Source organism: Falco peregrinus, chromosome 8 (genome assembly GCF_023634155.1).
Source record: "Falco peregrinus isolate bFalPer1 chromosome 8, bFalPer1.pri, whole genome shotgun sequence".
Taxonomy (NCBI): Eukaryota; Metazoa; Chordata; class Aves; order Falconiformes; family Falconidae; genus Falco; species Falco peregrinus.
In genome coordinates this window covers 27,845,549-27,989,727 of record NC_073728.1, presented here as the reverse complement: position 1 = coordinate 27,989,727, position 144,179 = coordinate 27,845,549, and the positions used below count along the sequence as shown (strand labels likewise).

The 144,179-nt window shown below is 45.3% G+C and overlaps 1 protein-coding gene across 7 annotated transcripts; it reads right to left on the bottom strand.

The window, feature by feature from the left end:
• Positions 1–38,725: 38,725 nt before the first annotated feature.
• BIN1 (bridging integrator 1) lies at positions 38,726–139,980 on the bottom strand. 7 transcript variants are annotated; one of them, XM_005237669.4, is made up of 18 exons: positions 139,712–139,979; positions 97,447–97,527; positions 90,307–90,361; positions 89,773–89,867; positions 87,819–87,914; positions 83,071–83,178; positions 80,281–80,373; positions 75,061–75,146; positions 73,124–73,199; positions 71,037–71,119; positions 63,416–63,566; positions 59,220–59,348; positions 56,259–56,366; positions 54,418–54,441; positions 50,203–50,295; positions 49,325–49,435; positions 47,822–47,923; positions 38,726–44,355 (listed from the first exon to the last, which is right to left on the bottom strand). In XM_005237669.4, the coding sequence occupies exons 1-18, from the start codon at positions 139,793–139,795 to the stop codon at positions 44,248–44,250; spliced, it is 1,683 nt and encodes a 560-aa protein (XP_005237726.1). In that variant the 5' UTR covers positions 139,796–139,979; the 3' UTR covers positions 38,726–44,247. The 7 variants fall into 7 exon arrangements, with proteins under 7 accessions (XP_005237726.1, XP_055668041.1, XP_027642937.1 ...); XM_055812066.1 differs by lacking the exon at positions 54,418–54,441 and having other exon boundaries at positions 139,712–139,980; XM_027787136.2 differs by lacking the exon at positions 80,281–80,373 and having other exon boundaries at positions 139,712–139,974.
• Between the last annotated feature and the right edge of the window lie 4,199 nt (positions 139,981–144,179).

Here is a 144,179-nt window from a genome sequence, read left to right as displayed (position 1 = left end):
TGGAGCAATATGGGAGAGGTAAACACAGGGTGTGACAGAAACAAAAAGAGGTGCAGAAGAGAAATCCTAAAATTAAAGAGGAATAAGGAAGACACCTCTCACTGTCTGAGAGGTGAAGAAAGCTATATAGGAGGGCATGAGGTTAACCAGGACATGGGGAATCCGAGGAAGGATTTCAGACCAAACTGAAGCTAGAGAAGAGGCAGGTATTCAAAGAAAGGGACAAGGATGGTTGCAATAGAGAGTCTTAGTGGAGGAGTCCTGAGATAACAAATATGGGGAAACGAAGAGAAGAAACAGGATTGAGAAATTTGAGTTGAAAAGAGACAGGGGAAAGCACTCCTAGTAGAAAGGGAGAGAAGAGATGAAAGAAACGAAGAAATGGGTGCAAAGAAAAATAGATTAAAACCCAGGAGATGTGATCTTTTGGGAATGTCAAGGGATTAATTTATATTCAGGCACTCAGAACCTAGTTCATTGTTGGTTCTGGCTTTTGACAAGAGGTTCTGCTTATGCATCAATGACCCTAGGGAAAAAGTGAAAACAGTTGTTAAGAAGTGACATATTTTCCACACTTACTTTCTTTAGGACAGAAGAGCAAGAAACTTGTTCTTAGGGAGAAGCTAGTGGTGACCTCTGACTTGGACAGGTACCTTCTCCATTCACAAAGGCCAAAGCCCACAGCCCTGGCAGCTCTCTACAATAGGAGGTACACACTGCTGGCTACCAAACCCACTACTCCTCAGATCTGCTTGGTTTGCCTTCTCTGTGATTTTATCACTTTACTTGGCTTAGAGCAGCTGGCAGGAACAAGCCTGATGGATGTGTTCAGATTGCTCGCCTTTCACCTCCACCCTGACCGAAACCTCTCACACCCATCCATTAACACCTCCCAGCCTGGAGAGAGGGCAGAAACTACCTCTGCCTTGTTGCTTGGCTATTAATAACAGAAGGCATTGATTTGGAAAGCCTGCAGACTCCCTGGTGCTAAAAGGAAAGATCTCTCTGGCTTGTCTGACTGCCTTTCTGCAGGCTGGTTTTCAATCAACTTTTTGGCTACCCTGGAGCACAGTGTTCAGGAGATGGACCAGCCTGTTCTTGCACACAAGGCTTTCACCTGTTACCTAGGAAAGGTGCAAATAGAAGACTGGGCCACAACAGTCAACTAAGATTTCTAAAAGGATTGGCTTCCCATTCCCCTTGGATAGCCTGAGATCACACCAGGAAAGAGTAATTGCCACAGGTTTGTTAATATCAAGCAAAGGGATTACGGATTCACATTCTCTAGGCTTTGCAGTATGTATAGATTGAGTCTAGAGCTAAACTAATACCAAATAGTATTTTAAACTAAGTTCCCCAGACCACACAGCTGGATACCTTGTGATTTTATCATTTATATTTCCTACAGAAGCTGCTGAGGGAACAGGGCTTGGTTTAATCCCTCCTGGCAGACAGCACCCTCTAAAGTAAGAATGGCCCTTTGGAAGCATCTCTCTCCCTCTCCCCACTACAGAAGTCTAAACAGACAGTTTGATGTAGGTATCTGCATTGCAGGTGGATGAGCTCCAGAGACTGCAAAATGAAGAAAGACACACAAAAAACCCCAAAACCAAAACAACAGCAACAAACCAAAACAAAACCCCCAAACAATAAAACAAACAAGCAAACAAACAAAACAAAAAAAACCACACAAAACTGGGACTAGTCTCTCATGATCATTATAGCACTAATTCCACTGGTCTTTACTGCAAGGCTTTACCATAGATATTTTTTAAAAGAGGGGGCAGAAGTTAAGGGATTGTTTTTGTTTTAATTGCCTTACCAAAGTGTTCAGCTATTCGAGATGAAATAGAGCAAATATCAAGTGGAGAGAGTGTCTAGATGTAGAAGGGAATCCTCTGCCTTGAGAATTAATCAAACCTCCACAGAAGTTCAGAAACTTTCCAAAAGCTTTTTCCGATTTTTTGATCACTCCAGGGATCTTGTTTACAGCATCACACTGGAAGTCTGCTCTTTAAAGTGGATTGGTATACAATCCTTTCAGCGCCCCAAAACAAAGATACAATCCTCTAACAGTCTACAATGTACTTAATGCAAAATACCTGCACACTAGCAGAAGAACTTGCTTTGCAAATGCATACCCTTTCGGGAACTCATGGAACCACCTGAACTATCAGTAAACTGGAGCAGTCTGGCAAAACACAAATTCACAAATGCCACTAAGATGTTTTATCACAGTTTTCTTTTGAATGTTTTATAAGCTCAACACACCCATTAGTATGAAAACTGGACTCTCATCTGCTTTCAAAAGCAAGCTGGGGCCAAGTTAAAAAAACATCCTGTGCATAACACCTCTGCTTGGAAACCATAGTTTATTGGTGGTGGACAACTCCATTTTGCAAAAGGCAAGAACTGTAAAAAGAAAAATTCCCTGCAGTGTTTACTAACCTCAGAGTCTCTACACAGCCTCTGCCAGCTACACACACAGGAACTGCTTCAGAGATCAAAGAACAAGTTCATACCTTCTCCCATGAATCATCTGCAATGCTCAAGAAAGGTGGGGTTTAGTTCGCATTTGCTTTTCTCTCCCATACTTTTTTTACAGTTACCACATTAAAATCAGAATTGGAAATGTAACAAACTTTTCCTCTCAAACACAGCAGGGATTCGAGCACATTGTCTAAGTCTGCTCATACAGTCAATAAATCCCTTTTTTTTTTTAGTATGATTATTTAGGTGCTGCATGTGCGTATGTATCAGCACACTTGAGACACAGGGCCCCACACTTGTATATAACAGGTTTAACATGATTTGCCATATGACCTGGCAGCAAAAAACTTTCTTGATACAGCAATTTAGACATCCTTTCCTCTATCTTTATTCTTATAATTCCTTACTTCCTACTAAGAAGACAACACGGCACACAGATGTTAGTCTGTTGCCCAGGACATGCAAATTTCCAGTGCCTCTGAAATGGCCATGGCCCCAGGAAGATGGGGAAAGGTCTCGAGGGAAAGAGAACAGAAACTTGGTCTTCCATTTTAAATGGAAGCCTTAAGGCCTTGGACACAGCATGCTCGTGTCCTCTGAGGTGGGATGTAATGCTAGCCAGGCTTTAGAGGAAGGCTGTACCTTTGTGGGGAGGGCTGTGATCTGTATAGGAGAGAAGCCCCACTGCATTACCAGCATCAAGTTGAGCACTGTTCTCAGCACGCAGGTAATGAGATCACACTATATCGAAAGTCAATTAAGACTTTGAAGCTCTGAATTCACAAAGACAAACTAATTCTTACAGTTTTTGCCTTTCCCAAGCCAGCATTTCTGGCAGGCACTTGAAAAGAAATGGTAACTAGACATAGAGTAAATATAAACAATTACTGTGTTTTACCCATGTGTTATCCCAGCGGTACTTGGCATTTTAAGAGTTTAAAGTTTAATTACATTTTTGCTTTTGGTACATTGGATAGCCATTCACCTATGAAGAAAAGCGTCTGAGAGGGTTTCAAGCTCATTTAAAACACTCAGAAGCAAAAATTGCTGAAGCCTGTGAGACTGGCTCTGTGTTTTGATGTGCTATAGAAAAATGTATGGAATTATTTATATATTCACTAAGTGGTGCATTTTCATTGTTCTCTCAGCTAACATGCAGAATCCACTGGCCCCATCTCAGGAAAGCTTTCCAAAGCGTGGCACTTGCTAAGATTTCCAGTAATACACTGAATTTTTCCTTGCCCCATAGCACTGTTGTGTTTAAGGAGATACTTGAAAGTCTGCCCAGGCTGCAGATGTTAACAAGAAAGGGGGAAAGAGATGATCAAAAACATTTTAGACAATCCATTGCTCAAGAAATTGCTTATTATTCAGATTTTCCACTCCTGGTTTCCTCCAATCACCTTGACTCCGGATGCCTTTCCTGCCACTCCTTCATGAGACAGGAGCTGAGCACCCTTCACATCAAATGACTCTGAATGTGTTCATTAGCACATTCATTACAACATCAGGCTTCAATATTCATGTCCATAAGGTCATAGCATGCTCCCCACAGGAAGTCTGTCATGGTAGGCACACTGAGGGGACAGAAATGTCCATGTAGAAGGCAGTTCTTGATTTTCATCAGAGGTCAAGGAAGGTGGACAAAGAGCCACTAGTGCTACCAAGCCGGAAAGGTTGAGCAAAATGTATGGCATAGCCTTGAGCTGTGCCACCCCACCACAGCTGGGTTAGTGGAGTGGAGCATTTTAAAACTGTCCCAATGACCGAGAGGAAACCAAGCATGAAAAATGACCAAGTTTCAACAGCCCCCCTTTTCAGCAGGGAGCCCACATCACCAGTGCCCTGGCCACCAGAGGAGGAGGCATCTGGACACCAAAGAGCACAGCATGAGGCCACAGAGGAAATAAATCCATGCAAGTCTTTCATATGTCAGGATGAAGCAGACACAGATGTGCACACATTGCACCACACCCCGACCCCAGCGGTGTTACAGCAAGTGGGAGCTGCTCAACACAGCAGCGATGCAGGCTTGGAAAGCCCTGCCACAGTGTCTGCATGGAGCTGGTGGGTAAGGGGCCAGAGCAATGGCCATCACCATGAATCACTGCAGAGGTTTCCTACTTGCCTGGTTACACCCTGAGCCCCACCACCCACATGTCATTTGCCTCCTCCATCCCTCTCTTTCTGTCCTGAGCATTTGTCTGCTGCCACAGGCACAGAGCCCCTGCTGTGCTCAGCCTCCACCAGCCTGTGCTCCGGAGTGGGTGAATTGATTTCACTAACACACGTCTACAAACATCGGTTTTTCTACTGTGGTAAATCAACACAGCTCCACAGGATCAGACAAATAAAACACGAAGCAAGCTGGGGGTCTATTTCCTCAGCCTGAAGGGTGCTCCATCATGCCAAGCTATGATTACTACAGCCCCACACCAGCAATCTCTTCCATTTCTTAGGTCCAGGCTCAGTAGTGGAGTGTAGTTGCACAGGGTTGTTTGTTTTAATCTAATCACCATTCATTTTCAGTTATCTGGGGAAAAGAGAAAATCTTTCACACACACAAAGCCCAGTATTTCTTTTTTTCTGGCTATGAGCACGCCACTTGCAGAAAGACAGGGCCCTGCCACACAGGTTCTCATTTGGGAAAAAGATGGGAAATGTGTTAGTGGGCAGCAGAATCATAAAAAAGAGAATAAAAAGGCAGAGGGAAAGATATGATCAAAGTGAAACAGCTAAAAAGGTCTAGGATTTCTGATGCATGCGTGTATACATGTAGGACTACATACATATGTAAAGTTGCTGCGAACTTATGTATAAAGGTATACATGTATATATAGAAAATGCCTCCCTCACCACAAGGGAAAGCTTGTATTTTAGCAGAAAACTGTGAGAGTCCTCTGGACTTCCTCACTGCTACTTCAGGTTTCTTACTTTTCCTTATTTAGCTGCAGAAAATGGTTAAAGAGAAGTCCAGCTCCTCATAGTGCCTTTAAACACATTTGAAATGTACTCCACTGGGCTGGGACAGCTGTTTTTCCCTTTTTAGGAAAAAGAAAAAAGAGGAAAGGAAAAGAGGGAAAAGAAAAAATAAAAGGGGTTGGAGGGGTGGGAGAGTGAAAGAGAGTCTTTCTGCTCCTTTTTTTCCACCTTACAGACTCTCCTTTAAAAAGCCACATGTGTTTCCACTTCTGACCAAACTTTCACAGCAGAAAAGCAGCTCTCCCCCACTGTCTTCAAGTCTCACTGTTCCATGGGGAAAGGCTGTTGAGCTTAAGGCATTACCTTTGTTTCTCTCTATCCTCCCTGCACTAGTAGGGGCACATTCCAGAGCAGCATCACACCATGTTACTCCTTGTCACTGAAGAAAGAGAGGTTATGAGGGTACTTTCATTTCCAGGTCACAAAGCCAAGTGCACTGTGCATCAGGAACAGCTGCTGTCAGGTCTTTGGAAATCCACTTGAAAAAGCATGGTGGCTGGGCTCCTTATCCATACATCCTGATCCAAACCACAAGTACACGTCCTCTTGCAAAAATGCTTCAAAGAAACACCCAGGGCTAAGTGAGCACAGTGACTACCTACACTCCTAGGACAGACAGTCCTACCAGGTCTTGCCTGAGGGTATCGACATGAAATTTCTCACAGGTTTGCAGAAGAAATGAGGTTGTAAAACCAAGTCATGTGCAGGCCACTGGATTTTGGGCAGGTCTGGATTTGGCTGCAGCACCTGATCAGGCACAGAACCCAAAAACATACATAACCAGGAATCTATCAGCTTACACAGGCTGATGAGCAATCTGTGTTGCTGCTATCCAGCTTGCTTTCTTGAGGGCTCACTTCTCATCACTGGCATGGGATATCCCCAGATTGCACCAGGGAGATGAAACTCTCACTAGTCATGGTTTTGTCAATTAACCCTTCAAACTCCAGTCCTAATAGGGCTTCTGCTGACATCAAGAAACAGGATAAGGGGTGTTGTGCGATCGGCTTGTTCTAAACCAAGGGCCAGATGAGTGGAATTTTAAGGCATTGGAAAGTTATATCAAATATGATTTATAACCATAGCTGTTACAGAGCAGGCCCAATTAAAAAAAAAAAAAATAGAACTGCTTTGACAGAAATAAAAGCAACTACAAAATAACCTTTCTGAGGCACTAGCATTCCCATGTAAGAGCCTGAAACCAAATCTAGACTGCAAAGAAATAGTTTTCTGAAAAAACATGCCACAGTCCATTGGCTGGGTCATGCACATGAACTGAACTGTGACTCTTGGATCTAAAGGCATCAGTCACTCCTGTCAGAGCAGCTTTAGTTGTTGTGAAGTGGGAACCAGGATCTGATCCCTGCAAGGGGACATGGACAAGCTCCGTCAATGTATTATTTGCTGTGTCTACCCTGACGGCTGGATTGGATCCAGGCCTCCTGGCCACCCTCCGATTTACCAGAGCCTTTTAGCAACCACATCTGTGCTTTAGCACAGTGGTGTGACAGAATTACCATGCCCTGCTGAGATCGCCAATGAAGGGTTGGAGTAGGTCAGGGCAGCAGTAGCTGTGGGGAGAAAATGGCAGGTTTCTGTCAGTGTCCAGTTAGAGGGATTATGGCAGCTCTGTGGGAACTTTTTCCTAAAACAATCTGGGTAAAGATGTCATGCCTCTAAGGCTGATTGAGCGCCTGCCCAAGAACGCCATCACTTGGAATTGCATGTAAATAGTTGCAAAGAAGAGTTTTGTAGCTGAATTAAGATCCTTTCTTCTTGGCCAGCAGTGGATACTCACTTTCTCAGCTGCTCAGAGAAAATCCTATACTGGACTACCAAACAACTGACATAGTGTTCAGCTACAGTGTCCCTGCAGAGACCTGTCTTGGTTCAGTATGTCAAAGTCACACTGACCCTGCTGCAGGCTCTTTTCCAATCTGAAAAATGACAGCACAGAGTCAGGACAGCAAGATAAAAGATACTTCATGGAAAGTCCTCCACAAGCTTAGCTAAAATTCAGTGAGCTGTGAACCTACCCAAGGGACACTCAAACCAAATCACACTCAAAGCTCAGGCTCAAAATCAGTTTGGAGCAGAACATTAAGTTGCTGATCACATTATTACACAGCAGCTGGGCTACAGTAACTGTCACAGAATCACAGAGTGGTCAGGGTTGGAAGGGTCATCTGGAGATCATCTATTCCAATCCCCTGCTAAAGCAGGTTCTCCTAGAGCAGATTGTACAGAGCCACATCCAGGCAGGTTTTGAAAGCCTCCAAAAAAGAAGACTCCACAACCACTCCGGGCAGCCTGTTCCAGTGCTCTGTCACCCTCAAATTAAAGTTCTTCCTCATATTCAAATGGAACTTCTTGAGTTTCAGTTTGTTCCTGTTGCCCCTTGTCCTGTGGTTGGGCACCACTGAAAAGAGCCTCGTCCTGTCTTCCTAACATTCACCCTTAAGATATTTGTAAACGTTGATAAGATCCCCTCTGTCTTCTCTTCTCCAGGCTAAACAAGCCCAGCTCCCTCAGCCTTTCCTTATCACAAACCTGCTCCAGTCCCCTCATCATCCTCCACTGGACCCTTTCCAGTAGTTCCCTGTCTCTCTTGAACCGGGGAGCCCAGCACTGGACACAGCGCTCCAGATGTGGCCTCACCAGGGCAGAGCAGAGGGGCAGGGTCACCTCCCTCTGCCTGCCGGCCACGGTCCTCCTCATGCACCCCAGGATCCCACTGGCCGCCTTGGCCACATGGCACACCGCTGGCCCGTGGGCAACTTACTGTCCCCCAGCACTCCCAGGGCCTTCTCCCAGCAGGTCACCCCCAGCCTGTGCTGGTGCCTGGGGCTGTCCCTCCCCAGGGCAGGACCCTGCACTGGCCTGTGTTAAACTCCACCAGGTCCCCCCCTGCCCAGCTCTGCAGCCTGCCCAGGCCTCGCTGGATGGCAGCGCAGCCTCTGGTGTGTCACCCGCTCCTCCCAGCTCTGTGTCATCAGCAAACGTGCTGAGGGGACACTGTGCCTTCACCCGGGTCACCGATAGATAAGTTGCACAGGACTGGGCCCAGCACAGACCCCTGGGGAACACCGTTGGCTCTAGGCCTCCAGCTCGACCCTGCGCTGCTGGTCACAGCCCCCTGAGCTCCGCCACGCAGCAGGCGCTCAGCCCACCTGGCTGCCCGCGCAGCCACCGCTCTGCCTGCGCCTGCCCGGGAGGGCTGTGGGAGACTGTCAGAAGCCTTGCTGAGCTCAAGGTTGACAATTGTCCTCCTCCAATTAACCTGTGGCAACACCCCAGGTAATACAGCATAACTTATCCCTAGGGAAAAAAAAATCCAAGTTGCATCGTGCTGCAACAGTTGCAGAGTAAAAACACATGAACAGAGGGGCAGCCACCAGAGCCCAACCACCTCTCAGTAAAACACTGAGCTGCCTCAATTTAGAAAACTGTATTTTATAGAATCTCTTTTAATATGCATGCTGGAGGCTGTTTCTGATGTTAGGCCATGTAGCTTAGGGCTCTTCTGTGGTCTCTTACGGAGGCCAGTTTACTGTGTCATGACAGCGCCTTGTGCAGGTGCTGGGGAGGATCACAGGCATTGCCCTCCACGCTGGGAAGACAACCACCGCTCCTTCTCAGGCCATCTTGCCAGCCTTTCCAATTGTACAGCAGTGATCCCTATGCCGTTTTATCCATTTTAAAGTCCCATTAAGGCTGACACTTATGCAAATGTAAGTGTCTCATCCTTATTAAAAGGGACGTTTAACTCTGAGCTCCTAGAAGAAGGATAGCATGCACCATAGCTATCCGGGAGCCTCTTAGACACCTTCTGCCTGCTGAGACAAATGGGTCATTCCCACTAGCCACCCACCTTCTTCACTGTGAGACCATGGGCTGACTGCAACAGGGGGCTGAGGAAAACCAGAGACATATTGACACCAACTGACTTGCTCTGTGCCTGCATCAAGGAAGGACAGACAGAAATTATCTTCATTAGCAGAGAGCTGCATCAGAAAGGGAAAAATTGAACACTAGGAAAGGACAGGAGAAGTCTGAAAAAATTAAAACAGGGCCACCTTCCCACCCTTCTTGTCATATGAGGAAAGGATGCTCTGATCAGGGCTTTAAAGGAAGCCCTTCTTTTGTGAGGGATGTCAAGGTGAGCAATTGTTCCCCATGCTCTTGTCTTGCACTCATAACACTAAATGATAGTAACAGAACGCTAAGCTGCCTTTGCTTTCCTGGAGTGATTTCCAGTTGCTTTGCCTACACGGCTGGTTTTGGTCACATTGCATGCTTATTTAAGTAATCTCAAAAACCTTTTTGAAAGGTGACTTCCAACACTGACATCCTTGCAGAGAGGGGGAACTGAGGCATATCATGGTAAGGGACCTTCCTTGGGTTCTCAGAGGTTAGAAATAGCTGGAGCTGGTTTTGTAGCCATAGAGTAATTCAGGCTACATAGTCCAGGCTGGTGCTGGGTAACTGCTGGTACTGCCAGCTTTTGTTCCTCCAAGGAAACAATTCTTTGATCAAGAGATTTCTCATACACATATATCTGGCATGTACACATGGAATTAGTTATAACTGCTTCCACTCTAAGCCACATGAAATCATTAAAATTCATTCCAATTAATGGCAATGAGCTGAAAACAAACCCAACACCTGCAAGTCAGAGAGAAATCAGCAATTACAATACTTTACATATGCCACACCACCTTGGAAATTTTGCTGAAGCTTTAATGTGCAGGATGTGAACTGAAAATGAGTATTTGTCTGCTCAGACAGATCTTCCTGGCTAGGGAGTCAATGAGATTTGAGAAGCCAGTGCCCAGTTAACCTCTTTGTGGCACACTGCACAAGCTGGTTCACAAGTATCTGCCTGGGGGAGTTCAGAAACCTTTGCCTCATCTTACAGCCAGAGAAAGTGAAGCACAGAAGGAAAGGCACAATGGCACTAGAAGTGGTCTCTTCTGAGTCCCAATCGAGGCGGGGCATGCACACAGTTGTTACCTGATCAGGGTTGGACAAGAAGACAAAGTCTGCAGTCCCACTAGTCCGTGCTGCTTCGTCAGGGAGCTGGGAGACAGAAATAACCAAGAAACCTGGCTGCCAAAAGCAGGCACATGCTTGTGGTGAGAACGACCTGCCAAGCTGCTGAGGTCCAGTTGCAGCTGCCAACCTGTGCTGGAGACCTCTATTGATCAACTACAGCCCTCCGAGTATGGAAGAGAGCCTGAAAGCATGAGAGCTTTATTGAGAGAGGCATTTGCAACAGCCCACAGCATTGCAGCCTCTCCCAGCTCTGCACCAGCCTCTGAACTAGAGGGGATAGTTCTGAGTCCCCTCTGCACAAGCATTTCCCTCACAGGGATGCTCACCAGCTCTAGAAAGTTTAACTCATGGGAACTTCACTTTAGTCTCACCCACATTAATATGAAAACTGCTATAAAAGTACCATTGCTTTGTGTCACTCCATCATTCATAATCTTTTTGGGTCTCTTGGGGAGGGAGGCAGGAAAAAAAGAGATAAAAACTTCTGAAAATCATGTGAACTATTTCCTGTGCTTTTGTAACACAGCAGCACTTCAGAGACAGAGTGCACATTGTGTTCATTCCCTCTCCTATCTGCAGCATTGATATTTGCTTTAATGATCTTTTTTCATTTCTTCTTTGGGTGTTCAGTGGGAATCATCTATATCTCTGTTTCCCTACCAAGAGTGAATGAACCACGAGTGCTTTTTGTATTCAACTTAACAGACTGATTGACTTTAGACTAAGTTTCCCGTCTGACTTTCATTACCTAGAATAAGATGGTAAGTCAACCTGAACTGAAAGTAATTAAGGGAGCTTTGGAAGGGGGGGTGGGGGGAGACAAAAAAAAGCATTCTCTCTTCAAACACATAATTGTACAAAAATAACACAAAATGCAAATGACTTACAGATGCACCGATTTGGCTCTTTCATTGTCACTTTGAAGGCAGTAACTACAAAGGGCTAATATTTGTAATCTGCCAACACAGGAGTACAGCTAAAGTATGTTATTTAGCATCTTCCAAAAACACCTCCTGGGTTTGTCTAAAAGTACCTGAAGGAAACTTAAAAACCCCTTCCCGTTCAGATGTTCCCCCAAAACAACAAATCAGGCAGGGTATGGAACAGGTTTACATGGGTTAACACCCCCCATCTTGGATTTCACACGAAGTACAGCCCCCTTGTCAGCCTGACTGGCTGCATGATCAAAGGGATGCAGCTTTAAGGGCTGTGTTCAAGGCCAAAATATCTTAAATGTACCTTCTCCAAACTTTAAGGTTTATAGGATATTTATGGGCTGGTAGGCATTACCTAGATGTTAAAGGATAGTAAGGTAATGGATAGATAGATGGATGGACAGACAGACAGACGTCTCTTACGGTTAAAGGATAGTAAGGTAATGGATAGATAGATGGATGGACAGACAGACAGACGTCTCTTACCGTTTTACTTTTTCACTGTTACTGACAGGAAGGGCTGTAGAAGAAAATCAGTACCTTCTAATCTTAAAAACAAGATGTCACAGACATTTGGTATCATCACAGTGAGATCTTCTGCTGGACCTGCCTTTGACAGGCAGGATTTCTCATATAGCTACAATCAGCAGTAGGAACTTCCAGCAGTAGGAAAGGGCAAAGGTAAAATCCCAGAGAGCTATAAAGGACATCACAGAATCACACTGGAAATGATCTAAATGTATTCCAGTTTGATTTGGAAAAAAAACAGACTCATGGGGACAATGTGCTGAGAAGGCTGGTGATGTCGCTACCTGTTACATCTCACAAAAAGTCTCTTTTCAGCAGGTGCTATTAAATCTCTGGTATTAGAGGGTAAATCAGGAATCGTTTTGGTTCAGGAGCTGTTCTACAGAGCAGGGAAAGGGCAGACAGCAGGCCATGGTACACACTGCCTCTAGCCCAATATAAATTACACTCCTTCAAAAATTCACCTAATGGTGATTTCAACCTAGATATTATGTTGCTTAAACCACAGGAAGAGATAACAGGCTCCGTATATGGCCCATCATTCATATTAACAGTGAGAGAATAAGCAGAAAAGACAGGGAGGAATGACAGCAAATCCCCGGCAATGATGCAAGGACCAGCAGCACAGGAGGAAGAATGCATGGCACCAGCTTGTTTGAGTCCTTATCTCTAACAGCTGATAAACTGCAATTGAATCAGCTTTTGGTCGCTCGTCTAAATAATGCTTCCCATAAAGCAGAAGGCTTCAGCAAGACAGGAAGAACTACAATTTGACATTAAAGCCTTCCCCCATCTCAGCAGCACAACAAAAATAATTAAAAATAAAATTTGGGTCAGGGCTTGTTGTGGTTTAACCCCAAACAAGTAACTAAGTACTATGCAGCCGCTTGCTCACCCCTCACCATTTCCCCAAGAGCGATGACTAGGAAAATCAGGAAGGAATGAAAACTTTAGGGTTGAGACAAGAACAATTTAATAATTAAAATAAAATAGGAAAATTGCAATAATAATAATAACAATGATGATGAAAAGAGAGGAGGGAAGAAGAATAAAATCCAACATCAAGGGAGAAAATAAGTGATTTTTTGCTCACCACCTGCTGGCCAATGCCGAGCCATTCCCCAAGCAGTGATCACAAGGTGCCAGCCTACTCCCCACGGTTTGTATGCTGAGCATGATGTTCTATGATATGGAATATCCCTTTGGCTAGTTCGGGTCAGCTGTCCTGGCTGCGTCCCAATTTCTTGTGCCCCTCCAGCCCTCTTGCTAGCAGGGCCTGAGAAACTGAGAAGTCCTTGACTTAACTGTAAACACTACTTAAGCAACAACTAAAACCATCAGTGAGCTATCAACATTATTCTCACACCAAATCCAAAGCACAGCACTGCACCAGCTACTAAATTAACTCTATCCCAGCTGAAAGCAGGACAGGGCTTTACTTCAGGGTGTGACAAAAACACAAAGCACAGAGCATCCTTCCCCCAAAACACGTGGAGTAAACAACAGCCATGTGACTGCTGCAGCTGTTGTGAGAAGTCCATGAAAGAACTAGATTTCTGGCCGCTGTGTTTTGCTCATGATGCGTGGACGGAACCACATAATGGATGTGTGTCCACAACCTTTTAGGGACTTGCTTTTGGATAACTTAATATGAAAAAATATTTTCTGTCTTGCTTTAGGTTTACAGTTGGACTTGATGACCTTAAAGATCTTTTCCAACCTAAACGATTCTATGAGTCTAAGTATGCACTGCAGGGGATTCATCCTCTTAACAAGCTCCTTCATCACATTAAAAACAGTCAAACCTCTTATATCTTATTACAAAGGAGAATGTGTCTTCAGATAGTGTGTTTAAGCATCCAACATAATGAAAGAGGATAATCTATACAACAAACAAGAAGCTGCCACTTTGCTCTGTGACAGTGAACAGTGGGAAATTCATCTCTTGTGATACCTCCCAGCAGGAACCATGGGGAACATGGATGTGAGCAGAGTGTCCTGGGTAGCAGGAATCTGCAAACCAGCATCCTCTACCCGTTTTCTGTATGAGACTCCAGCACGTCCTTTGGAAGTTTACAAGCAAGAATTTCCATCTATGAGAAACAGGCAGGGGATACAAGTGTAGGTTTGTCTGTTCACCTGGTTTATTTGTAGGCTCTTAGTCTGTGTTTATTGCTGGTACGTCCATGCCTCCTTGTCAGGTGAGAAATAGTATGAAGCTCTCTCATGCTGGGTCTTTCACCTGTGCTTAATAAGGAGGTATATACAAAGTCTTCCTTGGTCAGCAGCGTGGCTTCTTCTGAGTTTTATCAGGAGAGCAAGATCTGGTTTATCAAAGCTGCTGCAAGGTACCATGGTGGTAAGAACACATTACCCTCATAGCACATCTGGCCTCCAGTGATAGCAAAGCCATTTATGGAAACAGAGTTTCTCCCAATTACATGGACAACCATTATTCTTCAAATCTAACTCTCAAATCTAATAAAGCAAGGAGTAACAGTCCATCCTAAACCCTACCCGAAGATATCAAATATATCTATTTCTTTGCCATCTACCATAAAAAGTCCTCCTGTCCTCAGGCTCTTTCTATGTCACATCTTAGGTTCCAGCTTACATGACAAACAATCTTTGGACATCATTCCCTTGATACAAGACTGCTTGTCCTATGTGGCATGACAGTGGCCAGCCAGCTTTCTCACTTTCTGCTAATTTCCAGTGATACTAAGTCCAGCTGAACCATATGGACATCAGCTATTCATAGCATTAGCTCTAGAAGCACTGAGGCCATAAAAATTCTTAGCAGTGACTGCCCTCTCCTCCTACACCTACAGTTGTCACATGACCTAAAGAAAAACACTTAAAAGATAATTTTTTCCATGAATTATTTTTTAATTCTCTCAGTTCCCTGACCCTGTTCATAGCACGTTTCCACAAGCAGTGGTTCCTTGCACAATGATGATAAGACCAGGAACAAATAGCAAGGGGGAGGGAGGGACTGAATACCTGACTCAGTATCATCATGAAAGCTTGTCTTGGGAAATCAAACCTGAATGTTCCCACCTGCTTCTGAGATTTTAGCAACCCTTTCCTCTCTAATTGTTTAACTGGTTCATGTAATTAAATCAAAGTAGGACAATTGTCCCTAATGTCTATTTACCTGGAAGTCTGATGCTTCTGTTTCAGATCCAAAGAAAGGCTGTTGGGCCCATAAGTTCCTAGGTATGGCTCTTGAATAAAAGATATTATCCCTGTCTGTCAATCTTGTCTTCAGTGTTTGTGGCAATTAATGCTGCTAGGGTCTGCAGAGTTACTTATTTATCAGTATCTGCTCAATAATTTATTTGTTCAGAATATTTTTCTTAATTTACCTGCAATGCTGTTTTTTCCTCCTCCTTTTTTTCTATTAAGCAACTGATCTTCCCTTATGACAATGATTCCAAGCACCAGAAGGAGGAAAGAAGGCTTACACTGTGAAAGCCCCTGGTTTTGGCTGCCTTCGTGATGGGGGAGATGTTTCTTTTTCCTGTTCTAGTACTGTAGTTTTTGTGGGTTTGTGCCCCACTTTCCTTTGCATCCCTGTGCCTATGGTGTTCACTGACTGCTGCACCTACCCAGCTCTCTCACTGGGCACTCTGCCTATGGGGAAACTTGACTTTGCCAGGACTTCAATTTGTAACACTTAGCAGAGGCCAGTTAAACTTGAACTAAATCTAGAGAAACCAGGTTTGGTACAGAAGCACAGATCCCTCCTCCCTCACATTCCTTCTAAAGTTTCTAAGTACAAGCACATAACAGCCACAGAGCTATGTTTATACAGCTGGTCTCGCATCCCAGTTGATGCCTTTAGGTGTTTAAATACCTTCAGAAAGCTGTCACCAGTCCAGTGGCTGGGAGAAACCCACTGCAGATCACCTTCTGAGCAGGACAGGCACAGCCTGCAACCACAGCAGTTTCCTCATAGACAAGTTATCTTCATAAAGAACAACTTCAAAGCAATTCCAGGCTAAATAATAGCGGGGAAAAAAACATGCTGAAAGCAGAGTTTGAAGGCAAAGGCACGGTGAGAATCCTACAGGAATCGGGTAGGAACATCCACAAAGCTTTTGGGATGACATTGAAGAATTTGGAAGATCCCTTCCCAAGCCTACCAGGATTCCCCATTTGATATTATGCAAATCTTACACCCTAAACTCCTGAAAAATGAGGTTTATAGAGTTTAGTCAAAAGGTCTTCCTTCTTTTTCACCCTTCAGTGCTGTCTGTGTCATAGAAGGAACTCATGGAACATTCATAGGCCCCGTACAGGCTTGAGCAGAGTGTCTAGCTGGGCTTTTATAGATAAGAAAATGTGGGAGGAAAGGGATATCAACCTTTGAGGTTGCCTAAATTGTACTCGGTGCAGGGAAAGACCTCTTAGCTGCAGGGAGTTTAACCATTCATTCAGTTCCTTCATGTTCCTGGAGAGCTGGTCACCCTTCCCTCCACCCATCCTGTTTCTCAGCCTGATGATCAGTTTGGTTATTTGGGGATTTTTCAGCACCCTTCCAGGTTCTTCCAGCTGAGATAAGAAAGACTTTTTAAAAAAACCAGCTCAATGAAAACACTGTCCTCTTTGTTTTTTCAAGTGCAAAAGCCCCCAAAACCTTTGATTTGGATTTGCTTTCAGAGGAAATTTGCATGTCTGCAAAACACTGCCTGAATGCCAGGGCTGAGCAGAATGGACCTGCGTGTTGGGCAATTACCCAACTGCTAATATCAATAAACAGAGTAGCGTCCAATCTGAAAAGCACTGGCAGGACAGAAGCCACCAACCACTTTCAACATGCGTCGGAGCTGTTGTTCCTTTAACTTCAGAGGAGCTGTTTTATCTCAGCACCCCAGCAGCAAACGAGTGGAGGAGCCATGTCAAATGCGAAATAAAAATGAGCAATGCCTATAAAAGAGAGATATCATGAGAATCTGCCACTTGGGAATAATGAAAGGCTAGAGCAGGTTGCGCTGATTGTGCAACCTACCAGAAGCCTGTCAGCTTTGATAACAATGGCAGCCATCAATTCCTGTAAAAATGGCAACAGCATGAATTGGAAATTGTGAAGCACCATTTAGGGTTGAAATGAGATTTTCTTCAGAATGCATTTGTCGGCGTGTTCCCACTTACTTGAAAAGCTCTGGACAGATCAGAAGGAACATGAAGTAGCCGGGGTTAGAAGCTTTATTTTTTTTTTTTTATTCCGCCTCCTCCTTACAAAGCAGTTTTAAATGCCAAGAGCTTTCAACAAAACAACAGCAGTTTCAAATCTGCCAAAGGGCAATTTGAAAGTGAAAGGTATTCTCTTCAAATTACCTTAGAAAATGATACATGTTATGAAAGGGGTTTACTTTTTGGAGTGTTAAAGAGATACCAAAAATCCAATTTTATTGTCAGATTACAGCGGTAGGCAGTGGGGGTGAGCAGGAGAGCTGTGTAAAATTGCCAGAGCTCCTCTTTAGACTCCACAGATGTCTATTTGCCTTTCATGGACACCTACAGTGAGGCAGCAGACAGCACTGAAAAGAGACAAAAAAAATCATGATTGGTTGAAAAATCTTTTTTGCTAGCATATTAAAAAAAAAAAGTCAGAACTTTCACAAATGGTACAAATTAATAATGGGGAAAGCACACAGCTTGAGCCAATGCTGGTCAAACTTCCAGGAGAGACAGGAGTTAGGAGAAATTTTTGTATTGGCTAAAGGAAGGTTGAGCCAGAAGAAATTAAGTCTGTGTCTATCTTTGCCAGCTCTAGACTACAGTATTTAGGATGCAGATTTTTTTATATGTTTTTTCTCCCTACACACTATGGTGCATGGAAAGGTGGGGGTTTTAATTTCATTTTTCTAAACACCATGACATCTATTATTCCCCAAGGCAAAGAGCAAATCAAATCAGCCTCTCAAATGCACATTTTCTAACTGTAAGTGTGGATGGATGGAAAATAACAGCACAGGCCTTAGAAAAAGGAAGAAAAATTAAGTCTGGAATCTGAATAGAATGAACATAATTGCTGCGTTCAATGCAGAGGAGAAGGCAAACCTCAGGACTGAATTTTCTCCCAAGATAAGTAGTGAAACGTAAATCAGGGGATAGGTTCAGTCCTGATACACAATAATCTTTTTGCTTTTAAGTCCCAGTTCTATTTTCCCTCTTTTCTGTGTTCTTGAATTGCTTTTGATCCTTCAGTGAAAAACATTGGTAAAAAGAGGCCACTTTTTGAAGAGCCTAGCACACTTAGTGTCCAGCCAGTAGACATGTCTTTCCCTGAAATCACAGAAGACTTCAGATGTGACTAATGGACAATGCCCTCAGCCAGTTTCTAGGAGACAAATTCTAATTCGAGTAAATCAGAGTGGTCAAATCCAGCTCCCGCTGGAGTCAGGTGCTCCACATGCTGGTTTCGGTCCCTCAACAGGCACAAAGTAGTCAGGCAAGGAGGTAAGACTGGTGAGAACTGGGAAGCCTTTTCCATCTCTCCATTGCTTGAAAACAGAAGGCAACATGTTGCCTCCTCTTCTCACAGGGTCCCTTTTCAGGTGCAACCAGCTCTGGCAGCCCCTTCCCAGAGGACTGTCCCCCTGCATTGCCCAGCTCTGGCCTTTTGCCTCTGCTAAGTCACAAACCCCATTGGGAACTTTTTACAGCTGAAATCTGTGACTGCATGTGATTTGTTTTAAGATGCACTAGTACTTGCTTTGCATAACAGGCAAGGAGTCACAGCCTTGTTGGTGCTTGCTATAAGCCAGGTGGAAGAAGAGACTGAAAGCACACTTACCTCTAACTTTCCCCTCTACCTCTGACCCCTAAAAGCACATCTGCAAGAAGGGAGCAAAGTTGGCTTTGTGATTTCTTTGAGCTCTGAGATTGCCTTCGAGGGAGAAAGGCTGCAATGTGACCCTGTGTAAAACACACTGCATTTGTACAAACCAATATATTGCAAACAATCATTATGAATGAAACAAGCTTCAGACGGCAACTCACTGCATTACTTTGAACTTGTGCTTTCCTTGCCAGCTAAGCTTCTAAAAATGCACTAGGACTGACTGGAGATTTTATTTTTTTTTTTTTATGAATCAGAAAGGCCAAAAGAAAACAAGGGGGAAAAACTGTTTTACACACCCCATTGCTTCTTTGCTAGTTGAGCTTCAAAGTTCTTTCATCAAATAGGCTGCAGATCTGTGTTTTCTGAGGGTGAGGTGCACATAGGCACATACACACACAAGCACACCCACCAAGTATCAGTCCATTGCATCTGTCAGCTGCAGTGGGCTCTTTTCTCCTTCAATTTTTTGAGAAGACTGGGGACCATGCTTCTCAGCAGACACTGAAGTAAATAAACAGTGATGTAACTGAAATAACAGATTCACACTAAGGGGGACTGAAAACTTCTTTGTGAATTTGTTACATTACAAAGATTTGTTAAGTTTACAAAGCCAAACACAACAAAATCAGGCATTATTTCCATCCTTTTGGAAAACAAACCCTACTTTATTTGTAAATAACACCTGTGCATATATGTATGCGCATGAATATCTTCCCACTACTAGAAGCTCTGATCATACCTGCTCTTTGAAAGCCAAAGTGTGTGGCTTCACAACTGCAGTGGACATTTCTAAGGAGAAACACAGCTCACTGCAGGAAAATGGCATTTGTGATTCACATTAGTGGCAAAATTGGTTCAACTTGAGGGGACGGGGATATGGAGGGACTGTTTCCTCAGATGGGATATTAAAAAGCAAGATCTTTGACCATTCATGGCAAGCATAGCTTGCCAGAGCCATTACCCAGCGAGGGCCTGAGGGCTGGTATTCCTCTGACTGGCTCTCAGCCTCCTTGATTACATGCTGCTCCTCACCGGCAGCTGCAACAAAAGCAATTTTTTCCCCTTCATATTTTATCCTCAGATGCTGGCTTTTCAGTCTTACCGTGTGTAGGCAACAGACACTTCACTCTGCCGTGAAGAACAAGTATGGCAGGTAGAGAGGGCAGCCTGGGGGGAAAAAGCAGCTCCTTTTTCCAATCAGAGCCCTCAGGGACCGTTCAGGGCAGGCTGGAGCCTTGGGTACCCACCTTATGGGAAAGCCCAGAGAGACTCCAATGGCAGCGCTGGATCCTGGTGATACACACAAGCGAATGGCATTGGGCTGTCAGTGCAGCAGTCACAGTGAGACATTTGCAGGAGCCAGGGATGCCTGTTCATGCCTCTCTGATAGTAGTTGCACACTGCAGTCCTCTCCCAACACATCCCTATATACACTGGCTGTCCTGTGCTGTGCTTTGATTGACCCTTTCAGATCATGAAGCGATGCAGATCCAGCTCCCTTCCTCTGCCAGGGGATTTCTATTCATTTTCATCAACTCCATAAACCATCTTTTGGTGATTCCTTCCCGCTAGAACCAAAGTGTTTATGTCTCTCTCCTGTCTTCACTTCCTTATCTATCACCCTGTGATGGCACGGTGATAATGCATTAGAGACTGGGAGATGTTAACACACTAGCAGAGTGCAGAAGGGTGGCACAGGCTTATTTCAGTCAGCTGGGAAAGAAAAGCCTTGAGAACTGAAAAGCTTCCACAACAGCAAGGGCATGTGCTACACTATTTGCGCATCTTTGATATTCCACTTCCATCATCATCACAAAGAAATAATCAATTAAAAATTAATACCCCAGCTCTGAGGTGGCAGTATTATTTCCTAATAAGTTTCTTGCCAGCCTCTGCAAGGCAGTAAATCTGACACGACATGGTCATAAGAGGAAAAATATTAAATTTCACCTTTTTTTTTTATGCCTGTTCAAAATTCAGCCCCATGCTTGCAGAAGTTTCCAGGTGTAGGGAACCTTGCCCTTCCTTTTTAAGCAACATAAGGAGCAGTAGTGAACAGCTACTTGTAATATTTGGCCTGATGAAGCTTTTTGCAGTATTTGGCAACACCCTCATCATTAGAGACCCCTCTTTTCCCCTAGGGTGCCTAAGCCTGTTCATCACATCACCATCTACACACTGACAACTACTTGTGTGTTAACTCCTGGCAGCTTTAGAAGGCTAAATCCAAAGTGAGAAAGGTCTCATACATTGAGTTACTAGCAGGACCTCCATTCAGCCACTCCTTTTTAAAATTCCTTGCCCAGAACATTCATAGCCCATAAACACAGAATTTCACACCCTTATCTCTCTTCCATATCATCCTTCCCACAGCAAAAGGATGCTAGAAACAGGTACATTCTTACCCCAAATCCTGGTGTTAACAGCTAGAGCAGGGTGTTTATCTCTTACTAACCCCACACCTCCCCTAATCTATCTACCCTTTGCAGTGCTACGACTGGGTGAGTTACGTGCTGTGGCCCCAGTGACTCAATGCTCAGCGTCCTTAGGCCATTCACTAGGTACAAGCAGACTCTGTTCAAAGTAGGGCATTTCTAGGCAGAGAGGGGATTAACAATCGGAGGAGGAAATGTCAGCAGTCAAAAGAAAAAAATATTGACTTCTCCATTGTGAGCTGAAAAGTCTAATAATAACCAATAAAGTTTCTCTACTCCCCAGACTAAAAGTCTGCTTTTTGGATTAACTTGTAGCTACTCAGGCTCCTTGTCTTCATCCCTTTAATGTTTAACACAAAATATTAAAGCAGAAAACAATGCCCTTGGCTCTTTTTCAGGAAGCACTATGAAATAAAGTATATCATAATCTGCTTCTCTATCTTTTCTCCAAGGGAAGCTTTGCTCTTCTTCCCTTATAAACCTTCCTGGTAAACCGGTACTGTTGATTATCTGGGACTGGTTTTGCCATTTGCTTCCATTTACTTCGGGTTTTGCATGGTCTTTTTGCTTTGAGGTTCAGTTCCCAAACTCCCAACAACAAAACACCTACAGAGCACTTTGGTTTTGCACTGGGCACACTGCGTGCAATCTCTTTCTGAAGAGAAGTGCTGAAGACTTTCACTCAGCTCCAACCTCTGGACAGAGAATTGGATGGAGGAGGAGGAACTATACATGAGGAGAGATCTGACCCTTGCACAAATGCATGCATACTCGTAGTGAACTTCATCCAACAGTGTGGGTTCCTCTAGGTGTTACTGGACCCTGCTGGTGTCTAACAGACCAGAAGAATCATAGAACGTTTTTTGTTGGAAAGGACCTTAAAGATCACCTCGTTCCGACCCTCTGGCCGTGGGCAGGGACACCTTCCACTAGATCAGGTTGCTCAAAGCTCCATCCAACCTCCCCTTGAACATCCCTTCCAGGGATGGGGCATCCACAACTACTCTGGGCAACCTGCTCCAGTGTTTCACTACAGTAAAGAATTTCTTCCTAATCTCTCATCTAAACCTACCCTTTTTCAGTTTAAAGCCATTACCTCCTTGTCCTATCACTACACGCCCTTGTAAACTCTCCAACTTCCTCGTATGCCCCCTTTAGGCATTGGAAGGCTGCAATAAGGTCTCCCCTGAACCTTCTGTTCTCCAGGCTGAACAACCCCAACTCTCTCAGCCTGTCTTCATAGGAGAGGAGCCCTCTGATCACCTTCACGGTCCTCCTCTGGACTCGCTCAAGCAGGTCCATGTCCTTCTTATGCTGGAAGCCCCCAAGCTGAATGCAGTACTCCAGGTGGGGTCTCACAGGAGCAGAGAAGAGGGGGAGAATCACCTCCCTCAACCTGCCGGTCACAATTCTTCTGTTGCAGCCCGGGATTTGGTTGGCTTTCTGGGCTGCAGGCTCACATTGCCAGCTCATGTTCAGCTCCTTGTCCACCAACACCCCCAAGTCCTTCTCCCCAGGGCTGCTCTCAATCCATTCTCTGCCCAGCCTGTATTTGTGCTTGGGATTGCCATGACCCATGTGCAGGATCTTGCACTTGGCCTTGTTGATCTTCATGAGGCTCACACAGGCCCACCTCTCAAGCCTGTCAAGGTCTCTCTAGATGGCATCCCTTCCCTCCAGCGTGTCAACTGCACCATCCAGCTTGGTGTCATCAGCAAACTTGCTGAGGGTGCACTCAATCCCACTGTCCATGTCACCAACAAAGATGCTGAAGAGCACCGGTCCCAATACTGACCCCTGAGGAATGGCGACTCATCACTGGTCTCCACTTGGACATCGAGCTGTTGACCACAACTCTCTGAGTGAGACTATCGGCCAATTCCTTATCCACCAGGTAGTCCATCCATCAAATCCACGTGTCTCCAGTTTAGAGACAAGGATGTTGTGCAGGGTGGTGTCAAATGCTTTGCACAAGTCCAGGTAGATGACATCAGTTTCCCTTTCCTCATCCACCAATGCTGTAACCCCATCATAGAAGGCCACCAAATTTTTCAGGCACGATTTTCTCTTGGTGAAGCCATGTTGGCTGTCACCAATCACCTCCTTATTTTCTGTGTGCCTTAGCATAGTGTCCAGGAGGACCTACTCCATGGTCTTGCCAGACACAGAAGTAAGACTAACCAGCCTGGAGCTTTCCGGGTCTTCCTTATTTCCCTTTTTAAAAATGGGGGTTACTTTTCCCCTTTTCCATTCAGCTGGCACTCCACCAGACTGCCATGACTTCTCAAGTATGTTGGACAGTGGCTTAGCCATTTCATCCACCAGTTCCCTCAGGACCCATGGATGCATCTCATCAGGTTCCATGGACTTTTGCGCCCTGAGGTTCCTTAGACGGTCTTGAAAGAAACTGGTTCCTGTTTTACACTGGAAAGTGGCAAAGCTGAAAGCAAAGACAACCAAGGGCAGAGCGAGCATCCAGCCTCCCAAGTGACAGCTGGGCTGTGGCACAGCAGCGCGCAGAGCCCAGACCCCCTGTCTCTCAGCCCTCTGCCTAAACCACAGGACTATTAAGCTAATAGGCATTAGTGTATGATTTTTCCCACAGGAGCATTTATTTCCATGTGTGGTTAACAGCTCTGTCTTGTATTTCTCACTGCCATTGCTGTGTTGGCATTCTGCAAACCTCCTTATTTGCTGTTCTTTGCCCTTCTCTCTTGGGTTTCTGTCTGCACTGGGATTGAGGTAGACAGAGGCGTATTTCATCTTGCCTGCTATAGTAATGATGTTTGCCATGACAGAAGGGGTTTGATCAGGGAGAAGGAGGGGGAGGATTTAGAAAGAGAAAAGCAGTGAAAGAAACATGAAGGAAAAGCAACTCAGGCAGAGAAAAGAGATTGAAAATGTTGATTTGACATCTGATGCTTTGGAGAAATTCTTGGCTGTGTCTACTAAACAGCAGCCTTTGTGCTCCTTTTGTAGCAGCAACAGGAGCAGCGCAGCAGTGGAGACTCATGCTGCAGTCAACAGAATGTCTCATCCTCTGAAAAAGAAACTGCTGTCCGTGCTCCGAGGGGTAAAATACCCTGTCTGGACTGTGTGGGGTTTGTAAATCCTAGAAAACCACATTTGGCTCCATTTTACACATTGGTCCTTCTCCTCATTCTTTCTATTTTGCCTTTTTTCTAGTTCAAGCCAGAGCCTCCAAAGCCTTGGCAAAATATCCCTGCTGTTTTATGCTTAGGGGAAGCAAGCACAGTAACAGAAAGCAAATCTCTCTGATGGAGCCATTTCCCCTTGAGCAATGTCAAGTTTGACTCCACACAGCCATACTGTTGTAGAAAACGGATCTGGAAACAAGTGGAAATGGTCATCCACCACCACAACCTCTGCTGCCCAAGCACTGCTGACACTCTGCTCTATAAGCGCAACGATTAACCCCCTTATGGCTCAGGGTTATTATTTCACTGCACAAAGAGCAGATCCAAAGCACAGCAAGGGGAAAGGAGCTGGCGAGGGAAGCCTCTGGCTGGATGAGCAGCAGAAGTCATGATTCAAAAGCCAGCTAACTGCCCTGGGCATTGCCAAAGGTCGGGGAAAGCCCCAATGCTGCCTAGAACACGTGGAGACGATTTTCTTCCCAAATCAACAAAGCTTCAAGGGTATTTCGGGCCTTAAATCTGCCACTGAGCCAGGATGGGATATTACCTCTGAGGCTGGAATAATCCTGAGTGAGGCATTACAGAGAGGAAGGACACAGCTGTATATACGTACTGGCTTACACGCCCTGCCATGCAGCAGGATGCCTGCGACAGGTCACCTTCCCACCACGTCTCCTGAAATTCCCCACCACCAAACTGACAGCCAGCCACTGTAAATGTGTGTGTGTGTTTGGGTTTATGATTCATATATAGATACATAAATGTATTTCTATATCTCCATATATATACTGAGGGCAACCTTATCACCGTCTGGGAGCCTCTGGACAAATACACATGCTTTAAAGCGCACAGGCCACAGGTTCCACATAAAAAGCACAGGGCATCCACACAGCAGATCCACTGTTCAGGGTAAAGATAACTGTACAGCATAAGTACCTTAAGTGAGAGTACACTGGAAATCCAGGAAAAATAAGGGAAATTCTTAAAATCAAGCTGGACAATGATTTTTTGGTGGATAAAGTGGACATGCCTAGGAAATAACGGGATGTCCCATTGCTTTCACCTCTATACAACTGTATCTAATCAGGTAGGTAGATTATATTAGATAAATAGATTTCATAGATAATGAATTGCACAGGAAAATAAAATAAATGAAACCTATTTAGAAGGCAGATTTTGCATCCATATATCAGCTGCTTGACATTTTTCAAATGCATGAAACACTGTCAATGATCCCCAGGACACAGGTCAGTGCTGAGAGCACAAATGAAATAGCAACCAGCACACGACAAGGCTGTGTCTGTACCAGATCCATGTGCCACTGCTACCTCCCAGCCAGATGATGTCAAGATGAAGTGCTGTCCTTCAAAGGCTACACATTCCTTTGGGATGAGGCAGTGCTAACCAACAATAGTGTAGCATTTTGCATTGGTACTTTCTGATGCTTCTTAAGGAGGTTATGCATTTTTTTCTTTCCACCAGTTGTAGCAGAAACGTGGGTTTGGCACACATAGTCACTTGAAACACAAAATAGAAATAACCTTCTTTTCCTACAGGGAAGTCATTTAATATTGCCAGATGTGAGCCCAAACTCAGTCTTACCATAAAGCCACTTGAATTCCAACACAGCGTGACTGTGGAGAGGTGTAACCAAACAGGGACTTCTTCAGCGTGCCCTTAATTAAACCCAGCATGGCGGGACACAGATTTCTGCAGTTTGCATCTGTGGGTTTTTTTCATATGAAACTCTTGATGCTCACTCTGGGGATACAACTCCCTGCGTGTCAGCAAGAAAAAGAAATCAACGCAGGGAACGGTCCAAACCACAAGGCAGCACTGCCACCCTGAGCTGTTCCTGCGGATACGCAGCCCAGCAAGGCAGAGCAAGAGGTTTTGCTGCATAAGGCAACAGGATCTTCGTGTTACCTGGTTTAGGCAGCAGCTCCCGTATCCGTGCGAAAAAAGCTCTCAAATTTCTTCTGGCTTCAGCAAGTTCCTTTTCTCTCTGCATCACCTTTCAGTTACACCGTGAAAGCCACAGATGGTGTGGGACCCTGGGAATGACACTCCAGTCCTCACGTACTTGCAGCAGCATGGATATACTCAATGCTCCCAGCCTGGCTGCTCATAGTTTGAAGACTATCTGACATCTGTGTCTGTGGACTGGGTTGTTTTGGAGACTTGAGCAGGGGTGATGCCCCTCTATGTATATTGCATTTAGGCAAAGTCAATCCAGTATCACAAATCCAGCGCACACGTGGCTGATAGTTTGTCCTCTGACAGTACTTGTGATGTGATCACTCATGTGTGGGGACATACACCAAATTTCAGCTCAATATCAACAAGCATTAGTCTTATATCAGGTGGCTGAATTAAAGTGTAAACTGGAGTATTAGAAGTCACCTTTCTCCAATGATACCCACAGGGCTGAAGGGAGAACAGATTGAAATTGGTTTAGATCTCGATAGACCAGGCATGCTTTGGTCACGTGTCCACAGAGTTAGGATGACTCTTCACTTGCTCGGTCAGAGTGCACATACTTAAGAGAGTGTGGAGGCACCATTTAAACGGGGGAAACTTCAATCCTCCTTTAGGCTCATGGGAGAACTCAAACCATGCTTGCCCTAAACATGGTGCGATTCAGCTCCCCACACCTAACCCAGCCAACCTTGCTGGCGCTATCTATATCTGAGCTAGCTAGCTCAGTTTCTCTTTAGTCAACAGAGACAACTTTGGTCTATGTTAGGTATCTACCACCAGATAAAACATATGTTAATCTTTAGGTGCTTTTCCTCTCCCTTCCTAGGTACTATACTGTTAGCATAGCTATAGACATCTTCTATAATAAGTTATCGAAGTGGAACAGATCCATCTCATTCCTAAAATCCAAGTAATATGTCAACCAGGCATTGCACCCATATCTGCACTGTCTAGATAAAAGCCTGTCAGGTGTCAGCTGTAACACCAGTCCATCAATCCAGATCCACATTTCTGCATGGACAGAAAGTGAAAAGGAAATTTGACAGAGCCATTGCTGAACCTCCCAGCCTTCCTCAAAGGGAGAAATTCTGCAGTTCCAAAAAAAGATGTAACACAAAGTGTTTAAGGGAAGGAGGCTTTGCTTGACACCATGACGTAAAGGTCCTTATCCACACCTGGGTGTTTATCTACAAGCTGTGGCTGTATCTAAGCCTTCACTATAAAACCTCTTCTCCCTCCCCACAGGGTGCTATTCCCCTTCTGCCAGGGCCACCCTTCATGCATCCGTCCCTGCTCACAGCCTGCCTCCTGCAACTTCCCCATGGCTGAGAGGCCACGCTGCTCCCAGGGGACCTGGCTACCTTCTGAGGACTATTTTGCTTCCCCAAAAGGGGCTGAGCCATTCTGAAGGAAGAAATACACTCTTGCACAAACATGTCAGTAACACACACACGTACCCTGAACAGTTCACAGAGATACCCTGTCCTGTGCAACAATCAGCATGCTGGCTCTTTAACATTAGGCTGAATTCAGGAGAAAAAAAATAATATATATATATTCTTTATAATGCACAGAGCAGTACTATAAATCTGTCCTTTTATAAGTACCTGGTGTGATCAGCTCTTTTGCTACCTTTCAGCACGGTTATAACCAGTCCTGTGGCTTTCGCTCACCGCAGGGTGTTGTGAATGGACTACTTTGGTCCAGCAGCCTGGGCGCTTTTACACAACCAAAATTTGTATTGTCACAGAGTCCATGAAGGGGAAACGGTGCCAAGCTGCAAAGCAACTCTTTTGTACCCCCTTAAAATCATATAAATCTACCAATCTCATTGCCGGGAGTGACTGCAAACAGGCTGAGGGAGTTTTGTGGAAAGCCAGGGCTATTAAGTGCTACCAACTGGACTTCAAAACACAGGGCTCTGCCAGTTCTTTTAAACTCCATGCTAATGACTAACACACACTCCCCAGCTCCTCATCTCCCTCCTTTTCATTGGAAAAGGTAGCCTTGTCTATTTTTGGCTGAAAAACCTGCCCAGCTGTCATTATCTTCTGCCCTTCTCTAGCTGACGGCTGGCTGGACCACACTCCTGGGTATAATCCAGCCTCAGACAAGAAAACTTTTGTACTCTGAGGAGCAGGCAACACAACTCGCTTCCCCATAGTAAGAAAGCAGAAGAGAAATTACAAAGCTGGCAGCTGTAGGGCTTTATCCTAATTACAGAGCTCTTTTCCCCAGCTGAGATAAGGCCTGTTAGCTTCCCTCCATCCCATCCCACGGACCAGTGACACCTGCAAGACAATTTCCAGCCACAGCATGAGGCTGGATGTGGGGAGCATGCCTCTTGCTGGGGCTCCACAGCCTCCCTCCCACTCTGATTTTTTTCCCCCAAAATGCAGAACTAAGATCTGCATGAGGTGTTTCTGCTGAAGGCAGGCAACTGCAACATGATGGCAGCAGCAGGTTCATAGCAAAAGCCCCAAACGCTGTAGCAGCAAGTCCTACAAGAGCTGTAAAGGAACCATTTGCAAGCAAGGACTCACCCCTGTCAAAGCCCAACTCCTGAGCCAGCTGCAGCCCTGGTTGTAGCAAGAGAGCAGGAGCCGAATGTCATAAAGAAGAATTAAGTCTGAAAGAAATCAGAGGAGGATGGCATCACTTGTTCTCCATGTCTGACAGCTAAAGATAGCCTGTTACCCTGTGACCTCATATCTGAAGAAGCAAAATCATACAGTGCTGTCTCTGGTAACACTGAAAGACTTTTTATCCCTTCTGCAATGGCATTTACAAGAGACACACGTTTCTTCCAGCCCGTCCCTAAAGGAAGATGAACTCCTAGGAGACACACATCAGCCTAGCTTGATACTGGGCTTTTTGTAACAGGTTTCTTGCTGAGAAAACAAGAAAAGTATTACTGTGAGAGATGAGAAGCCCATCTCATCCCACAGGGAGCCCCTGGCTACTGCCTAATACCAGCCAGCAGAGAGAATAACCATCACCCTCGGCCCACAACAGGCACCCACAGCAGAAGGTGCCAGCATAGGGAACACCACATCCACTTCAATGCAAAACCCCTGAATGCACTGGTGAGAGATGCCACATGCAGCCGCTTCCTACAGAGGGCTGTTGTGCAGACAGGTTGCCTCTGAGGGCAGGTTTTGCACATGAAAACGGCTCCTCGTGCTGCTGCCTGCCCAGTCAGGCTGAGCCCAGGCATGGGGCTGGGCTTCCCCCTGCACACCAGGGCAATGGGGCAGATGTAAAATCTTCTGTAACAGAAAATCATAATTTATCCAAACATCTAGAGATCAACGTGTTAGGAACTCTTAATGGAAACTGGATCCAGTGGCCATCAAAACCTGTTCATGAACTAAATAGGACTTGGGGTGATAGACCTCTAAACCAGCCTCAACAATATGTTCTCAAGAGCCTGGGCCTCCACGACCTCCTGCGATCATGCAGCAAGTCTGGGGCAGGGCAAGGACCAAAGCCAGCTCTCCTAAAGCCTGCTCCAGCTGAACTTTCTTTCCTGACCCATCTACCCTTCTTTAGAGATGATGTATAATATTTCAAAGGTATCTGATCTGAACCTCTTTTCAATGACAAGGACATCAAATTATACATTCATCTTGTTTACTCTACCTTGGCACTGGGTGTTATTGTAGCTGCCAGCTCACCACAACACAAGCTATGTTACCAACTTTTCTTCTTAAAAATGGGACTTTCCAGAAGCATCTGGGCAGCTCTGACACCAAAACACCCATGATTACAGTAAGATTTAGGCACAGAGGCATTGTCAATCCCCACAGGCACTTATCTGAATCTTCCAGCACCTAAACATCTTTGAAAATCCAGCCCAAACATTGCACTGTAGCCTCCCACTAGGATGTCTGAATCATTTCATAATCGGTATGAAAACCCAGCAGCCTCTGTGCAATTATCCAGCTGACAGCTGCTTCCGCTACAGCAGTGCTAGCATTTGTATGACTGAGTATCAAAGTGGGACAGCTTTTGTACATCAGCACAGGAATATCTGGCCAGAAGAAGACTAAGCAACCTATCAAAGCTGATGCATGTTACAACACAGATAACAGAAGATGGTTTCCAGGTACAACACAATGTATTCATTCACCCTCTTCCTTTCCATTTTCTTCGCTTTTTTTTTTTTTTCCTTTTTTCCATTCAAGCAACAGCCTAGTAACTATCTTGCACCTGAAGGCAGGCAAAGCAGAGGTGCTTTAAGGCTGCCATTGCTGTGAGACACCCCATGGCTGTCAGCAGCAGCGGCATGTTGCAGAGGCTTGCCCTGGCTATCTGTCCTGCAGAGAAGAGCTGCTGAAAAATTCCTTTCTTTGCTCCTGTTGTGCCAATGTACCCCTTCACCTTTAGCCATAAAGAGCATAACTTTGTTTTCTGCAGCTCAAGATCTTTCTGCTCAGCAAGTGGGATGGTTGGCACCAGCCCTGACCCTAAAATTTTCCAAGCCCTCAGTTTTAAAAATTAGGCTGAGTCCACTCCTTCCTCTAAAGCTAGCAATAACTTGTTGAAGCATCCACGTCCCTGGTCATACAGACTAAGATGTGAAAACCGCTTGGATGTAAAATCAACCATACTATGCACAGGCCTGGGGAAGGCAGAGGCAGGAACGACTTTAGTGCTGTATCTGTGTGGTATATCACACACACACACAAAGCATTTCAGTTGCTACAGGCTCCATACAGAATGATGCAGTCACGATAGCTAATACTTTAGGAAGTTGTGTCTTCTTCAGGCTATACTCAACCCCTTCAATGGCAACACCATTTATATATCCATGCATTAATAAAAAGGGGGTATTAGAAGAACCATTCCTCTCCTTGTGCAAGTGCTTTGATGGAACCTAAATGAGGCCTTCCAGGTGTTAAAGAGCACCAGAACAGTAGAAAGTTCAAGTGGGAATGAAGAAAAGTCATTACAGATTTAACCAGCTGTGTAAAACCCCCAAAGCTTAGAATTAAAAGCTTTTAAAAAGCCTCAGCTGCACTCACTGAGTCATCAAAATTTAAAGGCAGAATTATTCCAAAGGAGATGTTAACCAGACCTTTAGCTCAATGATGGAGAAGGAAGTGGGGCAGGAGAGGATTTTAAAAAATAAAGAAGAAAAAAATCCCTTCAAAGCCACTAATAGACTTGGGCTGGTCAAGCTACTGATAGCAGTACTTTTAAGCAGCTGTAAATCCCACACTTAATCTGCCCTGTGGAGTATGAGGCAAATGCACAACTGGAAATTGTACTGGAATGTGCTGTGAAAATGTGCTAGGTCCCTCACATGGTCCCCTGCCAGGCAGCTCGCTCCTTGAGGGCTTGCACCACTGCGTCTGAGCTAGTGGTCCTGTGAGGTCTTTAATCCAGAGACCAAAGGCAGCAGTGGACGTTCAAGGCTGGGAAGGTCTGCCTGGGATTTGTGCTTCCTATGCTGTACCCAGGGCTGTATCCAGGAGTCACAGCAACCAACAGGACTGGTGCTGGTTGTGACTGAACATTGGCCTTCATCAATTTTTCCCTGCCCTTTCATGCTCTTTAGCCTAAGAAATATAAAGACTATTGCATTTCAGGGCTGAGTACATCCTTCCTGAGATACAGAAACAGAGCTCAGAGAGAAACAGGGGTAACGACAGCCCCAATTTTAACACCTGAAAAGTCTCCGTAGGAAACTGTCTTTGAGGTATCCTGATTCATATGGAAAAGCTTGGGGTTTAGCCCTTACTTTTTCTGGCTATTTTAATATGAACACATCTAATTGAGCAGGCAATGGCACTTTCTTTCCCTTTAGGTTTCCTGAAGCACACCAATCCCTACAGGATTCCCTCCTGCTGATGGGGGTGAAAACCATGCGAGCCTGGGGCTCTTCTCCTGAGTGCTCCTTTCATAAGCCAAAAAAGCTGGTCAGCACTTCTCCAGCTGCATCACCTTATGTCAAAAAATGTTGCTTTAACAGAATCATAAAGTTTTGTAGAACTTCACTAACTTTGCTGAGAATATTTGTCGTAAAGACGTTATGGTCTAGTGTTCTGGGTTTGATAGTACAGTTTTCACTTCCACAACGTCATCATGTAATTAAAATCAGGAAACAGATGTTTATAATAAAATGGAAAAGTTGAAAGAGCAAAATAAGAAAACAGGAATTCTGTCTTTGGCAGAATGATATTTTGCATCAGCTCATTGAAACTGAATTTTAACTTTTCATGTCAATTTGCTTTTAAGGCAAATTTGGAAGTCTCAGGCTAGCCCACAAGTAGCAAATCAAACTTTTGTGTCAGCTCCAATCCACATTCATCATCCAGAATTTACATGATCAAGACAATAATGGCGGAGGAAGACCCCATTTTTGGGTTTTGCCCAAACTTCCAGCATTAACAGGCAATTCCTGTGGATTGAGAAAGCTGCAATTCCTGCAAAGGGGCTTGGAAAATGCAGAGCTCTCTAAGTCCACTTCTGTGGCCTCTTCATGTAGTTCAAGTTCTTTGGATTGCAACTAACCCTGTCGCAGATCCCATGAAAAGCCCACGTAAGGTAATACTGCCTATAAAGGGCTTGAGCACCAAAATGAATCATGATCAAGTAACAGGCCACAGGATCAGCACCTGAAAGGAGGAAGCCAGCAACACAGTCTAGTTTCAGGCAGAGAAGACCTTCCTGGCTGTCTCACACACACATCAGGAAACCATTTCTTTATACATTATTATTATTTATGATAAATGGAGTGTGCTGTAAACCCAAGGCTGGAAGAAGCTGTGCAGCTGGAATAAGATGCTCCTCAGATGGCTGCTCTGGGGAGACTGAAATGTTTTTGCAGAGCTAATTGCCTCATAAATTGGTTTTATTCTCCTGGCTGAGGCTAATGTCTTCTTTTAAAGTTAATAAAAAGAACTCAATTTGCTGATTGTTCTGGACTGGTACTAGCAAAAAGAGCTGCTCAGGGACTCTGGAGGGGCCCAGACAATTCCTCAAAGCCATTGCAGCTTGGATGCTAAGTGGTGACAAGCAAGGTGTTCCCTGCCTGCTGTTTAATCTGCTTTCCAGTGATGCTGTCAGATCGGGTGCCTTGGGTATCCCCATAAATGTCTGAGGGGAAGAGATTACAATTGACAGCCTCCTGTAGCAGGCCCCAGGGCTCAGGGATTGAGAGAACAGAGCACACGTTTATGCCAAAAGAGCATGTTATCAGCAGGCATGATATGAGCTTCAGTGTCACAACAGCGCTCAAAACCCAGCCTAGCCTCACACAGCTTGGTGCACAGTATCACAGCCTCCTCGTATTCAACCATTTCGTGGGTCAGTGCCATCAGCTAACTAACACAGCAGTTAAAAGTGCATCCCTCTGGAGATCAAAGCCTGAGCAATTCTGCAAGGTTTGTCAAATGAGGCCCACAGAGTTACATATAAAACCAATGCTCATTGACAGCCCCATGCACTGGCAAGTATCATGTCCTGTCTCACCAGCCCCAGGCTGTCGCCCACAGCCAGAGCCTGTGAGCAAGTGGAAGAGCACCAGCATGTACTTTTTTGCCCTGGTCAGGCAAGATACGACCTATTCCCAGATGCTGACGCTTACCCCAACATTCAGAATGAAGTGTGAGACCCTCACAACACAAACTCCCTGGCTTTCCAGCCAGGAAGAAAATAAACTCCTTACCCACCACATACCTGAATGAAACCTCCTCCAGTGAGATGACATGCTCCACATTTAAAACCCCATGAACCTCTTTTTGACTTGTTTTCAGTGTTTCTTCTTTTCTGGTGAAAAAAAACTTGCCTTCACTGCAGGGAAAAAGGTGCCAAAACCCTCTGTCACATCGGTGCTATACGCAGTAGCACAAACTGGCTCAGTGTGAGGTCGTCATCTGAGGGGACACCAGGTCAGTCACTAACACTGCCATGGATTCACAAAGGTTTCACCCAAATGCCAGTGTGGATAGTAATGAAAAGCGACTAACTGTTAAGCAAGATTAACTTAAGGTTAAAGTGGTTAAGACAGTGCATTAACAGCAGGTTAGACTGGTTCAGGGACAGGACAGGTGAGTTTTCAACAGGCATCTATCAGACTCCCAGCACTGCGAACTCTCAGCGCCTTTACCCAGGGCTGCCACACACAGAATCATTTGTATGATGCTAAATTTGCCAGTGACCTGTTAGCAGAATGTCCATGGGGCCAGGCAGACTTGGAGGCAAAGGCAAAAGCAGCAAACCCACCATGTCCTTCTGCTGGAGCGATGATGCTCCACGCAGTCATTGCAGCACGCTTACACCAGCTGCAGCCACCACGCATAGGGGACCTTTTCAGTAATCTCAGATAATCAGGAAGGTGTCAAAACTACAGCTTCTTACACGGACACAAATTTCTCTAGAGTTAAACCAGGGACTGACTCAGGGAAGAAAACCTTAGCAGATATCCAAGGAGATCACTTAAAACTTGGGCCTCTCAGCCCCTCTGGGCATTGAAAGGACCAAGTCCTCTCCTAGTGCTGAGCACAGGGAATTCAGCTCTGATGCTAAGCTTAATTAAATAGAAATATGAAGTAAGAAAGAAAGGCTAATTAGATAGAAATGCAAAGTTACAGGATGTGAATGCTGATTAACCTAATAATAGACAATAATGCTGTTGAGGGGAGTTAAATGGTTTGTTTAATGGATGGAATGATCTATAGTATATAATATATAAAGTACTTAACAGTAAACATTTAATTACCAACTTGAGTTGCATTTTTCTTCACTGTGTGGAAGAAAAGTGTTTCATAAAAGGCTTACTGGATAGGAGTAATTTACACTCCTGCAAAAACACGTGTATTGTATGGGAAAGAGCAACAATGCTTCACAAACAGTGAGCAATGCTAGGGGCTGCCAGATAGGGGAGGGAAAACCAAGATAAAATACCTGTCCTCCTGATCTGGTACACCACTACCTCCATAAGGCAGGGTGCACAGCCTTCCCTGACGTGCCTGCCTCTGGGAAAGAAGGATTGGGGGGCAGAATATGAGCACAAGACTTCACAAGACAGCTCCAGGAGCAACCTGCTGAGGATTTAGGAGAGTGGGCACTTGTCCCAGAAGACTAAAGCCAGCCTCTGGGTCTGGCAAAAGGTCTTAGAGGGCTGAAAACATCTCTGGTTAATGTGATCTTTCACGTGATCAGCAAGAGCAAAGCCATGGCCCAGCCACTAAAGCACCCTGCTTGCTCCCAGCACAGATGCTCTCAATATGAGCTTTCCTCAGAGAGGCCACAAGTCTGGCATACATAAGGTGTTCATCAGACATTCAGGATGTTTTGTGCTGAGGTAAGGCACTCACAGATTTCACGAGTGCCTCCATGTGGCTGGATCTCTGCACACCTAACCACAGCATTGCCTTCAACAGCAGATACAGCACATTCTGCAAAATCAATAGTCTGGCCTCTCCTGGAAGCCTTTAATAGAGATGTATGGTGGCAATCCTGGACATTAGAAAGGGGATGTCGTTCAGGAGGCTTTCACTGGTCTCTGAAATTGGAGATAGAAGTTCCAGTCTGGAGCACAGGGGTTTCCAAACACGCTTGACTTCTGCCACAATAGCCAACACTGCAGCAGTCACAGAAGGTCCCTGAAGGGGATCATGTTCCCCTTCAGGGCACAGGACAACAGGCTTGCACTGCTCCTCTTACTGCCACAGCAGCAGCCCCAGTCCCATCACGTTAACTCCACAGCCTGGGCTGTGTCATGCTGACCAAACAACATGAATGTGCGCAATTTAATTTTAATACCTTGCACTCCCGTTAAAGCTCTTCCTTCTCCTACCTTAATGCAAAGCAGCTAGGACAGAGGCGATGCTCTGCACTTGGTGGAGCTCAGCCCCTGCCTGGCAGAGCCGCCTGTGCAACGGGTCATTTCATCCCACTTAGATTTCAAAAAATCAGCCTTGCTTGCACGTCCTCGTTACTGCACAGCTCTGTCACTCCCTGTGCCTGCCGCAGCGTAGATGGTACCTGAATTTCTACACGTTAATTCATTAGAAAGTGCTGACACACGCACAGTATGTGTGAAGAAGTCACTCAACCTCAGTAAGAGGGAGCACTCCAAATGCAGGAAAGCTGTGGGATAATGCCACTGCTAGGGAAAGAAAAGGTGGCATTAGATTGGGTCCCTGCCAGAGAGTTGGGTACCTGGCTCCAACAACTAGTAAGTCCCCTTACAGATCTACTCCCCCAGCATCTGAAAAAATAATCTCACCAAATACCTATTAGCAGTGCATCATAACAGCTTGCAAATTCTGCCCATCGTTCCTGGTAGAGAGGGCTGCACCTAGCCCAGTGAGAAGTGAGGTCTACTCCATTACCTGCACCACAGGGCCAAGAAGAGCAGGCTGGCCATTAACTGCCTGTGATGAGCTAATTAATCACGGGCACTTGCTGAATTCCTGTTCCCACACTGTTATTAATGGCTCTGTGGATTGAGCTGTGCAGCAGACGGGCAGCAGAGGCTCCTCCACCTGCTGAAGCAGCAATCCTGCTCTGCAAAGGGCACCAGCTTCACCCAGCCAGCACACAGGAGAAATTGCTTAGAGCTGCCCCAGACTTCCACCTTCTCCTCCTCGGGATTGCAGAGTGACCCCCAGCTCCCCAGCTCCACTCTGGAATTCAAACTCCCTGCCATGGTATCTTCCCAGGCAGCATGGGCTGCCACTGAAGGACAGCCCAGACACCAACTTCTGCCTTCATGTGGGGATGCCACAGAGCAACTGACACCAGTCCATGCCAGTCCCCTGCAGCATGTAATATGTAAGACCCTGGCTTCTACCTTGCCCACTGCCAGGCACCCCAGCCTCACCTAGTACTACATGTGCCGCCTCCACCTGTAGAGGCTTCCTTCTCCAGCTGTGTTCCCGGAGCGAAGCCCAGCTCTCCCTGCAGCATGCTAAGGGCTCTCGAGGACGGACCCAGGGGCCCATGAGCCTGCTCCTGCTCCAAATACATCGCCAGGGCTCACGTGGCCACAGCCTGCACTCGGCCAGCAAGCCCAAGTGCTGCTTGTTTGGAGCAGGAAGACATCACTGAGAATGAATTATGCAGCTGAGCAGAGGTGGCTGATAATGAATTATGTACACTGCTCGCCCTCGGCTGCCTTCTCCCCTCCCATTTTCTTTATGTTTCTGGGTGATGGAAATAAAACAGCTTGAGGAAGGGCAAACAGAAGGCATGCACAGAGCCTCCATGCCTCAGGGTTTTGCTCCTGCCCTGCAAGCTCCCTGCCCTGGCAGAGCTGCCCCAGCTCAGCCTTGCAGGAGCCATCATGCCAAGCTGAGGCAGAGCCCAAGTCACCAACTGCAGCGATAGTTTCAGGGGCAAGCCTGCCTCTTTCCCTCCCTCTGCTGCAAGATTTGATTCAGGTCCATCCCAGTACCACAGAGGTGAGGCTAAAAGGCACTAAACCCTCCAGGCCATTTGGAAATAAAGGAACCATACAAGCACAGTCTGGCCAGCTCCCCACGCTGACTCTGAGGCTTGCACACCTGCATGCTAAAGCAGAGGACTCTGGCAGTCCATTCATCAGAGCGCTAACTGGCACCAACTTGCATCCGATCGTGTTCCAACCTTTGGCCAGTGCTTGCTATTTACACACCACGTCCCATGTGCAGCTGCACCAAGCCTGTCTGGAATAAGGCATCCAAGGGGGTGGCCCCAAAAGTCAACAAAGTACCATGAATCCCACTAATCCTGTCCCTCATGGGTCCTAAAGCACTGGTTGAAGGGCAGAAACATCCCCTTTCTACAGGTGAAGAAAATGCCCCATTAAAGACCAGACCCAAAAGCCAGCCTGAAAACCAAGAGCTCATGCAGGTGTGCCGACAGGCCAAAGGGAGCTGGGAGATGTTTGGCCAGATGGGGTAGGGTGCCCACGTGGTGTCATGCTGCCATCACCAAAAAAAAAATTGCCTTAGAGGATGAAGACCACATCACTTTGGGGTCAGTAGCTATTACAAAGCAAAGGTCTCAAATCATTCCACACGTTGCATTCCTTTGGTGTCAGGTCCTTACAACAGAACAGAGATGGCTGCTAGAAGAGTTTATTCTGCAGTTGTACTCATTCAGGAAAGGAGCAGCATCGCCCTCTCCATCCCATGTGTTTGAAAGAACTTCTAGAACTAATAGCACCTAGCTTCCTTGAAGGTACTCACCTCTTTGATGAGAAAAACGTCCTGAATTGTTTCAACTTCTTTATACAAAGGTGGGGGGCAAAAATCGGGGGGATGGGGGGGACAGGGAGGGGGGAAGGGGGAGAGAGAGAGACTGACACAGGAGTTAGGATGACACAAATTATATTTCTGAACATTGCCAAGAAACAAAACGGGACAAATCCATCTAGTACTTGTCACTGGAACTGGGTGTCACAGCTCTGAATACAATGGGGATTGTTTAGCTTTGTTTAAACAAAACAAAAATTAAAATAATTAAAAAACCCAAACATTTCTCAGGTCATTGTGGTAAAACTCAGAGACTGAATTAACAGAAGGAAAAGAGATTGCCAATACATTGCCAAAGTCGTTGCCATTTGATTCAGTTACAGAGAAGCAATAAGCCCAGGACTGCATCTGGCAAGTTCAAGCAGGGACCATCTACATGAAATGCAGACTAGGGACAGGATTAGCAGAATACACTGTAAAAACAGGTGAAGGAATTACAGCCATAAGACACATCAAAGTACAAGTTCATATAGACCAGTCTTCGCAGCTGTAGCTTCTCCATTTAGTTTCATAAACAAAATTCCTGAAACAGTCTTCTAATTCTCAGCCCCCATGCACCAGCTACAGACCCCAAGCTTTGCAAGGGCTGGTGGCACAGTCCAGCTCTGGGCACCACACAGGACCCCTTTCTGACAGGAGTTTGCTACTCCGAAGTGTCTAAGCCAAAGCATGCAAGCAGAGAGGTGTCTGGACCAGCGCCAGGTGTGACAAGGAAGAGCTCCCCTTTGGCAGCCCAGAGAAGAAAAGCTGTTGCTTGTTCTTCTGGTTATCAGCATTGTCAAGCTGCACTGCGTAGCATTTGCTGATGGACATATTTGTGCATCTTCTAGCTTTGCACTTTAGGCACACAGGGAAGTGCTCTATGCTACTGTCATCCTCAAAGAGCATGGGAGAGGCTGCAAACACAAGGACCTGGAGAGCGAGGTCAGATGCTGAAAGACACAGAGGCTACTGAGATCAGAGGCTACTGTGTTAGAAACACACAGGCCTTGTCTGTGAAAGATCAGTAGCTCCTCCTAGAAAGGGCTGAGAGAGACATCCCTGCATCCTCCAGCAAAAGACACATTCGCTGTTTTGCAGTATGGACTGCACAGCATCCAAAACATGTAATAGTGGCAGAGAGCCACTCTCTGTCTGGCGCAGAGGAGGAAAGGGGAAACTCTGAGCTCAGCATCCTTTGCAGGAGACACACACCTGTTACCATATTGACCATTCACATCTAGACCACTCACATTTTGTTCTCAGCCCTAAATAAAGAGGTTCTGGACCTCCCTGTAACTGAGGCAGCCAGCGCATCAACCCCAAATGAAAAAGAAAACATATAATCCCTCCATCCTCCCCCAGCACCTCCTTAGCCTTGGGCCTTTTCCCTTCAAGAGGTCGTTGCAAAATTTAACTGAGCTGACATCCCAATTCCAGGCAGAATATAGAGTCCTCGCATCTGCTCCGGGTCATGAGAGACCCCCTTGACTTGGGTGTGTGTGTGTGTGTGCCTGGGCCATGGGCTTTAGATAGTGGGACAGAAAAGGGTTCTGCAACTGTGAACAAGGTTCGTGGCAAACGGATCACAAAGCAGGACTAGCTGTGAGCAGCTGGGACGAAGCCTGCACAACCTTCGCAGCCCAGAAACACAAAGGTGGTAAACACAGACAGTTGAGGAATTCCCATGGAACGCAGCACAGAGTATGCAGGACTCTCGCCTGGAACAACGCATTCATCTTTACCCTGGGACCTTTTCCTAATTCTATCTAATATTCCTGACATTGCTAAGACAGAAAAAAGGAGAAAAAGTAATACCTTATTTCTTTCTCATCAATTGGGCAAATGTTAATTCCCACTGAACACTGGGATTAGGCTCAAACTGGAGTAGCATCATAAATCTATAATAATAAATCTGTGACCAAACTAAGACTGATAGAGCAAGAATGTCTTTCTAAGCCAGGCTACAAAACCAGTCAATAGCACGGGATGAGAAATGCTTTTATTGTTCACCCAGTAAAACAAGTGGAAGTTATTAGATGAGGAAACAGCAGCTTTGCTGGACCAGATACCAGGTAATCCCTGCAATGTGTCCAGTGTACCTATCAGTGGGGCAGAACTGGGCAATAGGCTTCTTTGGGTTCTCTTCAGTGGATGATGTATTCACCAACAAAAATGCAGTTTAGGGTTAACTGAAACCAGTCATCAGATTAAGAAAAAAAAAGGCAAAGGCAAAAAGACCATTAACATTAAAAGATTTTCTTTCAGCATTTTCAAAACAGAAGGCTTCACATTTTTGCTTCAAAGCAACTTGTTATAGCCCAAGTCATAAAGTTTTTCAAAAAGTGAAACACAACCATACAAGTGTAGTTCAGTTTAGTTTGAAAGGATATTTTTGTTTGTTTATGTTTTGATTTTTCCTTTTCTTATTTCACTGAGTAAATGAAGGGGGGGGAAAAATTGTCTCAGGTCACCCTTATGACTTTTTTCCCAGGATTTTCCAGTTCCGCCCGCAAACTGAAAAACCACTGTGGGCACAGCCTACTTGGGAGTTTACTGTCCCTCTTTCTATTTGAATCAGTCCTAAGCCAAAGAAAATGGAAAGTTCATTCCACCAGGTAATACCAACCAGAATCAAGGTATTTAGCAGATGTAAAAATACTGAAAATGGGAGGAGTTGTGGCTGTTTACAATGCGCTGAACATGACCCAAGAGATAAGAGAACTCCTGGCTCCAAAAAACATTGCTATCTGCAAGCTTCCTGCTATGCCATCCTACTCTCCTATAAGGCAATTTATAAACTGTGGGTCTGATCCTGCGTGCTCAGGATCTGACCGAGATGTGCTGACACTACTTATTTGCAAGCAATGCAAGATCTGGGTAACCCACTCTACCTCCTCTAAGCAAGGGGGTTTGGGGGCTGGGATTTTTGGGTTGGGGGTAAGCAAATGGAGAAAGACACAACATCCTCCCCACTAGCAATATTTGAGCATCACTCATGTGACCTGAAAACAACATCCCTTATTTGCAGCGTGTTACCACTTCTGCAGGGACAATACAGTACTGGATAGTTGCTTTGCAAGCTCAATAAAATGAAAAGGCCTTATGAGGATCTTTGTTGGGACAGTCATCTGGTTCAAACACAGCAGAAGACAACAACAACAACAGCAAAAAAACCCACAATAAATTAGGTATCAGCACAGCTTTCTAAATGGTCTAGAACAGTTACTTGCAAGACAAAAATCACAGCTCTGGTACTTAGAATCTTGTGGTTTTTTTTAAAAAAAAACAATAATCCACAGGTTTTGCATAAAAATAAACATTTTAAGCTGACAGCATTATGTTAATTGGATCAACCCGCTTTTCTATATATATATTTCTATGTATATTTAAATGTATATTTTTTTCTATGAATATTCTTTAAAGGAGTAATGGGAGTCACAAATGCATAAAAATAGATATTTTGGAAAAAGAGTAATAACAAAGACAACCCCAGTGAAAAAAGGAAAACAAAAAAGATCAAACAGGGCAGTATTCTAAAGCAACAGCTCACCATACTATAATTTGTGGAGTCCAGTCCTTCTGTGTTGTGAGCAGTTACTCCTAAATACTATGGGGGTTTGTAACAGTGATGTAAAACAAATTCCCGCATGTTTATTGGAGGGGGGTGGGGGGTGGGAAGAGAGAGAGAATTAAGAAGAAAAGAAGGAGAAGGGATTTGGGGTATATAGGACAGATTTTGATGCCTGTTACATTGCTGTAATTAACTAGCACAGATCATCTCCCAAGCTGAAAGCAGAAGGAACTCCAGCAATTCATTGCATTTATAAAAATATACTTTCTAATCAAAATGTGATCTGCCCCTCTGAACTAAAATTTAAAAAAAAAATAAAAAATCCATTTTTGTCCTACCATGTTTTTTTCTGTTGTCCTACAAATAACCCAAAAAGATTGGGAAAAGTGGGGTTTTCAGTAGTGCATGTCAGCATTCTTTGACAAAAGCCAGCTCCTAACAGGTAGGAACATTATTTCAGAGTGATCCTGTCCTTTTACAGCAGGAGGTAACCTCGCTGTTAAAATCCCTTCAAGGCAAAAGGATCATAAAGGTGGGAGGGGGGGAAGCCATAAAAAAAAAAAAGTAACAGCCCGATCTGCTTGCCAGCTGCATCAGTATTCAAGTAAAGTTTAAAGTACCTTTGTGGGACTTTAGAGTCTTGGAGGGTCAGACCGGCTTATTTTAACAAGTGTAATATGCACTTTGAAACAGCCTTGTCATCTGCTTGTTTAAACTAAAAAACAAAACTCAAAAACAAACAGGAGCAAAGGAAAGGTATAGGAAAGGTCTTGGCATCAGTATTAGACTGCAGAATATCTTCTTGACACTGACACTCTGATGTTCTTGCCTTCCTTTCTAATGCATTAAAAGACCATGAAGTCATGCAGCCACTTTAAATGAGTATAGTTTTCATAGAGATTAACTCGATCGCCAGCACAGCACTGGAGAAAGCTGATCTAACAATATTTCAATTACAGAACTCTTCAAAAGAAAATAAGAACTACAATTCCACAAATAACAATGCCAATTAAAAACAAAGAAAGTATTTTTTTTCTCAGTGTCTTTTCTTAGATATTCTTTCAGAAAAAAAATCTTTCTTCCTTTATCTCTTTCTTTAAAAGCAAATTTTCTAACCACCCAGATTTTAGAGCTATCTTCCATCTACATGAATCTAAGCTTCGCTGAAACCGCCTATGGCGTTGGGGGGGGCGAGGATTCCCTCGCCTGAATTTCAGAGCAACCTAAATGGCATCTGCTTATTTTGTCTTGTTTCTCCTCTTGAATTTGTCCGTCCCCCTTAGCATTTCACAGGTCAATATTACTGCGAGAATTTAAGTGTCTGCATTTGAAAGAACTTTGGACTGAGCACAGCTTCACACATTCCATCTTCTCTATGCCCTTTCCATGTAGTTTCTTCTATCTTTACATGTACAAAATCACAGTTTGTGTAACATCGTTTTAAAGGAAGAAAATAAAATACACACACGCACACACACATAAGTATTGGTGAACACTATACACTAAATATTTTTTTCAACAGCATAACAGAAAGTTTGGCCTACTGTAGGTTGAACATGTAGGGAAGGCTGATCTTTTATGGTTGCCATGCAAGCCACCTTCAAGACAAAACAGATGAACCCACCCAAGAGCAAATGCAGCTTCTACTCTCAAGCCATTAGACAATTACTGCCTTTCCAGGGATCAGACTGGCATCTCACCAATGCAGTGAATGCAGTATTTAGAGAACCACACCGAGTTACTTCTGCATCAGTCCTCCAAATCCAAACGCTATTAAAACCAAAGGGGAAAAAGGGTATTTGACTTGCCTTATTATTATTAATACTTATATATTTTGATAACACTTTGAATTTCAATTTACTTCTGAAATCTTGCCCTTTGAGAAGAACACATCCTTCAAGTTGACTTTTTTTCAGGCTTCTGTGCCTTTAAAATTCTCTCTTCTTTTCATTTTGCTGTTCTTTTTCAATTATCTACCAGAAAACTTGCTCTCTTGCAGCAGAAATGCAGCTGGTGGGCTTGGGCTTTCACTGCACCCGCTCCGTGAAATTCTCAGGGAAAACCCCTCGGCATTGGTCAAGTTCCTTATGCTGGATCCAGTCAGACTCCTTCACACCCATCAGCCATCCTTCATCCTGGAGGAAAAGAAAAAGATCAGGTGCTGAGAGATAAATGTCAGCAGGGACTTTTCTTACAGACTGCAGGCCAAGGAGGTGTCAAGGCATTACCAAAGCCATGCTCGTATTTGGCTTGGGAGACAATCCAGGAAAAGGGTGGGGGAGAAGGAAAAAATGTTCCCTTTTAAACTGGGAGAAGGCCACACACCCCCAGAATCAGTACCAAAACTCCTACCCGACCCAGAGTGTCTAGAGGCACTGAAATTGTAAATAAGTAGCAAGCGTAATAGAAGTATGTCATAATTTATACCTGCCGAAGCAGGAGACATTCTGCCAAACTTTCTAGAGCTATAGGATGGGAGCAACCACCAATCTCACCTTTCACAACCTAAACACGAGGGGTCTAACATTCTCCATAGTTATAAAAAAAGATGGGCACCTCCACAGTGCCATTCACCCCATTTATCTTGGGCACGGGTCTTTGAAAAGGATGAATCATCCCCTGGAGGTGCTCATCCCCTGCTTCAGTCAGGGCACCCGGATGATTTTAGAGAGGTGGTGTAGGCAAAACGAGTCTTGTTTGCTATGCTGAAATTCTGGTCTAAGAGAATAGGGAGCCAAGGACCTCAACGCATCTTCCCAAAACCCAGCAGTCTGTTGGGCCTAATGTAAGGCGATCTTGGCAAAGCTCCCAAACTTGTGCCACACACTATGTAAGACTCAAGGTCTCTCACAAGAGCCATCCCTAGCCACCAAACCTATACATCTATAAACAGGGGTGAATTTTCACTGAGGCAAACGGAGTTCTGCTTAGTAGAACCTGCTCAGGAGGAGAACAGACTTCCCACCGCTCTGCCTGCAGAGTGTCTAGCATCAACGTTTCTGCTCCATCTGAAGCACATGAGGCAGATGAGATATTCAAGGTGGGAAGGCTGCACTGTTTGCAGCTCTGGTGTGCAACCACCCCATTCTCTGCACGCCGCGGAGATGCCACCATGGAAGCACTCCTTCAGCACGCAAATATACCCACTTCATGTGAGTCATTTGCAGTGGGGCAGCCTATGGGTTAAGACTGCAGCATGAGGCAAGAGAGCTGCACAGACGACTGCCGTTTCCAAACTCAACAGCCTGCTCTGCATCCACTCCTCTGGGCAAAGCATGCACCAGGCTCATTTAGACATATGTTATCACACTCAGCTACATAACTTGCCAGGGCAGAAGTGCTCAGGCAACCAGATGCTCTAAGCTGTGGGGAAATGAGGCATGCATATGTGTGGTTCACACAGTTGTTCTGACACTTCTGGTTTCCTGGAACTGGCAGGAGTTACCTAGGTTATTTACCCAAAGCCAAGCAACGGCTCCCTTTGTATTTACAGAATATGTTCTTTAAAAACATGCCCGCACAATGCAGGAGTGATGCAGCGGGCACATATTGCTTTCCACTGCCATTTTGCAGCTTCTGCTCTCGTCCTGTTTTCTGCACATTTCATGTGGCAACAGCACAGACCAGCCATTGTATTCCAGTTCCCTGCTCCTTGCAGGCTGTACTGGGTGCCTGTAGACTCAGTTAGCCCTTGCTGCTGCCTTAGATTTGAGCATTCAGGGGATGTCATGGGAACGGCATGAGACAGGAGCCCATCTGCAGCAGCCAGCTGCAGGGGCTGCAGAAAGACTGACATGCCATAAATCAGGAAGACAAACGACTAGGTAGAAGATGCTGGGCCCAAGTGTCTGGAAGGCAGCTTCCAGCCCACAGCACAGCAAGCACAAAAGCTCATCCATTTGCACATAGCATCTCTGCCATACAGCATGCATCCTGCTGCATCCTGCTATGAAGTGTCTCCTCAGCTGTAGGGATTAGACACAAGGACCCAGATTGACCCCTGCTGATCTTGAACCACATCGCTCCAAGTGCCAGCTTAGAAACATTGCTGCCCTCAACCCTTTCTTCTGTCAAGAAAAATCAATCCAGGCCTGGCTGACAGACCCACAAACAAGCTGCAAGATAAGGACATGGGTCACAGTCTATTACCCTAAACTTCCTCCACTCACGTGCACAGTTCATGCACATGTTAACAGCCAACATCTTGTGGCTGGGTATGGTCAAGGTTAGGAAAATGAGCTGTAGCACAGGATACACTGTAGGAGGGTTAGAGGGCTTCAGTGCAGCTACAGCATCATGTTAGCAACACTCAGAGCTCACCCTCTGCAGCTTGGAGAGTCTCGAGTTCATGGCTGTTGCACCCACATCCAGCTAGAGTGCAAACATAGGGCATTGAGAAACTCTGCTTCACACATGCTGTCTCCTACCACAGAAACTAGGGAAGCTGCCACTCATTTCCCATCCAGAATGCTTTCTGAGAAAGAAATGTTCACAAATACTCGTGCAGGGCAGTCCCACTCAGTGATGAGTCTTGTCTCTACAAGGAATCACTGCCTTTTCCCCATACAACCCTTCCCCCTAGAGCGCCTAGCTCTGCAGGAACTGCCGGCACGTTATAGCTCCTATTTCACAAGCAGCAGCAAGATCTGCCTCCATAATTCACAAAGCCAACAGCTGAGCCACAAAGAAGATCCGCATCTTCTGTGGCCAGTGAGCTACATCAGCTTCCCTTTACCCCTTGTGGAATCCCGATAGCGTCTGGGCTTGGCCAAACCCAAAGAGCTGATGACTACCTAATCACTTTGAAGAATTCTCTTCCTTTTCCAAACAGAATCCTGGAGACGTGAGCATGAATTTTATAAAATCACCACCTCCCTCAGCCAAAGTAGTAAAACTACGGCAGACTATCAGTTGGAAGCCCTCAAACACAGCAAGTGAGAAGGATTTACTCAAGGCTTCTAGAAACAGCTCAGATTAAAGAAAAACATTGCCAATTAAATTCAGTTGGAGATGGGCAGTAAGACTGTTCTCTGAGGATAAGAAATCTGCTCCAGTCTTTGAGTCTGCTGCCATCTCCTGACCAAACCTGTCTTTTGGAAATTGCCATTGCTACGCTGAAGTGCAAGACATCATCCATGGCGAGCTGCTTTCTCCGAGCTCCAGCACTTCCCAAAAGGGGAGAAAATATTGTCAGAAGCTGTGGGTCACTCCTGCCAATGCCACAGTCCACACTGAAGTGGTCATAAGGAACGTGCATCAAGTTTAGGAGCAGTGAGGAGGTGAAGTATGGGCTCTGTCAGGCTCTCTGATCAAGGAAGTCATTGCACTAGCTCAAATGCCCCGATAGGAACAGGAAGCCACAGCTATTTCACGTGCTTTATACAGGATAATGTCTCCACTTTCCAATAACAAGCAGAGTCCTCCACTCTCTTGCAGGAAGCCAATCTCAAGCTTAAGGACAACCGGCTATCCCGGTCAGCTCCCAGCCACAAACTGATGGCTCTGCATCCAGCCAGCCAACTGTTAGCAGAGGAAGAAGCAGCTCTGGAAATCCCGTTGGCTCCTCCCGGCCCAGGCTCACACCCTGTCTTCCCCACTCACCTGCTCCTCAGGGTTCTCAAACGGAATCACCAGCACCACATCCCCGGCCTTCAGCTGCAGTTCGTCGCTGTCAGTGGCCGTGTAGTCATGCATGGCCTGGACCTACGGGGAGAGAACAGGAGAGCTTGGGTGAGGGCAGCCTTCTCTCACACAGCTCCATAACGGGTGGCAAGGCTTTCCTCTTCACTGATTCACTGGATGATTCAGGTAGGAAGGCACCTTTGGAGGCCATCTGATCCAACCTGCTGCTCAAGGCAGGGCAAGCTTGTGTCACAAATGCCCTCTCTACGGGAATAACCACTTCCCTTAACCTAATGGCTACATGCTTGCTCATACAGCCTGGCATGCAGCTCACCTTCGCCACAGGGCATCTCATTCAACTTGTTATGCATCAGCACCTCCCTGTCCTTCCTTAGGAGAGCTGAATTCCCATGGTACGGGTCTAAAAACCTCACAGGGTAGAAAGCCTGTATTCACCCAAATGGTGCTCTCTATTCTTTTTGCAGCTGGACTGCAAGAGCATTAGAGACTATAGCTTCCTATCTCTGTCACAGAAAGCAAGGAGAGGAAACGCAGGAAAGAGTAGTATCAGTTTAGATCTTTGAGTGATTGTATCCTGCCATGTTCTCTCTCTGGTATTCAGTCTAACTCCTATCATCATATGTGTTACAGCTTTTTTACTTCAAACCACAGCTCTTCGCTTTGAGCACTACAGCCTAAAATTGCTGCCTGCAACCAATCTAAATCTGATGAACCTCCTATTGTTCTTCAGGGGGTTGTCATTCTTCTGCTTTTGGTAGAACTCCCTGAAAAAAAAAACCCAAAATGATGCCTGGACATGACTAAAGCAGAAGAAAAGCATTCCTATTACAGGAGACTGTAATTTCTCACTCTCAGGGTATTATGGATCTGTGCTGTCTTGCTACAGTATTCCATTATGCAGGTTAAATTTGTGGCCTATCGTCACCTAGAATCACTCCTTCCTCCAGCACCTTCAAAACAAGCTGTGAGTGACCTTTGGCATATTCAGAATACCCACCAGACTTCCCTGTCTAATCCTATACTTTTTCATGTTTGGGGGAAATTAGAAAGCCAGGATAAACAGGAACTCCTCTGTCCCTACAGGTGTTTTCAACTCTTCATTTGCCACTTGCATCAAAGTTTAACCTTTCCAGTTTGAAGCACAACTTCTTATCTACTATCCCGCATCTGTGACTGACACTACCACACCACCAGAGATAGAAATAACTGCAGCAGAGAGAAGGAAGAGTTTTGCTATACACCACAGCCAGACATTTAAACACTGATGTGCTTGTATAGTCCTTTGAAGCATCTAGAACCGCATGAAGCTGGGATGGTGGAAAGGTAGGTGTATCTCTTCTTCAGCTTCTTTTCTCCTTTTCAATGCAGCAAAGCCCATTGCCATGCTGAGCAAAAGTAGTTAATTCATTACAAGAAAAAAAATCACCAGGAACTCAGTGCCCCATCACCACACACACTCACCTTGAACAGAAATCCTGGGGGCATGTCAGCTCTTTCAGATGAAGCACCTCCTTCCACAGTGCCATTGATGGTAGCAGGGAAAGTTTCCACAACGACAGCAGGCAGAGAGCTCTGGTAGGGAGCAGCAGCCAAGGAAGAAAAAAAAGCCAATGAGAAAAGAGAATCCAAAATTACAGCCCAAGTTCACCCTGGAGGATCCACATCTCTACCCCATCCATGGCTTCAGCAGGTTTTTCAAACACACCAGTGACAGAAACACCCCGAAGGACGGCAAAGGCTGGAGAGGTGACCACTTTCTTCCTTTGCTAAAGGCTGTGGAAGGGCAGAGGGAATTTAGAGTTTTTCTGGGACCATAATGCCTGGCATTTCTCATTCGCTGCAGTCACAATGCAGTTTGTGTAGAGCCCTCATGGAACCAACAACTCAAATGCAACAGCCTATAGGAACAAAGCAGCCACGAGATGGGATCTACTCCAGTCCCCTAAAAAGGTGGCAGTACCAGGAGAAAAAGAGGAACCCTGGATATTCAGGGGACAGAGGCAAAACCCAGAGGAAAGGTAGGTAAAGCAGAAGGTGAGCAAGGAGGAATCCAGCAGACAACACAAGCTTAGGACGGCACGGGCTGTGGGCTGGCTTCACAACATGGGTGAAGGGACAGGTTTTTTTGTGGATCTTCCATCAGAGCTTCTCCTTAAGCTCTACACAGATAAAATGTGTATGCACAGCTGCAACTGGCCTCTAAGAGCACTATAACTGCTGGGGTGGCACGATGTGTTTTTCCAAGCAGTCACCTCTTTCCCCAGCTCAGCCTCCCACATCTGTTGTATGACAAAGAGATGCGAGGAAAAAAAGGGAATGCTGTCCCTCGAGGTGCTTACCGATCCTGAATCGGCTTCGGTTTTAGATGCTTCAGCTCCAGCTGCTGCTTCTGATCCAGCTGCTTCAGCTCCTGCATGGGCTGCTTCTGCAGGCTGCAATACAAAAGTGATTCAGGTGGGAAGTTATGCTCAGTACAGCTACACAGGAAAGTGCATCTTAGTCTGTCCAAGCGCTCTATGCTGTTGGCTGCTGCCATCTGCCGACAGCCAGGTGAGAAATCTCAGGGTCTTGCTGGGTTTCCATCTCCCTCTTTCTCTGCAACCCCGCGAAATCACAGTAAAGCCTGCATTCCGCATTCTCTCGCTCCAGCCACGCAACAGGTAACACTCCAGAGGAAATCGATGAAACACCAAAAATCCTGTGCACCTCTTTTTTCATCTAAAGAACAGACCTCCTTTACACATGCACAGTATCTATCACTACATATAGATTGCCCACTTGTACAGGAATACAAGTTGGCTTGCACATCAAGGGACAAGGATCTCTCAACAAGTTACTTCCAAGGATCAACGATCAAAGAATATTTAAGCCTTTGCATACTGCCAGAAACAGAAGAGCATGGTAATAAGGTGTCCAGATACAGAACTTAGTCTGGACTCAGCATCTACGTGACATCAGCACTAAATCAAACTGAACTAAAAACTGTGCTAACTTTCACCCAATTTGATTCTCAATAGGCGCAGAGTCATATGAATTTTGATTCTGTTGTGAATATTTGCTACGAATATTCTGCATGGTGCATGCACACGTTTGTGTTGGTGAAGAGTTTCTAATGCACAAAAACTGCCACCAACAGGGAGAAATATTTAGCATCATCTACAAATCACTGCCTGGAAGAGACTGTTTTGGGAAGCCTTGGGACAGGAATTTCTGTGCAAAACAAAAGACCAACCAAACACCTCTGATACACTTTCTGCAGTTCAAGCTTTTATTCTCCCTTGCCTGAAATCAGGCTAAATTTGTTTGAACGCAAAATCAAAAACAGTCATTTGCCCCTCCCAGAAACTGCAACAACACGGGAAATAAGTTGGATCTGGCAGCAACAATGCTGCAGATGAGTCCCTTGGGAGACTGGCCAGGCAGCACCTGGGAATACTGACAAGAATCTCACAGGTCTAATTTGCAGCCTGAGTGCCATCATGGCCAGCCTATAGCCATTTGTTCTCTATACCAGAGAGCACATGCACCTCCAGACACCCACTTTATACTTGCACAATAGAGATTGCTACAGGGATTCTGCATTTTTAATACATACGAATAAACTAGCTTTAGTATGCTTACATGCCTCATACATTTGGTAAACACATAGTGTCCTGGTTTTGGCTGGGACAGTTATTTTTCTTCCTATTAGCTGGTATAGTGCTGTGTTTTGGATTTAGGATGAGAATAATGTTAGTAACAGACCGATGTTTTAGTTAGTGTAAGCACTGCTCAGCAGCAAGTCAAGGACTTTTCAGCTTCTCATGCTGCCCTGCCAGCAAGGAGGCTGGTGGCACAAGAATCTGGGAGGGGGGACAGCCAGGACAGCTAACCCAAAGTGGCCAAAGGGATATTCCATACTATGTGAAGTCATGCTCAGTATATAAACTGAAAAGTTGGCCAGGGGCTGCTGCTTGGGAACTGGCAGGGCATTGGTCGGTTGGTGGTGAGCAATTGTTTTTCATTTTGGTTTTTCTTGGGTTTTATTTCTCTCTCTTTTTGTTATTTTCCTCTTCAGTACTGTTATTATTATTGTTATTTCAATTATTAAACTGTTCTTACCTCATCCCACAAGTTTTCTTACATTTACCTTTCCGGTTGTCTCCCCCATCCCGCCAGGGAGGAGCAAGCAGCCAGCTGCACAGTGCTTATTTGTCAGCTGGAGCTAAACCATGACACACGCACCCCTGAATACAACCACGTTCAAAGCAAGGCATTGTCCAGATTTCTTAATGTTGCAATTCTCATAGTCCCAACCCTACAAAAGCCCAGCGTAAAGCAACAATCATAGTAACCCTTAACTCTACACCCACCTGGCTATTAGCCATGCACTGGCACAATCCTCCAAGCAGTTTTCTAACAGCAGCCATAATGATGAAATAAAACCTTAATTTAACAAAAAGACATGACTTTACCTTCTCCAATGATGCCATGCTTTCCTCTCTTACCACACCTTTCCTCACGTCTCCCCATCACCATGTTCACAGGCCTGTGCTGCCAGAGGACGTTCCATGCAGCAGAGCTATCCCTACCCTGCAGAGGATTCCCACAGCAGCTTTGGTAGCACTAAGGTAAATGTATGCACAGGAAATGCTACAAAGGCTTCTCCTGTCTAAATAGATTCCCTCCCAGGCTGCTTTTTATTTGCATTCAGTGAAACTGGAACTGGGACAGATGCCAGCCCAGCTCTACCTGGCCAAGCATGGTTTTTATGTGGACAAGGAGCACAATGTGAGCTTCTTTTTAAAAAGTGGCTAATTTGCAAAACCAGTATTTAATAACCAGATTAACTACATCTAAATTAATCCCTAAAGGGCATTTTCACGTCAGCTACTTATTTTTCTATTTTATGTACCTGTGGGCGTCCCAAGGCCTATAAAAGCATTTACAGTCATGGAAAGACACTATAAGGAGAAGAGGGAGAACTGCTCACTGCTGTTGCCAGGTTTGAAAGCTTTGCCTATTCTAACAGCAGCGTCATACACACCAAATGCAAGTTTCCTTGTCTGCAGAACTACACAAGTTCTGCTGCATCCAAGTTCCTACGCAGCTGTTCACCTGATGACATACGGGACTATGTAACCATGCAACAAGTCTTCTCTCAACAGCTAGGAACTACATTAGAGCAAAAACAGTTCAGAAGACTTGAAGAGCAAAAGGAGGATTCCCCAGCTGCAAGGAGCTCTGCTCTTCAACCGTATATGGTATGCGAGGTGAGAACATCTTGTCTAGTAGCAGTCCCCAGTTGATTAAATTGTCCTTTGAGTGAAATTAGTTTCTAGGATGGGAGAAATGGCCCAAAACACTTTTTACACCCCAGACTGTAAGCACAGCTCAATCAGATGCAGTCATACCTCACTCCTACCCATCCGCTTGAAAGACATGAGATCGTCCCTCGCAAAAACACAAGCTACTTTTCTTTCTTACCAAGACAGACTGACAATGCTCATACAGGGGAATGACAGATGTTAAACACTAATGGCCCATAAAACACACAATGGAAATCTCTTTCTTGACATGACCCAAGCTCATGTGAAGGAGGGCACTGGCCACTGAGTCCATGGGCCAGGCTTTCAGCAAGGGGTAAGTCATGCCCTCTGAGTACTGACTGTAGGTGGTGATCCTACCTCGAGAATGGTAAGGTTGGCAGGACTCCAGCATAAGCCAAGGACATGTGCCTGAGGACACGCCATAGGATACAGCCAGCTCAAGTAGCAAGCTTGAGTACCGAGAGACCAAGCGTTTTCTGTCCACACCCCCGGCCATTTGTCTAGAGAGGCTCAAGAGTAGTTGTGCCTGAAATATCTCCCATATTGCTGATCTGCAGCAATCTGAGACCTTCCCAGGCCCAATATATCTAGAGGGCACAAATGAAGGTCTGGTTTTGGTTCAGATGCAGAACACGTGTAGGGTCTTCCTTGTCAGCAAGCTCCAAAGCTGAGGTTGAGGCAGATGCCAGGTAAGACTTGGGCCAGCACTTAACTTCCAGTGCAGACAGAGGCTGATGTGAATCAGCCTTTCTGGAAACAATGGTCAATAAGGAACAAACACCACAGATAATTCCAAACACATGTATATACCCAGTGATACAGGCAGTAAGGACAGGGGGCAGCTGAGCCATTTATGCATCACACACAAGACCAACAGAATGTACAGAGTTTAGGAAATGCTGGGGAGTGGAGGGTGAGGATGATGCCACAGTGGGACTAAGTTTGAGGAGAATGTCACAGCATCATGCCGGAGGAAAGATGAGTAAATTAGCAGGGAAAGACAATGGGGTTGTGCATTGGTGGAGGCATAAGTTTCAGAGTGCCAGACCTGACTTGCAAACATGTGGCTGCCCCTGGGGCTTCACAGAAGGTGCAAAAGTGGGTTCAGCAGCACATGGCACAACTTTGGTTTGGGGTGTGCAGAAATGAAAAGCAATGAGGGAAAGCAGACAGGTATGCACACAGAGATGGCACCGGCACATGCACAGTACATGATGAGAGATGAAAGCCATATGAAGTTCTTACCTCCCATAAATCCCAAGGTAAAGACTAAGCATGTCAAAGAGCAACAAAAATAGAACATGTTTATACATGATTATTTCAGTGAGTACAAACATTACAGATGCTGATCAGACTGAAGCAGACATATACATTCAACAGCACTTATCTCTGCATGTTTTAAAAATACTTTTTGAGTACCTAAATTTATACACCCCTCCCCACTGCATATTCAAATTGAAGTACCAAGGCATTTAAGTAAGTGTTTTTTCTACCTCTGGTATGAAGGGAGACAGCCAAGCCACGTTCAGTTATCAGTGGCAGATCACATAGCCAGAAAAAAAACCTCATGAGTTTGTAGTCTGTCAGGGTTAAATATGCTCCCATATATCCATACTCAACAGAGTTAGCATGATTTCAGAACAAGACCAACTGTTGTCTTTGGATCAGTAGTGAAATATCTTAACCTCTTTGCCATAGCACCCACCTTATAGGAAATAAATTTGACCGCTTTGACAACTAGCTGGTTTTCACCAAGTTTTGTACTGTGGTTACCATTAGAGAATACTGATTTCAGATTCTTTCTTTTAATGACTTCTGAAACTAATAATAAATACATTAGAACACCAAACATGCTAATTGCTGAGCAGTTTTGAAAAACCCACTCAGTGCAGTATTTGTTGCTTGCTGAAAGGGTAAAAAATTATTCCATTTTAAGACAAACTCATATGCTATGCCAGGGTACCCAATTATCCAAGTTATAATTCATGATTCAGGAAAAAAAATCCCAGTAAATAAATTTTAAAAAAAAAGCTTATCCTGACATGCAGCTTGTTCTGTCGGGCAAGCAGATACAAAATGCCAACCTGCCCACTTAAATTTCCAGAAAGCGGTACCTTGCCATATTATCCATGCCATATTATATTATGCCAGTTATCAAACTATGATAACCACTAGTATCTTGTAGTTAGAGTATTCTAATTTAGAAGAATTGGATGCCTAATGTTTGATCTCTCTAATAAAAGCAGTCTTATTACTACAAAAATCTATGCCATACAGGCATACTTGACATGATGATACTAGAGAAATACTGTAAGCATCCCAATTATGTTTATTACAAATTTAGATGGCAACCACAGGGAAAAAATAACCATTTCATACATACAAAATGGAAAGTCCTGGTGAGGACAACAGCCAAATTCAGGAGCCATTTAGACATAAAATGAAATGCAGACCACCTGCCTCTGACAGCAGACAGGACCAGGTACAGTCCAGACCAAAACCAGACATCTTCCTTTTTGATGCTGCACTGCACAGCATTATGCTCAGGGAGGAACCTACTACTTAACTATAAGCAGAGGCTATATTATACCCAGAAAAAGGCAGGTTTCACATCACTGGAATATCCATCTACAGCTATATCCACCTTAAATAACTGCAGATTATCAGTGACTGTTTACTAAAAAAATCCCTTTGAGAGCAATTTATAGCAGGAGCACAGAACCGAGGTTGAATCCCCATCCACAGAAGAACAGTTTAAATCCATATAGCATACAGAGGATGCTAATCCAGGGAGGGGCATATGTTAAATTGAATAAGTTGTCAATCAGTAGATCATCAGAGCAACGCACAAGCACCCCACAAACACTTAGTGCCAGACTGTGATCAGGCTAATTGCCACCTGATTCTCACCGGACTTACACATCCAGCACAGAAGACCAAGGTGCCCATCTGCAAGGCACGGGGCTGATCACCCAGCCCAGCCACCCGCAGCTGAGGTCCACATTATCATTCATGTAGGTGCAGGTCATGCCACACTTGGCAACAAGTCAGTTACGAAGGGAGAAGGATTAGTGATATGAACCAACCTGGGAAGCGGGTGTGGGGGTCTTCCCCACAGTGGCATCTGGTTTAATGGGATCAAAATCCAGATCCAACAGGCTGGCTCCCTCCTGGAAGGGCCCAGGGGCATCAAACTTGGCAGCAGTAAGGAAGAAAAGCAGTACGAGCATTAGACACACACACACAGAGTAAAGGGAGGGTATATGATATCCAGGAGCTAAAGCTGCAAGCGCAGAAGACATGGTGGCAATGCAAACGCCTGATGTGACTCCTGACTCTTGGTGCCTATAATCACGGGTGGTTCACATGGGTGCCACTGTAAACCAAACCTGAGCCTCTTCCACAGGACTCATTCATCTTCCCACCTGGCCAAATGAGCTGACATGGTGTAAGCGCCTGACCTGCTGTGGTCAAAAGGATCACTGCCCATTGATGACTCAGAAGGGCTTCTCTTCTATTTATATCCCCCATAGCTCACCCAGCTGCCTTTGTACTGATGGCCCAGGGCAGACTCCCTCAGCCACATAGAGAAGAGCTTCTACCCACACAACTTATCTCAGGAGCCTGGATGCAGGCAGAAAACCACTCAAACTGCTGGAAGGCAAGTCTGAGAGACATCAGAGCTACCCTGCAAACCTGCCAATTCCCTCCTGCTTTATCTGAGACAGAAACACAGAATATGGCAGCTCACCCAGGCTAAAGGGCTTGAATCACTCCCCATTCCAAAAACGCTGTTTTGAATGATTTCCATTTCCGGACATCCCAGAAACATGCACACAACAGAAGTCTTCCAATAAAGCATAAATTTGAGAAGCTTTGCTACTTTCTTCAAAGTCAGCAGAATTTGGCTTTGATTAATGCTCTAGCTAAAGACAATGATGGCATATTCGCTAATTACCATTAATAAAACAGTCACTACAAAGGGCATGAGTCATTAGTATTCAAAACTGAACTATCACTTTTGGTGTTCAAATTTAACCTAACCACTACAAGACACTCTTTTCTACTCAACAGAGTAGTTGCTCTCTCTAGGAAGTCCAGGAAGATTTGCCCCTATTTCCACTGACCTCCCAGCTCACTGGCCCTACTGCTTCAGCTCCCTTTCCAACCACAAAGTGTGGCAGGTTGGTCTCCAGTGTTACATCACAGCCCCACAAAGGAAAACCTCCTGGCAAGCAGCAAGAGACACCATTTAAGAGAAAGTCTTCTGAATACAATCCACATCATTGTTTTGACCCCCTCTAGTGAAACACAACCCTCTCATAGATTTTTCTTTTCCTTATGAGCATCTCTGAGATCCACTGGGATGACAACAAGGAACCAAGCTATAATGTATCACAGTAATAAATGGTGACCAGTATCAAAAACCAACTGGCATACTACCACACTCCTCCAGCACATCCAGGCCACCCATTATCAGAAAGGCTCCAACCCCCATCTTTAATTTTCTTTAGTAGTGAGACATCAAAGGCTCCAGCCATTGAATAATAACTTTACCTGCCGTTCAAGACTTACATGCAAGGGCTAGCACCCCTTGCCTTTACCCAGATCTCCCACAAGACATCTATTGAAGCTAAGACATCAGAGAGGAACAGTCCTGGGCAACACACTGAATGCTAGTGGTGGTTGGGTGCTTCAGAGAAGACTGCTCTGGCAACCACAGTCCTCCCTCAGAACTCCCATCTGACTGAAAGTCACAGCAGATCCCATCCTGGGTCAGAGCACTGATCAGGTGCAGAAGAGTTCACCTGACTAAGAGCTGGCGTTCACATGGAAATACCTGATACAAACCATGGGGCAGACAGAGCTGTCCATTATGATACAGGAGAAGGAAGCACAGAAAATGGCAGAGTTGTTCAGCTGCCTGTAGTTCCCACCTTCCAACACTGCTGGCAAATCATGTCTCTGCTCTGTAAGCTTTATCGACTGCAATGCAAAACCTGACATGGATTTCCTTCCCTCCCCACTCCACCTCTGCTCCTCAGCAGCTGGGTGGAAGGTGGTAAACCAGAGGCAATGGAGCAGAATGATACAAGGAAAAGTTAGGGAGTGAGTCACAGATGAGCACCGATAGAAACATTACTTGTGTTTTAACAAGCTATTTAGGAAAAAAAAATAAATTAAAAATATATATACACATACAGATATATAAAAACTTAGATGCAGGTATATCATGATACAGCCAGAAATCTGGTCAGGCTCCTATATACATAAGGACTGCTATTCTTATATATACATTCATTCCATAAGGACAGAATTCCCCACCCAAGCATCATCTCTTGCAATGATGTAAATCAAAAGAAAACTGAAGAGGAAAAATACATCATCTGAATTTTTTTTTTCCTTTTTCAGGGCTTCGAAAGGTGCCACGAGACAAGAAAGAAATACTCTGATGGGAACCACTTGCTGATAAAGAGTGATAGACTGTGTCAGCAGTCCTGAATTCACAGCAGCCACAGTCCTGCTTATCTAAACTGCAGGCACCTGTTCTCTGCAAAGAGAACTTCATGCAACTCCAGCTGGCCTTTCCTGTGCAGGCTTTAAACCACAAAGCCTATGTGTGAAGGCACAAAACCGCCTTCTCCCAGAACAGACATAGATGCACTTGGGGATATACAAGAGCAGAAAACGCATGCTTCATCTACACCCAGTATCAGTGGGTCTGGAGAGAGCGTATCACGGGATGAGGGGAGCCATAATCCACGTACATTGCTGCTGAACAAATGCAGCGATTACTTTCTGGCATCTTCACCGGCTGCATTTCTCCCATTTCTTCTACGAACGAAAGCTCCCAAAAGGCAATGTGTTAGTCAAAGCTGCCTTCTAGCCACCCTCCCACCTAACTCTTTGCCTTCCAAGGTCCAGTGCTGAGCTTGCCTCCCTCCTTCACCTGACCAGGTTTCATGGCTTGACACCTCCAAAGAGAAGAAAGGTCAAAAGGAAAAGTTCAGAGGTAGACAAATATAAGGCAGGGCATAGCAGCTAACCTGCGAAGGGGTTGTCACACTTATCTCAGGGACAAAATTGTCATCAAACAGACTGATGATGTTCTCCTGCTTGATCTCCTTGGAGGGGGTGACTTTTGGAGGCGGAGGCACCGGAGGCCCTTTCCTCAACTGCATGCAAGTGAGCACACGGCCACAGCACAGACGGCGACACCCAAAAAAACCAGAGACAGGAACCAGGTTAGCCACAAAAACTGAAGATGGGGGAAATCACAACCACAGGCACAGAGCAAGGTCCAGTCAACTCCATCTGAAGAGAGAGGGAGGGAGGGTGAAGGGCTGAACTGAAACAGAACAAAAAAAACCAACCACACGCCTCCAGAGAAGGTTCAGCATCATTAGTTACACTTCAGCCATGGGCAAGTTTCCTTCTGCAGAGAAGCGTAACACAATTAATATGCATTGACAGGACATGCATACATAATTAAAGCATGTGCAACCTTCAAAAGAACCACTGGGAAGGGAGCAGATCAATTACTGAGAACATGATTCAATAGACCAGGCCAGCACTGCCTCCTTTTCTGTACTTACCATACCTAAAGGAATGAGAGATCAGACTCAGTTTGTCCTATTATGGGTAGGTGACCACGAGGACAGGCTCTGATCCGCTCAGTACTGGTTCCCTGTTGCACTGGTTATCAGTATACTGTAAAAAAGGTCTGGAGGAGCTCTTGATGGCATCTTACCACTTCTCAGCTTTAGGCAAGAACAAGTCAGACTCCTGAGAAGCCATGACTGCTGTGGGCCCAGCTCTGCTCTCAGTTTCACCAATGAGCATTGACGCAATAAAGTCATGTCTCCATTTGAAGACTCCCGAGAACACATAGCAAAGTCTGACCCTGAACTTTAATCCACCGTAATACACACACCACCCTGTTACAAGACTCTGCCTGACACAACATCCACAAACCCTGTGGGAAGCTGTGGTAGACCCTTCCTAGGATCAACCCAACCACATCCTTTTCACATTTTCCCGTGCCCAAGTCTCAGTGATCATTTCCAGGTCAAATCTAACTTTGAGGAGCTGCTGCTGCATTGGAACAAAGCAGCCATACAAGTTCCCAGCACCACAGCAACGCTCAGCAATGACAGTATTTTCCACTTACAGTGATGTCTTACAGTTGATCTTCTCATCGTACCCGGGACCCCAAGGCAGTGAGAATCAGAGACCTGACAAAGGGCAACCAGTGCATCAGCGTCAGGCCCAGGTCTGAAATACAGCAATTCAACACTCTTAGTCCTGTGTTCACACCACTCCAGCATATAACTGAAGTCTGCTAGGTGTTTATTTAGGTTGCTGAGGATATGCCCAGTTTTCTACTGGGCTAACCTACTTTAGGTTATGAGTATGCGAACACACATTTTCCCCTGAATAACTGGTTAGGGGAAATAATGAAAGTAGTGTGTTCACTTCCAACTTTTCACTGTTTGCAGAAGGTGTTGCTTCTATATTTCCTGAAAAGAATCCCTTCCCAGAAATCCCCTGCTTGCCAGTTGCAAGAAGGGATGAGAAATTTCAGGGAAAAGCCATTCTCAGAACACAGCCAGCATATGCAGAAATGGGAGGCTCCAATTACAAACTCTAAAATCAAAAAGATTCCAGCTCTTTTGCTATTTATTTCTCTAAAATACTCAGTCTCCTTCCTTCCAATGCATTAGTGCCTTGGAGACCACCACTTACAGCATCCAGCATTACCTCCAACAGCAGCCTAAACTCATATTTCAAAGACAACAGGATTGCATATTGATTTTGGGCCTTACCTGGAAACTCATCAAGCACAAACTTTGCCACCTAGAATAAAACAAACCCACTAAATTTCTTCTGCTGACTTGGATCCCAAAGAGCTTTACCTGTCTAAATTCAACATAGTTGCGCTGATTTCAAAAGTATCACTACGGTGTTTCAGTGGTGTAACTGAGAGCAGAAGTCTGACCTCTGAAATTTCATAGACCCTGAAGTCCTGCATCATCATCAGATTACACAGTGCAGAGACCTAATAGTTGCTTCTTCCAAAAGATGGAAATAAGCTGGTTTTGAGAATTCAAGGACAGTGAGAATAAAAGAGGTAATTTTCTTGGCATAGGGAACAGTTCAAAATTTAGTTAGTATTTATTTGGTCTCTTCTGTATTGCTGTCTTTTCCTCCACAGCCTTTGCTTATGGTTTGCATTAGTATTTCAGGCACCAAGAGGCCAGAGAACTGTACTTGCGCTTGTTGCTTTTTGCTCCATCCTCCCCGGAGGATGAGGCCCCTAGCCTCCCCAGGAGGAACCCTAGAACAAATTACTTACCCATAGGTCAAAAGGAATGACACCTGTGAAGATTTCAGTATAAAGTCAACTGTTGAGAGAGCAGACACTTGTGCTTCCTGCTGGCTGGCAAGCTGACACACAGTTTCTAGACGTTATCCACACAGACACCAGGTTTGGCTCCGAATGTGAAACCCTCCAGAAACCCTCCCTCTGGAGCCAGCTCCATCTCTTAGCGCCTAGTACCAATGTGGAGTGGGGCTCTTGCTCTTCACTGTATCGAGGCCTGGGAGAATGAATTAAAATATAGATTGGGAAACAGCTGCCAGGCGATGGCAGCATTAGCTGCAAACACCATTTCAGTCTTGCCTGTGGCCCAGCTGAGGTTCCAGCCAGGGCTGCGCTGGAATATTCTGCTTACTCGACAAGGGGTGCCTCCAGACCCATTCCTGTGGGCAGGGAGGCAGCAAGTGACTGAGAAAGCACTTGCAGGCTGGCAAAAACAAGGGTTGTGTGTGCTATTTAAAGGAAAAGGCAGAAGCCAAACTCAGGAAGACAAGTCCACAGGCATGGGGAGTGCAGTCTGCAGTGAACAGCTCAATAAATCTGTTCGATTTCTTCTTCCAAATTTCAATCAAGTTATGGTAACCTCTGAAAAAATCAGGCAGGCAATTCTGGATGCAGAGCCCTCTCCCCTGTACACATACCCTGCTCCAAGGTCCTAGCCAGGGTGGTGGAGAAGCCACCCTAGGCTGCGCAATGCTGAGTGGTGTAGAGACCCTGAAGAAGTCCTGAAAGGACGCTGCCAGGCATCCACATGTATCACAGGCCTGGAAAGGACCCTTTTGCCAATGTACAAACATCCCCTTTTTGTCCCTAGATAATCCTGAAAATCAAAAATGCAGTGGAGAGGAAAACATTGCGAGAGGCTATCCAGAAACAGAAGACAGCCTACGCCTATTTGGAATCACACTGCTATGATGGCAAGGAAGTTCTGGGTTGTCCCCATTTCTTTTCAGAAGCAATAGGTTTTCTCTTGTCAGTTCAGCCAGAACCCCTTTCAGCTTTAATTCTTCCTAGAAAAATGTTCCCAGTGTCCCACTTACTGAAATGCAGGGATTGGCACCAGGCACAGATCTGGCCTAGTTACTACTTTGCTCTACTAAGCTTTTCCTCCAACTCAGCAATACAAGGATGGGTAGAGGAAGTAAATATTTTGTTTTCCTTAAATCCCAAAGTAAAACACATCACATGATATGCTGAGTAGCAAGAGCTACACCTGCTCTTTCAAACATGCTGCTGGGTATCTCCTGTGTAAGGAAGAGACTAACAAAAGGCCACGTGGAAGGTATCAGACTCCATGTAGTGGACAATCTTCTTCCTGGTACTCATCCAATTTCTCCATAGCATAGGAATATAATGCCTTTATTTTCACCACAATATTTTATCTTAGGATTAAAGTGAAACATTATGTAAAGTACAGATGTTCTCAGCCTTATCAACATTAAGCTTTTTGCTTTGAACCTTCCTCAGTTATGGAAGTTCTTGAGAAGAAACTGGTCCATTGAATTCCACAAGTTAATTCAAATGTAAAGAACAAATTTCCCCACCTAGCTACAACTCCATCCTCCCTAGATCTTCTTGGCCATCCTACCAGACAGGAAAATATATTACTGGCCTTACTCCTGCAGAGACATTCAGGGACAACATAGTTCTTCCCTATATGATATGGAGATGACCAACGAGCAACTTGTATTTCTCAGGAACCTCTCAGGAACCAGTGAAGGAGAACAACCATCATGTCATATTCTCTGGGCTCAGCAGCAGGAAGAGGTCTAAAAAGGCAACTGATGGATGTCTTTGAATCACGGAGCTTCTGCCATCAGCAGTCATACTGCAGAGACATGATCAATGTCAAGGGGACACTACCTGAGATGGTGACTTTGGGATGCTTGCCCCAGGTGCTTCCAAAGTGGACGGTTCCAGCTCATGGTTGACAGTCTTGGTCTCAGGGCTGGTGATGGGAGATCCATCTGGTGGAGGCGAGGGGCTTTTATTTGCTTTCGCTGGGGTGCTGTCACTGAAGGAAGTAGAGAGAGAAAGGGAGAGAGGGGGAAGGAAAAAGAGAGAGAAGTCTGAGCCAAGTCTAGGAGGAGTTGTGATAACCAGCAAAGATCAGTAACCTCCATTATCTCTTTGCTTCGCTGCCGAGACCATGATAAAGACATCTGAAGCCTCTACAAGCCTCTGAGAAGCATCTTTGCTGAGTCACTTGCAGTCCGACACACTGCAGCAGCATTACTGTGCAGCAGACTACTCACTAAATTCCTACTGTCCTCACACAGAAAAACAAAACCACAAAACCAACCATGCATCCTTAATCCTGCTAGATTCTAACATAAGTGCCTGACGTTAAGTCATGGTCTTTTAATAACGGGGAAGCAGACGGGGGAAGGAGTTCCGTGTAGCTCATATAGTTTTAAACTCTACAGATAAGAATTTTTCTGCGTGGCAGTGTACTGACACTTGCATGGGTTATGACTAACAGACTCGTAACATCTGAACTAAAGCTGTAATCACAGGGTATCATATTCCTCTATGAGGTACAAACCGGCTAAGCTGGAAGAGGGGCAAAGTACCCAGAGGTTTCACAGATCGAATGAGACAGCAAAGAAACAGTGAGATTCCAGCTACTAATAAAGACTTCTCTGTTATGGAAAGTCTCCCCAGCCTTGTTTTTGATGATGATGAACCCCTTCTATCCTTGTCTTTCCAGCTGGTCTTTATTCCAGGACTGTTCCTGACACACAGTCAAGAAGGATTCTTCAGGGAATTAAGATGCAAGAAGCGTATGCCAATGGCATTTGTTGGTTCGTAACGTGGCCAGATTTGGACAGATTTTTCAAAGGAATGGCAAGAGCCACATGCCTTTTCCTGGCCAAGTGTCGAGTCTGTGCTTCAAAGTACAGAATCACAACAGATCTAGTGAAAAGTTGGTTAACAGAATTTCAACAGGGATAAAGGTAAAACTATTTTCCCAATCTAATTCTCAGGAACAGCTGAATCATCTTGGCTGAAATTCAGCTACCCAAAAAGCAACTAATCAATTTATCTCAAGTCATGCAGAAGCACAGACACTGGTAGGGGATATTTCAGCAGAAGTGGTTACAGTTTGGCAAAACTATACATAGCAGAAAACAGTATTACAGAATATTGCAAAAGGGCTGTGCAATCCCATCTACAGGGAATGATATTTGCCTCCACTTATAAAGTCATGGTTCTTGCAAAGTTAAAGGCCTTGGGAGGAGGCCAAAAGGAACAGATCCTTTCCTACAACTGGAGACAACAAATCCTGGCATAGAGCCAGAACTAGAGCAATGCAGACCTGATTCTGCAGGGACATGAAGTCGATTATTTCTTTGCTCTGTCTCAAGAGAAAGCCCAGGGCTCCAGACGTATACATCCATTCACACCTGGATGCCTGAGGTGTGGTGACCATCGGCTAATGTGCATGACAGCCTCCTTCCTAAACACTCACGAGTAGGGGGACAGCAAGAGGAGGAAGGGACAGCAAGGCATTTCAACAAACCTCCCCCTTCCAAGCAAGCATCTCCCCCTGCTCAGCATTCCAGCTTTCAAGCTCCCCATCCCATTCCCACTTTGACCTCACCCATTGCCCCCACCTCCTCCGCACACGCACATTTTCCCCACAAAGCACTGGTTCTCAGGTCTGCATGCAGGTCAGATGTTTCTGATGACACTGATGCCAGCAGCACACCAACATGATGCAACAAATCCAATGACGTTCTCTGCCAGCAGCTCTCAACCAGGGGCACACACGCCAAGGGAAAAAGAGGGAAAGGAAGAGGGAAAAGGGAAGAGGAGAGACTAAAGAACATGTATGCCAACCCCTGCAGTTCTTCTGTTTGACTGGATATGCCTATAGTGTCCTTCCTGAGAGGTCCCCAGAAATCATTTCAAAACAACATGGGTTGTGTGAAGGATTTGGCAAAATGGACAAGTTTGTGCTACAGATTAAAAGAAGTAACGGCTGGAGGGTGAAGGAGAAGTCCTGTTCTAAACTGGAGTCACCAGGGAACAGCAGGAAATGACAGAAAATGTCCTCTGATGCTAGAGTTGGGGGAAGAAAAGAATACGTTACCTTCCCTAGAGTTCAAAGCACTTTGGAGAAGATGGGGGGGTGGTGGAGTGCAGCGATGTACAGCTAGACTGACAGAGCTCCTCAAATGCCCAGGCTACACTGGGAACATTTGGACTCCTGGCTGTCAGCTGGCCTACCAACACAAGGGCAGGCTTTTCTTCTTGGGACCTGATGAGCCTATTTCTCCCATTGAGAAAGGAATTCAGGCTTATTTTCTGAAGGCCACGCAACAGCTTTTTAGTGACTTATTTCTGGTGCCTGACAGTGACTTAATTTGGAGATATATTGGTAAAAGGCTCCCACATGAGAGGCAGTCCACTTTCTTGCCCTCATCCTACAAGGGCTGAGAGTGCCTCGCACTAAAACCTTCACTAAGTCACTACTATTTACAGCTTGTTTGATGTGTTGGCTGATCCCCCTAGGAAAATGTCAGTGCTAATTTTGGCTGAGCCTTTTCCAGCTCCCCCGAGCGGCATCTTCATTCCTGCACTTGTTGCTTTGTACTCATTTAGCCAGTGCAACCAGCATCAAGCACGCCTGTCGCCAGGATCCACCATCCTTCATTGCTCCCGGGGGAGCACGCGCTGCCCGCGCAGAGCAAAGCCCTGTCTCCATACTGACCGCTTGCTCAAGGAAACACAGGAAAAAGCAAGAGTGTGGGGACTGTCCCCACTGACAAAATGTGAGTGCCACAGTAAAAACAAGTCAAAGCAACAAGGTCACTGCTCTCTCTTTTCCCTTCCCATCAGCAATTGGGCAGAGATGCCAAATCCAGGAATATCAGGCAGTTAAGGGAAGGGGGTGTCAATTTTCTTCTGCAAATAGAGAGCTGGGAACAGGGTCCAATGCAGTTAATGCAGCTGAAGGGAAAGCGAAAATCCCCAGCCTCTTTTAGTGCTGCTGAGCTTCCAGACCTCTCATGGGACTGCCTCATCTGTTCTGGAAGAGCAGAGTAACATTTGCAGATGGAGTTCCCGTGTGCTTGTAACAATCCTATACTGGAAAGTGGGTTTCACCCTCTGATATGGTAAAAACAGACCAGTCACCTCTTGCCAAGTTCTCAAGTTAAAAAGAAAAAAAGGTTAGCATCTCAGCTAAGGCTCAGACAGGGCCTTTTAGCCAAAAGCAGTTTATTTTTTAGCACCAAAGCAGACTGGAGAATTATGTATTTAAAAAAAAAAAAAAAAAAAAAAGGGAGCAAGAGAAAGAAGGAAAAAGCATCTATATACCCAAACATAGGGTAGCATAAATGTACATTCTTGCTACAGATCAAAGAGTGACAGAGTCCCAGACTCTCCTTCCCTGCACCAGGGGTCGCACATTTCTCTGTGACCCCAGCATCTGTTCTGATGGTGGAAACCCCCAACACAGCCCAGGTCAGGCACCTGAAGTGCTGGGCCAGCTGGAGTTTATCAGGACGGAGCAGGAAGATGCTGTGGCTAGGGCTCGTCAAGATGAGATCTACTGGCTCTCCCTCTGCTGTAGCATCCGTCTGTTCTCAGTGACTGGAAATACTGGACTTTCTGCCTCGTGCAGGTACAACACTGGTCCAACCAAGGACCACAGTCAGACATGCAGAGAAGTAGTACTCCTGCGAATCCTTGTTTTCCTACAGTAGAAAACCTCAGAACAGTAACACCACGAGATATTCCCTCACTACTTTTCATTTTAGGATATAAAGTCAAGATTTGCCCTTCAGCTTCCCTGTGAAATTACCATTCTCCACCCTCGGTTACTCACTTTACAAAGAATGTATAGCAAAGAGAAGGGTTGTGTGACTTGCCCTAGTCAGTGGGGAGCCAGGATCAGAAAAGCAAGGATCCCAATCTACCAGCACTTGCTTTTATTGCTGGCAGGACATCATCTTGAGAATATTTCCCCCCACCATAAAGAACCCATGGAGGGAGTACCAACACAAAGACTAAGAAAAACAAAAAGGAAATTTCCATGCTGTTATGCAGGAATTCCCACTTTGCTCCAGAGCATGTCCTTTTCGGAGTCCTTGACCATGACTACGGTAACTCTAGGCACTGTAGCAATTCAGTTATTCAATGCCATCACTGTCTTCAAAGGCAAGATGCTGATTTTAGTCTTCAGACAACACAAAAGACTTCCTTTTCCTTCAGCCCTGAACACAATTTTAAATGAATGGAGCAAGACAGTGAGGATCCTCAAGAACAGAGCAAGTAAGGAGCAAAGGTGGAAGTGTCTTTCTGCCACCCCATCATCCTCCCAGCTGCAACAGGTAGACAGCACAGGACTTCTGAGCATAAAAGACCTGCCTTGTGATCCTCCCTGGCCCGGCAGGGAATAAGAATGTAGCATTTCAGTCCTGTTCGAAAGGGCAAGTGCCACTAAGTAAAACTAAAAGTTGTTAATCACCAAAATTGCCCATATTTCCCTTGGAAAACCCACCACCATGGTTTTAGTCACACAAAACCAACTGAACAGACAGTGCCTGAGCTTTCACGTTGCCTTCTTAGGTAGGAAAAGAAGCAAGGATTCAAACCAGGCACACAAGCAGTTAATGGGATTATCCAGACACAGAGAGATCTCAGCAGGACCCAGCAGGCCATGAACACATCATATCATGCAAAGGACCCCTCTCCCATCACAGGGTTAACACGTGCCAGGCTGTTAGAATCCAGCAACAGCCTCTCCAGTTTTAGGAACTAAATCAAACACGTATCGAAATGCTGCTCTCCGTACCGGTACCTGCTCATCTTTTTCCTCAGCCTGGCGAACAGTTTAGTTTTCTTTCTGTTGAGGATGGCACGCAAATCATTTCAGTTACAGGATGGCACAGTCAAACCAGGGAGGAAAAGTTAAGCTTCTGAGCACCCATTCGCTTAGTGCCACAAAGCTCACTATAATCACAATGACAAGATCTCCTCCCTCTCTCTCACACACAGATACACACACACACACAGAGAAACACGTACACACTTCCCTTGGTTCATAGAAAGCTATGGCCTTGTTTGGAGAGGGTAGGAGAAGGCTTTTTGTGCCTGTCAAAGATCTACATGTATGTAAGCAAACTAGTGTTTTCCCTGCTCTTTGGAATATGGGGCCAGGGTGCACACGGAGATGAAAGGAAATAGTACAGACGGGCAGAGAACTGTAAATGTCCTTTTTTTCACAGGTAATCTCAGCTCCTCACTCTCCCCTGTAAATATTGATACACAAGAAACAAGCTCCCCATTCTCCTTTACTTACATGATATGTGCCCAGTCTTATGTGTGGAACCTAATCAGCAGCTTTCCTACTGTATCTTTTTCCAGTTTGTCCAATCATAGTAGGGTAATGCTACCAAACTCCTAGGTCTACTAGGCATCTGAGCTCTGAACATTCAAATTCTTTCAGAAACAAATCCCAAACACACGCCTGAGGTTCCCAGAAATACATCAGCTGCTCTGTGCTACTGTGCTACACAGCCAGCATCAGATTCATCCAGCCACGGTAATGTTTCTGTAAGGCCTCACGTAAATGCCATAATGATGTGCACAGATAACTGCCTCTTCTCACACCTCATTCATTTCCTGCCATTGTATCCATCTCCAATCCCCTTCCCAGTAGAGGAGAGTTAGGGAAGCATCTGCTCCTACTGCAGACCACAAAAAGCAATCAGATCATTGAGAGCCATTTCCTGCTGCACACTCTTGCTCCAGCCCTACGCCACCATGAGAGGTCAAATGTGCAGGAGAGACAGAAGTGCCTCACAGCATTTCCTGGTCACTGCATATTTACTGCCTTGGCCAACCTTCGCTACATCCTCCTACACCACTCTGCTCCACTGTGCTCAGGAGGAAGAGAGGTGCTCTGGGGCAGGTCTGGCATCTCAGTCGAGACACAAGAAGTGATGAAACAGCAGCACTCAGACTGCTAGCCACACAGGGGCCTCTGCGTGCACTCGTTCATGGCTTATAGGGCCATGTGGTCTCATCGCCAGCCAAAGGGCACAGAACTGCTGTCAAGAGACCCACTACAGCTCCAGATGAAGCTAGCAGTTTGTAGGGCTGGGAAGCGTGAAGACAGGTAATTTATTCATTGGAAACTTTTTCAGGCCAGAAACCTCATGCCACAACAACAAACGTGTCTGGACCAGGCTGTCACTACAGTCTATAATCACTTCCTTGAGGAAGAAATTAAGAAGAATTAAAGAGCTGGACAAAGCAATGGCTACAACCTTCATCTGTCCCGTTACCTCATCCTCTTCCAAGCACCCTGGAGGATGCTGCTATTAGAAACACAGCACGTGGCAGCAAGAGGATGGGCACCATGGCCTCCCCAAGCTTTCGGTCTTGTTGGGTTGTGATGATCAACAGACACCAGAAGCCAACTTGGGAGAAAAATATTATTTTCACAAGAAGCATTCCTATTAGCATCTTGTGTCTAGTGTTAGCAATCCAAAAACTCAGGGGCCAAATTCAACTCCAATGTCAACTTCCTTCAGAGCTGGCAAACACCACACACACTGCTGGAACAAGAGAGGCAAGTCAACCTCCTGCAACAGGAGGTTAAACTGGGAGGAGAGACAAGGGAGCACAAAGGTCTCAACAGCTGATCTAGTCCTTCCAAGTCAATGCACTCAGACTGCAGCTTGCCCTTACTTCATGCTGACTTCACCTCCTCCCAACATCACTACACCAGTTGAGGACTTGGGCTGTGCTCCTGCTCACCCAGCACGTGGGATTAGCAGCAGCTGGAAGTCAGAGCCCGACACTGTTTCATCACTCATGCATTTGGACGGGAGCCAGACAACCCCATCCAGAGCCTGACCTCTCCCTCCCCTCTCAGTGCTAGAGAATGTGCAGACTTGCACTTAACAGGACTGAACCCAGCTGAGGAAAGAAAATTAAAGGCCTGGAGGACACTCAGTCCTTGAAAATGTGCAGATTGGAAGTGCTCTGAGATCAGGATGCCCCAGATTAGTGAGTCTGCAACTACTTCCGCAACGCACACAGAGGAAATACACCTTATCTTAAATACACTTAAATACAGGGGGAGAAACAAGGCTTTGGCAAACAGGTGGTTCCAAGTTTGGAAGAACAAAGAGGAGGCTGGGGAAACAAAGGTCTCTTGGTGCTCAGTCTCACAAGCTGTAGGTACATGGTTGAAGCTTTTGAGGGAAGAGAACAGGACAGGTGCTATGCATGGGATTCAATTTTAAAAACACAGAGCTGAAGTCAGTTGCCTAAGTATCAGCACCTAGTGAAAGTTTAGGCCTCTAGTTGCCATTCAAGAAATGTAAGAGGTATTGCATTGTGTCACCCAGTCCCACGTGCAATCTTGGACACGCTCTAGGGAGTCTCAGGAGGGCACGGGCTGGCTATATGCAGGTAGTCAAATCACTTCCCGATTGACGAGACTATTCCCACAGTTACTGACCTGGGCTGTGCTTTAACGGGGAAGGCATTGCCTGAGTACTGCTTGTCAAGACCCAGCAGGACATCATGAAGGCTTTGGTTCAACTGCAAAATACAAAAACAAAAAAAAAGAAGAATGAGAAAGAGAGTCCAAGCGCCATAAGAGAGTTTGGGCTGAACTGCACACAGGCTGACCAAAACCAGGCTTGTGCCCAGACATGTGCACATACTCAACTAGCCCAAGAGAGGACGGCCCGACATCTGTTTCCACTCTTCCATAGGGTATGAAATACTAGAGCGCTCAAACTGTTGAAGAGCTGCTGGTGCCTCGTGGGAACGCTGTCTTCCTTACACATAATCCTCTTTGCTCTGTCACCTGCCCCCACCGGTGTGCTGCCAGGTACCATTGCAGAAGGAGGAGTGTTTACCTAAGGGTCTACGTGCTAGAACTGAAGCTTCACTCTGGATTTGCTGCCAAAGCTGTTCCTCAGACTTGCTTATCAAAGCTTAGGATATGGCCATTTCAGCTGTGGAGCCAAAGGCAACTGGACTTCCAGTCAACAACACACCTTGACTTCACAGGCTGCCTGGGCCATCTACGTTTGGGCAGGACCTTGCAGAAATTTTGCAGGGATCTTTGCAGAAACTCAAAATTAGGGGTTAAACATTCCCTGGCACTGAAGGCTGCAATATTCACTCCAGACACTCCTACTCTGAAACAGCCAATTCATAAACAAGATGAGATGCCAGATTTATCACTGGTAGGAGGAGGGATCCAATGCAATCAATGCTGGAGGCATTGTGCCAGCAACACCAGCAGTTAATTGGATGCTATAGCAATAATAAGAAACAGATGGTTCTTATGGAACAAAGCAAAAGCCCTGCTCTCATACGAAACTCCTCAGGAAAGAGAAATCCAAGACATGATACAAGAAGATAATTCCTGTCTAACGAGCATCTTTCCAATGTTTTGTTGGGTGTAAGGTAATAGCAATGAACTGAAAATTATAACAATGCCCCCTATTCTTAACAATCAGTTCATTACTCAGTGGAGAGGAGCAGGCTATTAATTGGAAAGGTCCCCATGAAATGTCAGAGAGCTCAGAACTGATGCATTACGCCAAGGCAGAGGGCCCCTGACTGCTGGGAATTGAAGGGCTATAACGTTTGCTCGTTGCTTAGCGGCTGTCTTGTTGTCAGGATGACACTGGGGAGGGGAGGCAATACAAGAGTTTTCCAGCTGGGCTCTCAGTCACTAATCAAGGATTAGTGCAACATTTACAGAGGGCGTGCAACCCTTAGGAGCAGCATACAGACCTAAGGAATTCAAGACTTCTCTAGCTTTTAAGTGAAAGAGCAAGAACATATTTGTAAATGGAAGCGGCAGTGGGGGGCTTCCCCACAGACTGTTACTGAGGTCCCTGCTGGGTGCTGGCACACAGCACCAGGGTCCAGCCTGCCACCACCAGGTTACAATCCTGCGTACTGCTGCGATTCCCAACTCATGGCCAACTGGCAGCCCATGCAAGGGCCATGCTAAGCACGCAAATGCCTTCTTTTGGGTCACAGGGCAGGGAAGAAGCTGAAGCAGAGAGGTACTGTTGGGAAGTGCCTCCTTGTGGGACCGGAGCGAGGCAGGTCTCAGTCTTCAGCTGACTTGTAGGATGGCAGATTCTGTCCTGTTTCCATCCCCACAGCTAGATGGATGGGGGTTCACGGCAGCTTGCTGCCAGGCAGCAGAGGAGGAAGAAAATAGACACCAGGCTGAGAGTGCCCAGGTTATAGATCCATAATGTAGATAACTATAAAAGGCAGCAAGAGATAGGCCTGAAAGTGGCTTCCTTCCCTCTGCAGTTCTGCAAATGAGCCATGCCAAACGACACAAACCCTACTGCTGCATGGCCCTGGGGTCTCAGCTTTTCTCCCAAGTGGCTCAGAAAAAAACTCAGGGTTAACACTTACCTCTGACATAGGGCAAATGCTGTTTTCTCCAGCTGGTTTTTCAGGTGGGTTTTGTTGGTTGGTTGGTTTGCAGGGGAGGTGGGGAGGTGGTTGTTGGGGTTTTTTTAAACAGTGAGGAGAAGGTGTATAAGCTGTTAGTTGCCTTACCTTGCTCATTTCTTTATGGAAGTTCTCTTCTAGGCCTGCTATACTCTGGAATGTGTTGACGTAGAAACCAACACGACTGCCAAATGGAAAATGAGACAGAAGAACTTAATGGACACAATGCTCTCCCAAAAACTTTTTAAAAATTCTGCCCCTTCTCCTACCTCCCACCCACCATTCCCAGTCAAACTCAACTCTGTCAGGTCTGGCACATGCTGGAAGAGAAGGGCAGCAGAAAAGCATGAAGGGGGTGATGGAGCAAAGTTCAGGTATGGGGCAAACACATCTACAGCGAGGAGAAGGCCAGGTGGGATAGGATCTGAATTTGTGCTCGCTAAAGGGAGAGGCTAGCTAAAGGGAAAGGGAGCTGCAGGGATTAAAAAAAAAAAAAAAAAGACAAAAGGAAAAAAAATGACAGTGGTAGGGTGATGGAAAGGAAAAGGATAGAGGCTGTGATGCGGGTGGAGTGTGGGAAAGCTGGGGAAATTGGCCAGAGGACAGGTATTAATTCATTCTGAAGCTCCTCAGCATCAGGGGAAGGAAAAAGCATGAACTTTTTGCTTCAGGGGCAGAAGAGTAAGAAAGCACAGGACAGGCACAGAGAGCAGCAGGAAAGCAGAAGGATCAGCTAGATAGCAGCCGCTGTGAACAACCCATGGCATCTTAAAATCCCAGAAGCTGCCTGCTGCCCTCCTCCCTCTAGCCAGCCCGCCAGCTGCCAACAGAGTGCTGTACCAGCACCCAGCTGGAGGGGTAACAGCAGGAGCAAGATTCTCTCCAAGACCAGCAGCATCACTGTTCTGCACATGGAACCACCCAAATGCCTGTATCCCTCCCAGCTCCTTCCTCAGCCAGGCTCGCACACTGCTCTGAGCAGAGTTCTGACCCAGGCTGGGAGGAAAGGGCAGTGAAGGCAGACATCAGCACTTTGCTTTCCCGCCCTGCTGCCACCCACTCTCTCATCCCCCACAAACCAGAACTGCCAACCCAGACACAATCACTGCATTTAAAAATAAGAAACTGAGGCACTCCTAGGAGGATTTTGTCTGCTTTCCACTGTGCCCTCCCCATATATCAGCTTCTGCTGCCCTTCAGTTCATCCTTCAAGCTAAATGTTGGTCTGTTTCTTTCTCCTCCCTTTTTGTCACTGTAATCGCTGGTATGGCAAATCAACGGGTCTTTCAAGTCTTCCTGTTTTCTCAGCCCATTTTCCTCTGCCCAGGCTATGTTTTGTTAAACAGAGTACAACAGGACAGTTATAATCACTAGTACCTCACTGGGTCCTGTGTCACATAGCCAGGAGCAAATTTAGGGGCAAGAGAAGGCAGCCATACCAGGATCCTTCCCTCACCTTTGTTCACCCAGCTCTCCAAACCTGAGCCTGGTCTCTCATCCCCTCTCTTGTGTTAAACCTGCTGCTTCATCAGGTGCTCATAAGCTTGCAAAGCAAGACACAGTGATCAAGGCATCACCTCCTGGGTTCTCTCCAACCTCAGCAACTGTATAAACCCCTCTGACATCTCATCTTCCCTTAATCAGTCAGCTGACATACCCACTCAGCTGCAGATGTTCCTTCCAACCAGCCAGCTCTGCACCCAAAATCCTAGTGACCCAGCCTGCTCTGTCTGCAGTCCACAGCCGAAGATGGGCTATTGCCCAGGAAAGTTGGGCAGAGTTGGTGGGGCAAAGGGATTAATCAGACAAAGCTTATTAAGAGAAACACAGTTTCTCTCTGTGGTAAAACTGAGTTTTTTTCATAAGGATCACGAAGCAAAGCATAGAAAGCTCCGGGTGAGGCTGGCTAGGGGGAATCCTAGACAGAGTCTCTGAGATGATCCAGAAAAAAGCAGGCACCCAGCCCAAGCTAAGGAGAACAGTGGTACAAAACTTTAATCTTTGCTTCCTTCCAACCAGCCCTTGGGAAAACCTCCAGCACTCACCTATTCCATAGTGAAGGCAGCTCCTCCTGCAGATCAACGTTCATCTCTTCAAACACCTTCTGAGCCTTTACTAACTCTTCTTCAGCCTTAATAACAGAGAAGGGAGATTGTCAGCTCCAGTGCAGACAAGTACCCCTGCAGGGCAGGGACAGCTGTGGCACTTTTGGTTTCTTTGGGAGACCAGGCAAAATTCTGGCATGGGGTAACCTCCATGATAAACGAGTCTCCCAGGAACCAGGGTTGCATCACAGGTGACCTGACACACCTTCAGCTTGCATGTGTTACTCTCAGGCTTTCTCTCAATGGATTTCCCTGTTTGGATACTCGAAGTAATTCAGACATCCACTAATGTCTTTTAAGTTCTATAAATTTCCCTGGCTTCAAAAACTGAAAGGAGCTGGTCAGGCAGCTTGGATACAGATGAAGATAATAGTGGCCCCTGCCCCTTGCCAGGTCTCTGAAAAAGTTGAAATCCATCCCACAAGGCATTGAAGAAGAATCCTCCCTCGTGGAGACTCTCTGCTCAGGTAAGGCCATGATGAAGCCCCATCTCTTCTGAGGAAGGGAGGAGGTCTGCATCCTTGGCTGACACAGCTCCTACAAAGCTGGAGAAGCAAGGAAGGGTACGCAGAGCATGAGCTGAGCCAGCAGGAGGCTAGGCTGAGTGCTTGAGCAGCAGGTCTTGGTTTCAGTGGTCTCATACAAAAGCAATCCCTGGCTGGCTGCTGGACACCAACACCAAAGGAAATACACCTCATACAGGACCTCCTTCTTCCAGTTGAGAGTTTAAATTTGATCTGTTCTTTTGACCTAGACACTGACAGACCCCAACACTGATACATGTATTCTGTCAGGTTTCAGTGAGGAGAACAATCCTGGTTTCTGTTGCTGACAGCAGACTCCAGCAACAAGCACATTCCCCTTCCTATATTTGTCCCAGGCAATTTTTTCCTCTTTTCAGTGCCCTGACTTAAACCTCAAAGCTTGCTAATAAAAACATTTATATTCTGTAATTTGCAACAGCACAGCATTCTCCCATAACCCTGTACAGTAGCACGCAGGATGGAAAATCCTTGCATGAGCAACTTGATGACAGGTCTGAGCAAGATCAGCACAAGTGCCTACTTATACATGTGACAACAGCAGGAATGTCACAGTGCCACAGGGCTCTGCAAAGAGGCCACAACCCACTGGTGAACTGGATCTCTCTACAAGCCTGCAGTCAGATTCCTACCCCTTCTATGCAATCAAGTTTCATCTTCTTTGTGCCAGCTTACTGCTCCTTAGGGACAGGTACATGCAAAGATAGGATCGATGAAGAAAGGACTTAAAAATATTTTGCTGTTCAGAGTCCTGTTTCTCACAACATCGTGTAAGGATCCTTACACCCTCCATTTCTCTCCTGACCTACAAGAAAACTGCAGAAGCGCCTACTTTCCAGCTACCTCCACCTTTCAGAGCATCATTCATTGCTACTAAGGGCAAGGCTAAGACTTTTGCACTCAAGATCAGAAGAGAAAATTTCCCCCGGAAAAAGACACAACTGGGAGGTATTAAAAAATTAAGCAGACCTTGTGAGGAACAGGTAGGGGGAGAAGGGGCCATGATGCCTCCACCCAGAAACCCCCGTATTCCGCTGCTACACTAACTGAAAACCCCCGCATTTTGAGAGGGTTTGCATAAAACAAACAAAAAGCCCATTTAAGCAAAGACACAGTTTATGCTGGATCAGAGACGATGATCACAAAGACTCATTCTGCCTTAAAATCCCTCTACAAATGAATGTTTCTAATGTAATCGTTTTAAAGAGAGGGGAAAATAAATCCCGCTCTATCCTTTGGCTTTATCTTATTCTCATTTACAAAGTAGACTGGAACCAGAATCAATCCAAGAGATGGGACAGCTAGGAGATGATGCCCAATTGAATGCTGTTAGTTTTTCAGATACGGTGAATATTAATAACAATCTTTCCCTCTCTTGTTTACCTGTTCAGAAGGTCAAAGAGCCTAGAAAGCAACACGTGAATATTGTGACATCCCGAAGCAAAGGCAAAATCAGCAACAGGCAACGTTCACTCTAGAGTAGCTGTAGGAATTAGGGATCCGTCTAGTGACTGTGGCTCAACTAGTGCTCTCATTCCCAGGTACAGCATTGAATTAATTCTTCATTCCTTTGTCAGCCCAGGGATCTCCTCACCAGTGGGATTTATATTTGGTCCTGACACTGGATAGCCCTGACTGTTTCCAGCCAGAGCCAAAGACAGACTCAACTTGGTCATGAGCCCTGCTAGAGGAAAAGCCAGCTCATGCAGTAAGGCGGGCAAAGGAGGAAAGACGTAGGTCTCAGTGCAGACCCCATTGCTACGGTATCTGTGCACTTCCTATTTGAGCTGTCATCCTTGCCAGCCTGATGGAGAACTGAGGCAGAAGGACATAATACCCAGTTCCATGAAATGTGATCTCAGAAAGTTCTTCCTCTCCTCTCCCTGCCTGAAGGTGGGAAGGTTTGTGCAGGAGCTGGACAACACAAACGCTTTCCTGACCGCCCACATAGCCAAGATTCAGAGTGCCAAGCACAACCAGTTCAGTTGCGACATGGGGGCGATTATTCCACATTATGTTTCTTACCATCATGCATTCCAGCACTGTTCAGTAAATAGCTTGGATATCCGAGAGGCAGGGGGTAAGGAGGAAAGCTGGGTGCCTCAGCCCAGGCCCAAGCTCCAACTGGTACCAGCCAGACCTGCCTCTCAGAAGGGCAGCACAGCCCAGGACTCAACTTGCTGGCTTTCTCCTACAGATAGAGATATTGTTCTGTTACCACTGCAGCACCAAGTGTGTTGCTTTTTAGTCTGTATTCAGCATTTCAGAGGAGCTTAGCAAAAAGGCAAGAATTTGCTGTTCTAAGCCATTCTCCCCTTTGTTTCAAAAAGCACAGTCACTAAGATTTGTAACCAGCATGCAATAGCAACCCCCCCAGGAGACTTTACAGAAACCCTCCACTATATTGTTTTTGTTAGCCTCTGCTAAAGGCCTAAAAAGCCAGCAGTTTGTACACTGGAGGGAGGGACTTGGCTTTACAGTAGAAATAATAGGTCTTGCTGACCCCATTTTGCTTGAGGGTTGTAAAATTATCAAGCAAGAAGAGACAGCAACACAGCTGCTGGTAAGAGGAAAGACTTTTTTTTTTTTTTTTTCTTTTTCCCCAGTCTTAATATTCTGAAGCTCCTCAATAAATGCAGCGTCATCAGCCCTCCTGCTTTTATCAAGAGCTTAATGAGATTTAGAACTGTCATTAACACCTTTGGTCTTGAAGTCATGCAAATAAAAAAACTGAAGCCTTTTGTTTTCCTGCCTGCTGCGTTTGTGAAGAAAAGCTGGAAACCCTACAGGTTCAGAATACAAACTAATCTTCACTGAGATATTTTTGTTAGTCCACAATCAAAATAAAAATTAAAAAAAAACAAAACCCACCACATGAATACTTGCACAATTGGAAACAAAAATTAACGTTGGCAATAGTATTACTTAGTTCAAGACTGAAAGAGGAAAAACTTACAGGAGGACTTGATTTGAAATGTTTGGGGTAACTGAATATATTAATGCCACATAGCAGGAGGTTAACACCCACACACACAGTGGGTGGAAGACTACATACCCTCTTCTCACATGCGTTTGGACAAAGCCACCCAGTACAGTGAAATTACCGAATGACTCTCAGCAGCCGAAGACCCGAATGCAATGGATGAGGGAGCACCCGTAGGTACTGCATCTCTAGGCAACCTGTGGGCAGTGGTACTACTCCCAGTCACCCCAGCCAGGCTGAGAAGAGGAAAAACGCCCGTGGGCTGATATATTTATTTATTTGTGGCTCCACAAACTTCCCATACCTGCTTTCCAGCCCTTCAGAAATACCACCAGCAAAACAGACCAGTCCGGAACCACAGCCTGCAGAATGTTCCCAGCACCACACAGGAAAAGCCCCTGGCAGGCTGCCAAAGGTCCTTCTCCCTTCAATCAAGGAGGAGTACATATTTCCTCCCTTTTTACTATGCATCTTAAGCAGGACTGCTAACAGCTGTTCTTTCCCCAGGCTTTACTGATGTGGTAATCTAGCCTTTTCCCTGATCGGCAGTCACACACTGACTGTGAAAAACCCAGGTGCTTTATAAGGTGAGAGCGATTTAGTGCTTCTAAGCTGCAATTCATTCAAATTCATTCACCAACAAGGAACATAAAAATGTAGGAACATTTGGTTGAGAACAGATGAGCTCACCAGGAACCTGTGAGCAGGTACTCTGGCCACTCCTGTTCTGGGTCATGATTTACTACCCCTTGCCCACTGAAAGCATTTTCCTCTCACAGACCATTTTCTGTCAGCTCCCTTATCCCTGAAGGGGTTCAAGGTAAATACCAAGGGAGATTTCATCAGGAAGCCGTGCTTCTCCTGTGCAAGTGGGATTGAAATTCTTAGTCCCTGCGGTTTCTCCAAGCTGGTCTCACAGCCCTCAAGATGCTATAACCTAAATGTTCAGCCAAGTTCTGCCACAGGACACAACCATGACCTCAGCCTGGAGCTGCTGAATAATATTACGCAGGGTGTAAATTCCCTGGTCCGGGCCCACCTTTTCTGTGCAGACTGAAACTCCGTATATCTGGAAAAGGCTCTTTGAGACAACAAGAGGCAGGACAGTGCCTATTTTGGAAAATTAGTTTTTCCATAGGAGAATGTTGCAACCACCTAACTCGGCAGCCATAGAAATTGCTTCTGAAGCAATGGTTTGAGCGTTCTTGGGCTTTGGCTTTACTCAAGAGCACAAACGCAGAAGCCAATTTTTCAGTGTTTCCTCCTTTTCCTTTTGAAACAGCAACAATAAGAATTGACTGCTTCTCTTAGAAGACAAAGCAAGCAATAATTGGAGGAACCACACTACATCACTCTCCGCCTTGGCATTATTCTGTAGCCTTTCTTCATCCACGTTTTATTTGAGGGGAAAAAAACAATAGTCCAGCATTAACACACCTGATTAGAAATCAATAGGGCTGGCACAGATTTGTTCATTGGTCAGCAACTTCCACATGTCCACTGTAGCTCAGGAGTATCAAGGACACACTTAACAGAGAGGACTAGAGTGAACGTTGCCTAGAGATTAGTCGCATGGTACAATCTAGAGCCCAAAATAGCGCATGCAGGGTTACAGCCAGGTAGATCAGCAGTCACCTGATTTCGGAGCAGATTAGTTTGCGCAACGAGGTGAGCTTGTAGCTTCCCTTGACACCACTGAGGCGCAGCTTTCTCAAGCAGCGAAACAGGCTGGGGGGAGGGAGCATGTTTGAGTGAAAAGAGAAAAAAAAAATAAACAGAGAACAAGAGACACAACCATATATCTTTTAGGATAAAAAAATTAAAATCACAACAGTGTATTTAGAGGCTGGGCCAAACCAGTATCACCAAGGCGAGAGAAAAAACAAACATCCCAGGACCAATCAGTTATGAATCCTTTGAAGCATGCCAAGTTTAGCAGTAATTAATGCTCCAGTGTGGGCTGAGATACTGTAGACCAGCCAGGCAGCTGCAAAGAGCAACAGATATAGCTGTTAGTGACCTAGCACACAGAAAACCCTACTCCGAGTCATGGCTGTGAAGTGGGAGCTCCTTAAAGAGAGGTCAGGATTAATTAACCATCATAATTATTCGCATGCAACAGCTGAAATTCCACAGTGCTTTATTTTAATGGCAGGTTGTGAGTTTTGCAATAAGTGGCAGGAGTCCTGGGTGGGAAAAGAACATCCATATATTAGAGAAGAAAAAAAAGAGACCATATAGCTCCAAAAAGTATTTGCATTGCTCTTTCTGTTAATATACCATGAAATATCGATCAAGTCAGTTCCCATCTGTATGCTGTGTCACAAACATTATTTCTCTTTCCTAGGGGCCTGTCATCACATTCTGAAGTACCTTACACTGCAACAGCCCTGCTTCAAAAGGTCACACGAGCAAGATCACCGCCACAGAACAGAGGGGTGGACTTCCTACATCAGCCTAGTGCTCACTGAGCCCTGGCTGCTGCCCACAGCCCTGCAGAGCTGCGTGACTGCACGTGTGGAATCGCAGGCTGGGCTGTGAACCCCCCCATCTGGGAAGAGCATACATACATAACTTTCAGGGACTCACTGCTCCCATCTTTACAGGATTAGGACAGTGCATTGTGTCACATATTATCCCACGCAAGAGCTTATGGCCTGATGATCTGATCCAGTGCACATCCTGGCTAAGAAGAGTCTGATCAAGTACCAAGAGACACTTGCACAGGCTGAATCAGGAACAGAGCACCAACTCCTAAGTCTCAACATTTCACTCGTCAAACTGCACTGTTCTTCACACCTTAACAAAAGCGCACCAAACAAACCCCCTTAACGACATCTTGTGTGAGCATCTGGGAAAACACGAGCGAGTGCAGCAATGATGAAGGCAGCCAGCCTCTTTGGCACACTTCACCAGGTACCAACCCGAATAGATTAATTCCTACAAAAACTATTTCCACTGCAGCAGAAATCCCATAGGCACACACCAATAATAATACCATGCCCCAGGGAAATTCTGCTCTTACCCCCGCACACAGTGAAGTACTGCTTTGAACAGAAGGCACAGCCAGCTGGGCCTCACGCCTTGCACACAGAACCAAGACTTGCTTTGCCACACAAATGATGTAATGACACCCGAGCCATTGATCTCTCCCCCTTTTGTCTGTCAGGGTTAATCACAGTGCATGCACCTGGTGAGCAGATGACTGATGACCTGCAGCTTAAAAACAAAAGTACTGTGGCCATTAAATGCAGATCTTTCATTCAGGGGGAAGATGCACCTTTATTCTTCCATGTCGGAGAAACACTAGCATCTCTCACACAGCCCATATTTCCCCCTACCAGAAATAACCCTAAGCAAAGGATGGCAACCCTTCTCAGCCTGGTTAGAAGATACAGATCCATGCTCACTCTTCCCTGTACTGCTTCTAGCCTGAAGAGTCCTGCTGTGCCATGGCCCACATTCAAGAGAATTAAAGATGTCGCTCCAGCCCTGGACTATCCTGTTGTGTTAAGACCTGTCCTGTGGAGTGGAGCTTGTGGGCTCAGATTCCCTCAGGATACAGGAGTAATCCACAGCTCATTTTGTGGGCAGGTATTCAAACCATGCACCTCCTCCAGAACAAAGTTTGCACTATCACCTTTCTTCAGCTACATTTAAAAGAAAATTAAAATTTTATATTTAATGAAACTTACTTTAATTAAAAATAAAATCCTTCACTTGTTGGGCATGCTCTGCTGTTAACCCTGGATCAGGCTGTTCACAGGCATGAAAGCAACCACATCCTGACAAGAGAAAAGTCTTGGTTTTCTGCTTTTGGCTATATTTATTATCCAGTGATTGTGACCAATAGACAACAGAACACAGTCATCAAGTGTGCATAGGGTGCATTTCCACTGATTAATTTTAACTCACACTCCTATGGGTCTCTGTCCTAGAATACCAGGACTTCACAAACACAATCAACCTCAAGCAACACTCAAACCCTTACTCTCGCCACTGCTTTAAGGTGAGGAGACAGAGCCCCAAGGAGACAAACTGGAAAACTTTCCTGGGTCATTGCAAGGTTTTGCTTCCCCCAGAGGCACATGGGTTTTTCTGATGCGGGCTACTGGTCCTGCAGCATCTGAGGAAATGCATGCCTAGGTCTTGGCCACCTACGGATGCAGTGATGATAGCGGGTCTGAACCAACGCAACACGGACCATCCTGCCTTCTAGGAGAACTAAACAGATGAGAAGGAAAGACCTAGCAAAACCTCACCAGTTCACAACACCTCGATGGTCTTACAGGTCCTTTCCAGCTGAAATGATTCTATGAAAACACAGCCAGTGAAGAGGTACAGGTACACTTAAGAACTGCTCAGTAGGCAAATGCAGACCTCCTAAAATGAAAGGATGGCTGCACGTCCTTCTACTCGCTTTACCTTTGCAATTTTGGTTTCATCCTTCTTCTTTGCAGTCTGCAGGGCTTCAAAGTGGTGCCTGGCGCTGTCATAATCCACAAGCTTCCTTCCTCGCTTCGCTATACGAGACTAAGAAAGATAGAGAAAAGGAGTTGTGACAATCTTCCACAGCAGCCAAAACTGCAAAGACTCACAGAAAAAACAAACAAACAAACCAAAACCTCTTCACCCAAATTCCAGAGCCCCTCATTCTCTGTCCACACAAGGACACTCACTGGATACTCCACACAGGCTGCCCAGAGAGGTAGCCCCGGGAGCCACCTGTGACAACCAACCGTTCTAGAGAGAGCTTCTCAGGAGCAGAGCAAACATTGCCAGGGAAAGCAAAGGGATCCAACCAAGAGCAGACCTCACTTCTGGATGACATTAATGTTTTCAGAACCGTAGCTCCAGTGCTTCCTATGCCTCCCCATGTGCCCACATCCTATGGACACCTGCTCCATCATTTCCAGGGCTTCCTGAGGGCTGCAGCCAGACTCTAACCAGCTCACAGCACTAGTTCATGTGGAAAGTTCAACAAAAGAAGGCATTACTGTTGCCAGCACAGCAAAAGCACTCATCCATGTGCTCAGGATATGCTTAGGACAGCATTTTAGACCCTGCAACAGGAGGTCCAGACAGAAGCGACTGCAGCCACAGGCAGTGGTCCATTGTAACTAGATATTAAGCAAAAGAAGTGTGAGGGAAAACCTGTAGTACTGTGTCACTATTAGGCAAGACACACTGAAGCCATAACAAACACACGGAGGAAGCCAACTGTGTACCAGACTTGTGTTCAGGAATGGAGCCTGATAAGTCCATGAGTGAGAATCCGGGACAGACAGTCATGCCTGTGGCCTGATCCTCCATTACCCTTCATCTGAGGTGTGTCAGACTTGTTCCCCCAGCAGAGTTTCACCTCAGCAAGGCTCAGGCCCTTTGGGCTGCCCTGTTTTAAGAACGATCCGTCCCCCTTAGACCCTCGCCTCCCACACTCTCTACAAACACCCCAAACTATCCGGGTTGGAGCACAAGTCTTCCCAGCCTGACCCACCCCCCAGCTCAGAGAGCCTGGTCCAGCATCAGTGATCAGCGGTCTAGAGATAGGCTGGAGAACTGGAGTGAAAAGGCACGGCAAGGAGCTCGGAGGGTTTCTAACCAACCACAGCCCCCAGGAAAATTGAAGGTGCAAGACAAAGAATCAGCATTGGAATTTACTTGCAAAAGCAAATTCCCCCCCTCCACTGCTCTTGGCAGGGACGTGCGGTCTCCTCCCCTTAGGCTCCTGCAGATAAGCTGCACAGCTGCACTCAGGGCTGACCCTTCTGCCAGACCAGCTGGGAGCAGTTCGCGTGTCTCCCACACACACTCCTCTGCACTCAGCAAACACTGGTGCAGCCCTGAGTCACAGTGCATCCGCAGGATCTCAGCCACACGCACACCCAAACTGATTTCAAAGCACTCAGGTCACTCCAAGACAAGAACCATGAAGAAGCTGAGCCACCCCACAGTCGAGATCACTAGAAGGCACCTCCCAGACATCATGCTGCCAGCCAGGCACAGAAACAGGATGTCGGAGGGGGCTTCCAGCAGCATGACGATCTCTGAGATGCTAATTAATGCATTTTACACACACACAGAGATAAAACACATGACCAAATCTGGGATTTAAGAGACAGAATTCTTCCCCTAGGTCAGACTGGTAGAGATAGCTGGAGTTTTGCCCCCCTCTGACATGGCAAACAGCCACTTCAAGATTTCCTGCCCTCTTCCAGGGACTTTGATTCCACGTCACCCATCTCACCAACAAGGTCACTCCTGCCCTTTTTAGCTGCTTCGTCATCTACGCCCCACTCTCACATTTCTACTAGAGTGCATGGAAGTGCTGCAAGGTACAGATACACTGCGTCCCAGTCCTCCTGGAGTCCTCATCTGTCTGCAGGGTCCTGGGTTTGAGTGATGTCCTGTGAGCTTTCCTTCCCCCACAGTCCACTGGCCACAGGGCTGCCTGTGATGGCAGTAATGGGACTTAGCCCGGTCCTGGGAGGCTGCAGGGTAGCTTCCTTGTATGACTCCAGGATAGCTGCAGCTACCCACTGCTATCTGAAGGCAAAACCTGAACTCCAACAGAGTTTACAGCTTTGCAACAAATCCATCTTAATTTAAGCCTCCTTTAAAAAAAACCCAAAAAACCCCAACAAACACCACCAAACAAAAAAATGCCAGAACACAACATATTCCCTCCCCCCCCCCCCCCCCCTTTTACTGATATTTTGTTTTAAACCCTAGTACGAACAGGGCACTAGTTTCAATGCAAGGCACGAAATCACCAATTCCACAGCTATTCAGAACCTTGGTTATGATTTATCTTCTCTAGGCTTACTGCAGAGACCTGTGCTCTCATTGCATACTCTGCAACGTCAACCAAAAACTCTCAGAAATATTACAAGATTATGCAAGACTCCTACTCCAAGAAGGACTGACCTGATACTGACCTGCAAAGAAAGGATAAAGTACTTCTTGCATTCCCGTTTTTCAAGTTAGAAAAGATAGAAAGGGCTTTGTTCACCCCTCCCCACCCAACATTTAACATTCACTCACTCTTTTAACTAATAAAAGTTCCTCACTAAAGGAATGCTATGTTTTCACATTCCTGCCATGGATCCTGTTGCAAGTCCAAAAAATTCAAGGGAATTTTTCCAGGCCCTCAAATGAAGGATTCAGAATATGTCAGAATTTAACAAAAAATAATGAATGCGTGATCTAACTCATCACACATCTGAACTTCTGGGTTGTTAACAAAAAGCAGGTCTTGACACAACTAAATTAAAACCATCTTCTCTCCATAAATCATCTTTCATTATCACAGTAATGCCAGAGTTCCAGGAATATCAGAAAAAGCGTTTTTACAGAAAAGAAAAAAACCACACAGAAAACTATTACCACAACCACAAAAAACAACTCAAATATTCTGTAAATTACGTAAGACATTGGGTTTTTTTGCCTGCCAACCTCAAGAACTGTAATTCGTTATGTGAAGCTACACTTCTTTACAACTGTAGCAACCTTCAACAATAGCAGTCCAAGGAGTTTCTACCAGTTGAAGAAAACATACTTGATTTGAGCACTTCTCGTTGCTTTGGGGTAAGAAGGATGATCCATCCAACTGAATTACCAGTAAAAACATAACAAACTATTTTAATTCATACCAGTGAAAGTGAATTTTTTAAAAAAATAGCCAAGTCTTGTGAAATATAACCATATTTTATCGTAGGAACCAACAGAATGCCAAATTCTCACTCATTATAGGAAGGGAAGCAAAGGCAAGTAGAGATCTCTTCAAAATGTTACTTAAATTCTGCATTAAATTGCTTTGGCTTCCCATTTTCTAGAGCATCATCTGAAGACTGAGAAAGGAACATTAGTAATAAACACCTCAGTGGCCCATTCAGAAGCCAAAAAGGATCCATGGGAGCTCAGTGCCTAACGCCTTGAGTTTTGGTGGAATTTGTGTGGTCCCGGTCTTGTACTCCTTTTAAAACGTCACCACAAAACCTCAGCAGAACCCCAGCAGAGTTAAGAAACCCCAAAGATACTCAGCATGGAAACCAGTAACACCCTGAGGTGACCCAGCGCACAGCCAACAAGGCTGGTAAAATGCGATTTGGCTGGAAGCAGTGCAGAAGTCTGTGTCTGCAGCAAGCCCAAAATTAAGCCTTCAGCTTGGGAACCAGGACATGAGCCTCTGCACTGCTAGTTGAGGCGCATGGCATCACACCACAGCGAGCTACCAGCTCTACAGCCTCGAATGGCTGGAAAGCAGTAGCAAGCCTCTTTGTACTTCCCTACTTCAGACTTCCAGGGACAGAAAAGGATGGAAAAATGAAGCAAAAACAAGAAGCCCAGGAGGCAAGGCCATTGCTGTTCAGGGCTCATTTTACAAGCCTGTGACCTGCCCCCCTCTGATACAGCACGATCCTCCTGAAGCAACAAATATTGACAAACGTTTTAAGAGACATGTGGTGGGAAAGGGTTGTTTTCACTGGGAAGCAGCCAAGCTGATACTTCCCATATGGTGATATCATTACTAGTGCTTCCATATGGTGAAGACATTTCCTGCATAACCTTCTCAGAACTAATAGAGAGGAGAGAACTGTGGGGGAAGGGAAGCTCACAGGCCCTCAGATACAATCTCTCCCAAAAAGACACCTATCCAGCATCCCCCGCCCCCACCCCCCCCCCCCCATTCCCTGTAAAAAGCTGGTTAAATACACAACAGGACTTCAGGGAACACACAGAAATCCGCCTTTCACACCAACCTCTACTTATAAAGCACATTTGCCACTAACTGTTTCCTCAATGCTTTGTGCTTACAAGGAAGTTAAAAAAACAGAGCACCAAAAAGACAAAAGAGTTTGAGTTATTGCTGACACTGCCCTCCCGCACTCCGATACAATAGGGAATTTTAAGGATCCTCCTCTTTCACACTTATGCTTTCCCTTCAGCATCTTTCCACTGGATTCTTCACTCTCGTTTTAAGCCCAAATGGAGAACGTAACATTTCACACAACAGAGCTGCAAAGATCTTGGCTGCTCGGAAAGGAGAGCTTGCAAGCAGCACAGCACAGCACACACATCCCCCTAAAGAAGATGAGGATACACAAAGCTGATTCTTATGAGGTTTCATCTGCTGTGACTCTCTAGATCAAAAGGTTTTAAAATAATCTTACTTTAATATCTGGAAATTGGCCAAGGTATGTATCCATGGTCAGAAGTGCCTGATCCACCAGCTTCTGATGGAAATCCGTCCAGAGGAGATCATTGTTCTGAAAAACAAAAGTAATGCGCTATTAAGAACAGAGCCCTACGTTTCTTTTTTTCCTCCATGAGTGCTCCAGAAAACAGTTTCAGTCCCCCAGAGCTCTTAAAAAAAAAAAATAGTAATTTATTTGGAAAAACTAAGGAGCAGAGAAATTAGTTGAAAACTAATTTCTGTCATGCCAGAAACAGAGAAGTCTGATGCTGCTAATTCAGGTGACCTCTCCAGCACCCTTCATGGACCTTCCTTTGAAGGCCTGTCCTTTCCCCTGCAGTGCTCAAGTCCATACAGTGGAAGGGAAGATGAACATCAGGCTGGCTTTACCTTCTTCTCCCAGCAGCCACAAAAATGGGACACCTGACGCTACTTGGCACCATTTTCTGCTTTTCCTTTACATCACAGCTTTCTGGAGGATAATGAACAATAGCAGAAAGCTATTCCAGCAGTCTTCAGCTCTCACACCACAGCCTGATGGAGGTCACATCCAAGGCTTGCACTCTAACCTGTGCACATTTTATCCTTGATCTTAACTCAGGCACAGTAACTTCCCATCAACACCTTGCATTAAGTGGAAATTACCCCCTCTCCTGTTTTTCCACTTGAGCAAACAATTTTGGCTAAAATATTCGGGACAAATTCCCGTTTTACGTGGGAATTCCTCCCCCCCCCCCCCCCAGGAATAACACTTTTCTCCTACTTGTCTTTTATTGAGAAAAATACAAAGGCATTAAAAGGGGGAGGTGGAGGGATGAAAATATTCCTGCAGACCCTCAGAGCGGCTACAGTTAGTTCTTGGGATTCATGCTCCCTTTGACACCTCTGGCTCAAACCCTCTGGAGGGACAGTCTCCCAGGACACACCACAGTGGCTCAGGAAGAAACAAGGCCAACAGAGAATACGAAGCCCAACCAGCTGATCTACAATTCCATTACTTACTGCAACATTACTTCCTAATGGAAAGTTTCCATGTTAATGAAGGAACTGACCTGGAAATGTTCAGGTTTTTTTTATTATTATTTATCTGCTTTGAAGTCAGTATTTCCTGGGTAAGATGCAGATGTTATTTCAGGTGAGATTTTCTGCAGGGGAAAGCAGGGGAAGGAAAAATCCTGCTCTCCCTTTCCCCACTGCTCCAACACCACCAACAGCTGCAGATAAGCCCAGTCCTGCAGCCTCACGGTGGATGGATCCACAGTACTGAACTGCCACAGCTGCTGCTCAGCAGAACAGCTGAGCAAGAGAGCAGAGGGTGCCTGCATCCAGCTGGACCCACCACACACACATGCCATGGGGCATCCCAGCTGTCAAAAGACAGGCTGTGCCCTAAGCTCCACAGAAAACATCTGGGCAAGTTGGGCAGGTATTACCTCACCCAGGGATGAGAAGAAAAGCAGGCTGGGGTGACACATGGCTCAGCAAAACAAGTTGGCAATTAAAATAAGGCAGCTGGTGGTACCGCTGTGAAGTTGTTGCAGCTACACAGCGGCTGCTCTGACCATGCTTTGGCCATAGATTTAGCTTGCCCTTTCTCTTGCACAGAGCATAAGCAATACATCCAGTTGACCCTACTAACTCTCTTTTGGCAACTTCCACCCTTGTTTAGCCACTGTTGGGGGAACAAATCTGTTGTGGGCATAAGCATATGGGCTCTGTGTAGCAGTCAAGCATCTGGGGACCATATCCCACACAGACAAAAATGCAGGACACATCCTGTCAGCTTTCCCTTCTTCCCAATGCTGAGTTTGTCTTTCCAATTATTCTGTAAAGTCATATGCCTAAAGAAATGTGGTGCACTGACACAGCTTCCAAAGCTCATTTCCACCGACAGACCAAGTCTGGTGACCCCACATTCTGGACAGTCTTACCTCTGCTATTTTATTTGTGTCATCTCTCCCAGGCCAATCCGGCTCATAAACTTCCTGCAAACACTCCGTCAGCTTCTTGGAGGCCTCATGCATGGCTAGGAAAGAAGAGAGAACCATGTCAGAAAGAATGAAATAGTGTGTCCCTCATAGTTTAACTCTCATCCTGAGGAATGGAGACACCGAAGGGTTATAACAAATGCTAAGTTGCTCCTTACAGAATGCCTGACCCTTGATAACAGAGATCACCAAGGTCACCAGAGGGAGAAAGGAACCAAGGATGCAGTCGCATCAAACCCTTTGTGTTCATCCTCTCCTAGCAGAACATGCAAGAGCCTACATGCTAAAACAGTACCACTCATTTGGCATACAAGCACAACCCCTTTCCGTCCCAGCTGGACCTGAAGGATTCCAAAAGATCACCCACCCAGACGAGGCCGACCTTTCCTACAACTTACACCTGCAGAAACACAGGAAGGGGATGGCTGCAGAAACCTCACAGCATGGGAAACGATCCCCTGCTCATGCAGACCTTACCTTTTACAGAAGCCAAGTAAGTTCGGAGGTCCTTCTGTAGCCTTGTGCCTTCAGACTGTGAACACAGGGAGAAGACCATCAGTTATTCTCTCATATAAAGAGAATGTAAGAAGGAGTCATCAAGCATTTCTAAATAAAGAAAAAGGGTCCTGCAGATGAGCTACACACCAGACCTATGGCCACATGAAACAAATATTAACAGGGAGACCACACAGCCCTGACTTGGTAAGCCCACAGCCAGCCACCTGCAGGCATGTTTGGCCAACAATACCACCAAAGTACCAAGTAACTCCATGTGGGTAAAACTGATCTGCTCTTCCCAGAGACCAGATACCCCAGACCCAGCTAGAGAGGATCTTAAGGGCAACAGTTAGTTTATAAACCATGGGCAAGTGGGTCTATGCAACAAGTGTAACTAAAGGGAGTCTGTAGGATATAGAAGATAGAAGCAATTGCTTTATTTTGTACTGGTTTAACTCACCAGTTTCTCCTGCTACACTGCAAACCAAAACCCCAGTGCAAAGCAGGTACAAAGGACCTCTGACCTGCCCAAACATGGCTTGCAAATACAGAGTTAGTCATCTTTTTCTTTAGCTTCACTGTGGAGGTGGCCTGACAGCAGCAGATCTCACTCACTAGGAAACAAAGACTTAAAACCAGAAGATGGGTGGAATCTTGCCAATTTGAGCCTTCATATGACCCAGCTGAGCACAATACAAAAACCTAGATTAGAAAGGGTTGTGGAGATTTTTACAGCAAGGTTGGTCCAGACATTCACACATACATGCACTCCCCAAATGACCGGTCTCCTGCACTAGAATAAGCATACTCAGGCACACCTCCCCTCTACCATACCATATATCATCGACAGTGGAGCGAAGCTGACAGGGAAATACTCCCAAACCCAGGCAGTGACATTATACAAACAAAAATGAAATTAAGAGAAAAGCAAGGCTTGAGAAGCTGACCAGCACCATCGCAAAGCATATCAAAGCAAGGGAAGGAGCTAACGTTGAGGGTGTCTGTGCAGATAACCTCTGGAGTATGCAAGTACAGAAAGAAGTTGAGAGACAAAGACCTCTGTTATAAGAGGGTTTCTCTTACTCTGTAGAATCTCACTGGATCCTCACTACCCCCCAAATTAGCTGTAAAACAAGAACACAGGAAAGCAACAACTACACCTCACACCTTCCTCACAGCCTGCTGCAATTCCTCCTCCTCTTTCCCAGTTTGAGTCCCATTGGGGGTGGGGGGCCAGCATAATGAATTTTGACAGCTGAAGACAACTCCAGAGACAAGGAGCTCGCAGGACATCTCTGACAGCTGTCTCAGAGCTACTAGCTTCAAAAGCAGATGCTTCCCATCAGCCCTCCCCAGCACCTCTTTCCCCAACTGGGCTCACGCTGTGATCCTTTGTGCTTTCAGTGCAGCTGCGCTCTCTAAGCAGAGGCTAAATCTGCCCAGCTGTTGAAGTGGCAGCGCTAGCACAGCTTTGTGGAGAAATACATCTGCTTCCAATACTATGGCCCAATTTGTTTCCCTTGCCTCGAAAGTTCTGGATAAGTTCACACTTGTTCTTTTCCTGCCATCAACAAAGGAAACAAGGGAAAGAGCTGGCTACTTTTATAAAAGAAAAGCAGACTCCTAGTCTGGAGAAACATTGGGAACTGATCCAAAGCGAGTACAAGAGGGAAGAAATAATGACCACATCAGCTGCAAAAGTCCTAGGAGTTCTTAAAACACAGAGCAAACAAATGTAGAGCTTTTTGTTGACTTAAGGTGAATGTGGAAACCTGGGCAGATCAGACTTTCCTAACAGCGCAATCAAAAACCACCAGGGAAGAGGTACAAGAGTAATCAAAGAGCGCGCACACACACACAGAGGACCATCAGGGAGGCAGAGCTGAAAAGCAGCAGTTCAGTCAAGATGTAACATATCTTTGCTCATGCCCAATGCAGAAAGCAAGAAAGTCTTAGAGGAAAGCAGTGCTGTCTGCCTAGAATTGGTCTGTGCTAGAAATCACAGATTGGAACAGGCAAGATGAGATGTCAGAACACAAGAGAAAATGGTACAGAAGACAATACCATGCAAAATCCCTCCGATGAATACATTGTCACTCTGCAGCTGTAGTCATTCTTAAAAACAATAAATTTGAACACAACTTCCAGGTTATCAGAAACTAATCAGCAGGGAAGGTCCTCTGCAGAACCTGCCCCACCACACACTGGGGCACTGCTATATCTAGAATGGTAACTCTGAAATTTATAGCACCTAAAAATCAGAAACCACCATTAAATTGTGCCTATACTTGCCTGAGTCCTGCCAAAGCAGCCCATGACAACCCGGACACATGAACCTTTCAAGTCTTGATATGCAGTCCCAAAGTCATGGGGACAAAAGTATCCTCAAAGCTACACCAGCATTGCAATTAAACATCAAAACAAGACTTTTAGATAGACCACCTGAAAAACCTGCAAGTCAGGGCCTGAGTACTGAAGCGTGCAACTGCAGCAATGCACAATCAACCTCAACACCTCTCCCTCTGCAACGTGTGGTCAGCCGACGTGAAGCGCTGCATCCTGCAGCTGGAGTGGTCTCTCTCAGTCACATCTTTCTGATGTTTAAAGTCAGAGTTACAGCTGATCTCTACGACTATGGGACTACCCAAGTCTCTTAAAAGAACCGAGCCTGCCAGGGAGAGTGAATCGACTTTACAGCCTGCAAGATCTCCAGGCAGAAAGATTTTCAAAGACAGGCCCATGTGCACAGTTTTGCCATGAATCCCATTTCCTCAGCTCCCCTGGGCACCTAGGCTTCCCATCCAAGTCCCTCTTTGCCATTTCCATTGCTTTATTTCTTGTCCACTAGTGAAGCAGCTCCCTCACTTGCTACAAGCATTTCTTTTTATTATTTTAAGCATTAATGCTTTCCCAAGAAACTCTGGCAACTGCCTTCTCTCTGTGCCTGCAGCACCTGCTTTCTTCAAGCAGGCTACAGCAAGCTGTCAAGCACAGCCACAATTCTGTATAAACACCTCTCACAATGCAGTCAGACGCTGTCAAACACTATACAAAACAGAAGCTTTCAACACCCTTGAGTGCACACTTAAGACATGCTTCCTGAACTCAAAGGTAAAAAAGGTAAGGAAGAGAGTTAAACTGGAATCTGGAAAATTAATCCACTTCCCAGTTATTGAAGAGTTTAAGGGTGTGCAGAGGGAAGTTATAGAGGTATGGTTGAATCTAAAGATGTTAAAAAAAAAACCCTAATAACACAGTAATTTTTAAATTGCAAGAACATAAAGAAGAAATTGTGTGTGTGTGTGTATATATATATATACACACACAAAAAAAAAAAACCTCCACAGAAGGAAAGTAAAACTAGGACAAAAATGAAAGATCAGTGCCAGTTCTGAAGCCCACATGCATTTCTCATCCCTGCACTAACAAACTGAATGAAAACCTTTGCACAGGGACAATGGCACTGTGTCCTAATATAGAAGTGACCACAATAAGTTGTTCTACTCAAACACACAAGCGTCATCTTGTTTGAACAGATATTGCCATACTTGCAATCACAGTGTAATTCAACCCTGTGAGCCTATAACATAAGCAGGGGTAATACGAAGGACACTATGCACAGGAAGATGCACCTTTAAAAATAGATGTGCTGTGCTTGGGAGGGTGGAAGAGCTCTCCTTCAGAAGACCTAAAGAACCACCTATTACTTATAGTTCTGTGACAGAAAAACACAAGAGTGCTTTTGTATCTTTTTTTGTACTTTCTTGTTTTGTTGGGGGGTTGTTATTTACAATACCTTTCACCGAGCCCTAGCTAAGTATGTGACTTTCCATAGAGCCGTTTCTTGGTAGCAAACAGGTTTCCCAAAACATTTTTTCCCCCCAGTCTACAAGAAAAATTATTTTATCCTAATATTAGACTGCAATCCCTTCTTTACATAACCTCCCTGGTTTTGGAGTTCTGATGGGAAGGATTTTTATTATCAGGAAGGATGTTCTGCACCTGAGAGGGGCAGGTAATGTCCTGCTCCATATTAGATTAATATAAGGCTGGAAGAGCAGACTGTGGAATTAGCAGGTTGAGGGGGCCAGAACTGAAACATCAGCTCCAGGTAAGCCCCCTACTCAGAAAAACTTCAGAGCTATTAAGACACAAACCATGAACTGGTGAGAAGCTCTCACCCCAGGGTACCAGGCAAGCTGTTCAACTTGTTTTGCTACGTTGGGCTGCAATGGGAACTGCTGGGCATGAAGGGTTCTTGTCTAGAAAGGAAGTCTCTCTCTGAGCTACTGACTGTAATGGTCCACAGCCAAACCGACACCACAAGAGCAAAGATTAAGTCCACGCTGCCTGCCCTGCAGGCTGAGGCTGTGCTGAACACCACGGGGTACGGGCAGAGAAGGATGCAGCCTGTGCCAGCAGCAGCTTGCCTCTCATGTGTTTGGTGTGAAACACTTTAAACCAACCCAGAACTTCCACATGAGTGACAGCTCATGAAGGGTATTCAAAACCCAGCCACTCTGCCAGGCAGAAACACAACGTTGTGCCAGGTGTAAAGGCTGCCACCAGCCTACCACTCTCTGTCTCACCAGTGAGTATTTCAGATGCAGGGGAAGAGATGCCAAAGCCTGGCATGCCTCAGGCAGGGGCTGTGTTGCACCTTTGCAGCAGACCTCTTGCTCCCTGGTCTGTGAGGACAATTTCGAAGACAAGACCCTTGTGCTGGTGCCTGAACACAAGCGACACCAGGAAAGGGAAGGAGCGGGGAGCCTTCAAATGAACTTTTTGGGAGGTTAATTACCAAAGATAATCTGTCATGAGGGAGTCTGAGGTCCAGTTGTGCTGCTTGTTCAACCTTCAAGGGACACAGGTGAGCCCTGTAGCCCTGCAGAAGCATGGCTGCGTCCAGCTCATTTGTCACACAGCAAATCCATCTGTTTGAGATAAAAAGCTCCTACCATTCAGAGACCTCAGTAGTGCTCGTAAATGAACCTGAATGGGCAGAGAGCTGGCAAGTGCAACGCTTTCCCTTATGCCCACTCAACCACCGTCTGAAAGAACCACAAGATGCCATGGCTGAAAATAAGTGAGTTTTAGACTTGCTCTCCACTCACTGACAGCCCACACGCAGCTGACATGTGTGTCAAAGCTGCCCAACAGAGTCTTTAAGAGCCAGAGGAACCTCTGATCAAGCAGCAAACAAGGCTGCTGCCTGGTCACAGCCCAGCCAGTTCCACAGGAGAACTGTTCTGTCACAAGCCTGCAGCAAAAGATCAGCTTTCCTCCAGACTTACATTTCCCACTGGAGCAAATTTTTTTAAGGAAAGGCCACAGAAATCTCATACATAGCTATCATACACACAGATATCACACATATATATACACACTTACATATATTTATAAGTATATGTATACGCACCTATAGCTGACATTTTTTCCCTAGTCTGCTTGGCACAACAACTCCTCAGCCCTGGATACCCTAACAATCCAGCTAACTCATATTTATGGTTAACCCTAAATAACATATTATGTTATTAACCCTAAATAACATAAATGGTTAACCCTGGTAAAACAGCCATTTCTTGTGTTTATTTTAGTAATACAGACACTGAGGGCCAAAGCAAAACCAACAGCCCCCAAGCAACCAATGCAGAGCAGCCTCCAGCTCCTTTGACAAATTACTTGGAGAATTTAGTTCATGGCCTGCCCCTGCAACACAGGAAAAGAAATTCAGTTTTAGGGGTACAGAGGCAGTGCTTCTTTAACAGGCTTCTTGGTGCACCACTGGAACTTGTGGCTTTGGAAATTGAAAAGCCATCCCAGACAACCAGACCAAGAAGTCTGGATTTCAGTTTTTCAGTATTTCTCCTTTGAAAAGGTTATTCCCTGACTGCTGATACTTAAAAATGATACAGAAAAATCACATCTGGTAACATCACATTGTCAGAAAGCAGCCAAACTGTATTCCTTTGTACAAGACAGTATCATTGGTGGACGTGCTATAGAGATGTTGCATGAACTTCTAGAGCAACAGCTACTATTGCTGCCAAAAGAATGAGTGTTAGTCTCCAGGAATCTGCAGTCAGCTCCAGTGAGACCTAAGTCAAAGTCAGACTGAAAGATTTTCATTATATTCAGCTGTAGCGAATCCCTTCTCAGCTGGTTTTGCAACACATACCCGCATCTGCTGAGTCTTAACAGCCACAATGCAGCTGCCGCTAACAGCTCCAGAAAAACTTCCTAAATATGTCAGGGCACAAAGTGGGTAAAAGATCTCTTCAGCACTACTTGAGCGTGGCATGCATTCCCTGCCACAAAACTAGCGAGACTTCCCCCAACACCAAGCACCGGGGTGCAAATCCCCTGAGGCAACTGATGTTTTCCCCTCCCCTGGGTGGCTGAAAGCTCCAGGTCTAAAAAAACACAAACAAACAATAAAAACAATCACCAACAAAAATAAACCCACCACACACCCAATTCAAAACATAAACCTAGTGCTGTCTAAGTAGGAGGGTGGGGAAAAATTGCTACACTGTTAAAATATTTTTGTGCACTAAAAATACAGGGATGAAGCAGACGCAAGGAATACTAATGACTGAGGCCTGACACCGTGATTGTGCAAGGATGGGGAGGACATCAGATTTAGATCTTAGCCAGATGTTCTCTTATCACCATTTGCCTTCTCTGTCTTTTGCCCTCCACTGCGCTTAGGAAACGGAAACTGCCTTTTTTCCATTTTATTTTTGATTTCTAACCCGTTTCCCATCCTATCTATTCTTTCAGAGACACAATGTTGCTCTATCTCTGCTTCCAGCCCAGCAGGAAAAACTACATTACGAAGCAGCTGCTAACTAAAGAAAGTGTCTGGTTGAGCCATTCTTTTTCCTAAACTTGGGTCGAGAACAAGTATTATTTTCCAGCATACACTCTCACCGACTCCATGACAGGGACACTGGAAGACGCAGCGTAATTTCTCATAAGTGAACAAGTTGTGGGTCACTTCAACAGGCCTACAGCATCATTTAATTTAACGGGCTTCAATTGCATACTGTAGCAGATGACTGGAAGCTAATACTGAAACCCAGGGTGTAATTAATTACGTATCGTCAGTTATCTTACCAGCTGTTTGTTGAAGTTCTGCACGCACTGCTCAAACTGCTCATCTTTTGTTTCATCTGCTTTCCCAAGCTTCTGAAGGACCTGCAGAAAAAAGAAGAAAAGAAATTGGAGACTTCAAACACAGATGCAGCAAAGCAGAGAGAGAAACTTTTTCAAGTTTTTGCCCATGAGGCTGAAAGGAGAGTTGAAAATTCTCCCTTGTTCTTGCGATCAGAATATCTGGCATATTTCTCCACACACTTGTAATTTGAAAAAGGACTTAAGGACAAATCAGGATGAACTCATACCTCTTACGCTTTACTGTACCAAAGAGCATGACTGAGGTTTGTCCTTCACTGGTCTAATGCTTCTTGCAGACAAGGCAGTAGCAACCTAGTTGTTTATCTCCTGGGCCAGCAAGAAACAAACCACATCCCTAATATGCCCGAGTTACGCTTATCCCGATTTAACAGTAGTCTCTGGTCTAGACAGGGTGAGGGGGTTTGCTCCCAGAATAGCTAGTGTCCTCAAACACAGAAGGCCATGCAAAGACCTTCTTAGAGGGAGAAGGTAGAGCAGCTGGAGTCCCACCTTCCTTTCACCTTTTCTGACTATGCACATGCTGGGCAGGAGCTGGCTGTTGACAGCAGTTGAGGACCTTACACCATGAATCTATGTGACACTCAGTCTAAGCGTCACATCTGAGAGTGTCAGCAGCCAGTCCTGTTCCTCTCACCACCTCCCTGCACAGCACAGCTCCGCGCAGCCTGGAGGGGGGGGGGGAATCCTTATCAGACTACTTCCCTTATCACCCTTCTCTCTTAATGACCATGCAGCTAAATGGATCACTCCCAGGCTCTGAACAAAGCAGCATTTCATCTCCTGGGTGGGAAGGCAGGTCCCTCACAAGAAGGGTGGGCAAACTGCAGCTGTGGAGGAGGGCAGCAGTTACTTGTCAGGCCCCAAGCAACTCCAGCATGGATAGAACAGTGTAAACTGTAGCTGGTTAAGCTCAATTACAACATCTTTTGTTAATCAAAAAGAAAACCTGACCATGCCAAAAAAAGCCTCATCTTGCAGGTCCAATAAAACAGAGGAAAGCCCACCCGGTCCTCAGTCAGAGAAAGTTCTGGGGAACACGAGGTGAGCTAGAAAGGATGCTGAGGGAGCCCCCTGAGAAGCAAGGCAGCTCTAGCTGGCAAGGGTATGACTGCCCAAGAGGCAGAAAGCACTGGAAAGCTGAAGTCTCTCATGCTCTTCTGAGCACAGCAGTCCTTTAGCCACAGATGTCAGCCATCCTGGTCAGCCCCTCCTGGGGGGAAGATGGCCAAGATGGAAAAGCAAGTGCATGCTGCTGCCATCAGGTCTAGAGGAAGGCCACTATTAAGTGTCCCCACACCAGCCACTCTGAAAGATTGCGGGTTAGCCGGAACAGCCACCCAAACCAGCTTCCTCTGCTTCCCACGGACCTTCCCAGAGGATGTAAAGAGGACTTTTCCCCTGTAGGGCAGGGATCAGACTATCATGTCTGGTCCCCAAAATGGCATTGAAAAGGTCCATGCAACATAATGCAGAACAGAGTATTTTCCGTTGGAAGTCACCTACAACGCTCATCTAGTCCAACTCCCAATGCACCTACTGGCCCACTTATCCTTTACACTGCCAAGGTGGAGGACATTTGTGTTATGTCTATTTGGATACTCTCAGTTCCCCTCTCCCACACAAACACAGATATTCCCAGCTCACCCCGACCACAATAACTGACTCCGGCACTAGACATGATATCAGTGCAGTCATTCAGCACCCGGCTAGTAAGTCCCCTTATTTAGGCTAGGATTGAATGCCTAGGAGGGAATCACTGGTTTTCAACATCCCTCTGTTCCAACAGCCTCTCTTCATCTCCAGGAATCGCCGAGGTATTCAAGTGTCAGCAAAAGGAGGGGAAAGGACACATACAGATGAAGAATGCCTTCTTTGTGACCAAGGACGGAACCAAAAACCTCCAGAGTTAGAAGCACAACTTTCTGCAACTCAAGTGACACAACAGCAACAAACACTGCAGCTACAAGCACCTAACATGCTGGGTAAACCTGTCTACACAGCAGGATATAGCACAAATAGTCCCTTCTTCCTCTCAAACCTTTGGTACGTAACAGCTTGCAGGAGAGCAGAAGCAGCAATAATGTTCGGACAGGCAGAGTCCTGTATGCCAGCCACTGGTGCCTCCTTTGCTCATCTGCCGCAGTGAAGGGGAGCACATGCCACAGCAACACTGCTGCTGGGGCTACACATCCCTCTGCCACACCAGCTGGAGAGGGGGATTCAGTATGGTCTCATCTTTCTCATCAGGTGGTATGGTGAACCTCTCCCAGAAGGACACTGCTCAAAGTCCTGGTGTTCAGCTGTACTCCCCTAGGCTACCAGATTCATGGAGCATGGTTTTCCCACCTGCTGGGTAACTTCCTATATGCCCAAAGAGCCATCACACCAGTAGCACCCATCACCAATAACAATAAAGTACACAAGCTGCAGATTCCAAAACAGAATGATGTTCCCAGTGTGCAGATTAATAGAATAATTGGGGATATAAAGGAGCTTTTTATGGCTAGTCAGGAGACTTGATGCTTTCAAGCCTGGAGGGGAGGGAAGGAGACCATTTAACTCTGAAGAATCCAGAATATGTCGCCAGGGTCAAAGGTTTAGAACAGCCTCAGTAGTCACAGTGCTTCCTGGTGTAAAACACTGAGCAGCACCCACAGACTGCTCATTGTGGGAAGCAGGTGCGTGGCTGCCACATGTCCAAGAACTTAATCTGCAGTTCCACTGCTCCTTGAGGCACATGAACTCTGAATCTGGGATCATCCGGCCAGCTGGGAACATTCACTTACTGAGGTGCTCTGTACAAGTCCTGCAAAATGCTGGGCACTGGAAGGGGCTCCAGCTCTCAGCCTATCTCTCAGGAAAAAACTCCTGCTGCAATAGTGATGCTGAGCTGAGGAGCAGCTCTGAATGGGGGGGGAGGGTGCAGGAAGAAACCCTACATTTTTCCACAGTGGTGACATGGGGTGCGCGAAACAGAGGATTTGGGGATGCCAGCAGTGGAACAAGGCAAGGAAAACAAAACCAGTTACAAGACAGAGGCTGTGAGAAGTGAATCCTTGGCTACATTAAAAAAACCTGCTCTTGCTTCCTATACTGTTCCCCAATGTGGTAGGTGAAGGCACGTGCCCCACACCTGCTGGCCCTGTAGGCGAGTCCCAGCCACACAGCCCTCTCTGATCCCTTTATTACTTGCTATGACAGTGGAGAGACAACAGCCCTTGGCTGCAGCAGGGCAGGGGACAACTTCTCATACAGCTTTCACTCCAAAACACATCTGCCCCACACAAACAGCCCAGAGGTCAAACCCTAAACCACTTGAGCAGCATAAAACGATGGCTCCACAAGGCTGGCCCTCGAGCCGGCTCCCAGCTCTCCATCAAAGACCTGTACAGGCATGTTGTGCTACCACATCCCTCTGGACCCCCTAAACCAGCCAGAGACGGAGCAGATGGCCCTGGGTGTGCTGCTGACTGCAGGCACGTCTGTGCTCACTGCTAATAACCCATGAGCTCACAGGACAACTCCCCTCCCCAGGCTGGTATGTGCCGTCATAGGTCAGGCTATTCCGAGTGAGCCATGGCTGCTCCCTCCCTTCCCTTGCAATGGTCTTTAATCCCCCAGCTCACTGCAAAGCCAGATAAAGTTCGGATGGAAACTTCAGGCTCTTTGATAGCTATTAATGGAGCAGATTTACCAGGGTAGGAGTCAGGACCTTGCTGCAGCTCCCAAATCTCAGGCGGATCAGAGATGGTGTGATCTGTCAGCTGCTGTCTGGAGGCAAACCACACCAGGCATGGATATGGCATTTAAAAGATTAAGAAGCAACCATGGCTAGGATCCTTGGACTGCCCTTGACCTGAGACGTCCTGGCTCTGCGTAAAGATAGGGACCATTTCAAGATAGTGCAAGCAAGGGTGAAGCGGGTAATACTTTGTATGAATCCCACAAAACACTTTGTGGGATGGATTTCAGAGGGACCTTCAGCACTGCTGTGGGTTCGAGTCTTGGCTTGCTATGGACTCACCATGGCAGGGTGAGGGTATGATCCTAGCCAATGTTTTTTGGCCTCAGGCACTGGACATCATTTTCCAGTGTCGCTCAGAAAGCAAGTCTCTTTCAACAATTAGCTAGATATTCAGGTGCTCTGTGTTTATTATGAACTAGGACCACAAGCAAGTGACCAGCTACTGCAGCATCTCCAGACACAGCCAAATTCTACTCACGGAGCCTCAGTTTTCCCTGTATTTGAATTAAAGCAGCAAGGAACAAGGAGATTTAGAGTTTGACTGAAGTTTTAAAAGCACTTTAAGATCCTATGAGGCAAGATGCTATTAACAAACAAGTAAATTACCACATTCCTCTCATGTCATTGATGTATTTGTAATCTGCTGTTGCAGGCAGAACCATCTGCAGTCAGCTTTGAATTGCTATACTTTAAGAAGTGAGATAACACAGAAGTAACAGAAAAATCCAGAAATCCTCTGTACCAGAGATCCGCCATTCTGCTAGCAATGGTCAGAAGTAAAGGCATGAAACAGCCTTTAAAAAACAGCAACTTTTCCCAGCAAAATGGAATGTTTACTTAAGGAAATCCAAGCTGCAGATTTTTCTCAGAGGCAAGACCATAAGATTCACAGGGTGAGTGGGCATTACCTAAATACCACAGCTTTGTAGGACTCAAAAGGAAGCACCGTATCTGGCTGCAGTTTACCTTCTTTTTTTTTTCCAGGTGTACTGGAGGAAGCATTCCTGGAAAGGCAAACCTCACACACTGCTTAGCTTAGTGTCTCTCTCTAGTGCTCTGCTTTGAGCACCGGATGTTAAGGAAATTGAGATCAGTCCTGTGACCACCAAACTGACATAGAACAGCAGTCACCATCAAGGACAAATACTTGTCAGCAGTGCAGCAGCAGCTAGCATCAAGAAGCAGTATCAGACAAGTAGCAGTTCTGCTTTGCTCTAAAAAGCAACTGTAACAGATTCACATTTATGCTTTGTAATATGAGAAATACAGGCCAGTTGCTTAATGCATCCACAGTTATCGCTCAACACCTTCCCTTACTCTCTTCTGAAATTTAAGTGCCACAACAAAAGCCCTAAAACCCCAAATATTCTCAGCAAACCCCATATAGACCCATTATGTGAACCAGTAACCTAATAAAACTCTGCTTTTCACAGAATATGGGTCACCCAGGCCAACAACCAGTGTATAGAACATAAGTGATAAGTAGGAAGGCAAAAAATGAATGCAGCTTGTGGATCCCAAACAGGAGCTAAATCTGCATTAGAAACATCTGAAGGTAGGGTGGTCCAGCCCTGAAGAGGGAGTCATTAAGCCCACAGCCAGAGAAGCTGAGCCCTGCAGGTCCACATCTTACTGCCCCCTGTACTGGAGAAGGGGCTGTGGTTACATCTTACTGATACGAGCCCAATACTCCTAAATCACTCCATCTCCTGACCTCTCCACCCCTCGTAAACGACGCCTCTGACTTCTGCTTTGTCTGCCAGCTCTGCATAATCTCCAACTACCAACTGGGCACAGAGCCAGTAAATACTGTGACTAATTTTGAATTGCAACAAATTGGCATGTGCCAATGGGTCAACTAGCAACAGAACAAATAAACCTTTGATCTCAGGCTGCTGCCTGTTCTTCCACGGGAGACGTTGTACTCTGAAGAGGGGCAGAAGAAAACAGTGTCCAAGTCTGATAGAAAGCACAAAGCCACCTGACTTACAAAGGAAGTTTCATAAGCTTTTTTATCTTATTAAGCCTGGTTTCTTCTCTGCTCAAATGAACTGTGACTTGTTTAACAAAGTAGATTTATGCTCATGGAGTAATTTGGGTTTTGCACTCAGGCTTGGGGAGAAAAGCAAGAGTGGCAGTGAGAGCCCTGCTTCCTTCCTGACATTCTCTGGGAGCAGGGCACATCCTCCTGCCCTCCATGCCTGCCTTTCAGCTGGTTTTGGGGGCAGCCTGGCTTTCCTCATGCAAGCCTGGCACAATTAAGTCTTTCTTTGAAAGAATTGGACAAAGGAGGATGGGGGTGGAGAGGAAGAAACTCCAAACATATTAACGCTTCATTTTAAACTGAGGAAATTATTCCTGTGGCTGAGCAATCAGCAAGACCCTCAGATCACTGGAAGATGGGAAAAGCAATGTCACACTTGGCGCAGAGCAGTTCTTGTTTGCTTCTTACTTGCTAACAAGGTTCAATAGATCCTGCAAAGACAGGACGTTGCCTCCATCACTGGGCAATCAGGGTTCAATACAGCATTTTGTTAAGAGACTTCCTGAATGACCTAGAAAAGCCATGTCCAATGTCACATCCATCCAGCTGTAAAGAGGAGTGTTTGTTCAGCATGTCACAGAGTTAACAAATTTATCCCTGGCACCTCCAGCTAGCAACAGTGAAAGTAGTACAGAGATGAGATGACAAATTTTGAGTGCTCAGCTCAAGACACATTAAATTTGATTTTCACAGGTGTTCCTCTAATTGAAGTATGTGAGATGTGCATGCTTAGCCATATTCTAAAACCCAACCTGAAAAGGAAAAAAACCCCAAACACCTAAAAATATAATTTTCTGGTCACATTGGGGTGTTGAAGTCTCATAACATTCCCAAAAAATATGCTGGTAGTGAAGAATTTACATCATCACAATAGATTGCATGGAGATCCCTTGCTAATGAAAGACTTTAAAAAGTTAAGACAAGCATTTCAGGTGTAATTTAAGCCAGACTGATCCTAGTCCACATTTCAAAGCTATTCTTCTCAGATCCTGAAGAGGACAGCAACAGGAGGTCAACTACTTTGTGAATAAACATCCTCCTCAAAAAGACCTCACTCCTTCCTCCATACCACAGTCAAAGTGTAATATACATTCAAGCATGACTGGGTAATAACAGCATGTATAGCCTATGGTCAAAGAAACATGTGCCACTGCCACTTTCCCTAAATGGCACTATATTGCAAAGTTTCTGTCAGAGCAAAAGTCACACTGCATTGCCTTGAAGGTTCAACTCAAACAGCTGATTCTGACAGCTACTAAAAAGCAGCCTCACCATGATCTGCACCTTCAGGACACACCTCTTGAGTTTAACATTACTCACACTGGGTTGCCTTACAAGGTTCGTCTTTCTCCCTCATTCTATAGTCAAGGGGGGGGGGGGGGGGGGGGGCGGGGTAGAAAGGAGCTTCACTTTCTATCCTGGATTATTTCCTGGAGAAACCTGCTTCCCCATAATAGGCTCAGAGAAAGTTCATGGCAACAAGTGTCACCACACTGGAGTCAGCATCTTAAGAATACACCCCTATTTCTGATCATGCCAGGTGCAGGACAAGATGTAGAAATTAGTACAGCAGGTGCAGGACTTGATTTCAAGTCTGGTGGCTTGGAACAATGGTCAGTTTATCCATAAGGCTAAATCACCAGTAATAAGTAATATCCCCAAGAAGGGAGTACACAAAGGACCTGTCCCATTTTCGAAGCTGCATGTTGCACCCCTTTTTCTACAAAGCATAAAAAGAGGATTGTTTGGCTGCAGCAGTTGCCAACCCCGTTCTGAACTCAGAGACCTTCCTCGAAGCAACTACAGCATACAAGCCCGTAGCAATGGCCCTATGGGGACAAGCTATGCCTAACTGCACTGTGTGCTTCACCCAAGACCTCAAGCAAATCTAAGTTATCATGTTCAGTTTCTCTCCATGGGGCAAGGCAGCTAGTATCCACCATAAATGGATGCAAAGACTCAGCTAGCTGCTGCACTAAAACATCTCAAAAACAAAAACATGTAGAAACATGTTAATCAGTACTATGACACGGAGGACATAATTTTTGTATTTGCGTTCCCTGTTCCGTAAAGGTACTTACATTACTTAATGATATTCACTATGAAGACTAATCAGAGCAAGCTTGCGAAATCTTCTACTCATAAGATGCTTCCTCCTGTGCTTGGCTTCCTTTGAGGATGCTTTTCTCAAGTTACAGGTTGTCGAACAAGGGATTCACGTCACTCATAGTACTGGTTATCAAACACTACATCATTATACACAGTATATCATTATCAAGTGCCCTAAGAGCATAGGTAAATGAAATGAGAAGAATTGGGTCTAACCTTCATACTTGTTCAGCCCAGGACAGCCAACAAGTGGAGAGAGAGAAGGCTCTGGGTATTTTAACTCTGCACACTGGTCAGTCTCCCGTGTCCACCCCACAGCCTAAAGATAAGGAATGGTGTTGAGGCACAACACAGAGGCAGCAAAATTGCAAGGAGTGGCCAAGGTCCAGAGACTCACATTCCTCTCATACTACTCCACAAGTCTAGCAAATCTTGGGCTGCACCTGAAGCTCAAGAAACTCTATCCTAGGCTGTTGTTAAAGAACTGCTGTCTTGCTTTGCAAGTCAAAATTCCTGTGTCCATGAGTAAAGCCTTGTGCCCAAGATAAAGAGCCCTCCTAGATATGGGGCCAGAATCCCTACAGAATCTTCTACACTAGGAAAAAGGCTAGGATGGTTTTCATTACCCTGCTTACTTCTTCCTCTGTTTCTACTGCTCTCAGCATCTGCAATATATCTGCTGAACTCACTCCCTGTCTCAGCAAGACCAGCATCTGAGGACCAGCATAAAGAGCCTCTGTTTCTGGAGTAGAGCCTGCAGCAGATTCCCCCTGTCCATTCCCACCCTTCTGACGTACTCAATTTTTACTGAGGGAGGTACCAAGTACTTTGCTTTCCATTTCCACCCTGTGATCAAATCACTTTTCTAAATTGGGCTTTGACATTTCTCTGCCTTAATGCCACTCAGTCAGGGAAGCCTTCATTACCAGGATCTGCTAACACTGTCTCTAACTATAGTATATTGTCAATAAGAAAACTGAAGTAAGCAGAAGGAGGAAAGAAAAGGAGTAGCACAATGGGACAGGCTAAAAGCTCCACACCTGGCTGGCACAAACTTCTTTGCAAAACCCCTCCCTCTTAGAGGAAGGAGTCTGTTGAGGACTACCACCTCCTGAGCAGAGCATTTTCCTCCGAAAGCTGAAATTTCCTTATTCAGAAATCAAGTATGACCACTTCAGAGGATTGAGAGAATAATTTTGCCAGCCTTATTCTGTTTCCTGCTCCCCTGAGTCAGGAAAGTAATTCCAGAAAGCTTGTTCTTGAATACCTACCCAGGTTGGAGGTTTCTCCTTCACCACCAAAATTCACGACATACTGCCTACACAGCCTTTCCACCTGTTGCATACAGGACAGGCAGCACCTTTGTGCAAGTTCAAGTCATGTTCTTCAAGCAGTTAAATCTAACTGCTTCAAACAAAGATAGGAGCTGACGTTCTGTATGTAGGCACTCTCATCCCCTTTAAGGCAAAATCCTATATGCTATGACAGTCACTGAGCAGGTACCCACATTACTCAAGTTTTCTAAACTTGCATATATTCACACATGTATATTTCTGTACGACTCACCCAGACTTCAGGACCCCAACCAACCTGAACCACTGCAGGTGGCTGCTAACAAAAGACACTGGAGAAGGGACAGTCCAGAGACCTGTAGTAACGCACTTGTGCACAGACTATCATTGAGTTTCATCTGTCCACAGACTATACCAGCTGCACTGAAGGTTTGTCGGCATTTATTAACATTGGTGAGTCCATGAAAAACCTTTCATGGGTTCCTCAATGTTAATAAGCACTGACTGTTATGGAAGGCAAAGCCGTAATATTCCGGCACATTATACAGAATAATACCAACAACATCCAAAGTGTTTCTACTTATTTTATGCAGTCAGTCTTCAGAACTTATCCAGCCAGTTTTCAGAAAGACAGATCCTCCAAATAAAGGCAGAACCAGGCAAATCCTCATGATCTAGAAATAAGTGGTCATATAGTGAAAACAGTAAGTTAAAAACCCACTGAGAGCCCTGAAGTCTCCAGTCTCCAAGTGTATTCAGTTTTCTCCCTCCCCCCCCCCCCCCCTTTTGCATGTAACTCTGGACTACTTATGGGGAAGCCTGGGAGCAGGTCTGAACACTAGAATGAACTGTCCAAAGCTTGTGCATTTAAAAATAAAAAACAAGACACAGCTGCAACTTGCATTTTAGCTAATACCCACTAGACAACTGGGGTTTTGTTAGGAATTGGGGTGGTTCTGACTGATTTCCATGATCCTCTTCTCTTCTGAGTGAAGGTCCGAGTACTCCTTTGCTTCTTTAATCACCACGCTGCCTGAAGCACTCCAAGAGCAACAAGCCAACAGCTTCTATCTCACTTTTCTCTGAAAACTTCATACTTGCAGCAGGAGTAACTCTCAGGTTACTATAAGACAGTCAGTCCTTTTCATCCTCCCAACCTGACTATACAAGTACTTCATATCCAATGCTGTTTGACTAGCATTAGACAAGTAGGAAGGAGACCACAGTTAAACCTATCACCTAGCCGTCCTGCCTCCAGAAGCCATCTACTCCCTGCAACACCCCAGCAGCTTCCTGCTACTACCGTATGAACAGTCTTGCATTATAGATTAGAAGGATCTGAACTGTGAAACGATCCAAAGACTTCTGAAATTTGCCTGTATTTCAATACATATGGGTTAAAGGAGCAGTGTAGTGTTGGTATTTTGGGAGCATTTTTTTTGCTTTGATGCAGAAAGGTCATCTAGTGACCCAGTCCTCTTCAGTATTTTCTCCAAATTCCCAGGATATCACCAGGAAACTGAACAGATTGTTTATTTCTATACCTCTTATATAGGACTCATAGCATGATGGCATCCAGATAGTTTAATGAGTGCTATACAGATATCCAGCCAGTAGAGATGCTTTTAAAAACATTCATAGTCCTTAACCTTGTTCCAAAGGCTCACCACTACTTCCTCCATGCAATAATATCTAAAACTCAGCAAGTTTCAGGGGTTGATTCTTGGCTTTCCACAAAACAGCAGTGGAATTGTTCTGCAAATCAGGGTTTTTAAACCAAAAGGCACAGGAAGTACGGTGCAGCTGATCTGCTAATTCCAGCCTCATACAGACTCATTAAGGAAAGAGATACAGATGATATTCAAGTGTACACTAAGCCCAGGGGCTCAGTCAATTTTTTGTGGCACCAGCTTTGGCAAAAAGCCTATAAATAACAAGATCTTTGAAGAAACAGGCGAGCTCTATATGCATTCCCTTGCTTTTACTTCAGATAATACTTTAAGTGAAAACAATTGTTCATAGTACTTTTGAATGGATCCAGCTGAGTTTTAAAGAAAATAAATAAAATCAAACAAACAGAAAAACAATACAAAACCAAAACCACCCAAACCACAAACTCAGGTCTTCCCAATATCCCTGGGATATATTTAAAAGTTACACTCACAAGCACATTGTTCCACCTAAAATGTTACATAAAGCTTTTTGGTTTATTTTTCAGGGGCTTTTTTAGGAAGGAAAAAAAAAAGTCACAAACAGAATTGCTCCCCTGTTATTATGTTATTTGTTATCCTCTGTAGTTTTTTATTTTTTATTAGCTGTCCCAGGAAAAGTCCAAAATATGCTTGCAGGGATTGTTAAAATGGGCAATATGGAAGCCTTCTTTCATGAGACCCTACAGTAGCACCCTCTCAAAGGTCAACATTGAAAAGACTGAACAAATCAGCAGTTTTTTAAGTCATATGACCAGTCCCCAGATTTTCTTCAGAGTCTAAGAACAGGCTGCCAAGCACAAGCCTTGTCCTTCCAACAGCTACTGTGAACACACCCGCATCAGGCAGGTTTGCTCTATTAGCTACCAGCAAGATGGACACTGAACTCGGAGATCTTTAGGGGGAAGATACCATGGAAAAACTAAGCCAAGACCACCTGGTTGGCCTGGCAGCATCACTCCAAAGGTGAGACCAAAAATGCTTCACTCTCTTCTCACAAAAGCACAAATCGAAGGTGAAGGGCACAAGGACCCCCAACATACCTGTATCAGGTACACTACAAATGACACATTGCCTGGTATCACCATTTGTGGAAGGGCCCTTCCACACTTCACTGTCCTGCCTGCATTAGGCAGGAATTTACCAGCAGTGTGAAAGGGGATGCCACCCCCATGTTACCAGTCATGTATGTGTTCCCACAGGAGGCAATGACATGAGTTCAGCTGCCCCCATCTTCCCAGCTGATCACAACCGCGTCCTCTACACAAGGCAGTGCAGACTTCTCAAGTGTCTTCTTCTTAAGCTGCAGAAGATGTAAAGGCCAGCAGAGAGCCCAGCTAGGCTGACGTTACCGCAGGGCAGAGGGTGCTGTGCTGCAGCTCTGCCACACTTGCACCAGACAACAGGGATTGATTGCTGTGCGCCTGTGTTGCCTTGCATCTGTATATCATTTGGCACATGAAGCTGGAGAGTACAAGAGGCATCTCAGGGTGCTTTGCCCTTTTTTTTTTAAAAAAAAAAAAAAAAAGAGGCAGGGGGAACACAAAAGAGAGGGCTCCTTTTTATGCTACAGCCGCAGCTTTTGTTGTTGTTTGCTAAATCCTTAAACACAGCACTTCAAGGAAGCAATTTTTCATGTTCTTCCTCTCCTCTCAAACCTTCATATCAAGATCTCCTAGCCAAGGCAAAGCATTAAGTGCTCCTAATCATCAATTCAGTCACTTCTGTCCTTCATGCAGTTTCCAGTTCTCAGATAACCAGATCTGATTCAAGCTCAGCAGGTTTTATTTTTGACAGCAGCCTCCAAGCTCAGTTACCAGCCTTGGACAAGATGGCTCTCTGCTCAAGCTCCAGGCTGGAAGGGTGTCGACAGATGCTGAATATATTACAAACAAGTGGACGTGAGCTGTCACTTGCAAAGGAGAAGGGAAAAGGCACACTGAGGAAACTTTGTAAATCAATTGGAAGGAGATCTGTTAAAAGATCTTCAGACTTCTTTTATTCTTGCTATGCTCCATACATTCATCAGCATTAAAAACAGGTCCAGGAAACAAGACAGGGGTGATTGTTTAAAACGTGCTGAAAAAGACTTCAAGGAGAACATTAGGCAGCTACTGTGAAATGGCTCAAAACACCTCTTTTATCTGATGGGGTATGGAAACAAAAAAGCTTCCTGTTCCATCTTCCTCCAAGAAAGGCAGTACAAATCTACCACTCATATCTTTATAGAAGTTGCATGGAATACTTTGGGATTTTACTACTATCCCATAAGTAGCTACTGAAATAAGATTCATCAGATTAGCAGAGCTTGGCACCTTTCATTCACAGGAGTCCTGATAAACCTACTCCTCCCTCTCACCTGCACCTGTACACCATGTCCTAGAAAATCCCAAATCCAGGCAACCAGGATTGCCAACTACTGCACCAGTGCAGCTGCAAACTTGGTCTGCTTTCCACCATCACTCATTTTATGCAGCTTCAAGGTAAGTGTCCTTTCTTGTTCCAGGTCTGTTTGATTACAGGATCCCAATCCTGGGGTTTTGTCCTTCAGAACTGCTGTAGTATTAATGTGTTATCACACTAACAAGATTGACTCTGGACCACGTGTCCAGCATAGCAAAGGGCAGAAGGGCTGCAAAGTACATGGAACTGAAAATCCCCAAGTCTCCTGCAGACAAAAGACACAGCTCACTCAACAAATATCAAGTGACAGTGTAAAACACTGCTAGCACAGTTTATGTAAGTGTAGTTATGCAAACTTGAAGAGCAGGGAGTGAGGGAAGTAGAAACAGAAAGGCAAAGGAATGGTAAAAGAAAAGCCTTCCTAGCAAATCTTTTTCCACCCATCCATCACAGGTAGCCAATTGTTCCTGACAAGGAACTCAGAAACAAGGTAAGGTAGATGCAAAGACATGTGGACTGCTGACGTGATGGAGCAGTTCTGAAGGGGCTGATGTAATCAAGTCCCTCTGCCTTCATATTGTACATTTGCACCTCCATTTTAGATGAAGAAGGAGCCAGCCCCAGGAGCTCTCCTTCCCTATAATGGATAGCTAAACCCACTTTCTAAACACCAGTGCTGCTCTGAAATGGGTTCATCTTGTTCATACAGATTGCCTCTCTGGACACTGCTTTTGCCATCAGACCTTTCTGCCTGAGTAATTGTTAGCACTGTCTGAAGTCAAATGTTAACTCTCCAGAAAGACATGGCCAAGAAGTTTTTCATGATGTTCACAAAGCGTTGAGTTCACCAGCTTTCATAGTCCATTTTTCATGGTAATGCCAGGGGAACACAGGTGCAATTCCTTCATACATCTAGTGGAGGATACAAGTGTCTAGCCCTCAGGGCCAAGTCTAAAAGGCAGCTGTTTCTATTTAGGTTATATGACCTGCTGCCAGACCTCAGAGAAGACAGTATCAGAAGAAAGTCATGTTCCTGAAAGCATGAAGGCTTACCAAAGGTCTGTAATGGGAAACAAAACCATTCCCCTTTAGGTCATTCATCTGAAGTAGGCTTCTAAGTGATAGTGACCAAAAGCTCTTCCCACTCAACTGCCATTTAACAGCATGAAGTTATGCATAAGCTCAGGACACCTCTGGTTCAGCCATCACTGGACAACAATCTGCTCTGTCACTCCACCGTGCTTCAGCACTACTTGCCTGAAGATCAAATGGGGCAGGCTTCCCTGACTGCTCATCCTTCACGGCAGTGCTGAGAAGCACGCTGCCAGCTCTGTTCTCCCAGGCTTGTCTGCTGTGGGAGGGAGGAGGATTTTTCTCTTGCGAGGGGTTTCATTAACAGGAAAAGCTTTTGAAAGAGTAACACAGATGCATGGCAAGAGATGAAGTCAGAGCAGTTAACATCACATGCTGTTTCCAGATGGCTTATGAACATACACCCACAATACTTGTCATTAGCTGTGCACAGGTGGGGCTACGGCTACCAAAGGCTACCAGCCAATTCCAACTGCAGCTTGCCCCAAAACAACCAAAAGCACCCCATCAAACAGACCATGTTATGAATATTTACTGCATATTTCATGAGAACAAAACTAAAGTGCCAAAAGCAGATAGCAACCCTTCCACACTTGGATATTTGAACAAAGATCCACAGCAACCAGTCCATGCATGTTTAATGCCTTCCTCCTTCACATCCAGCTGTGGTTCAAAATTCCCATTCCATTTCAATTTGCAGAAGCCCTCTTCTGCTTTCTTATCTTATTGAGCACACACATGCAGTCAAACACAAAATCACCATCTAAACTTAGACCAGATAAGTTAACTCTGCTGTAAATGTCACCAGGTTTAAGCCATGGCTGGGAGGAGAGCAAGTTTGTGTTACTGTCAGTCAAGAGAGACATATTGCTGTATCAAACACCATTGTCAGCTGTCTCCTCTAAAGCAAACGCAGCGTCTATTCTCAGAACCTGCAAGCCTTTGCTCTGACCATTAATAACTGGGGAAACTGTCAGCAATCTGCAGCTCTCCCAAGGCCCTGCTCCACACACCACAACTTGATGTTACAGCCTCGTTCAGAAAGGCTTGAAATTATAAGCGGACCTGCATAACTCATGGAAGACAAAAATGTTTTATCTATGAATCAATGTGCCTGCTTCTGGTCAGCAGAACAGCAGACATAGACCGAGCTGAGCCAGTGCTCAGCTTACCTGCATCATCGCTCAGGTGTGTGCCACAAAGGACAACATTTGCTTTTCGACAACCTGTCCCCCCAGTTGCATCTTATTACAGAGTGAGAGGGAGGCAGCCTTGCACCTGCAGTCTTTCAACATCTCTCCCTGAGAATGTAAGATTTATTGGGAAACAGGTGGATTTGGTGATCTGGGAGCGACCCCATTGCTGCTGGATGAATGATTCCAAGTTTTGGCAGTGCTGTGGACAAAACCCAGCCCACTCACTTCTGTTTGCACCGCAGACATGAAAGGATGTAGAAAAGGGGAGGTCATTATACACCATGGACATAAATTTCCAGTAAAGGGGAGGTCGTTACACACCATGGACATAAAATTCCAGTACAGACCTTTTTAAGGCAAAGCAGAAACAGCCCCTCCAGAAAAAGCAGGGTAACTGAAAAGGAGGTGTGATTTTTAGCTTCCTACATGGAGCAAATCTGGGTAGTACCTAAAGGAGGGGAAGTATATCCCACACCCTGGTCCCTAGGCATGTGTATCACTGGAACTACAGCCAGCAACACCTGAGCACTCCCTGCCCACCACATTAGTAATTATCCTTCTGTTTAGCCAGCACCCAACGATCATCCATTAAAAAGCACTTGCATGTCTATAGACATCATAGTAATTCCTTCATTCCTTCTCTGTCATCATAAGACCAATACAAGTATCAGCCAGAACCATCAATGTTGCTAAGATACCCATGTGCTCAAGCGGTGCCACCCAAGCTTCTCTCTCCTGGCTTCCCTCTTGCTCTGTGATCTTCATCCATCCTCGCACACTTTTACTATACAACTGGTACACGAAAGTAGTGCCACAGTTATAAGTGGTTCCAGCTCCTACATAAAAGAGTCAAGCCCACAGTTCTCACCCTTCCTGCACAGCTGACCTCGCTTTTAGCACTTTTCCAGAGGTGGTCAAGGGGCCTCTTGGAAATTCAGGGATCAGAGTCTGGGCTTCTCTGTTCCCTCCTGCAAAAGCTCTGCAAATCTAAGTCCTCTTTAAACATCTTGAGCTGTTATAATGAAGAACCATAAACTTATCAGTCAGATAATAAACAAGCGGGGAGAGACAAAGTTACAAGGAGGATAAGTTACCTTGTAGAAATTATTAACTCTAGTCACATTTTCATTAACAAGCCAGGATCTCCACTTTTAAAATACAACCTCCTTTCCCACTCCATCACACAGTACTTAAGAAGCTAAAGCCGCCTGGCATTTACATAGGTTAATATTTCTCATTAAAAAAATAAAAAATAAAAAGCATTAGTTTCCCTTCAACATATGGAAAACTCCAGAACATTTATAAGGTGACATATAAACTAACATTTGCAGGGTTGCTTCGACTTTATTCCTTTGACTGTGCCAGTTGTATTGTTTACTGGAAGCCTGAAATGCAGACAAATTAAAGGTATTCTAGTCTGAACCCTAGCCCACTCCTACAATAGGAGCAAACTCCGTTGTGCCCTGTGTACTTGTGGCATAAAGGCCAGCCATGATCACAGAAGCAGTTAAGAGAAAGAGCAATGTCTGTGCTGTAACACATGCTATTTAGCATATATTTAATTTAATTATGTAGATTCACATACTTATTAATACTATGAACACTAAGTCCTCATACAGGAGCAACTGCTAGCAGCTTGCAACCTGTAGATACAAATAGCGAAATATATGTATATGTAGATAAAAAGAGTGAAAGCAGCCCAGGAGTCAGAAAGGAACTTGGCTTCCAGAAGAAAATCTGGTATAACTTGTAGTTTCAGCTGTGATGTCCATTGCCCCCTCAATCAGGAAGTTCAGGACCACCTCTGGGTTCACCACAGAGCTAAGGAGAAAGCATCGCTTTCTCTCCCACAAAAAACTTCAACAAAATCCTTTTCATGGGTCTTCTGTGGGAATTTTCAGCTTTTTGTTTAAAAAAAATAATGTAAACAAAAAATAAAAATACCCTTTCAATGTTCAGTTTCAATTGATTTGAGAGTTCCTACAGAAAACACTTGTCATTGAAGACCTGATTTTGTCAAAGTTCTCAGCTACGTTCTGTCAGGATAACGAAAATGCCTTCATAATAAACCAGTCACAGAAGGTTAAAGACAACCTGACTCGTTCTTAGAGTCATTTGGTGTTAATCTTGTTATACAGACCAACAATAAAATCAGATGTCTGTCCAGAGCCTAAAGGCTTTGCTAACCTTCTGTGGTTAAAGCACATTTATTTTATAGCTAGCAGCACTCATGGGAAAAGAAGGCCAGAACTGCATCTAGCTGCTTTCGTCTCCTCTTGCCCAAGAGTTTGTTTGCAAAGGGTTACCAGGAAGCAGTGGAGACAAAGTCCAGGTAAAACTCAAGATCAGTCTCTGGGTCACAGCAAGACTCTTGAACCACATCGCTGCTGTTTAGTGGATGTCATGCCCATTCGCTGCTGCCCACCCTTGGTTGTATCACCACCACCTGCACAGCTGTGTGAAGTCCCCCCCTGTTACTCAACACAGGCTGTGAGAGCACCACCAGAAAGGTATCTATATCCAGTGACTAAATCAGTCTTTGATGCCAAGATTTCAGTATTTCATGAACAACTTCTGGATTCCCTTTGCAGCCCCAAGAGCCAGTGCCTTGAAATTCCACTTTACACAGCTTAAGTCACATAGGTTTTAGTTTGGCATGTGTTTACTAGGGCAAATCATAGATTCAAGGTGGATCTGAATGCTTCTATCCAACTATCTGAGGTTACACAGGCTGTAAATCATCTTTGCTCTGCATTACAAGCAAAGAGGGTGTTTTCACAACTACAGACCTTCATGATTTACCATGTCAAATGGATCGCCATACATTATTTGGCCCAATGGCTGCTAGAACACTGTCTCAATGCTGATGAACCGACTTGTCCGACTATCTGGGAGCTGGTGTATGAGCATGCCTCCTGCCTAGGACACAAACCACAGCAGCTGCCAGCCATAAAACTCCACCCAAAATTCTCAAACATAGAAACAGTGCTTGAACCAGAAAAGCTCCTCCCCATATCTAAAGAGCATTCACAGCCTCTCACCTTTCATTTCATATTCAACATGTTAAAACTGACATGCAATAGACAACCCTGCACTACACCGGATGACCAAGGAGGATTCAAGTATGCAATCTACTGAAGTCAGACCAAGGAAACCGCTGATATATTTTTAGTCCCAGACTCTGCAGCGATATAGACACTGATGTCCCAGCCACCCACAGAGCCTTGCAGCAAGCTAGCCCTAAGAGAAGGTGGCCAGACTTCATTTCAGTCTGGCGCTGGCTGTGCAGTGCTGCTGCGAGACATGACGGCACTGTAGGGCAAAGAAAGATCTGATCACATACATTGGAACAAGAGCAAAAGGTGTAGTATACTTTCTATCTCATATCTGATACGTTGCCACCGCGTTCACTAACCAGTCAGGCTGTGCTCAGAGACCAGCTCATCTTCTGTACTGAAAAAGAAAAGCCAGTTCACCATCACAGTGACAAAAGCACCAAGCTGTGACCTTGAGGCATATTCACCAGTGGAATGATTAAATTCCAGCACTCCATTCAACTCACTCTGCTGCACCATCATCGTCACAAAGTTTAATGTGAAAGCCAGACAGCAAGAAAGGAACAGATAAGCTTTTGTGCTTTTATCTAACAGAATTCGTGTAAATGCTGTTACAACTAACAGGGCAAGTTATCCATTTTAAAACCTGCATCACTAAAACATTAACTGTCTCCAGACAGTCATGTCTCTGGGTAATAATCAGTCTCCCAAATAGCTTCTTTAAAAGCTTCTGCCTCTGGAACAGGGAGTAGCAAATTGAATCTTTATAGTAAAGTCAACTTTTTAAGAACTTTTATTCCAGATTATTACATGTAAGTCAGTTTGTCCTCCCTTGTCGCACACATCCCACTCCATGCCTGCCTTCACCCTGATCCCTGGCTGACTTAGCACCCATGGCTCCATCAGGATAGCACCTCTGAAGCACCCTTTCCCAGGGACCAGGCTATTCTGCAGAGCTATTGCTGCCAAGGGTTCAAGCCATGCCAAGCTCTGTATCCCAAAACCTCCTTCCAATGAGAGGCCAGCAGAGCTGGTACTTCCATTGCGCTCTCCTTCCTTTTTACCTGAACCAGGAGGGAAGAATTTAGGGAAAAGAAGGGAAGAGAGATCTCCAAGGGGGAAAAAAAATTGGCAGTGGAAGCAGCAGTGGAAAGACAGGCAGTCTGTCCTTCAGATCCCCCTGCATAATGAGTAACCAGACACAGTATGTGCTGCAGAAGCCATCAATCCCTGCTGCTCCCAGCACGGTAACTTTCAAAAGAATCACCTGTAACACTGACCAAAGGGAGGTAAGCTACTGCTTCCACCAAGTCCTAATCACAAGGTGACAGGCCACCCGAAACAAAGGGAGGTGGGAGAGGAGCAAGGTGAAACAAAGGAAAAGCTCATATTTACCAGCCAACTTGCGTGAATTGGAAGAACAGCTTCGTGTACAGAGAGATGAACTCAAGATCCAGGCTCAGAGTAGGGAGGGGAAGAGAGCTCAAGTGGACACACACAGAATCAGCGCCACATGCACAGTCTTCAGCTTTGAAATTAAATTCCTTTTCAAAAGGGAGAAGCTGAAAACTCTCTGCTCAGAGAAGCTGGCTGAGGACAACTCAAGTACATGTGGAAGGACTATAGGTGCCTGCCTGAGTATTACTCACTGCTTAGAACCTCAAAGCATAAACAGCACAGGGAGTTAGACAGCAAGGGCAGAAGATACTGGGTTGAAATTACAGATCTGGCAATAAACAGAACATTGTGTGATTTTCAGCATATGGTCTGCAGACTTCAAGGCCCATGAAGAACAACCATGGAAAGCAAGCTGTATATTTGGCATATACAGAGAAGGTCAAACCCCTGGAAAAGAAAATTAAGGCCCTGTGACTCAAGAAAGGATTTCAAGCCCTACTCTAGTTCATCCAGAGCCTGAATAAGACTTTTTTTCATGAGGTATAATCCTCATGGCTTTAAGGGACCTTCCTTCAATCCCACCAACACATTCCCAGACCATGCACCTAAGGGGATGGAAGAAACAACTGTACCTTCAACACAACTCAGTCTGTCAGGTCTAGCCCCTCCAACAGGAGCCAGTACCTGCTGTGTCTGACAAAACAACAAGCAGCTCATTAGACTAACACAAGACAATCTACGCCAGTCATGAATAAAGACTTAAACCTGGAGTGACTGGGGTAAAAACCAAAAGAACTATAGTGATGAGTTTTCTTTACAAAAACCTTATAAAGGTTTCTCCGTTTTCTGTAATTCCCAGGCAGAGTTGGGGAAACAGAGCAACATCCCTTTCCTGATCCCTAAACACAGAGCCACACCAGGTCTGCTAATACAGCTGTGCAAACATGGCACATTCCATGTTATACACCCAGTAAGGCTCCCAACCCACCACGAACCCTCACATTCAGCGACACATGTGTTTTGACTGCAGGGAACTGCTGGGAGCCGGCAGAGACATACCTCCCTCCGTGGTACAGAAGGCGTCAGTGTGACGCGTACCAACCCACACAGATGTCTTCCCAGTACAGTCACATCAGCCTCCTGGGCAGCTCCTATGTACTAATTTTGGCTTGGCATGATTTTAATAAAAATGAATCATGACAGCAACCAGCAAGTGTTCCACGGCTGCTGCTATCCACACTAATAGCTCAGGAAAATGAACATGGTATGTGAACACTGCTCTGTGCCTTCATTCCCATGAGGCAAGTGCCATCACCTAAATAATTCTGCTATCACCTGTGATAACTAGGTGTAGGCATGGAGGCTGCCATCAACAGTTGCTGTAGCCGCTGCCCAGTTCCCCACCACATGGGACGATGCTGCGGATACCTGCTGGGCATGAGACAGTGTTTCAAAGTTTAAACATGAGCTTTTGAGATCTCTTTGGCAAGAGACATGCTCTGACACCTCCCTTTCCCACCAGTCATGGGCACAGAATAAAACCTCCCTCCTAGATCCTATCCTGCCACAAGTTACACTTCCCCCTGCTTCAACAGCTCGGTGACCATACTGAAGCAAGGACAGGAACTGGAGTGCTCCCATCGAGAGGAAACAAACCTGAGAAAGGAGAACTTCTTGTACCAGTTGGGTGTTCCCCATCGCATGCCTCCGATCCCAGCCTGCTCCTCCAACTCCTCCCCCCAGCAACCATGGCACTCCAGTATTACTGATGTGCAGCCGGCAGAGCTTTGAAAGTATTAAGTGCTCGTACTGCCTGCACAAAGCCAGGCTGGGGCAGGGGGGAGACCCATACAGCTGAGATTTAGCTGCATAAAGTGTCTTTAAGAGGAAGGTAGAAGAGAACAGGGAACAAAGTCTACTTGTCCCTGTTGGTTCACTGTTTGTTATCCGCATCTGGCTATAAAGGGTCATGTTCACCCAGCATTTAGCTTCCTCTTGTGCAAACCGCAACCATTACTTTACTCACGCCTTTTCTCTCCTCACTCTCCCAGAATTTAACAACAGGAAACACTCCCCGGCCAGTGCAGCGACACCAAGCTGAGGGACACGTATCCCAGGAGGCAGTAAAAACTCTGCATGATACCCCAGGAAGAGGCAAGTGCCGAGAAGCACGTCCATGCGCCTGGCTGCAGCTCCCAACAAAAGGAGCCTTTGTCCCCTGGTGGCTTTCAGCACAGCTATGCCAGAATCAACAGGGATTGATTCCAGCAATGCTAGGAAACAGGACAGGATGGGAAAGAACAGACTGGGCTGCTCCTACCTTCTGTGCACCTCTGACTTGCACCGAGGGGGGCTGCATGTCAAAGGGACCCCAGCTCTTAAGAAAGGTACCATCCTAAAAACCTTCAGGCACTGGCTAGGGGATGTGGAAGCCATCCTCTGTAGACAACTTATACATACACAAAGCATTCAAGAGTTCTGCCACCTAATCACTTCCAGGTGAGAGATCTGATGGTCAGTTTCCAGGGTGAAAGCTCTGCTCTATCCAATTCATCTCCTGCAAGAAACAACAGGACCTTCCTTAGAAGTACATTCTCTAGCACAGATGGATAGAGCATCTTCTCCATGCTCATTTCCAGAATGGAACTATTCTGCTCAGGAGATGAAAAGAAAATTTGGAGAATTTGACAAAACACAGAGAAGTCTTCGGAGAGGTCACAGTTTCATGATGGTTAAAGCTTTCCCAACAAGGCCACTGAAAAAGTCTCATTTCCTACTCTTTCTTGTTTCTACATCACTGTTTCCCCTTGTGCTAACCCAAGAATTTGAGAGGCCATACGCTTAACAGGATTAAGAAACAAACCTCAATTTAAAAGATTGGTTTAAACTAACCAGTGGTTCCTGATGTCGCAGCCTGGCTCACAAGGGGTGGAACTGATTTTCTCAGCATCAGTGCCTACTTATGCCCCATTACAAAGCCTTTGGTCATTGTTTTCACTAAGTCATATGGCTGTGAGGGTGGATCCTTGGCTAATGAACCACATTCAGTGGCTGGGCAGTTTAAACAGAATGTGTCCCATTTCTATCCACAAAGTCCCTGGAAAACACCAAGGTTTTAGACTTGCCAAACTTATATTTCAACAGAACTAAAAATTCAGTCCCGTTTCTAAAGAGGAAGACTCACAGCCAAGCCTTTTTCTATTTCGAGATAAACTGGTAAATTCTGGTCTTGTAAATTCAAATTTGTTTCAACTCTTAATTATAAAGGAAGATGCAGATACATCAGCCACATTTTCAGACAAACTTATTCAAAGTGTTTTAGGAGCTAGTTTATTTACTGAAAACTTTGGCCTCACTCACCAAGAGTAATTTCCAAACCTTGCTTTTGCACACTTTCTATAGTGCTTCAACAAGATTCACGGGGGGGGGGGGGGGGGGGGTGTAGAAACTCCTGTTCTAAGCCACATACAGTACAACCCAAAATTACAGAGACAAATCTGTAATGGCAAAATTTCAAGCCACTTCTGTGTGCCCAGCTTCTACCTAGCCACTCCACAGAAACATCATCCAGCTCTGGGGCAGCCAAAACTGGTTGGATTGTGTACCAGAATGCATCAAATGCTCCCAGGAAAATTGACAGGAAGGCAAAACTCAGAACCCAGAAGTTTCACGGGTATCATGAACTCAGTGTCATATCTACCTCCTGCCTTTCATTTAGGTACAGCAAGTACTGGGAGTAACTGGTATTACTGAGCAGGAAATTCACTCCTGAGTATCCAGGGTCCCTAATTCCATACAACCACTCCAGAGCACAGAGACTACTGTATATTCCCCAAATCTTTAACTAAACTTTTGGATGAGAGAAGAGCCACTGCACATTGATATGTGATTTCCTCAGTAACAACCACAGCTCTATTATTAAATGCAGGCTAGGAACAAAGGGGCAGGTTCGTCTGGGTCCTGGTATGATCACACAGCTGCCACAGACAAATGTTAAAGACATGAAGAGAAAGAAAAATTACAGCAAGAAGATCTAGAACAATGAATAAACAGATGTTTTTGTGGAGTAACACGGATCTTGAGAAGTAAGTCTTAGCCTGGAAGAGGAAAGGTTGCCTGTGTTTTCACCGCTCTAGAATTAGAGGACAGAAAATACAAAAACTAAGTTGTTTGAATACAGCCAAAGCAAGGGTGCCTTGTCCTACAAGAGAAATGAGCTAGGAGCGAAGCAACTTGACTAGGCTGCTAGGGCTTCCCTGGGATCTCACTGGGAAAGCCCTTCTGAGGAGGGCATCCAGGCCGCTAAGCACCTGGCTTCTTGCCAGGTACGGTGATGGCTGGAGATTACTGTGTGGGATTGAAAAGAAGATGAGTTGGAAGGAGGAACTTTTAACAATGTGCAGCTGATGCTATCCAGAAGTTAGGTGCTTTGCTAAGCAGATGACAGGAGAGAAATGCACACAATCAGAGCGGATCACCAATATCTTGTGAAGCACAAGTATCCAGCTGCACCTATTTTTCCACATGCACCTGCTGGCGTGTGTGAAATGACAGGGCATCTTCCTCCAAAACACAGAACCTTTTTCTGTATCAAAAGACACAGGTGCATCACACAAAAGCACTGGTACGGCCCCAGTGCACTGCAAGCACAAAACAAAACACTTGCTTTCTCATTTCAGACTCCAGAGTGGGGACATAAATAAGCCAAAAACGCTGGCTGAAAGCAGGCAGTCGGTCTTTGCCAATCTTCAAGCAGTGCAGACAATGTAAGCCTAATAAATTTCTGCTACAGAGAGCAGGGCAGTCTCACCCACATTATAACAGCACTGTCAGGAGGAGAGCAGGCTATGCGCAATGGTTTGTTGCACGTATGCATGTATTCAAGGATTATTGTTTTCACCCCAACACAGAATCACTTTCTCTTTTATCATGTGCAGATGTCAGAATGAGACCTCTAGAGAACAACTTGCCTGTGGCTGTACAAGGAGTCTGCAATAGCGGTAAAAGCAACCCTAAATTACATGTAGGTCAATACTAAACATTAACCTTTATTACAGAAGGAATGGTGAAACTGTCACAGTTCCCTTCAAAACCATGAAAAACTGCACTGAAAAATTGCCTTTATCACAAATTTTCTGTTTGGTTTTGTACAAATCATCATGCCTTTCCATATCATTACCTTTACTTTCTATTGTAGTGGGGCTAGTATTCTCACATGGCCCACAAGAGGCAATAAATATCAAGTGCATGATTTCCCAACTCCTGAACATTGTTCCTTACCATTGTGTTATCAGCACACACTTGCAAAATTTCTGACACATAGGCAAGCCCAGTTATTGCTGGAGGAGATAAAAATGTTGATTGTGTTCCTGGCTCTCTTTCAGCCTTCCAGGTTTCAAGAACTGGGTAATAGCGAAGGTGGGATGAAAAACTCTTTGCTTTTGCAACCCTGAGTCAGCTTTGCACAGGCTGAATCTGAGCTACGCAGTGTCTTTTCCTTCTGAAAAGCAAGGACACCAACTGCACAGTGAAAGCTAGTCTAGAGGGTTCAAAAGAACATTCCCACACGTGAATTTTTTTCAGAAAAAGTGGAATTTACTGCTTAAGAGAGACAGGATTGAAGCATCCAGGATGCACAGATATTAGTCCCAAGATACACTAACACAGATAAATACACAAAAGTTTCTCCAAGCCTCTCATTTTTTTGTCATCCATGTATTACTAGCTAGAACTAGTTCTGAAGCCCAGAGAAATCAGTCCAGCATGCCTCATGGGCAAAGCACAAGGACAGGGGAACTGACTGACCTCACATCATCTCCTCCTCCTCTTCCCCCAGCTGCAAGACTCTCCCAGAGCATCCACAGCTGACTTCAGCAAAGGATATCCCGAACTGCACCTTTTTTTTTTCCCTTTACACAAATGGCAAAATCAATCCAAGCCATTCCTGACTGACAGCTAGAAGAAACACTAGCGAGAATGACAGCAAATGAACAGAAAGCAGATCAAGGGATTTTAGTAAGGAAGCAGAAGAGCCAGACAGCAAAGGCAGCAGAAAGCATTATACATGAATTTTCATCTCTCAGCCTGTCACCATGAAAACAGACTCTGTTTTCATACACCTTCCTCAAGTTTACAGCCATTCGTTAACATCTCTGTTTATCCTGGCCACAGCTTCAGGATAACATGCTAAAAATCTATCCAGGTGGGTACATGTATATGGGGTTAGTAGAAGAGCTACCGTTACCACTGGGGACAATGTCCTATGATAAAAAATATTGCCAGAGGGTTACTAGTCAGAAAATTAAGGAAGGTGGCAGCAGGGGAAAGAAATGAAGGAAGGATTTGTTCTCTCACTACATACACCCTTTTCCATATTTTTACCTTCATCCCCCAGAGATTCTTCACAGGTGAGTGCTTAAGCGTGTCACAAGAGCATACACACCTTTCAGACCCCAAGTTTCTCCAGCCTGCATCTTCCCCAGCTGCTTTACCACAGAAAAGATCTTATCTTACAGGGGGGAGGCAGGGAGCAGGGAGGGAACAGGAAAAGCTCAGATAAATGCTTACAGCCCAGCGCTGATAAGCAACTGAACAATAACAAACCAGAGCAACTGAAAATGGACTCTGCCTGAGCAGGGTTCCCCAGTTCTTGTTCGTTTGGTTTTGGTCGGTTTTTGGTTTTTTTTATTAAAGAGAAAAGGACATTAGTCAAGTCTTTCATTTTACAGTGTGCAAGGGAACTGAGGTTTACATTAAAAAGACAAGTCTTAGGGCCCCAGATCCACTAACAGCTCAAGGGGGAACAGAGAAGGAAGCTCTGAAGGCAGAAGATCCAGAGCATGAGAAATTCACTTCCAAAAACAAGCACTTGTTTCATCTGACGAGGGAAAAGAGTGCTTTGCTTTCTGTTCTTCACTCCATGAAACAAGGAATTAGTCATCCCTTGAAGGGGACACCTGGTTCCTCAGCATCAGGAGACTGGAAACACAAGACTAGCCAATTATTATTTTTTTTTCTGGCCCCTTCAACCCTTGCCCCTACTCATTCTGGCTAAAAATATCCATCGATGTTTTTGATACCCTTCCACATCTGCAACATGACTGGCTTCAGACTCATGCCATCCTGGGCTTGAAGAGCGTGCTGCAGGGTGTCTGCCTCAGAGCCATCAGCTGTTCCTTTGCCCCGTGCTGCCCATCACCGGAGGCTGGCAGACAGGTACTGCAGGCTCTCAAGAAGGACCTCATTTCCAAAGCCTGCCACTCCACTGTCCCGTCCTAGTTTTCATTCACAGCCCCATTCATAATGGTGAAACTTTAACTCACACAGGAAACCAACTTGTGTTACGCTGCTTCGCTGGACCAGGGAGCACTCGTATCTGTGTCTCCAGTGCTTTGGGGACAGACGCGGTTAGTGCTGCACATGCAGCCCCTGCCAAGGTCAGCAGTAGTGTTAAGAGCCTGCCCAAGGGCAGGACTCAGTCCCTACAAATACAATCTCCAGAAAGACAAGGCAGACCATCACTCTCTAGGGATTTATTTGACAATCCCTTTCTTTCCTGTCCTTCCTTAACTAAAAAAGTCACATTTTTCAGGTAAGAACTGGCACTAGTGTTACTTCCCCTGCAGAAAGTCTTGTTTCCTCCTCTGGAAGCCCCACTCCAGCCCTCACTCTTTCTCTTTCTTCATTATCCCTACTGCAGTTGGATCCTGTTCCTGTCCAGCTCCCTAAAACACATTTATTCCTTCTACGTGATCAGATCTTCTCCTGTGACCCGGAGAACATTTCCATTCCCTCCCTCATCAGTTTGTACAACTCCTGACACACTGCTGTTATCAGACACTGAACGTCAAAAGGTTTCTGATGTTCAAGCCGTTCCTTCATTCCCTGCCACCACGTGGCCACCTCTATCCTCCACAGAGACAGGCAGCTCCTCACCAACCCTGACCACTCATGGCTGGTACAGAGATCAGGCTGCTGTGCAACATCTAACTGCCTCCCATTTGTGATCCCAGTGTCCCACCAGGCAGGACCCCGCTCCTCTTACACCATGGCAGAGGGCTGGAGCTAGAAGACAGATTTTAGAGCAATTCTGATTTAGCTGGCAAGAACAGGCAGGACAGAAGGATCTTTTATTTTTTCCACATTTTTTTCCAGAAGACTTTATGGAGCACCTCAAACACCACCACAACTCACTAGTAACAATTTTAATAACCCAGTTTCCCACACCAGCACTTTGCTATCTGCCTCTTCAAGCTCTTCAAGGCCGGACAGTTCCCCCAGGCCTGTTTCTTGGGTTTACTTTTTCACAAGCAGACTGCACTGTTCTGCGTAACTAGTCTGCCAACTCTAATTCACCTCCAGAGCACCTCTCCCTTCCTCCAATTATCCATCAACTCCCATTAATCTGTCCTCCTGGATAATCAGAGTAATGCTCTTTAAGCACGTAACTATGACAGGGCAAAGCCACTCTCTGGCTGCGAGCTGCATTAGAGGGCACAGTGACCCTGCAGGTAATGTAATCGGGAGTATTACGCGCCAGAGCTTCCAAATAGTCCATTTAAGGAGTCAGTTCCCTAGAACAGGACATGAGCACTGCAGAAAGGGCATTTTTACTGAAATATTTCCTGGCATATCTGGGGATACCTGGCTGGATAGCAGCTTACTGCAGTCCTGAATCTAAGTGTTCCCTCCCCCAACACCCTGGCACCTTCTCACCTAATTTAAGAGTGATTTTGGATGAATCATTTATTCCTGTGTGCAAGAAAGTCATCTTGAGAAGTGCTAGCAGCATCATTTTCTCCTCCTTCCCTGGTAAATTGTTCAGGTCATTGGCATCCATACTGTACTGCAGTTGTCAAAGATACATTGGGACACTGAAGAAGTCACTCAGACTCTTTCCATCACAACAGACTGCCTTTCTGAACATTAACCACTCCCTGGTAGCACTCACCTTTGAGCAAGAGCTGAAGAAGATGCTTTGGCACCCACTGCAAGAGAAATCACACTGGTGCAACATGACCCAGCAGAAAAGGAAAGCTACTGTTAGCATCCATCAAATACCATGGAATTAAATTAAGGTGGCAAGGAACTGCAGTATCAGTTTGCTTTCTTTTTTTCCCCAGAAAAAGAATCAGTTAGACTTCATTAATCTGTGCAGCGGAAGCCTCACTCCTCATTCCTCTTTACGTGCAGTAAGTCACAGTCAGCTTACCATGCACATGAGCAGGCTGGGAGGGGGTAAGGGAGAAGATTTTTCATGCCTGCCTGTCAGCCTGAGCTCTGAGATTCACCATAAATTCAACCAGGAAGCAAGGGTAAAGAAAGTTTTTTCATTTGACAGTAACAACTGATTTTTGCTGCCTCTTACCTTAAAACCAAAACAAAATGAAATGGGGATGATGGGAGAGCCTTACCTGTTAAGACAGGACACTAAGGATGTGCTTACTTAAATACAGATAAAAATCCCTCAAATGGCTTTCAGAAATGACCTGAGATGTAGCATGAACCTCTCTGAAACTGCTCTCACTGCAACGAAAAGGCTAGTGCAAGTGGGAGACTGGCCCAACACCACAGCAACAAAAAGCTGGACGTGAAAATAAGTGAATGTGGGAGACTGGCCCAACACCACAGCAACAAAAAGCTGGACGTGAAAATAAGTGAATATTAGTTGTTTGATCTAAACTGAAATCTGAGCAAAAGCAAAGATCGAACTTAAAAATCTGTATTCATTGTTGCGAAAGAAAATTAACGCACCTCCCATACTTCTAACATCCGTCTTTAGAAGGACTGCTTTCCAAAAGAAAACAGCCATACTGGCAGTTTAGGAAAATACACAGTTCATCTCCAGGATGCAAGAGCTATTTTCCTCAAGGCAATTCTACAGCATGTTTACCAGAACACACAAATAAATCCTCAGTTCTCCGGATGTTTTGCAAGCATTATCTCTCACCACCTTTGCACATGGCAAATCAGTTAAGCAGAAAGATTCTCTTATATAAGGAATCACAGGCTCCAAACCAACCATCTCCTTTCCCACAGAAAGGCACTTAGAAGAGGGACATGACAGGAGCTGGTGAAGTGGCTGAGGTCCCCAGTGTGCATACAGCACTGACCCAAATCCTGACATTCCAGGACTTTTTTTTACATGAAGATCCTAGCCCCTTGACTATTCTCAACATTTTAGGTTGTTTCTCCCTCCCTCTCCACCCACAGTTTTTGCAGTTTAGATTCTAGCATCATTCAAGTCTAAATTAAGTCACAACACAGCAGCATTAGTGCTGTGACAGACGGTACAGAAAAGCAATTTCTTTTCTCACTGACACTTCATAGCTTGGTCTCTGCAGTCACTGTGCTACGCTCATATGCTTGCACGTCACTGTCTGCCTACCCTAGGCTAGCCAAGCACCTTCAAAACCAGGTTCCTTTTAAAGGCTCCTGCTACACTAGCTGATTTAGTCCTGCTACGTTACTCCTCTCTGTCCCTCTCTCTCCCCGCCCCCCCGCCCTCTTCTTTAGGTAGTTTTGCATTACGCCTGCCCTGTCGAACAGCTATAGCCCGTGCACTAAGCTTGTACCCTAGCACAAATTCAAGGGTTGGTTCTCACCTATAACCAACAGTATACAACAAGAACTACTTCTTGCTTTGTTCTTCCCTAGATATATCTATGGTCCTGCCCCCTCACCCATCCCCAAACATTCAACTTTCCAGGTCTAACTCACTGCGTTCTTACGTGGACTTTTTTTTTCCCCTTCTATAAACACATGAGCTTACCTTGGTTTACAGAAGTTTATTAGGATGACATACTTGTTTTTATGTATCTCTTCCTTTGCATGAAAGACTTTAGCAGTTAAGAAGAAAGTATAGATATCTCCCTCTCCTACCCTTTACTCTTGAGCCTATATATATAATCTATATAATAAAATTATATTATATATATATATATACTTCAGATGCTTCAACCCTGACACCTTAAGCAGGTGGCCTGATACTGGAGGTGCTGGAAGCTCACAGCTTCACCAGAAGACACACAGGCTGTTAGGGTCATCTTGGTCATTCAGCCTTGGTTTGTCAAGTCTGGGGTACATGAGCTGCACGTCTCCCACCCAACCACATAACTGCCCAAGAATCAGACCACTGAACACACAGCTGTCAAGTGTGCTTGTGCAACCAAGCCATCTTGGCCATATGCGGTTGTATGCCTAACTCATAACTTCCTGAGCAATATTTTTCCCTACTTGGTTTGCTCTTATTCAAAGCAGGCAAACACTGTATTCCCCAGAGTTGCTGCTTTCCAGCAAACTAGAGACTGGGGAGAATACTCAGCTATCAATACCCTGAAAACGAAGAAGCAGAACGTAAAAAACAGTCTGCAAGAAAACAGGTAAATTTCCACCCTACCTTCTGCCTGCCCCAGCCTTAAGCAGTACCAAATCAGAGACCAAAAAAGAGTGGCCACAACTGTGGAGCTGGAGAGTAGCTACATTGCAGCTCCGTAGTTAATAAGGCCAAAAGGCATCACTTAATTTAGCTGGCATCAATCTGACATTCCAGGCAACAGGACTTCAGCAACATCAACATCTATTACTTGGATAAGCATTTAACATAGCTTAATTAAACTCTATCTATAGCCAACAGTAATACTAGTAAGAGGAATAGATAGCATGAATAGTACTGTTTGCACAAATCCCCCTTCTCAAGTCCTCCACCTCCTCCTCTGCAACACTAATTTTAAATGTTTATACATTTACAAGAAGTATTTTTATTTTTACGCAGGACCTAATGCAAAATGAAGCAACCAAACACAAAAGGCATTTGGGGCCATGCCTCAGCTGGAGAAAGAGATAAAGGAGCAGGTGTGTGCTGGGAGGGAGAGGGGCAGAGGAGCTCTTATAAGGCAGAACGATGCGAGAGAGGGACTCTTGAAGGGACAGGCTGGCTGCAGAGCCCTTAAGAGGCTAGGAAAGCTCCTGTATGGGTTCATGACCACCTTGCTGAACAGGGACAGGAGTTTCTCAAATGCAGGATGGATCTGGATCACGTAACAGGCATGATGGAGTAAAGGGAAAAGACACAGACATTTGGATCAGTTGTTGGGAATCCCTGGGCCAGAGGGCAACAGCTGCAAGGGATCAGACATGGTGAGATTTAGGGACAGTGCCCTCCACAGCCAGTTTGGGTTACAGTGTGGCTTGTCCCATCGCAATGGGAATGTATGTAGCAACACAGATTATCAGCTCTTACTGAGTCTTCCCAAGCAGCTTTTGAAAACAGCTCTTCCTCCTTTCCACCCGACCGAGAGGACTGCTTCTACTTCAAAAGAGATGGAAGGATGAGTAACAGCAGGTTTTAGGACTGGGCTTGATGGGCCAAGTTCTGCTGTGAACGGGTGTAAGCCCACCAACCTCTTTGCCAGAGTACTTGCTGAGAATCTGGACCACATTGCCTCACACTGGTGAGGAAAAGCTCTACAGTGTGGTCCCCAAAGAGCCTCCTCTCAGCTGGACCCTTGAGACTGACAGCTTAAGAGATGATCCAGATAAAACCATCGCAGCTCTAAGTCAAATCACCTTCATCCAGCACAGCGACACAGCTCTTTTCACCTATTATACCCACAGCCTCATCGCAAGGTATCCAACCCTGATAATGCACACTCCCTCCCTGAACTGTTTATGTTCACCAGGGGTCACGGAGTAAGGACAGCAAGCGGCTTCAGCTTGGCAAAAAGTTCCAGACTAGCAACTCACTCTTGATACCCATTCACAGGCAAGTCCCAAACCATGAGCAGTTAGACGTAGCATACCATTACAGGGCTCTGCGATCAACTGATTGCATCACCTCTCTGATCCCTCCCATCACACTACAGTCAGTCTCCAAACTCTCCTCTCCCAGCCCTGCACATACAACTACTCTTCCTCCCCAAAGAAAGCCAACCTCTTTTTCCAATTTCTTCAGCTTATGTACTTTCATTAAAATTTCACTGTTCAAAAATACCCCTGCACCTTTGCCTACAAAACCATCCCTACCAAACCTCTGCAAAAACATCTCCAAACGCTTTTAAGTCTTCTGGAATAGAGAATTTTACTGAAACAAACCAGAATTATCTTAATTAACTGAGACTGTCCAATATTTATATTAGAATTGTTTCATGATAGGGAATGATTTTTCTGGTAATATATAATACAATCACACTGCAGATATTGACAAGTAATGATGCTGCCTGTATGCATGACGAGGGAAATGTTATCAGAGTAGGTATGTTCCTTCAGCAGCTCAAGTTTACTAACACACAGCTAGGCCTGGAGTATTGCACTGGCTGTTCAGTCTGAACAGAAAAGACAAAAATCTCTAGTATTCTCCTACTGTAGAAAGTTCAATACACAGAAGAATTGCTGTTTCACTCCACTGCCTAGGAACCTATACTTTAAGGAGTGTTTGACGCAGAATCCAAGTACATTTCTCCATCTGGATGCATTTAAACTTTTCCTGAGCACAGTTTTACTCATAGAGCCTGCCATTCCTCTTACCAGAATTTCTCCAAAATATATTTCCAAAGCATCCTTTGGAACATGCTGCCTCCTGCCACAAAAACTGAATCCCCTTTTTGGTCTCTCGTGTTAGAATCAACATTAAGACCAGAGGGACCATGTTGTACCCACAGAGGGGGAAGAAAGTATCTCCCCAAGACACTGGGCTCAACTGCTTGAAAATTCAAAATTAACAAGATTAACATTCAAATTCCAGGAAAGAAATTGCCTGTAGTTTTTAAATACACTATTTTTTCCCCTACAATGGCTGAGGAAGTAGGAATGGAAATCAGGCTGGTCCCTCCACACTCAAGACTCCTGGAGCTGCTAGGATCAAAAGACTTACTATAACTTAGAGGAATGGGTAATACTACCTACAAGAGTACTAGACAGCTACAGAACCAGCATTTCTGTTATAGTAAAAGAGGCAGAGATCTCAGTTTTCTTCAAACATCAGTCTTTATACCTTATTTGGTAGATGTTCACGTCTGTCGCTGGCACCATTCCAAATAAATTCAATGGGATAGAATTGCTAATTCACTCTGCAAGTACCTTCAAACTCAGCTCTGGGTTGGTTAAAGTGTGCATTATTGTTTCTGGCCTGATAAAATGTGCAATCAAGCCACGTAGCATAAAGGAAAAAAAAAAAAAAAAGTGTAAACACTTTTAGCTGTGTTTTCAAACACTGTAGTTACTGTACCATTGAAGTTCCCTTTCCGTCCCTGTTGGCAAACAAGCATTGCAGTTATGTCTAATACAGTTTCAAAGCAGAGTATTAGCAATTGTCCAGTGAGAAACATTTGTACTTCAGCTCTATAATCTCCCTCCTGAAAAGGCAACTTCGAAAAGAACCGAGTAACTACTGTAGCTCTTAAAGCAAGTTTAACAAAAAGTTCTAAACCACTTAAAATAAACAACCCAAACGTGATCAATGAAGAATCAAAAAAAAAAAAAATCATTTCAGACAGGTTACCAGCTTACTGAATCTGCATGTCAAATCCTTGCAGAGACCAGTACTTCAGACTTTGATATCTGTGTATCATCAAGAGACTTAATGCAGCCTGTGGTTTCCACAGAGGGGTTAGTTGTTCTTCCTTATTGGTAAAGTTTGCACTCTCCATCCTGCCTGGCAGCCTTTACTAAGAACAAACTGCCACCCAGACTTTTTTATTCTAAAGAAAGAGACAAAAAGAAAGGCGACACTGTCTGGTTTTTATGACTCTCCTAACTGCACCCCCTGGAAATGCTGACTTTCCAAAACTTCAACCTGCCAGCCACAGGTCTCAGCAAAGTTTACTCCAGCACAGCCTAAATGGTAGAAAAAGTGTATTTGCAGAGGTCTGAGCAAACACAGTACCTATTCCTCATTTTCATAAAGCTGCTTCATAGTGATTCTGTGGGACTTCTCTCTAGGTCTGTGTAATGCCCCAAGCTCTGGCTTCCAAGTCTTCCTCAAAATACAACCAACATCCAAACCCTTCCTGAATGCAAGCTCCCAACATAATGAAGGAGAAACTTAGGGGAGGAGAGGAGGGAAAGGGGAGGGGGGGGGAGCAGAAAAAGGAAAAAAGTTAATTAAACAACTGTACAACCCACTGGTTGGACAGTTTCTATTTATGCTCCTTCAGACCACAGAACTACAAATCTAAAGATGTACTTACTTTCCGAGTAGCAGCTAAGAAACAAAACTATGCAAGCAAGTTAGCATAATGAAAGTGTAGCCTAAAACAAAAGATTCATTAATCCTATTCTCTGCTAATAACAGTATTTCCAATGTTTCTCCAGAAATGTGTAACAGGACCTGCCCTGCAGCACTTGCCAGCTTGGTGAAGACCAAGCAGCTTCAGAGGCTAGTAAATACAGCCAGGAGATGTTCCAAGGGAAACCTGAACTGTCTGAGGTCCATCACTCACTTGCATGCACCTGCTGAAAAAACACCTGCCAGGATTTATTCGTCCCTTGCATCACTGCCAACAGTTCAGGCAGATCTGCAGAAGTTCCTCACTCCTGTTCTGACAGTATTAAATAGTCAACTAATATCACATTTTAAACTGATTTTAACTATCAAGACAACATAAATTACTTTCTCTTTCAACCCCTTTCTGTGAGAGATGACCCCTTTTAACTCAGCAGTATGAATGTCAGGTTTGCTGACACTCACACACTCCACATTGCAGTTGTTGGAGAAAAGCAAATATAGTGTCCCCCAAGAGAATGCTAAACCACAAGCTCATGTCAAAATGAGCCTTGATGCACCATTCCACCTGCCAGCAGCTCTCCAAGGAGGCTTTATTAATATTTTAATGTTTGTTCCCATCTCATTGCTCTGAGGTGGAGAATGCACAGTCTCCTGGTCAACATTACTAGAGTCTTACCCCACAACAGAACAGCTGGTCTGCAGACCCTGAATTTCCCAGCCGACTGAGGGAGTTGAGCTGTGGCCAGGTGAAGAAGACAGAACTACAAGTCTGTTCCGCTTAGGCACACCGAGTCTATTTTCACACTAATGTCAAGTTGCCAGTACAGCACTTCTGGAAAGACAGTCTGATCCCTGCATATACAGGTAGGCCACTGGGACTGTAAAACGATCCTTGCAAAGCTGCAGAACTCGCACAGTGGGCAGCTCAGGTGTCTGGTCACCATCAGAACAGTGGAAAAAAATAGCCAGTCTAATACCTGTTAACCTAAGCTACCCTCTTGGCACTCCAAAAGGTCCCAAAACCAGAGTTTTACGACACACTGGGACCCAAGCAACAGGGTCTCGTCTCTCTGTCCAAAGGGTGCAGAACAAAGGAAAACTTGCATTATACCTAAAGACCCCAGCGCAGCTATATGCTGAACACCTCGGGCTGCCCACAGCTTTCCTCAACGGCTTGGCCAGACCTGCCGTTTGCTAGTCACATACCAAAAGCATTTGCGATGCTGCAAAAAAATTTGTGCCTGGAAACACAAAACCTTGCTTAACAGCATGCATGATGGAGGGAGAGGGCAGACAAGTTTGATGGCATCCCCTGGCAGATGAGTTCTGTAACACTAACTCTATCCTGCCTAGAGCCTCATCAAAAGTCTTTTCACTGAAAGAGAGACCTTCCAGATCCTGCTTTATGAACCTGATCTCACAAGAACTGCACTGAAGAGGGCTGGCTGTAACACTAGAACTTACAGGCAAGATAAAGTGACCAAGAACAGGGCGGGGCCTTTTCCAATCAGAAAATTCACCCTTGTGTGAGATTCCGCTTCTTAAAAGAAATCTGTTGCCAACTCCCCTACAGAGGAGCACCTTCAGCAGGGCCCTCTAAGCCCCCTGCCAAACATCCCCCGGGCAAGGAAACACGTGGAGCCTGGTTTCCTATTTCACCTCCTCCCTGCCCCATGCAGATTATCTGACACCCAGTAATACAGTCTGAGTTCATACTGGAATCATCTGTACATTAGGGGCATTAATTCAGATCTCTCTCCTCTAACCAGTGCCTGTTTTTCAGCAACCTTGAGGCACAAAGTACCTTTGAGACTCTGCCCATCACCTAAGCCCTGCAGTCTTGAGAAAGCAAGCTAACAGGTATAAAGTAAGAAGCCCTTTCCTTGTCAGCTGGGGAGTCCTCCAGGAAAAAAAATGAAGTTTCACGCCAGATCAGCAAGAGAACTCTTGTAGCTCTTCAGGCAATTTGTACGTCACTGGCACAAGACAGATTGCATAGGGTAGGATTGTTTGGTGGCAAAGCCAAGTAAAAAACACACAAGCTTGGAAGAGACAGAAGGATTCTGAAGGAAAACCAGTAAGGAACCTCTCCCAAGTAGGTAGATGCAATACTTCTCAGTAAAAGAGCTTTCTGCATCCACCATTTTTTGAGTAAAGCCACTCCCCCCATCAGCAGAGGTTCTACAGATCAGGCAGCCTCTGACAGCTGAATCCTGCAGACAGCTGCTATTTAAATTTGGTTTAAGGTTCTTAGGTGCTGCTCACTGGTACAGACTCCCAGCTGCTTCAACAGAGCTGAGACTTCATTCTAGGTGTTCTTGCCTGACATGTGTGGACCATGTCTTATGAGGGGGAAAAAAAAAAAAACCCAACAGTCTTATCAGGGCAAACTCAAAACCCAAGCCATGCCTTCTGCAAACCCTGTTCCACCTAAATCACAGCTTCATGTCCAGCAAGGGATTACAAGGGGAAAGACACAAAGCCTAAGGTTCTAGGAAACAAAAAGATACTTTCTGGACACAGTCTGTGCTACTACAACTGTTACACGAGAAAAATTAATTGTAAAATGCACCGGGACTGCAGGACACTGGCCTGCCAAAAGCAGTCCTGCACCTTCCTTTTCAGGGGCAGTGTCCTCAGTTATTTCTCCTTGCTGGACTGCAAATTCTTTAGTGAAGCCTCCAGTTTACTGGCACGTACATCTTCTTTTGCACTGTAGCAGGCAGGGAATAAGCACCAGCAAACCCAGCTACTAACAGCTACAGTCACACTAGCCCTGTGAAACCAGGACTACAGCCCAGCCTCCTTGGGCTGTACAGCCAGAGGAAAACAGAACTGTGCTCCGACAGAAGATTTCACCAGGGAGACTTTGCAAGCATGTATGTGGGAAACACATCGGTGGGATAAAGTAAGCCAAGAACAGAAAGCAGAAGCGACATCTCACAGCAACACAGCAAGCCAGTAGCAGAGTCTACAACCGAAATGATATCCCCCAACACAAGGGAGTTTGGCAAACTAAACTTTGCCAGGCCCTGGAACAAAGCCTTCCCCTTTGGTTAGGGACAGAGAGGGAGAAAAAGGGATACCTTGGTTTGTTGGTACATCAGAGTAAAACTATGAAAAAATATGACAGCCTGTTCACGTCACAGAACAGACTCCTCATTTTGGCCAGCTTTGTAATGAAAGGAAAGCAAGACACCACCACTCCTACAGAACAGCATCTTCCCACACTCAGACTGAGTCTAGAAAGGGGAGTTCATCCCTTTCTACTCCTCTCCACACAAAAAAGCTCCCAAGGAAAAACGTCACTATCCAATGTCAACTTTACAATTCATCTCATGCGCCTATTAATCTGTACGCAATTTAAATGGTCAATCAGTGCCCGCATAGCCAATAACACTTTTCCACTCTGAATCTCTGCCTAATGTGCCGGAGGAAAGCAAAGCGCTTGATTCTCTGACAAGGACCCTCACTGCCAGCCAAATAACAAAAATCCATTTGCTCCCCTTGCTCCCCAAGATCAACCTCATCCTGCAGCTTTGCAGAGGAGTTACCCTCACGTCAGGATTCCATCAAGTCACCAAGACACTGTCTCAATTTGTTTAAAGCAGAAATGTTTGTGCATGTGCAGGCTGACACATCCAGAAACAGGGCACTCTTTGAGAGAAATGGGAACTGTGGAAATCGGGGAGTTTTTTTAAAAATGTCAAATATAAGATAAAAAGTGATCACATAGCAGAAACATAAACTTTAACCAAAATGACGGATTACAGACATAGAGGAAAAAAACCAACAACTTCAAATCATTACTGGCAAAGTTTGAAAGAGCTTGCAAACATTAGGGTCTCTCCAAGACATCATGACACTGCAGGCATTACAATTTTCCTCTATTTTAAGAAGTTTAGAATTATGAAAGGCTGAGACCTCAACATCTTGGTCTGAAAATCCTTCAGCTAACTACAGGATTAACAAAGCGTGATTTCCAGACTGAATCTCCTAATTGTTAGTTGCAAAGGGTAATATATTAGTCAGCAATAGTTGCATGGGTTCCTTCTGTGAGGTGGGTTCCGCTGGACAGAGCCATCAACTAATTGATACATTTCACCAGACAATGGGCAAATTATTGCCAAGTATTGTACTTGAGGCTACCGCTGGATAGAGCGAGAGGTTATAAGGGTGCAGAGCCCATTCGCAAACAGCATAGTCAACCATTCCGCCCCATGTTTCCTGTAGAATTGAGAAAGTGTCTTCCAAAAATAGCCAGCAGTTTTGCTGAAAGGCTCAAAACAAACAGTACTTCTGAAGGAATATCTTGCATACTTTACATAATAGCCATCTCAGAAGGGGAAAAAAGGATGTGTACAGTGTTTCAGTGTGAATTCTGCATTGAACAAAAAGACATCATTCTTTGCTTAACACAAGGCTTAAATTCACCATGAAGGAAACTGCTGAAGTCAAAGCCTCAGGGCTCAAGTTGGGAGGGAGATACCACTCTGAAGGGAAGAATTTTTATCCTAGATTCAAATCAAAAGAAGATACGTAAAAGGAACACTGTCAGCTTGTTTAAGCCTCAAAAAGGAAAGCTGAACCTCAGTCAGCATCCCTTCACAAAAACCTCATACATTTTTAAAGTGCCTGGTCTGTTATGTATGCAGATCTACCTCTGCACGCTTTTGCTTATGTTTTTGTTTATTTTTTTAAATACCTGATCTTTATCTTGTGGTTTACTCTTCCTACTAAAGGTAGTATCACAGTTTAAAACTAAATACCACAAGACCAGTATATATACACAACAGTGTAATGCCATGAAGACTGGTGCCTCCCTTGTCACTTTCTATTGAGCTGTATCTTTCCTCACCAGCTGAAAGTTACCGCAAGTTTGCCTCAGTGAAAGTCTGTCCCTTAGACACACAGGTGAAACAGCTAACACTCCACAACAGAGGACTTGCTGGAGATAACGCTGTAGCAGTATGAAGGGGCAAGTCAGAAGATGAAGCAAGCAATGCCATTTTTTTCTTTTTTAGAGGCCAGAGAGCAAAGCTGTTTTGTTTGCGCTAGGATAACAATGGCCGAAGGAGCTAGAACTGTGTTATTAAGCAAGTGCTTTGGGGTTTGTTTTCCTTCGCTCCTTAGAGGGAAAGGAGCTGTGCTAAGAGACAAACCACTGATTTCAGATTGTGCAAATCACCTGCAAAACACGGCTAAACTCTTGATGATTATTGTTGTCATAGTTCCCATATCCCCAGTCACCACCAGGGAATAAGCAAGGAAGTGAACTGGATCTCCAGTTGAGAGGAATTTGTGGAAAACTCTCCCTAGGAAAAGAACCTGCGTGCGTTCCGATAAGAAGCCAGGGAAGGGCCTGGCAGGCCACACTTGGCTCCAGGCTGCACCGATAAATACAATAACTCCATTAGCCGGCCAAGGAGCTCAGCCTTCACCACCTACCTTCATATTAACTAAAAATATGGTTGCCATCTGGTGGTTAAGGCAGAATGGATTTAGCATCTGTGACGAGTTCAGGGTGAACTAGATACCAGGAGACAGCTTCCCTGTCCTGTCCCCCCCTGGAACTGCAGGAAGGGGGAAAACCACGGACGCAGCCACGCTCCCTCTGGCACGGGGAGCGAGGCCAGGACCTCGGTGCTGCAGCCAGCTCCATACTACGTCGGCTATTCACTTGTGGGTTGTTGGTTTTTTCCTCAAGCAGTCAGGCAAGTTCAAATCATGCTCCCAGTCCAGTAAATGAGCTTAAATTAGTGGAAGCAGCATGTGCAATGCTGGGCCCAACAGGTTGGGGCTGCCATTCTGACCCAGCAGCATTCTGCAACAGCGTCGGTGATTGGTACGAGGCTCAGGCCAGCGCTGCATCCAATCCCAAACCTCCCAGACTAAATCTATCTGCTAAAGATAACTTCCACGGCATGAGAACAGCAGTGGGCAGATCTGTTCACCCTCCCTCCCTCGAAGATGCACCAGTCCTTATTCAGTCAATGTCATCTCACAGCAAATCACTGAAAACCAAGATGAGCGTGTCTGGGATAAAAGCAGCTGATCGATGTCCCTTCGTAAAATGTCTGATAATCCCTACGCAGAGCAGGCATCTGGCATCAGATGGAGCATGCCAGAGAGATGAACACAGAAAGTATCCATTGCATATTCCTGGCACCTTTTGCTGGCACAGGGGTGGGTGGAGAGCCGCGAACGGGCTCCCGGGATTCAGAAACCACCCCTCCCTCAGCAGACAGCGGCACGATCTTTAAAGACCGTATGGCTTTTGCTTCGCCATCGTTCCAAAACCTGGAGCTCAAGGTCAGTAAAACAAGCAGCAACTGCCATGCTGTGCTGTCAGAAGATAAGGAAGCAACATCTCCTTTTCCTCACCCTCTTCCAGGTTACGCATTTAGCGCTACCGCAAAACACAGCGCTGCTCGCGGAACTGCCGCATAAAGCGCAACCTTAACCACCCCAGCAAGAAGGTTCTCCTCCTGCCGAAACAACGCAGCATCTCCCCGTTTAAAACAAACGTGCGGCGCCCTGTCCTCCCTCCCCTCTCCCAGCCGAACGCGATGCCATGTTCCTGCTGATCCCGAGCGTGCAGGCGGATGGCAAACCCCCACAGCTGGGGCATCCTCGGGATGCCGAGGGGCTCCCAAATCCTCCGGCGGAGACAGCAGCTGCCAGCCCCTGAAGAGAGGAGGGTATGGGGGGGTGGGGGGGTGGTGTGCAGGGACGCCGCTGCTAGGCGCATCCCTGCTTCGGGGAGGGGTACCAGCCCCGGGACCCGCATCCCATCCCTGCTTCGGGGAGGGGTACCAGCCCCGGGACCCGCATCCCTGCTTCGGGGAGGGGTACCAGCCCCGGGACCCGCATCCCGGGGAGGCGGTGGCCGTGCCCCCCCTCCATTTCTCCCCTACCTTCTCCTGCGCCCGGGTCAGCTTCTTCTGGACATTACTAGCGATCTTCCCGGCGGTGACCCCCTTGCTGCCCAGCTCGGCCATCTTGCCTCCTCTTTTTAACGGGCGGCTGCGAACGCCGAGCCGGCAGGAAGGGGGGGAAAACCCGGCGGGCAGGCGATAGCCCCGGCCGCCACCGCCTCCCGCCCGCCGCCTTTTAAAGGGACAGTGCGCCCCGCGCCGCCTTAAAGGGGCCGCGCATCGCGGCGCCCCGGGAGGGGGCAGCAGCAGCACGGCGGGGCATCGCGTCTGCTGGGGGAAGAGGGTTTTTGCCAGGGGGGGTAGGGGGTGTTTGCCAGGTTTTCCTCACCCTGCCTGCCTCCTCTGGGCCAGGCTGTGGCGGGTCCCCCACCGCAGCCTGGCCCAGAGGAGGCAGGCAGGATGGGGAAAGCCGGGAAGCATCGCAAGGAGGGAGGTGGGATGCAGGGAGAGATGCCGAGGGGCCTCCCACACCGAAGCAGTGAGCCACTAACACTTCAAACCAGCTAAGCTGGGAGGAAAGTCACCTGGAGATGCTGGCTAATGGCTCTATCAGTCTTTAGTAGTAGTCACAATTACACACAGTAACGAGTGATTGATCTCGGGTGATGGTATGGGTTTGCGGTTGTCTTTCACGCCGCAGCAAAATAGCATTCTTCCCGCTTTTAAGAGATTTGTACCCCTACTTGTCATCTCTGACTGTCCCTACTCCTAAATGTATACACCGAAGGTACTTTTCAAATTATTCCTGGATCTTTACAAACACAAAGCAAGAAATTTACATTGTGGAGGGGAGGGTATCTGTAAGTGAAGCAAAACCCTAATTCTTCAACAGCAAGCTGAAATTACAGAAGATTCCACGCTTTAACCTACCAGCCTGTTTTGGGACCCAGGTAGATGCCATCACCTCAGCACTGTCTCTTTGAAAACTGGAATCATCAATTGACCAGCTTGTCTCACAGGAACATTAGGATGGCTAATTAGTTAATACTTGTACAGAACTTTAAATGTGTTGCGGTAGCAGCTTTTTAGATGATTTTGGATTTGCACAAGAATTTGGATTTGGCATGGCTGCACACAGCTGTTCCAGTTAGGGAGCGATGGTGACAGTGGAGTGAGGCACTTTGTGCAGCTCCACTGCAGAAAACATTGCAGTGATGGGGCATTTACCAGAAGAAAACTAACCATGACTGCACAGAGCACTTTATATGCTTAACTTCCCCCGAATTCCTGCTACCTTAGCCTGTATGGCATTATTCTTCAGCTGTGACTCAACTGCTTTTTCAGCGTTGTTGCTCCTGGCCGAAATATGCACCCTGCCCCATCCCACTTCAGTGACCCTGGCCTTCCTGACTGCGTACACTGCAGTTATGCCACCGCTTCCATCCCACCAGGGCTTTGGTTGCGTTTTGCTAGACCTACTGTGCAAATATCTTTCATGAAACTCTATTCCTTTACAAGATTGGACAGAATTCTGCTTCCTGGAATACAGGAAGCCACCTCAGTGCAGTTATTCATATCCTAATACTTGGCCCCAAAGCTTCCATCAGTTCCACACAGTGGGGCTCGGTCTGGTGGTGGGGAAGCTTCCTTCCTAGCCTGCTTCTGCACACTCACTTCTTCTTTGTGGAAGCTTGCATCTGCTCTGTGCACGCTGTACCCAGTATGGTATCGACCAAACTGACACTCTGCAGACAATTCAGGTATTTCAGAAACTTGCATTTGCCTTTAAGATGGAGATTTGCATCTCTTACACCTATTTTAATTGAAAGAGGGTACCTACCTGCATCCCAAGATGATTTCACACAGTCTTTGTTTTGCCAGATTAAGAATGTTATCTCCAGAGTTTGCACACATAGGGAGTAGTATAGCACTCATTATTGCGATCTAAAGCAATAGAAAAACATTCAAGGTGATTTCTTGAGAGAGCTAGGCCAGGTTTTTCATCTTATATTTCATTTATTGTTTCCCATTTCTGCTTCACTACTATTTCTGTTCATTCAGAACTTGGAATAAAAACAATTGTCTTGCCAGAGCCCTGAGAAACTGTGGGCAGCGAACCTGTCAACACCTCTTTGTGGGGCTTTGTGAGATAGTGCCTCTGCATTTCTTGCTGTTATGGCAATGGCTTTATTATTTTTTTTTAATGACAAAAGCCCTCATTCAGAAACCGGTTTAAATCCGTGCTAGATTTCAATTATGTTAGTAGACACACTATTCCTATTTAATAAAATACTTAGGCATAGGCTTCAGTTGTATATGAGAAAATTGCAGTGATATAAGACATATTCAGACTCAAGCATATGTGTACCTGTGGTGCCACACTGTATCGCAAACTGCAATTGTATTCAATTCCTTTCTGGCTTCGCATTTAGTACTCATATTTCTGTGTGTCTTTCTGTATATACGCAGCTGTGTATTTGTCCCAAATGCATCTCGTTTTGCCTGTAATTTCAGCCTTACTAGGTATTTTCATATTACTTTTCTGTTCCAGTATCATCCATAATTTTGCAGCATCTCACGGCTCAGTACCATCTGGAAACATAATTAATATCCCATTTTCTTTGTCTCTTACTCCCCATCCCTTCCTCCTTAGCTGAGCTTTTCAGTGTGAAAGATGCACATGTGGTTAAACATTTGTAACATCACATTTAAAAGAGCAGATGTTTCAGGGTCAGAACACATTCCTCTCCATCCTACCTCATATATTTGCTTCTCCTGCTTAGGTCTTTCCTTCAGTGAAACTGGTTTTGCAGGGATTTTTGTCTGATTACATTCTTTCAAGTGAAAAGCGAATGACTGCGGCACATGAGCTGAAAAAAGAGTCCATGGCAAACATTGGACAATTGTGAAAGAAACGTGGCCAGACACACACATTCACCACAATGAAAAATGATGACAAAGTGTGTAAGTTTTAAAAGCTGGGATTAACAGCAAGCACCCACCTCCCAGCATGAGTAATTTCCCAGTTATTTCTATGCTTGATTGGATCAGCACCAAAGCTGCAAAGGTTTTGCGGGGCTCCAGGTGTGTCACAAAAGGTATTTACCTAGCACGACCCGGTAAACACCATATACTATGAGTGGCTATGCATTTGACTGAACATATAAGTCATTTTAGGCAGGTGATATATGCAGCATTCTGTTGCTTTGTGGACAGGAGAGGCTTCAGGCTCACATCTATCTAACCATGTTCTGTTCTCAAGCTTACAGTAAATGCAACGTTGTTACATCTCTCTTTTTTATGATTTTTCATTATTATTCCTGGTTTGCTAAGTTTGTCTATCTGGGAGCAGGGTGTTTTCTTCATGATTCCTAATTTAAATTGGTATAAAATTTTATTTTTTAAAGAGTGATTTCAGCAATGTGTTCATTAACATATCTTTATTTTTTCTGACTTGAACCTCTTTTAATTGTAGCTTACGTGTTTAGAGCTACAAGCTGTGAAATCAAAATGTATCTGCTTCCCTGCTACTGGTGGCAAAATCTTTCATGTATAAACCAATTCATTTAAATACAATAATTTTAAGATTACAATAGTAGTGGTCTCTACCATTCCTGGAACTGCAAGTATATACTCTCTCTTCCAGCTGCAGAGGAAATGAAAACCCAGTAAAACTGATTTTTGTTTCTTTTCAGCAAGGAGTTCTGATTTTGGGTTTATAATTATTGTTTTAAAATATTTAGTAGAGCTCGGTTAATTAAAAATGTTCATGGTAAATATAAATACATCATTATTGAATTCTTAAAATGTTTATATTCATACTAAATAATATTATTTGCAATAAATTATCCCCCAAACTCTAAAGCCCTTCTCCCTGAGTACTAATGTAACACAAAATGGGTCTATTTCAATCATGATTTCTTGTTTGTATTCAGAGTTGAAGTTCACATTTTAAAGAGCCCAAAGCCTCTGGTTGTTTGGATCCATAGGCTTGTTCCCGCGCTAACACTGGCTGTTAACGTTGAGAGTCAGTTGGCCTCACTCATTGCCAGCACCTCTCCCTTGCTTTAGTGATGTCAGTTGAAGGATTAATTTAAGAGAGTAAATCTACCACCTTGAAAACAACAAAATACACAAAATACGTTATGTTGCAAAATCTAATCGAGTACTGACTCCAACCTTGCTTGCCTTAAACAGCCTGCTCACTTTTTTTCTTTCCATTGGACCATGCATTCTTCAGGGACAACATTCAGGAAGAGCTTGCAAAGGTGACTTCTAGCTTTCTTTTTAACCTGTTGACATTATCAGGGGTAATTCAGACATCAATTTCAGCATTATCTAGTTTGCCTTCACATTCCTTCTGACTGACTGTATTCTTACGCAAACTCTCCCTTTGTTCTCCCGCAGAAAGGTACTGAGAAGGATTAGGAAGTTTCTACCATAGAAATAGTAGATAAACCCTTGCTGATTAAGTGTTCTGTCCTTAAAACAAAAGCATTATGAAACA

Bases quoted from the DNA above. Each gene is read 5' to 3' on its own strand.
- BIN1 (XM_005237669.4), bottom strand. From the start codon at position 139,795: ATGGCCGAGCTGGGCAGCAAGGGGGTCACCGCCGGGAAGATCGCTAGT. The intron at 56,367-59,219 runs GTTAGCTGCTAT...ACTGCTGCCAAG, and splicing joins GTGTGACAACCCCTTCGCAG to TTTGATGCCCCTGGGCCCTT. The intron at 54,442-56,258 runs GTTGGTTCATAT...TGACATGCTTAG, and splicing joins CCCCCACACCCGCTTCCCAG to TCTTTACCTTGGGATTTATG.